Raw genomic sequence first — 144,179 nt, forward strand, 5'->3', positions numbered from 1 at the left:
CGAGATAGTTGGTGCCACCCATATGCTTTGTGAGGGGTGTATGAATGGTGGAAAGAAGCGGAACTCCGCTTCCACTTCTTGCGTTTTTGTGTGCTTACTAGAGCTCTTGTAGCAAGACAGAGACTGGCCTCTATAGCGGCCCCGTCCACTCTGGGAATGGAACAGGATTATCTAGCCTTGGAGCGGGATTTGGAGAGGTGTCAACACTGCATCTTCTTGTGCTTGGCAACAAAGTATCGTCTTGCATTACCTGTTGGCCTTCGGGTTCACTGACGCGCACTCTCTGCAGTCTTGGAGTCGTGGTCTGACCCCACACTACAGGCAAACCTGGTGGGGATCTGTCACAGACCTCTTCTTGCGACAGTCCTTACAGGGTTTTAATACCTATCATCTTAGGGGCTTGACATCCCTTATACACTAGGGCCCTCTTCATAGAAATATCGTGAAGAAAGTCTTAGAGATGATGAAAGCTTCAGATCAGCATCTGGTGGTGTGGAATGAAAGGAACAGACGTCAGTGCACAGCAGTGATGCCTATATAGGCTCTGCAAACCATTTATGAAGCGGATCGGCATCTATGCTGAGCCACATGGCACCCCTTCCAGAGCAAAGAGGTATTATGTAAAAGTTTCCGGATCCAGTGTGACACCTGGGGAATATTCAAAAGATGAAGAATCTGTGGCTAGAAGTCTCTTATCAAAATTATTAAATTCTTCAACCTTTCTTTCATTTCCCCCCTCTTGTGAAGTTTGGCAACCATTTGACTTTTCAGGACAAGTGTCACACATCCTTCCAAAGGGTCAGACCATGCCTCCTACCATACAGACATGATCAAATGTACACAAAGTATTCATAAAATGATAGTACATTTATTCAGGTAACCTAGCACCCCCATTATATGTACATGGTTTCTATGCACTTCAGTGTGATTTGAATGTCCAAGTGCCTAGACTGAATGTCAAGAGAAATTCAAAATGTAAGCACAAAGTTGCAAACTGTTCTGTTCACTGCAAAGATTGTGAATCAGATGAAATACAGTACAGGTGGGAGCAGACCCACAGGCTTTGTCAGAATTATTTAGAAATGTATAGTTCATTTTAACAAGAATTCCTTGTTGAAAGCTAAGCACCGAAAGAGAAGTATGTCAGATTGTACTACATTTCATTTGAGGAAAGCTGCTGCACGAATAACACGATTATGTGGAAGCAGGACCTCAAAGATAGGCTAATGTCTTCTCGAAAGCTGCTCTAGTCAGGTTGAAGTTGCAAAGTGAAGGGAATAGTGTTCAATAAACCTGACCATTGGACGGAAAAGCCACGTCTTTTTTCAGGTTCAATATGTAAGCAAAGACTAGCAAAGATCAATAAGTTAGACTATTTTCGGATCCAAAACATTTATATGGTAAATGGTGTGTTTTTGTTTAACTCCTTCTAGAATGGAAATAACATAAAATAACATGTAGCATAACATATATTTGCACTCTAAACATTACACTTTGACACGAAACCAACAGAGGCTTAAAAATATTAGAGCTGTGAACTTAAACATCAACACCTCAACTTGGGCCAAGCTACCACATTCGTGGCCTCTGAAGTTTACTGGGCAGTTTGGCGAATGAGCATGAGAAATACACCTGATAACTACTATAATTGGTAATGGTCCTAAAACAGGTTGTAATTTTTGATGATAAAGCCAAATGTAAAATTAGATAACATGGAACTAAAGTGCCAGCTACATCAACTTGTGATATGCAGGAGTGAAAATATTTCAAAATGCACTCTAAAACACAGCAAAAATTATGTTATGAACTTTCCAATGCAGAACCAACTTTCTTTAACATCTACCTGTCCCCACTAGCATTAGTTGCACAAAGATGGGCAATGAACATCGTCTCTTGAACAGACGATACTCAACTAATGCTATCCTGCCACCAACTCGATGACACTGTAATTAGGGACTTTCAGGGCTGTTTTACATCCATTGCTCAATCGATGCATAACAGCTGTCATCAACTCAATTCCTAAAAAACTGAAATTTTGATGTTTGGGTCCTCCTCCACTCTTGATGCTTTGCGCTGCTGGCCATCTGACCTAGGGCTGGCTCCTATCCCTTCACAGTTGTCAGAGAAAGCTTAAACTCTCTTCTCCTGGGCACTCGCAGGGGGGGATTGTACCCGCACTTATCAAATCAAGGATGAATTATGCCAAAATACTCTATTTAGGTGCCGCCAGAACCCGTCTGGACTACAGCATGTACAAAATGCCGCAGCCAGGCTTATTCTGAATTTTACCAAATGTCAGTCTATCAGACAAGAGCTGAAAGAACTACACTGGCTACTGATCAACTCTATGATAAAGTTCAAAACGCTCATGATCACCCATAAAGCACTTCACCAAAGGGGTCCCTGCTACATTGAATATAATAATAATATAAGCTTAAATGCACTCCGCTCCTCTAACCACAACCTTTTGTGCATCTCAGATTTTATAGGGTAAGATCGGGGGCAGGTCTTTCTCTATTCTGGTTCCAGACTTCTGGATCACTCTTCCATCCTCCCTCTGTTCCATATCTACCGAAAGCCTCTTCAAGGCGCAGTTGAAAACAGTGTTGTTCAATGAACTGTAATTCTCAGATCCTGTCTTACATCAGCGCCAGGATGCTTATTCTGAAGCAGCAGTCGCGCTTTATAAATATCCCTTTATTCATTTGTTCAAAACTAATCAAGATCACTTTCTGAGACTTGGAGACGTGAACCAAGGACGGTATAAACTGGCAAAAGTGTCTGAATAGACAGCTGCAAAAAGAAATGTCTTCCATTTTAACAAGCTCTCATGTAGATAACTGAATTAATTTCAGTGTTAAATTCAGTATGATCCTGCAAATGCAGCATGACATTTTAAGTAAGGTTATTCACTGCAAGACATTCTTAGTTATTGCCTACACTCCTATATATATAAAACCACAACACTCAAAAGTAATATGGGGTGTAAGGCAAAAAAGGCACTAAAATGCATCTCCTTGTGTTCATTATAATAAAAGAAAAGTCCAAAACTAGGACTAGGTGGTTCTAGTACTAGTACTGCTTTCAATCAAGAAAAGCAGCACATTGTGGAGTTTCGATCTCATAATAGAGAGACAGACAAGAGAAAGGAACCAAAATGTATTAGGCAGTGAACTTCAGCAGTTAAGTGCACCATGGGTATGAACCTACAGACATTTTAACTGCTTTTGCTCTGACTGCCTGCTGGCAAAAACAAACCCCACTTAAATAGCCTAACTTCTCTTCATGACTTTGTATGTGGAGGGTCGAATGGAAGAAAATGCTGTGTTTTCTGAAAAAGGGTGGTTGGTTTGTGACTGATTTTGACTGCATAATAAGGGTAGGGTCAGTTTTGAAGGCAGTCTACACTGTTACGTGTAAGAGAAGGCACATTGCACAGATCTAAAAAGACACGTTTATTGGATGAGGGATTAGAGCATCTGAATGCATAGTAAAAATCCTCAAAACTTGCATAAATGTTACAGAGAATGTTAAATAGAAAGCTGATTAACCAAATTCCCTTGTACTTAATGTGCTATTTTGCAAGATACTACATATGACCAACTGCAATAGATGAATGACTATATGGTGAGCCTGAACATAATGTGACATTTACAATTAGTTACTCTCTTTTAAAGGTGACTTGGCAGCTTGCGTGAAAGTGCTAACCCATCCTTTAAAATAAACATCATGAACAATATTTACCAGATGTCAGATATGCTGAAATTAGCACTCTGTGTACTTGATGGGTCCTTCAACTCCGCCGTGCATTCCCACTACTCAAGCACATGTAATTAAGTACTCAGCTCTGGCAAAGATATGCATTCACCATGACTCTCAAAGTACACAAGTACCAGTAACATAAGTTTCCAAAAGGCCTCTTATAAGCAGTACCATTCAGTAAAAAACAGAACACACTACTCAAACACTGTTGGGAGTATTTGAAAAGCAGCCTCTAAGGATATCTATCACACACTCCTGCAGCACCCGGGTAATGCTTCAGAAAGGCCAGGGCAGTAAGACTCTCTTTCTGCACACCAATTCACACAAAATATTAAATGCATTCAGCACACCCTGATCCCGAAGTACTTCTAAACTGCAAAGTCAAGAAGCAATCTTTGGCAAAAAAATATGAGTCGGGGATTTTCTATTTTCCTTGTGATGATGCTATGGATTCATATGGTTGTACTTTGTACAGCAGAGATTTCCGAATAGGCTGGAACCTGGTAGTTAAACAAGAGTGCATCAGGTATCAGAATACAAATCCCTATACTCGTGCTCGTAGCAGGCACTGGTGTAGCGTCACCCAACAAATATTAACAAGAAAAGGGTCAAAATATTACAATCTTTCACCTTAGATGTGGGATGTACCAGTCATCTTCGAAGGGACAAGTTCACATGGAGTGAAAACTTCTTTCCAAAATACAAAGAAACTTACTGCCATTTTACAAATAACCAACAAAATCAAGTTTTATTAGAGACGCCCCTGTGGGACTCTGAAGTCTTGGACGACCTGAAACATCTCAAAGGATGCAAACAATGGAATCTGCTGGGAAACTCCAAACTAGAGGATGTTTGAGAAGGGGGTGAAATGATACCCTGTGCTGCACTCCAAAAGGAATACAAACTTGCCGATAGCCAAAGACTCCGATGCAAATTTAGGTCCGGCATCACCTCACCTCCATACAAGGACTGCTCGTAGAGGCAGAGGACAAAACTCTACTACAATTGTGGATACTGGCAGCCCTGCTTCATAAACATTCTATCTGGCCGCTATTTACGACACTTAGGGCCAGATGTAGGTAGCCGTTTGCATGGTGCAAGCTGCGAAAATCGCAGTTTGCTCCATGCAAACGGCCTAACGCGATGCACATTCACAAAGTGTGAGTCGGTACCGACTCGCAATTTGTGAATGCGACTCGCAAATAGGAAGGGGTGTTCCCTTCCTATTTGCGACTCGCATCGCAATTCGCAGTTACCACCAGTGTGACACTGGTGGTAACTCATTCGCAAAAGGGAAGGGGTCCCCAGGGGACCTCTTCCCCTTTGTGAATGTTGCCCAAAATGTTTTTTCAGAGCAGGCAGTGGTCCAATGGACCACTGCCTACACTGAATAAACGAAACCAAATGGTTTCGATATTTTTTTCATTTTGCAACTCGTTTTCCTTTAAGGAAAACGGGCTGCAAAATGAAAAAAAAAACTGCTTTATTTAAAAAGCAGTCACAGACATGGAAGTCTGCTGACACCATCCCTGTGAGTGCAGGGACTCGCTATGGGGTCGCAAAAAGCGACCCACCTCATTAATATTTATGAGGTGGGTCTTTGCTACCCCATAGCGAGTCGCAGACGGTGTCTGAGACACCGTTCTGCATCCGATATTGCGACTCGGAAATCGCGAGTCGCACCGACTCGCAATTTCCAAGTCGCAATATCGGACAGTCCTACATGTGGCCCCTAGTGCCAACTAACATGCACCCCTAGTAAAACTCAGATACTGATGGGAGAAGAACCTGGTGACACTAGACAACGTAGTCAGGGAGGAGGCAGGCAAGCACCCGAGCAAGACCATCAGGACATGCTTTCTTTTGGTGCAATTTAAGATTTTTCACCGAGCATAGAACAGTAGGAAAAGGTGTCCCTTATGGGGAAAACAGGAGATTAACTATAGCGGAGAGACTGCACACGTGCGACTTTAGTGTGACCAACCCTTACCCAAATACACACTATGGTGTAACATCAGCCTGATGGTGGAAAGGAGGGGTATTGTGTGCTCATGGAGTGCCCCAGTTGCATCGCAGATGATGCATAGGGAGATAAACATGGTCTTGTTAGCAGAGGAAAGAATCTACAAAACTTGTTGCTGCCCACAGAAATTGCACAAAATATGGGATATGTGGAGTAAGTCAGAGGGCACAGACCATTAAACTGAGATGCGGAGAGGTGAAGTGCAGAGCCCAATGGAAGACATCTGGACAGGCACGGAACAATTTTACCCTAGAATGCCTAGATTTTCTAGTTTGGTACTACTGTATTGTCTATCTTGGTCTGAAGAAAAACGAAGAAAAATGGTACAAAAAAATGTTTATAGAAAAACTTTTCTTTAAAAGAAAATTCACATTTGTCTTTATTTGGTAAGCACACATGTAAGTAGATATTGGAGCAGCAGGCAAAGGCTGAGCAAAAAATTCACATAGCGGAAGGATTACACGTTACAGCCCATTCATCTTATAGATTAAATGGCAGCCATCACAATAGAGAAAAGTTTCAAATTAGCAAAATACAGAAGCGACGAAACCCTATCATTTAATGATTAGCAATTAAAGACAAATACTGTAATAAAAACTTTGTTAAACGTTACTCATACTTGTTTTAACACTCCATTTTTTAAATGAGTGACAAGCGGCTTGGCTTGAGAGCACATTAAAGAAGCTGCCTCGGGATGGATGGCAACGTAGAGGCCAGTGAGCCACGCTAAACAGGAAAGGGAAGGCCAAATGAGGAGCAGGGACAGCTGTGAACGGAGGAAGTACTGACAACAAATGTGGTGCAGGGCAGAAGTTCACAGACTGAAGTGAAATTCAAGTAAATCAAAATGTATAAATTAAATTATAGGAGACCCTGGCCTACCAGTCTTGCCACTGAAGTGCATCATTCTTTGAGTGGCTGTGCACATGTGCAGAAAAAAATGAAGTCATTAACAGCAGACATTGGATGAAGTGAGCTGACCCTCTAGCCTCTGCTGTATGGTGCGGTGGGCAGAAGCACACTATAACAGACCGACTGATGAAGAGGACTGACTGAAAGCCCCTGTATGTATTTTTAAGATATTTCCTGAAGAACTAAAGGTCTTGGCTAATGCAAGACCCTAAAACAGCACTCCTTAATTGTAGCCTTAAACAGCAAGGGCACACAACCACATCCTTCATATGACTAAACCAAATTGTTTGATGTATACAAATCTAGAAAGATTCAAAATCGTGCAAATCACTTACAACAAGCAAGTGCTGGAAGTCAAGAAAATATCTTCTCTTTCTGCTCACTAGTGAAAAAGCTAGCTTCCTTTACTAGACCTCGATTCCTTTCTATTTCCTCCCACATTTTGCAGCTGACAAGCACTGTGGGATGGCGTGTTCCAAATACATGATTTTATATACTGGCAGAATTAAGTTACATGGTCTGAAAGAAGAAACAACATACCATACTGTTAAAGATAGGATATGCTTTTAATCACAATAGGTGTGGCATTCCCAAGTTTAGGTGTGTGTATAAAATATCTGTAGGTAAATATAAAAACTCACATGGTGCCTGAAGGACTAGCAGTACACATTTTCAACAGTATCAAACACTATTGTTTTATATTAAAGCATTCTTTTGAGTTAATGTATTTTCTGTTAATTGATGCCTATACACAAATTAATTAAGTAATACACAATATTTAGGAAGTCTTTATAAATCAAACATTCTTGAAAAAAGTGGCTACAGTGCTTAAAACACATAAAGATGCATTCGCGCGGATGTGATGCTTTTGCTGCCAGTGTAGACATTCCAGAACCTCACAACATTATAAAATTGAAGTCAGTAACATTCCATGAGAAATAGTGTGTATTATCCAGTCATGGGTGGCTATGCACTGAGAATATGAACATAAATCACTAAACATTGAAAAACAGGAGTCCAGCCCGCTGGCTTGCAAACAAGTTCTGCAGGAGCCACGTTGTCACTTTAAAGAAGGTGGTATACTTTCGATGGTGAATCCAGTAGCTCGAATACTAGAAATTGCAGGGGCAGGCCCAGACAAACGCCATATTGTGTCCGGCTTTGTTACAACTCGTATCTATAACTCCAACACTGCAGAGCTGGCAACCACAAAATATTGATATTTTTACATCCGACAGCAGCTTAGGATGTTAAAAAACAATTTACATTGCCCCAAAGACGACAATGATATTTATACTTATTAGAGTATTGCTTCTTCGTATCACACAGTAAATGAGTGTCTTGGAATTACTGGATTGTTTATAATAGCCTTTGTGCTTACAAAGCTATAAGGGGTGAAACCTAGAAGGAAATTAACTCATTGACCGATCTGTCATTTGCTATAGAATTGTGATGATACCCAGGCGAGTCCCCATTTCAGATTTGTGAGCATAAACTTGAGTGCTTTAGTCCACTGCTCCTCTGAATTAAACTGTGTTTTAATAGAGTATGAACCACCACTTCCACCTGTGTCTTCAATCTTGCCTTTCTCTACGTCCATTCTGCAACAGATAAAAGAGGGCAAAATTATTTCAGAGCAAACCCGAAATCCACCATAACTATAATGCATATAGAAAACAATTTAGAAATGTGTTTCACAACAATAAACTACTTGAATGAATACACAAATAATATGTGAGCAAAGAGTATGAACGGCCACGGGGTGGATCCATTTTGAATAATGGATAACTTAGTCCTCTGTTTTGGTAATAAATGTCCAACACTATTGAAAAATTATCAAATACCATTACATTTTGGTTCTTATTACGGAGGGTAGGGCGCACCTAGGTTCAAGACGGCTGAATCCCACCCAGGCTTTTGTGATATTCACTTAGATTTACATTTAGATTCATGGTATGTAAATTTCTTTTTTTCACACAGTCAGTGGGTACTCAAAAAGCATAGCATGGGTCCTACCCAACTGAACCTATGCTCAATACTCCTGGAATCACTAGTTACAGCTCACAACTTTACTTGCTTGTCTGCTTATTTCTTTTTGAAGGCACCTTGCTTTCTATCATCTGGGTTAATATGAAATTCTGGATAGTCAGCTGGCTCTGGCTAAATATTTGAAAGTATGTTGGTGGCTTTACCTTCACTCAAACGTCTGTTTAAATGCAAGAGGAGCAATGCCACAGGATTTGAATAAAGATCAAAAGTTGATGTACAACATAATAGTGGGCAAAACAAATAAAGATTCAAATCCAGCTACTGCCAGCGGAATGTTTAGTGAAATAAACAACATTTGCACCTCACCAAGTTTGTGTACTGACACGGGGCAAGGTTTTACTAGTTAAAAGTGTTTGCAAGAATATGATCCTCCATAAATAGTGTTTGTAAGGGGTTTCTTCTGCACCCCCCTCTCCTCAGCGGATTTTTTCATCTGATTTGTATTTGAATATTAAACAAATTTGACGTTTTCACAGTTTGCAAGTTTGTTCTTACTGTAGCTGCAATAGGTTAAGTTTTACCACTGACAAAAGGGTCTGGAATCATGACTTTTATTCTAATTTTTAAAGTGTCAATGTTTTCAGATATTCGGAATAAATGAACTTGTGTACATTATTATGGTAAAAAGATGGAAACAAGAAAAATGAACTATGCGGGCAGTACTGTATTGAAGACAATGATTTAAATGCTAATCAGTAAGTTCTGGAGATTATATACCAGATGTCCCTACGTTTATTAAACAATGTTAGATGGCTGTGAGGAAACAAAGAGGGATTTTAGAGTTCACAGAATTTTTTTAAAAAAAGTTGTGCCACCAAAATATACATCACTAGATATCTAATATAGAGAGTGAGCTGGGTTACGCTCTGTAGATTGCATTTCCACAAAATAGACTGGATATAGCCCCATGACTTTCAACTAAAATGATGCATAGTTCTAACCACAATCTCAGATCTATGCTTAATGGATGAATGCTTGCAGTATTGTACTTACCTCAACGACAAATGGTGGGATGCATGGCCAATAGTATCCATAGGCATCCACCTATTATTCTATTATAATACCTGGGGCACCCAAAATAAAGAGGGGTTTCCCTTAGGATTTGTTATAATAGATCCCACCCAAAGAAGAAATATTCAAATGCTCCCACCACCAAGGTTCTGTCCATCTTGATTTAGAGGGACCAGGATGAGACTGGCTGATGAAGCATGCCACTAATATAGAAGTTGAGAATCTATAAAACGAAAAGAAAAGGAAAATATGCTAAGGTTCACCCATTACATTTAGTTTTTTAGGTTAAAGGATACCTTCTGTGGAATATTGGTAATGTAGTTACACACACATTTATTTTATTCAGGAGAGATGTAATTACAAATAGGAAATCACCAAGAACATAATTACATATGCGACTGAAAGAGACCTATAGCTTTAAAATCAGCACTACGCATATTAAAATTATAGTTTTGTATTAGTATTATGCTTACAGTGTAGAAAGATTGCTTTCTAACAAATATGAATTGAGATAAAAACCGAAGCCTAGGAAAAGCTGTAGGTGATCCTACTTGGTTCTAAAAGATGAAAGTATATCATAATTTCCATGAGTGGTCATCTGTGCAGAGTAGAACCCCAAAATGAACTCCAGCCACCAGAGAGCAAAATAAGTTGTGAGTCTATTTGTGCCATTCCGCATTTAGAATTGACAGAAACACAGCAGCAGCATTTATCATCCTGACTTTTTCACCGAGTGGTACACCTTAGAATCCTAACAAAACATTACACAGGCTGAGAGATGCAGTAGCCAGCGTTACAAATTAAGTTAAATTCGGCAAAATATCTTCTCTCAAAGTTAGGTAACTCTTGACATTCAGCAAGCATATGGAGGTTGTCTGTGACAAGAGTTCTACATTGTGTCTATTCTGAAGAAGCTCTAAATCCCGGGTCTCAAAAACCACTGAGAAGAAGAACATATCTAAAGCAATGTTAAAAGGTTTGGAGGAATTAAAAAAAAAGAAAAAAAAAAAAAAAAAACTGTATATGAAAGAAATAATAAAAAAAATAATGTTTGGAGGTACTGTTCCCCTGCAATGAAGAACTGATGAGAAGAAGAAAATGTGACACTAATTGTTTTGTTATTATTTTCAATCCAAGACTATTAAAAGGGCAAGGCAGAGGAGTCATAATTATGCAATGCTGTTTAAAACACATTAATGAGCTGAGCCTCTGATAAGGAATGAACTACCACATTAATTACATACGTACATAACTTTACAGGGAAATGCAAGTTAAACACTGCTTCAGACGTATATATTTGATCCACTGATTAGGTGAGATTTTAATTGTGGAAAGTGCCTTTTTTGACACCGTCACTTTTTGCCTGGTAATTGATGCAATTGTGACTGAAAGTGCACTGGGTTCCTGCTAACCAGGTCCCCAGTGCCAGATCTCTTTCCCTAAAACTGTGCAATTGTTCCCCAATTGGCAATTCCTTTGGCCCCCCTCTAAGTCCCAAGTAGATGGTACCCCCTGGTACCTAGGTCATGGGTACCAAAGAAGGTCCCCAAAGGCTGCAGCATGTATTGTGTCACCCTCAGGGACCATTGCAGGCTGCGTGTCTTGGTGCAGCTAAAAGTGAAAACACGACATAGCGCACAGCCTGTGTGCCCTGTCCCCTAACACTTCATGCAATATATGCAAGTCATCCTTACAGCAGGCCTTACAGCTCTAAGGCAGGGTACATTATATTACATGGGAGGGTATATCTGCAAAGGCAGATATAACCCTGCTATGTCTGTCGATTCTTAGATATAGTGAGTGGACAGGGAAGCCGTTTTACCTATATGTGCTGGACACTGGTCAATTCTGCATGATGGCTTCCATGAAAATAGGGATGTTTGGTATCACACATCCCATATCAAACCCTCACTTATGTCAGTGATTAATTTATTAATACATGCACCCAGAGGGCACCTTAGAGGTGCCCCCTGAAAACCCACCAAATCCCAGTGTGCGGACTGACTAGTTTTAGCCAGCCTGTCGCCACCAGACATGATTCTGACCCCCTATGGCGAAAGCCTTTGCTCTCAAGCGGTCAGAGACAAAGCCTGCTCTAGGAGAAGTGCTTACACACCCCACCCAACAGGATGACCTAAAATCTGCATTACAAGGCAGGAGACTTCAAAAAAGCCCACCGCCCTTGATATGAAGAGCAGGCTTCACTCAAAGGAGAGATGCTAATCCCCTCTGCCCCAGGGTCCTTTTCACACTGGGACAAGCGGGGCGTTTAGTATTCAGAGAGTTGTGTCCACCTCTTATGTCAGTCCCACCCCTAGGGTGAGCTGTCTAATAGAGGTGCAGTGATCCCAGGGTTAAGTAGCCCATTGGCTACTACCCTACACTCCCCTAAATTCAGTATTTAGGGACATCCCTGGCACCAGGAAATCAGATTCCTGCTGATCTACAAAGAAAGAGGACACCCAAGAGCTGCAAAAGCAAAGACTGAAGAGTAAGTGCCTGACTTGGCCCAGCTGGCCTATCTGCTGTTTTTGCCGATTTGCACCACAGTCGACTCATCCTTCAAGCTGCTGTGACTCCATAAGGAAACAGGCCAAGCAAATTCCCTTGCTAAACAAGCCTTCAGTTGACAGGTCTGTCTTAGCTAACTTCAGACCTATTTCAATACCGTCAAGCTTTTAAAAAAAAAAATGTGGACATGTGGGCTAATCAGCTTTTGTCTGAATATTTGGAACAAAATTGTATTACACCCTTCCAGATTGGGTTTCAGACTAGGTTTCAGTACCAAATTGACTCTTGTGGAAGTCTCCGGCACCACTGAGCTGGCAGAAGATCAGGGAAAACAGGTCACTTTGCTGCTTCTCGATTTATCTACAGCTTTGGACACTGTGCCACAACTTATTTTATTACAATGACTAGGAAATACTGGTGATCATGATTCCGCTCTGGCCTGGGTTCAATAATTCTTATCACACCATAGCCAAACGGTCTGGAAGTCATCCTATTCCTCGGAACCCAAGTCTCTTGAGTTTGGAGGGCCCCAGGCTTGGCGTTAAGCCCCAAATTGTTCAATGTATATATGACTCCTCTTGCAGCACTGACTGAATCTTACATGGTGTCCTACACTGGTGGCACAGAATTTATCCTCATGCTGGACAAGAAAATACCCAACTCTTTGAATAACTTCAAGACATGTCTTTCAGCTGTGTTCCACTGGATGCACCTGAGCAATCCTCCGTGAATACCAGCAAAACTGAGATTTCGTTATTTGGCTCTATACCCCCTTTGTGTAATGGCCTCTGTTGACTCAGTCAGGTCCAGCCCCCTCTTCCGTAGTGAGGAATCTGGGGTGAAATTTGAGAACTTGACTTCGTTTGGAGCTCAGGGTGATAGTGTTGTGGGCATCTACTATAGCCTCCTAAGTTACTAAAGAAAACAGAGAAGATGCAGCAGGCTCAAAGACAACGCATCAATCCCTATAAGTACCCTGTAAACCACAATAAAAAGAGTAATTACTACTAGTATCTGTGGTGTGCAACTCCACCAAGGCCCCTGCTGCAGAAAGGAGCCTAAAGGGCAAAATGAAAACCCCAACAATACAAAACATACAGGGGGTGCACCACTCCAAAGGCACTGAACAGGACACAGTAAACAGAAAGACATGCATACGAAGGGGCAAATTTTGAACCCATCGTGGTCCCTTGTATTTGTTGGAACCACTCAGTATTATGCAGAAAGTAGGTCTTAGAAAAGACGATGTCAATCATTTCTAAAAGCATTTGATTATGGGCATAATGGTCAGCCATCCACGTGTTAGGATAGGAAGTAACTGCTAGTATACCGTATGTTTTTTGGATACACGCGTATAGACTATTCACATCCATAGTAACAAATAAGAGATCATCTGACCAAGGAAAGTCCTCAAATTTATTGAGGATATCTTTGCTATCCTTTATGAAGAAAGGTAAATTACAGACAAACTTTTGTAAGAAGGAATCCACAAATTCCGATAACCTCTCAGTGGGAGAGTCAATACCCGATATGATAGGTCTCCCTGGGGGGAAGACACCTTCTTTATGTATTTATGCACTATTTATTTTTCGCAAAATAACTTTGTTTCGTTTACTACATGTATGCAACCAAAATATTTTTCTATGTTGGTATGTTCTGTATTTCGTGTTATTACATTATTCCTTTTATTGTTGTATGTCACTTTCCAGCACTGAAAAAGCCCTATGGTGAAGGGCGAAACGCGTTGGCTGTGTCTTTTCTATGTACTTCATGTCGCAACAAGTTCTCTGCACCAATAAAAGTCTTCAGAAAACAGTAGTTCATGTGTTGATTACGTCCTGTCTAGACTATGTGAATGCCTTGCTTTGGGGCCGGCCAGCTTACCAACTGAGAATACTGCAGTTTGTGCAGAACGTCTCAGCTCGGCCTTTATTGAAAGTGTCAAAAAGGTGTCACATACAGCAGCACCCAAAAGAGCTGCACTGGCTTCCCATTAAGGAGAGAGTCCGGTTTAAACGGCTCAGGCTGACTCACAGGCCCTTTCACCAAAAAGGACTTTGTTATCAGAGGAACAGGATTAGACCGTATATTCCTGGTTCGATCCCTCTGCTCCTCCGGTGCTCTGCTAGCTGTGGTTCTGAGAATTAAGAGGAAAACATCGGGTGGTTCCTCTTTTTCGTTTCTCGCTGTCACCTCCTGGAATTCCCTCACTCTGCAACTTTGGGAGCTGAAAGAAGAACATACCTTCAAACTCCTTCTTAAGACCTGGCTATTTGAAAGAGCATCTGAGTAATTATCTATCAGCACTAATAATCAGTGCGACTAGTAGTGCAGGGGCTCAGAGTACCTGGGCACTCTACAAATTCGATGGTTGATTGATTGAAACACGATAGTATGATCTTACAATTTAGCTTTGATTTACAACAGCATGCTGTTGTGATAAGACTAGCCTGGGTATAATATTAATTAATATTAATTTGATTTGCTGTACGTTTTACAAATTTTTCTTTCCATCTGCATTTAAAAGTGAAAAACACGGTTTAGCACCCTTTTTTCTTTTAGGGAAAATGGCTATGCTAGTGCTTAGCCATGATGCTAAAATGACCATAGAATTATCACAGAAGTGATAGCATTCTGTATAACTAATGCTAACAGAGGTGTGAGCCAGTCTGCAAATTCACAGTACATATAAACTGGTATGCCATTGTTCATTGTCACCGTATTGACCAGTGTGGAGTGAACAATAATCATCATCTTGTCCGATGATGCCAGTTGGCCAAGGCCAATCGAGGCTTCTTTCCACAAAATCAAGTCAGAATATCAATCAGCTCGGTAAACAATTTACATCACCCTTTAACCAAGAGCAATCTTGTTGAAAAAGTTTAGAATAACAGCGTACAAATATCTATTCTACATCAGCAAGAGTGGCCTCGTCTTCATAAAAATAAACCTCTTTAAATCGGACCATAAGGGCCATAATAGGTCCTGAATATTGCTGCTTTCACAGTAGTTTCCCACTTTAGGAGCAGTATAGGAGTATGCTCTGTCCTCTAGTGAACACAAGACAATATCCTCAGCATCCAACCCCTCAAGTGGATGCAGAGCAGCCTGAGAAACTGTAGGCCTAACCATGGTGAATAACTGACCATCGAAGAGGAGTTGCGGATGAGCAACCACATAATAAGCTTGGTGATGGGCAAACTTATTGTGCACAAACACTTGCTTTTTACCTCCTGAAGGGCCCTCAAAAAAGAGCATGCTTTGATCTATTAACCGGCAGATCCAGAGTAGCCATTCCCATGACATATCCGTTATGCCTTGTTGACCACTAAATCAATGCCCACATTCCAGTGCTCAACCAGTACCTGGTCTCTGCCAGACTGCGGAGGTCCATCAACAAGCACACCTTGTGCGCAAGCCATACAGTGCTGTCTGCTCTCAAGATCGAAAGTCCCCTGACTTCCTACTGGCATCTGGAGCTCCTGGCCAGCCAAGCATGCTCAAATACTCTCAAGGATAGTACCAAACTGTAATTAGTATGTGTTGTCATGAGTAATTAACTTTAGAAGGTTTTATAAACAATGTGTGACACATCAGTGAAACATCACAATCAGTTACATTAAATAAAATAGTTTTTGTAGTGAACTGACAAATGCCCTTGAGAAAAGTTGTGATCCAGTGTAACAGCATTGAGCTATACACTGGACCTCGATCTCCACCCCACCTCTACGTTGATGAGGCACTGGTTGAGATGTCTTTGCTTGGGGAAGTCCAGGAGTTCGCCTGTGATAGAAAACGATAATGCGGTGTGCAGGTCACTAAACATGTGTGCATGTGTATTTATCTTCCGATCAATGCTGCAAAGACTATACAGCATAAATGTTAGTAATTCCTTCACATCTATCTCCCCTCAGTCAAGTGTGCTCTCCTGTGAATGGAGAAAAGAGTGGTCAATAACTGTGCCTATTAATTGCAATGGTTTTCTAAATTCGAACGAACACCAAGGAAGGGAAGTCTGCTAGCTGTCTGCCAGGAGGAACAATATGCCAGTCAACCTTGCCTGATGACTAAACAAGCATGTTTCTCCGCAGTGCTTCCCATTAATATGCTAGGTACCAGCCCTCTCAAAGATCATGGCGTTTCATCACAAAGTCTACATCATGTTACATGTCAGAGTTAGTTTGAAATTCCAGGCTCACACTCCGTCACATCAGCTCCAAGGATCATGCCTTCAGGTATCCACACAGGGCACCCACTCTTTTTGATGGATCTGGGTCTAGTGACACCTGTAAATAATTAATTATGTGGCAATTTTTACTATTTGAAACAATTCTCAAAAAGGTACAGAATAGGCTTACTTACATTTGTCAAAAGTTTTAATTTGTAAGTCAGATAAATTGGTCTGCCATGGCATTCAAGGCACCTATATATAATTTAATGTAAGCCTTGCTTTGGAGATAGCCAAAGGACTGGCTCTCCAAACTGATAATTAAAAGGTACCTTGGGGAGACATGTCAAAACTGCCTTCATTTGATTTATCTTGAACAAAACTAGGACCTGGACCACATTCAGATACATTTCATTCTTGGATTGCAAGAAATAAGACATTACCTGTATGGCAGGCAGAAGCCTGTGTCTCCTCTCTCCACCTCTTCTTTAAACTGCTGCACACAGTCGAGGAAAGCTACCATAGCATGGTCAAATTTGTTGTCCCAAAAAAAACGAAGACCGCCAGAACAATACAATGGGAGCTCCTTAAAAGCAAATGTGCACTTGTGATAATATTATTATAGATCTATGTGCAATACAAAATTCAAGCAAAAACAAAACAAGTGCAGTGAAAATTAAGAACCACACAACAAAATGGGCAGTCATCTTTTACACTTGCATAAACCGTAATTTCAAGTTAGAAGCCTTCTCAGGATTAACCCTGAAATATTTTGAGAGTTTTCAGGCCTAACCATTAAATAGCACTAAACTGTTTGTTAGGCAAACTGACTTTGCACTAATCTGAGCAGGCCTAAACAGAAAGCTCAGATAAAATAGAAGAACATATTTAAACCTGAACAATGGCCCCTTTTAGGAAGTGAAACTAGATTAGAAATAAATCATTTGCTCCAAATAACATCACATTCAAGACAGAAAATGTCCCCTGTGTTGGCCCACTCTATCTGTTCCTTTTGTGAGGCACTGCTACTTCTGTATTTTTATTATATTTGGAAGCAACCTCAACACTATCTCTAAGGGGTTAGACTTCACATGCACAACCACAGCTGAAACTGAAGGGTCCAGGAATCTTGTCTAACCAATACATTTTTAGTATGCTGAACTTGAGGCCAATAGAGCGTACATTATCACCTTTGACACTACTAGATTTGATTTACTGCCAAGAGGTTCTGTGGAAAAAGTCCAACCAAGTTAATTTACATATGGGTTTGGTTTAGGCATAGTACAGCCATCATCCCTGAAAGATGCACTGCATTTTACTTGCATCTATTAAAATTGTACTATTTAGACTGACTAGTGTTACTGTTTTGGTTACTTGTTACAAACATGCATGTGCACCAGATGCATTTCTCAAAGGAAAATCAGTATTGTCATGCAATTAGTATCTAAGAAAACAAGTTACTTACCTGTAACTACAGTTATCCAGTATTGGTATCTTTCATAAATTTACATGCTTGAATCATCCCCGAAGTGGGAGTCCCACTGTACATAAAATAGCAATAATTAACAAATAAAACTTTTTTGCCATAGGCTATAATGGAAACAGTAACTGCTCATATAGCCTATCCATGTCCTTTTGTGAAAAGGACCCAAACCTTCCTGCTGACCAATCAGGCACCAGCACCCTCTAGAACACTCTCCAGAGAAGCTCTTTCCCTCAGATTTTCCAGCACAAGAGTGAAAGATTATAACCTGAGACGAAATGCGAGCGTCAAAGGGGAGGAGGGTGGGTCGCATGTGAATTTATGAAAGATACCAATACTGGATAACTGTAGTTACAGGTAAGTAACTTGTTTTCTTATCCAGTATTGGATCTTTCATAAATTCACATGCTTGAATCTGAATAGTCAGCAGTACTGTTGATAAACATTATACCCACAGTGGATGGAGGGTGCGAGCATGAAAATCCTTAATACCCAATATAAAATAGTTAGCTCATAAATCTTACATTATGAACTTCAGAGAAATATAGATACTTATAAGTACATCTACACATATACTGAACATTTGTGTTATAAATACACATATATATTCATATAAAGATATACATACATACATATACTTATATAGAAGCATATCAAAGTATATATGATGGAAATCACGGTTATTTGCATATTAAACCATTTCTATTTAACCACGAAAGGTCTCACCTTAATGAAAGAGATGGCGTAGAACAGCTTGTCCTACTAGAGAGTCGGTTCTCTGTGATGACTCCAAACAATAGTGCTGCGTAAAGGAGTGCGTAGTTTTCCATGTCGCAGCTTGACATATCTTATCCAGGGCAATACCCTGAAACAAAGCAGCCGATGTGGAGACTGCTCTCGTGGAGTGGGCTCTCGGGCACCTAGTCAACGGTCTTCCTGCCTTGGCGTGACAGAATTGGATTGTCGAGGAAATCCACCGGGCTACGGTGGCCTTGGTGACTCCTGCTCCCTGTCGTCTAAGAGAATAAGATACCAAGAGTTGATCTGATTTTCTGATTTGTTTGGTACTTTGAAGATAACATTTGAGGCATCGTTTGATGTCCAAAGAGTGTAGAGTTTTTTCTGTGATTGTAGTTGGGTTTGGAAAAAAGGTTCGTAGTATCACGGGCTCATTGAGATGGAATGAAGATGGCACCTTGGGAATGTATTTGGGGTTGGTTCTGAGCATAACAAAGTCATCAGAAAAAAACAAAAAGGGTTCTTTAGTAGTGAACACCTGTATATCACTGACTCTCCTGGTAGAAGTGAGAGCGAGCAGGGTTGCCACTTTCCAAGTGATGTACTTGAGTTCCGCCCTGTGAATGGGTTCGAACAGAGCTTTCATGAGCTGAGACAGGACTATATTAAGGTGCCACTCTGGCGGAGGTAACCGCACCGGAGGGAAAGTGCGGAAAAGCCCTTTCATAAACTGCTTAATGATTCTGGATGAGCCGATAGAAGGCATCTCAGCCGATCGCCTATAGGAGGCTAAAGCTGCTAGGTGAATCTTGACTGATGCATGGCAAAGACCAGCCTTGGAGAGTGAGAGAAGGTAAGAAAGAATTTGTTCAGGGTTAATTTGTAACGGGTGGAAGTTGTTCTGAGAGCACCAAACACAAAATCTCTTCCACTTGAGTTTGTACGTCTTATTTGTGCTCTCTGCTCGTGCCCTAGATAATATTAGTCTACATTCCTGATCGATGTTCATATCGTGAAACTCTCTGTACTCAGGAGCCAAGCATGCAATTGCAGCGAAGCTGGGTTGGGATGAAGGATGAGACCCTGATTCTTCGTTAGAAGATTGTGGTTGCAAGGAAGGCGGACTGGATTGGCCATGGACCGGAGTAGGACCTCCGTGTACCAGTACTGTCTGGGCCATCTGGGGGCTATGAGAATGATCCTGCAGCATTCAGACTTCATTTTCCTGAGGAGCTTGGGAATCAGAGGGATGGGGGGAAAGCGTAGGCAAAGATCCCGGACCATCTCATCAAAAGAGCATTTCTCCACGACCCCGGGAGTGGGTATCGACTGGCGTTGAACTGGCATGTGGCGTTCAGGTTGGTGGCAAACAAGTCTAGGATCGGCTGACCCCATCGTTGGAAGATGCTGTCGAGTATGTTCTGGTTGAGTTCCCACTTGTGGCAGTTGTCGTCCGTCCTGCTGAGAGAGTCCGCTAGGGCGTTGTTGACCCCAGGCAGGTGCTCCACCCTGAGGCAAACATTGTGCAGTGTGAGCCAGTCCCACAGAGACTGAGCTTCCCTTGAGAGGGAGAGGGATCTTGTTCCTCCCTGCTTGTTGATGTAAAACATACTTGTCGTGTTGTCCGTCCTGACCAACACTGAGGACCCTGCGATGCGTGGAAGAAAAGCTTGGACCGTGAGATGGATCGCCTTCACTTCTAGCAGGTTTATGTGCATTCCTTTCTGGAGATTGGACCATCTGCCCTGAATGCGCATGTCTTGCAAATGGCCTACCCAGCCTTCCAAGGAGGCGTCTGTGGTGATGACAAAGTGTGTTATTGGTGCTAGAAACGTAAGACCTTGGAAGAGGTGGTTGGTGTGAGACCACCACTTCAACGCCTGCCGAATGTTTGGTGTGATAGTTATTAAGTCGTCGAAGGACCCTTGCGACTGGGTCCATTGGAGTTGCAGTTCTTCTTGCAACGGTCTCATTCTGAACCTTGCTAGTCGAACTAGGACGATGGCCGAGGAAATCATGCCCAGAAGCCACTTGAACAGTCATACTGAAACAAACTCTTTTGTGGAGATTCTGACAGCCAAGTGGGTTAGCTTCTGCTGCCTTGCTGGAGTGAGATATGCCTTGTTCTGGATAGTGTCTAATTCTGCCCCCAGGAAAACTCTTCTGTATGAGGGAAGTGTGACCGACTTCTGTAGATTCACTGTTAGCCCCAAACTGTGGAATAATTTTAAGCAAGCGTTTGTCGCTTTGGAGGCTAGTAGCGTTGACAGAGCTTTTATGAGCCAGTCGTCCAGGTATGGAAACACCTGGAAACCCTTGCTTCGGAGGAAACCTGCGACTGGGGCAAGGCATTTCGTGAAGATTCTTGGAGCTGATCTCATCCCGAATGGTAGGACCTTGAACTGATAATGGGCACCGGCTACAGTAAAGCGGCGATGTTTCTGATGTATTGGTATGTGGAAATAGGCATCCTGGAGATCCAAAGTTGTCATAAAATCTCCAGGATTGAGGAGGTGCAGGATATCTGACAGTGTGATCATCCGGAAAGATTGCTTCCGAAGGAACTTGTTGAGTTTCCTGAGATCTAGTATAGGACACCATTCCCCTGACTTCTTTATTAGGAAGAAACGGGAGTAGAATCCGAGACCTCGTTGTTGAACTGGAACTGTCTCTATAGCTCCCTTAGCAAGCATAAAGAACACCTCCCGTTGAAGCAGACGAAGATGGAGAGGTCTGCCTGATCTTGGTGGATGATGCGGTGGTTTTTGTATGAATTCCAGGGTATGACCTCTTGTCACTATATCCAGCACCCATTTGTCTGATGTTCTTTTCTTTCACTCCTGGATGTAGTTGGAAATGTTTGCTCCTATTTGTTGATGGTGTGAACATTGGGGAACCATAGCCAGTGCCTGGAGAAGATCATTGCTTTCTGGGTTGATCTCTGCTTTGTGAACCCTGTCTTCTCTTTCCTCCCTGTCTGGCGTAGGAAGCCGTAGATGGTTGCCTGTACTGTTGGTGGTAGGAAGGTCTATATTGGGATTGTTGGTACTGCCTGTGAAAGGAACCCCGAAATGAGGTAAAACCTCTTCCTCTAGCACCCCGAAAGGGCTGTTTCCGGTACTGCAGGGTACCTAGGGACTTGGCAGTGTCTGTGTCGGTCTTGATGGCTTGGAGCGCGTCATCTACGTGCTTGCCAAAGAGAGATTCACCATCGTAGGGCATGTCGAGGATACAGGACTGCACTTCCGGCCTGAAAGATGTGGCTTTGAGCCAACCTTGGCGGCGTAAGACAGCGGCACCAGCTAGCTGACGAAAACCAGTAGAAGCTATATCAAGAGCGCAGTCGATTATTTCTTCCGACGTACGCTCACCCTCTTGGAGGATCTTCCGTGCCGCTGCTTGCTTGCTTGCTTTCAGGGATGAGGTCCAAGAAAGGTTGCATATCAGACCACATTTGCCGGTCATAACGACCCAGGATTGCCAATGAATTCGCTGCTCTGACAGTGATTGCTGACATGGATGAGAATCTTTTGCCTATATTATCCAATCTCCTTCCTTCTTTGTCTGGAGGAGTAGAGATAGGCGTCTATGGGTTCTTAGAACGCCTTTGAGCAGCTTGTGAAATAACTGAGTCAGGCTTTGGGTGCCCAGTAAGACATGCCGGAGAATCTTGGGTTGCCTTGTATTTCTTGTCCAGTTTTTGCGGGACTGGTGGGACTGTTGCCGGGTTGCGCATAATGTTTGTACCCCCGCCTCCATATAAAATCGATAATCGGAATGGACCTTACAGACTTCCTTGACTGCTCCTTAAAATCATGCAGGAAACATTCCGACTGGGAGACAGATGTTTGAAGGTGGAAGCGTGCAGCAGCTCTGTCCATAAGATTGTGGAAACCACCTATATCCTCGGGTGGAGAATCAGAAGGACGAGGAGGTGGTGGAGAAGGAGTGGGGGCCAAGTAGTCATCCCATTCCTCAATAGGATGTTGCAGGGTAGAGATCTCTCCTTCTTCCTCTTCTTTCCCTGAAGTGGAACCTTCATCTCTAGGGGGTGCAGCTAACACAGAGTGGGGTGTCATTCTTGGAGTAGCTGGAGGAGGAGGGACATTGGTTGGTGTAGCAGGAGAGACTGGCGGTGGTGGCTGATCTTCTGTTGCCACTGGGAACCTTCTCCTATAATCCTGTAGCACAGATTGTAAGTCCTGGATTAAGGAGGAAGGCACCTGTATAGAGTCTCTTGGCTGAGGCTCTCTTGGTTGGTAATAGTGTTCCTGATGTGACTAGTATGGTTGGTATTGGTCATACTCATCATCGTCATCTTCTTCTTCTTCTTGATATTAGACGTGGAGCTGTGATGGGCTGTGTGCATCTCCGAATGGACCCTCATCAGATTCCTCCCAGTCAAGAAGATGACTGGGTACTAAAGTTGACACTTTGCTTGGAGACGTGTCTATGGGATAAATGTCTGATCTGGGCAGAGATGTGATCCTGACCATGGCTCGGAGATCCGGAGACCTGGAAGAAGTAGGAGTAGCTTCTATCTGCCTGACAGGCACCAGTGTAGTCGTAGATGGTGTCAGAGTTGAAGATGCCGTGGACGGTACTGATTTTTCCATCGACGATGGTCTCTTCGACGGAGTCCTTGTAGACGGTGAGACAGCCGATGACGCTGTCGTCATTGATATTAGTCGACAGGGCTGTCGTCGACGGTGTTATAAGCGACGATTATGTCGTCGTCGATGATGTCAACGACGCACTCCGTTCTGGAGTCCTCGTAGACGGAGGTTTGATTGAGGGGATTGGATGCCCTTACCGTTGATGTCAAAGTAGTCGTTGCTGACGATGGTCTCGTCGACGATGTAGTGGAGACGGTAGCTGTTAGTACCGTTGTCACGGTAGTCGACGGTGGTGTTGTCGTCGATTTGATTTTAATAGTCACCTTTCTAGAGGTAGAAGGCTTTGAGGAAGGAGAAAGACGGTAGGACTCCTTCTTTTGAAGAGGAGAGGATGGCTCAGAGGAGATTGAAGTCTGTAAGCCCTTTCTAGGATGTAATTGCTGCCTCTTTCTAGATTTTTCTGTCTGGCCCAGGTCCTCAGATTTGGACCTTTTGTGTGGCCTCTCTGACCCACTCTCCTCACCTGAAGTACAGGATTTAGCCTGTAACCATGTCAGGAGTCTACCCTCACGGTCTCTGAGGGTTTTTGTGGAGAAAGTGCGACATATCTTGCAGTCTTTCACCTGATGTTGTGGGTAGAGACAATACAAGCAGTCTTTATGTGGATCATCCACATGGAGCCTTTTCTTTCCACAGGTCTTGCAAGGGCAGAAAAGGCCTTTTCTAGAAGAATCCGACATATTTTAAATTCTTTGAGAAAAAAGTTTCTGAAGAAGTAGAAAACTGAGCAGAGCTCAGAGAGACTCCCTTCACACGACGTGCGGTAGAAAATCTGAGGGAAGGAGCTTCTCTGGAGAGTGTTCTAGAGGGTGCTGGTGCCCGATTGGTCAGCAGGCAGGTTTGGGTCCTTTTCACAAAAGGACATGGATAGGCTATATGAGCAATTACTGTTTCCATTACAGCCTATGGCAAAAAAGTTTTATTTGTTAATTATTGCTATTTTATGTACCGTGGGACTCCCACTTCGACAACGGGGATGATTCAAGCATGTGAATTTATGAAAGATCCAATACTGGATAAATTTAAATTACCATGAGGTGAGTCAGGCTTGTCAAGGATCGGGACTTGCCACTTATACCTACCACTTCATGGTGTTGACCACAATGGTTAGTCAATTATCTCATGTATTCTAGAACAGACAAAGTTGATACTAAATTACTGTTATTATAGACACCATGGATGGGGCCAACCATTTCCAAAATGGGTCATCTCTGGAGAATCTACTTTAAAAAACTACAGGAAGGAATGTTTGTTGCAGTGGAGGAAGAAGCTATTTTTGAAGTCAGCTTTTCAACTTGAGACAGCCTGATACAGAAAGGAAGGAGTATCAAATTAAATTCCCTGTCCTTGAACTGGCAATGTCCGAGAAGCACCAGCAAACACTGTTGGTGTACTAACACCAGTCACTAGCTTGCTTCCCAACAAAATTATTGTGCAGCCTTAGAAAGAGGATGCAAAATGATGGGTTGGGACGCTGAGGGAACCAAGGAGACTGGCTGCCTGTAGGGCATCTTACTGAGAAGAGTTATGTTAAGGGATTGAGCATAATTTCTTTGACTGGCTGGAAGCCATCGTTCTAGCAGTGAACTCGAGTTATTCAGCCATCATCACATTGTGGGTTAGAGGCATGGCACATTGCTCAACCGAGAATGATACAATATCACTGGCTGATAAAAACGTTGTTTACTATGAATTTATTTGAATTATCTGAAAAGCAGAAAGTACAATCCTTTACCTTTGACTTATCCGAAAGTGATTCTAAGTAAGAGTGACTTCCATATGGGACAAGCCGATATCTGTCAAAAAACAAAAATAATGTTTTTTTTTTTTCATTCTGTCAGAATGGGACATGGCAGAGTGTGCAACAAAATCATGCTTACCTCTGAAACTGCAGATTCATCTTGTTGGCAAGTGCGTGCAGCAGCAGGACCGTTTGCCCCCAAGCAGCATTGATCTCATTCCACTCGACAGGAACACTGGGGAGGCGTCCCAGCCGGAAGTTATTAATTGTGCCAAACTGCCCGCTATGCCTGTAACCAACAATTACAAGTATCAAATATAGACCTGAGCAGTAGTGGTCTTATTCTTCCACATTTGGAGCAACAAAGAAATGGCTGTGCTAGTGATTCTTGGGCAAATAAAGCTGAAACCAGATTTCAAATAAATTCCTTTTAAAATGCAAATACATTGGCCAGACAAACATTTCATTGCTGATGATTTCACTTCTGTGGTGTTCTTGGAAATCCTTGTTACTAGCTTTTCATTGATGCTAGAAACTACATCAATCAACCACATTTCTGAGTAGGCAGAAACATGCCTTATACTGAGATGAGTCTTCAACGTCAAACATTCGATGAAAAAGCAAAGAAAGTTTCACTCAAAATTACAAAACTTTGAAGAGTACTCAAATTTGGTTCAGATTATGTATCCAACTATGCATGTGCAAAAGAGCAATACATTGCTCATCAAGAGATTTTGGGAATGAAGGCATCAGAGCAGCGCGTTTCACACAATAATGACCCCATTTCGAGTTGCAAATTTTGATCCCAGCACAAACAGAGGAATTAGAATTGTAAATTATTTAAGGATTATTGCATCATGCTGTGTTTCCTTTAAAGATTAAGACATTAAGCCTGCTTGAAATTTAAATGGGTAAAGGCTGCAGTAAAATGGCAAAACATGGTATGTCGATTTTTACAGCGCATTAATCACCTGACAAACCAGTCCCTCCTTCCACAATTATCCCTCCTTCCATCTATCCATCTATCCATCCAACCAACCAACCATCCATCCATATTCTCTCTCTCTCCTGCCTCTCTGATCGCTTTCTCTCTACCACCTACCTTCTCTCTTGAAGCCGCCCCATGTGTGCGACAACTGATCTCAGGGACAGTGAAAAAGGCACCATGAGCAGACCTGGGCTTCCAAAACCTGCCCCCAATGGCTCCAAGCCCACCAGGGGAACTATCAGGAGGAACCAAAAGCCATTTAGGGCATGACACACGTTGCAACAGACAGATGTGCATTTCAACCAGACATCTAAAGTAATGAGTTCCAAACTGAACTCTGTGTTTGAAGATTAAGCACATTATGACAAGCCCAAATCAAAGTTGAAAAACAGGGTTTAGGCATTGAGTTTTCAAAGAAACACATCCAAACTTAGCAGAGTATACCAAGTCAGCCTGTAGACGGAGGAGTCAACTCTGTTATCTTATTAAGCCTATGTGAAAAGGGTTGCAGTTTAGGTGGATAGGTGCGTTCCCTTTACAAAAGCAGTGGAAATTCAGGATATGGAAGGTCGTTTTGTATTTTGTTAATGGCATTCTAAGAAGACCATGAGCTACATTTTCCTTAATGTTTATGTTCCTGTTTTTCCTGACATGTCCTTCAACCCTAAAATACTCGAGTTAGCTGCCACTTGGCTGGACATTCCAATGATATGGGCAGGGGACTTTAATTGCTTGTCTTGGGAACGTTAGACAGATTTCTTCCTAGAAGAGGGATGGGGTCTAAACTCATGATTCAGCTGACAGACTTAGGGTGGGCTAAAATTTGTGGATGTTGATGGTATGGTTAGAGCAATACACAAGATCTGACATATTCCTTTTATTCACCCCCACTCGGTTCAGCATAGTATAGATTATATATTTATCAGTCAATGCTTCTCAAATACATGCTCAGATTTATGCCATTTGGGTACGATTATATTGACAGGTCCCACTTTGCACGCAATACAGAACAAGTGTTTGTACCCGGAAGCGAAGAGTAGAGTCCCTGTAAGAAACTGCCTTTTGTAAAGTGACAGATAAAAGTCTTATTATTATATATATTATTATTATTTTAAAAATAACTGTGGCACCATGGCCAAAAGGGCAACCTAATGGGATGCCAGACTGGCACACAACCATGGGGCCTGAGAAACCTACTTGCGAATGTGTGTTTGAACAGCCATGGGCACACAAGTCCTCATTTCCCCCTCCCACATCACGGGGCCCAACCCTGCCCCTCCCTGCACCTGCTGGCTGAGACAGCAGCAGAAAAATAAAACGATATTTAAATATCTGCAGTTCAAAAGGATCCAGCACTCTCGTAGTTGATGCCCTATTTATTTGTATTAACCTCAAAGAATTGTAATTTATCAGCAAAGTATTGGTAAACCCATTTTGCCAAAAACGAAGTCCATAAATTCACATCAGAATTCTTGTTATTGAATTAGCATGTCCAACCAAGTTAGTGATTCAGTAATAGTTTATTTCCAGGTAGATTGATGAAAGCCAGAGCATCACTAGGGCACACATGGATGAGAGACAAGCGCCAACACATGTTTCACCCCCTAGTGGTTCATAAACCCGGGGCTTTCTCAAGGCTGAAAAGGTCCAGAGACAGAAAAATGATAAGCATATTCCATATAGGACAACAGGTCCAAGAATAAAGGAAGAAGTGTTACCAAAGTGAAAAGAAAGTAATAACCAATCCTTAGTGCCACAAAGCTGATAAACAGCCGTCTAAAAAGCGATATATGTAAGAATCTACTTGCAGATGCAACACCACTTAAAATATAGAATCAAGACAGGTCTAAACAATGAGTGCTAGTAGGTGGGTTAACCAAGCAAAGAAAAAAGTGCCAGAATTAAGAACCAAAGGAAAGAAGTTATTTTACTTTCAAGACTATTCACACGGTGTTACGTTAAAATACCTAAGTAACAGATACCAATAGAATTCATCCCATGTTAGTAGGGGGGTTTGCTTATGTAATAATTAATAAAGAGTGACCCAGATAAGATGTTTAGTTGTCGAAGGCTCCCATGCGTTAAGCCACCCATTTTAGGTAGCAAAAAGATAACACTGTACCATCTCAGGTATTTGTGAAATCATTTCTTAGGGAGCTTCTTGATCACATTACATCAAGGAACAGGTCTGCATCAAATAAAAATATACAAAAGCAATGCAATGTTCGAAGTACTATTGTTCCATTCACTAAGCAAAGCCTATATCACTGATGTGAGTTAAACAGCAACTCCATATAATCAGAAACAATCCACAGTCCTATCTTTTCATTCACTAAACAAAGCCTATATTACTGTTGTGAAATGAACAACAACTCCAGATAATCGGACCATCCTGTAGGATTAAATCTCCAATACATGGCATAACAGAGAACTAAAGATGTATGTCTATGCTTATATCCTAGGGATCACAATTTTAATATTTCTCTTTTTATATTCGTAAAACACAATGACCAACAGGCGAAAGTATCAATTAGAAAGAGAAAAAGATAAATATTACACAAATAAATCATGCCACTACAGTGATAGTGTAACATCAGAGATAATAGTATGTGCATGTCTAGCCCTTGTTTTAGAGTGCTCCCCTTCTAAACAGAGAAATCCCTAAGGAGGATAAATAGTGATCCAAAAGACAAAGAAACGTTTCAATTCAAAGATCAAAAGGTGGTTGCGAGCGTGACTCAGTGAGCAAATAAATGTCCCGTATTTTACGAAGTCACAGGATAAATCCCTGCATTTAAATTAACCCACCTTTTAGTCCGGCGTTCTAATTCAGCGCCATTTTTATTTTAGGTGGAACATGCTAATTCAATAACAGGAATTCTGATGTGAAGTTATGGACTATTTTTTTGGCAAAATGGGTTTACCAATACTTTGATATTTAAATATCGTTTTATTTTTCTGCTGCTGGCTCTTAGCTAGTGGGGTGACGCTCCTCCGCCATTGTGGAGGAGCCGTTTCTGTCTAGTCCTACAGATGGATGTTGCACAGGGACGGAGTTAATCAGGCACATAGCTTACCTCATTTTTTTAAAGAGACAGAGATCCTTTGTACCCCTTATTGTTATACTATTGAAATACTATTGGTCATTTCTTAAGCTAAGTTGTTCCGGTCCACCACATGCATGTACAATCTACAGACAAGTACACTTACAAAATAATTATTTTACGAGTTTGAAAATTCATGAAATTCATCGCACCACATGTGCTAAGAATCTAAAAAATGTTGTAGGTGCAACAATGACGCTTGATTCTAATTTTTGTAGGTAAGTAAGAGAAGGCCTGCATGGTCTAAATTTCTGAATTGGGCTTGACAAAACAAGACCGCTGGCATTTATAAAATGTGCACATAAATATATAATGCTTTGTAAAGAGACTCCATTACAGGGACAGACCCTTGGATCCCTGAACCATTGATCCATCATCAGGCAAGCTTCTAAATAATTTATCAGATAAGCTGAAACCGAGTCAATAAAAAGCGATCGCAAATGTTCGTCACTGATACAAAATAAGGCTGTATATTTCAAGTTATCAACAATTCATGGTGCTCCACTGTTACTGTACCATAACCAATATGCACTCTTTCCATTCCAGAACTGATCTTGCTTTATTTTTCATATCTGCTTTTGATATTGTAATAGATGCCCCAGGGTCTGTAACATTTCGAGTTATTCCCACACTCTGAAGCATTTTCCTAATATAAGCCAACCATGGAATATTAAACATATTATCAAAGCCTTAAGTCCACAATAAGTGCCCTATTTAGCTCAGTTTCTGCTTTATTCCAGATTAATTGCCAGAGGTGTGAGTAGCCTCAGATACCAGAGCCATCTATTGCTGCTGAGGTCCATTTACTTGATTAAATCATGCACATTTCTTTAATTGGCTCATTATCTAGTTTTGTGGCAAATTTAAATATGCCCTTTACATTCTTTTTCAAAACGTCTTCCTTTGTAACAGAGGCGACTGTAGTTTCTCATTCAATCGTATAACACGCCCAAGTAGAAGAATTATCAACTTTTGGTATTAGAACACATTTTCTCAAGAATTGAAAAGGTTAACATACTCCCTTCCCACATACCATGGTACACGTTTTAGTTAAATTAACTTTCAGGTTTAAATCCTCCATGAAACAAACAAAAGCATCCAATAACTTGTGTAGGCCCAGAGGCGTTTTTACGGGGTGGACGTCATGGTCCACATACTAAAGAGCTGGAATATTTTGGGGACCAATTTTGGGCATAAAAGCTTGGGTTTAAATTAGAGCTTTTCCAGACCATTAATATACAAGTTGAAAAAGAGAGAGGCCAAGACACCACCCTGTCTTACATCTCTTCTTATCTTGAAGGGCTTAGAGCATTCTGCATTTTGGCCGAAGCGAACACGAGCAGTGGCATATTGGTATAACTGGCTTAACAAATCAACAATGGAGTTATCCACACCCGTAGAACTTGTGCTGTTCTAAAGATTTGTGTGACTCACACAATCGGAAGCACTGCTCAGGTCCATAAAGCCCAGGTAAAGGAAGTCCTTATTGGCCTTAATGTATTTACTCCAAATTTAGGCACTGCTCCACTGTGCCTGGATAGTTCTAAATCCAAATTGGAGATCTGAAAGAATCAAGTTTTGGTCAACCCAATCTTCTAATTTATCTAATACAACCCTGCCCAATTATCTTAATAGATTAATCTAATCGAGAAATTAGTCAGTAAGGATAAGTTACTTACTTGTAAATCCTAGTTCTCTTCCAGGGGTATCCTCATCAAAGTCAAACATTGAATATTCCCGCCTTTGTGCGGGGACCCTGGAGCATACATAAAATACACACATATAAAGTATGAAATATGCACAAAAATATATATATAGCATTTTTAGTAGGCAAATTTTCATACTAAACTCATATATACTTGTGTGAAACAGCAATGCAGACTAATCATAAACAGGCTAAAATGCTTTATTTCTATGTAGTTTTTTTTTTTTTTTTTTTTTAAACAGTCCTTTTCAAAATTACAATAAGAGAAAAAACACTTTCCAGAGCCCCATAACTGGGCCCAGAAAAAGAAGCAGTAGCAACATCAGAGAAAAAGAGAAACAACTACATTGAAAACAATGGAGCATTCTTAGCCAATAGGCTGCATGCAGGTTAACACAGGAGAACCATAAAAATTCTGGCACCGTGCCTTTAAGACCCTGAGCACCTCCAGTATCCCACCATGCCTCAGGGGTGAAGGAGAGGTGACAGTTGGTTCACAGTTAGGTCAGTACTTTTTTACGGTAACAAGTTGTGCGGCAGATTCGAAAGATAGTGTGTCCTGCACTTCTAGAAGCCTCGCTTCCGGGGAGGAGGGTGGGTTGTTTATGACTTTGATGAGGATACCCCTGGAAGAGAACTAGGATTTACAGGTAAGTAACTTATCCTTCTCTTCCAGGGGATCCTCATCAATAGTCATAAACATTGAATAGATTAGCAAGCCCATCCCTTAACTCTGTGGACTGTCTAATAGAAGTGCAGGAATAGATCTGTATCATGCAAACAAATTTCTCAGAGATGCTTGCCCCACTTGGGCGCCTGCTCTGGCATCTGAGTCCAAACAGTAATGCCTAGTAAATGTATGTACAGACTTCCATGTAGCAGCCTTACAAATTTCAGAGATTGGAACATTATTAAGGAGGGCAGCCGTAGTCGCCTTCCCTCTTGTCGAATGCGCCTTAGGCCTAGCAAGTAGTTGTTTATTAGCCAATTGATATGCAGTAACAATACATTAAACTATCCATCTAGATATGGTTCGTTTTGAGGCTGCCTCGCCTGTTCTCAAATGACCATAATTTACAAATAAGTGGTTAGATTGTCTAATTAGTTTGGTTTTGTCCAAGTAAAATTTCAGCACTCTTTTCAAATCTAGGGAGGGCAAAGCTTTTTCCGCCGGAGTATCCGGAATGAGGAAAAATATTGGTAGTGAAATAGTCTGATTGATGTGGAAATCTGACACCAATTTCGGTAAGAAGGATGGATGAGTTCGTAGAACCACTCTATTCTCGTGGAAGACGGTGTATGGTTCTTTGGAGGACAAAGCCTGAATTTCACTGACCCTCCTCGCGGAAGTAATGGCTACCAGAAAAGCCGTCTTCCACGTAAGGTGTTGCAAAGAGGCTTTGTGTATAGGTTCGAAAGGAGGGCCCATAAGTTTTGATAGCACTACGTTCAGCTCCCATGGAGGGGAGGGTTTCCGAATGGGTGGACATTTTTTTTTCAAACCTTCTAAGAAATCCTTGACTACTGGTCTTGTAAAAAAGGATTCCTGAGAAGGTGACTTACGATAGGCTGTAATGGCAGATAAATGTACCTTAATAGACGACACCTGCAGCCCCGATTTTGCCAAATGGAGCAGGTAAGACAGTATGACCTCCTCCTGAGCCAGTATAGGATTCTGACCTTGCTGACGACACCATATGTAGAACCTCTTCCACTTGAACGCGTAAGAACACGGCGTGGAAGGCCGTATGGACTCCTTTAAGATGTTCATGCACTCCAGCGAGAGCCCTAGGTGCCCATACTGCAGGAATTCAGGAGCCATGCCGTCAAGCTCAGAGAGGGAAGGTTGGGGTGAAGTATCCTGCCTCCCAGCCTGCAAAGGAGATCCGGTCTGCACGGCAGCCTCCTGTGAGGCTGTTCCGATAGGTTGAGGAGATCTGTGTACCAGAACTGACGAGGCCATTGCGGAGCTATGAGAATCATTCTGGTGCTGGATCTGTAGAGTTTGTTGATCACCGCAGGTATGAGGGGGATCGGTGGAAAAGCGTAGAGAAATATCCCTGACCAGTCGATCAACAGGGAATTCCCTCGAGATCCCAGACGGTAGAACCTGGACGCGAAGTCTGGGCATTTCCTGTTTACCTCGTCTGCGAAGAGATCCAATTGAGGCCAACCCCATTGAGCGAAGAGGTCTTCGACGACCTCGTCGTGAAGGACCCAATCGTGGGCGTCCTCGAGATTTCTGCTCAGGAAGTCCGCCTCCACATTTTGTTGCCCTGGTAGGTGAACTGCTGTGAGCGACATTCCTCTTGCTAAGAGCCAATGCCAGATGGCCTGAGACTCCTGAGATAGGGGCAGGGATCTCGTTCCCCCTTGTCTGTTCAGATGATGCATTGTCGTCGTATTGTCCGTTTGCACTAGAAGAGATTTCCCCTGAATCGATGGAGCAAAAGACTTGAGAGCCAGATGGACTGCTCTGAGCTCCAGCAGGTTGATGTGGTACTCTCTTTCGTTATCGGACCACAGGCCCTGAGCTTGAAGGGAACCCAGATGAGCTCCCCATCCCTGAAGCGACGCATCCGTTACCAGAGTGTCGGTCAGGATTAACTGGTGAAACGGAGCTCCTACTGACAGGTGAGGTCTGTGCATCCACCATTGCAACGACTGTCGTGCTCCTACCGGAAGTTGCATTCTGGCCTCCCAGCGGCCTGTGCTCTGGTTCCAGTTGTTTTCCAACGCCTCTTGAAGAGGCCTCATATGTAGCCTGGCATTCGGGACAATGAAAATGCACGAGGCCATGGAGCCCAGTAGAGAGGTTACCTGACGGGCCGTAGGTGCGTCGGACTTCAGAAGGTCTTGACACTTTCTCTTTATTGATAACAGTCGTTCCTCCGAAGGATACACTCTTTCGAGCTCTGTATCCCGTATTGCTCCCAGGTAGTGGAGATTTTGCGTTGGTATCAGGGTGGACTTTTGGTAGTTGACCTGTAGACCTAGAGACCTGAAAACACTGAGCACAATGTCCCGATGGCTTCTTGCCTGCTCCGGAGAGGAGGCCTTCAGTAGCCAGTCGTCTAGGTATGGGTAAATGAAGATTTTTTGCTTCCTTAGATGCGCTGCTACTGCTGCTACGCATTTTGAGAGAACGCGAGGGGCAGATTTCAGGCCGAATGGAAGCACCTTGAACTGATAGTGCTGGGAGACTATCCGGAAGCGGAGGAATTTTCGATGTTTGTGAATGATCGGGATATGAAAGTACGCGTCTTGCAGGTCTATGGCGCACATCCAGTCTCCTTGATGTAGCTGAGGGAAAATCTGGTGGAGAGCCAGTATTCTGAACTTTTGCTTTTTTATGTACTTGTTCAGAAGTCGTAAGTCCAAAATCGGTCTGAAAACTCCTACTCGACCTTGTTTTGCTACTAGAAAATAGCGGGAGTACACTCCCTTCCCTCTGTGCGCGACTGGGACTTTTTCTATCGCCTTTTTCCGTAAAAGGGCGTGAGCCTCTTTGCGTAATAGGCTCATGTGAGCTGGATTGCATTTGGTTGGTGGCAAGTGAGGAGGAGGTTGGCGGAAAAGAAGAGTACCCATTCTCCACAATGTTGAGCACCCATTTGTCTTTTGTTATTGCACCCCACTCGTGAATGAACTCTGTGATACTTCCCCCCCACCGGAGTGGTGCATGGTGCTAAGGGAAGCGAGTCCTCATTGCTTTGCCAGAGCTTTGGGTGTGGACTGCTGTGGTGTGCTGGACCCTCGGTCTCTCGCGAGATTGAAAAAGTGGGCGTCCTTGTCTCTGCTGTGGTCTCTGGGACCAATGAGGGGTTTTAACCCTCTGCTGAAAAGGGCGCTTGTCGTAAGGTCTTCTCCGGAAGTCCTTTTTTCTCTCTAGGCCCACTGCTCTCATGGTGTCCACTTCCGTCTTCATACGCGCCATCTCCTCGTCTGTATGGGTTCCAAAAAGAGAGTTTCCGTTGAACGGAAGGTTTAGGATACGCTGCTGCACTTCCTGCTTCAATCCTGCCAGTCTCAGCCAGGAAGACCTTCTTGCACAAACCCCATGCACGTAACCATGTGCAGCCAAGTCTGCCCCATCTGTTGCTGCACTGATGACCTGATTGGAGACCAGACACCCCTCCTGAAGGATCTCCTGAAAATCCTGCCTGTCCTCCCTAGGCAATTTCTCTGTGAAGCTGCTTAGTGAGTCCCAGAGTGAACGGTCATATCTGCCTAGGAGTGCGGAAGCGCTGGAGACCTTCATCATGGAAGCCGCCGTGCCACACATCTTCCTCCCCAGAGAGTCCAGGTGTCTACTCTCTTTATCCGGTGGAACCGTGGAGGATGATGCCACTGAGTGCATCTTCCGGGCTGCGGCCAATATGACTGAGTCTGGAGGTGGATCAGTCCTGAGAAACAAAGGATCTTGCTCAGGTGCCTTATATTTCTTCAAGATCCTAGACTAGGCACTAGCGGTAGCAATTTCTTCGAAGCCGCCCTATGTTGCAGGGTTTCAAAGATCACAGATGATGAGGTCGAAGGTTCCGGGACCTCTATATTGAGTTTTTGTGCTCCCCTGAGAAGCACCTCGTTAAAGGTCGTAATATCGTCCACCGGGGAAACTCTAGCTGGTGGAGAATCCGTTAAGGTCGGGGAGTACTCTCTTACTGAGGATCCCGACGATGACCAAGAAGGAGACCTTCTGGGATTGCGTGACCGTGATCTAGATCGTGACCTGCTCTGAGATGCTGTAGCAGCGCGTCGAGGCCTCGTGGCCGACTGGTAAGACGCAGAACGAGACGGTCCTGCCCGCGCTGTTGGCGATGGTGTTCTCCGGAGAGAGGCCAAATGTGAGTACATCCTAGAGTACTGAGAGTCTGGGGAGGCAGTCGTTCTATTCAGGCTCTCCAACCACCTTGGCAACAAGTTGATGGGCGAGACATGCCCAGACGATGCAGCTCTCGACCGCCCAGATGAACCACTCCTTATGGAGACCACCGGAGATGATGGAGTGGTCTTATCCGCCAGCGGAAGCCGACGCTCTTCGCCTTGCGAGACTGGGAAAACCTGTGTCGACGTCGACCGCTGCAACGTCGAAGGGAGTGACGTGGGCTGCTCTGGTCTCAACGTCGAGTGCCTCGACGGTGACCAGCGATCCCTTGACCGCGACCTGCTCGACATCATGTGCCTCGCCGTCGAGTGATGTGCCGTCGACGGCGGATGTCTTCGCTCCCGCCGTTGGGGAGATTTCGACGTTGTCTTCCTCGTCGTCAAGGGGTGCGAGGCCTTTGACGGCGAATGGGCACGCCGGTGCTGGCTCGACATCGATCGCTGTGTAACCGTCGACGGAGATCTGCCCCTGTGGTGGCCATGTTCCTTTGACGTCGTATCCTTCGACGTCGGTCGGGTCGCCGACGACGCCGATCTATGGCGGTGTGACGGAGGCAGCGATGACGTCGAACAAACAGGTACCTTCCTACCTGCTGACGTCGATCTAGCCTGTCTCTCCTGAGAATGGCTTGTTGGCTGCCTGGGAAGTGAAGAGGACGATGTCTTCTGCCTCTCATGAAGACCATGAAGTCTGATCTTCTCCCTGTCCTTCAGAGTTCTTTTAGACATGTTCTTGCAGTGTCTGCAAGTGTCAGGGCAGTGACTCTGAGGCAAGCACACAATGCAGAGAGTGTGTGGGTCTGACTGGGCCTTCTTCTTCCCACAGGAAGGGCACTTCACAAAAAGAGAAGGCATTTTTCAGTCAGGAAAAAATGTCTTGACTCAGACAAAGGTGTTAAATGTCAAGTGAAAGCAGAATAACGCCGTTTTGAAGTATTTTCCTGAGAAAAACTGTCACCTCTCCTTCACCCTTGAGGCATGGTGGGATACTGGAGGTGCTCAGGGTCTTAAAGGCACGGTGCCAGAATTTTTATGGTTCTCCTGTGTTAACCTGCATGCAGCCTATTGGCTAAGAATACTCCATTGTTTTCAATGTAGTTTTTTCTCTTATGTTGCTACTGCTTCTTTTCCTGGGCCCAGTTATGGGGCTCTGGAAAGTGCTTTTTCTCTTATTGTAATTTTGAAAAGGACTGTTTTAAAAAAAAAAAATACAAAAACTCCATAGAAATAAAGCATTTTAGCCTGTTTATGATTATAGTCTGCATTGCTGTTTCTCCCAAGTATATAAGAGTTTAGTATGAAAATTTGCCTACTAAAAATGCTATGTATATATATATATTTTTTTTCGTGCATATTTCATACTTTATATGTGTGTATTTTATGTATGCTCCGGGGTCCCCGCATGAGGGCGGGAATATTCAATGTTTATGACTATTGATGAGGATCCCCTGGAAGAGAACAAGTGGGGGATCAGCCCCATTTCCCCTCTTGAAAATAGGCACTATGATGGAATTGTACTAGGTTTATTGGAAGAGGCCAAATCTTATTGAACTTAAAACATTTGTTAATACAGGCACCCCTAGCTCTGTATTTCCTTTGCATATGTCAAGGGGGACCCAATCTGGACTCGCTACCTTTGCTGACGGACTCTTTCTTAGGGCTGAGTGTATGTCATCCACACTAAATATAATCTGTTTCGTATCCTGGTCTCACTGTGAAGGTTTATCCAGTGCATAACTATCCTCATTGAAAATTGCAGAAAAATGGGCAATGTATACTGTTTCAGTCACCCCTTCACTAAGAGTATGGCCTGTGCCATCAGGAAGAAGAGGAGAATTAACAACTCACCAGAATAAAATACAGTCATTGAATGTGATAGCTTTAACAAGGCTATCTCAGGCTTCATGCCACACAACAAATTTCCTCTCAAATATTACTTTTTAATATATTGCTTCACGTATCTCATTCATTTGTTTTGGGACGGACTTCAGTGCAGTTTGTAGGTCATCTTGTGCCTGTCTGCATGTCTTATCAAATCATTCTCTCGGATGGCACTGATTCGTATCTTTAGTTTTCGTAACCAGATGCCTGTTTTACAAATACTCTCAAAAGATGTAATAACCTGCATAGGTGAGGGATGCTCTTGCAGACATACCTTGAAGTGAGTTATTGTTAGACCCACCAAATCAGCTAGTACCTTTTCCGGGATGGACCCAGATCACTTCAGTCTCAAGTCAAGCTTTATTCGGTCAATTAACCATGAAAGCATCACATACATTAAAAGAAAAATTTCATCTCATTTTATAATCTGTACAATGATTTAATAATTTTATAAAAAAAAAACAAAAAACACATAAATAAATACATACATGTGATATCAGAGTATTCATCTAAAATCCTGCCTGGGCACGCTTCGTGGGTCCTTGATTGAAATGGTGATCACGTATATGCCATGCTGCCACTAAAAACTTGCTGACTGCTAAAATTAATTAATTTGATCTATGGCTTTTTTAAAACCCTTATTGCTATACTGCAGTTTTCCAGCCCCATTTCCCTACAGGTTTTTCGAATCCATATTGACTGTGGAAAAAAAATATGTTGGGCAAAAAAACATAAAATATTCAACTGTTTCCGGGGCACCGCCAGAAGCCGGACATATATCTGAAGTAGTGATTGGCCCCCAGTTGCAAGTTAAAGACAACATTGGTAAGGACCCAAAACGGAATCTAGCACATAAACCTTTGCCCTGTAGATCTAGTATAATATCTTAATAGGATTCATACTGCGGAAACCACTTAAAATCAGTAAAAAAATTAGATAATCGACCATGAGTTTTACAACAAATATAATTGTTCCATACATTGGACCAGGAAGCTGATTTCAAAGCAGTTTTATGGGATTTCACTAATTTTTGGGGATTCTCCCAATAATCTCCAAACCCCAAGATACAAAACCAATTGGACACATATTTAATCCAAGGAATAATAGCTGCATTTGGTCTCTTTAGCAGGTCAAGCAATGATGCTTTGTATAAATCCAATTCAGGGTGGTCCAAATCCTTATCCAATATAATAGAGGTCATAGGAAAATTAAATCAGCTACATGGTTTAGCCCCAAATCAAGAAACATTGGGATCAGTGGTGTACTTCGGGGGCACACTATCAAAGCCCTCGCAAAATTGTTTTCTCCCACAGTTATATTTGTACATACATAGCTTTATTGGTTACTTTCAACCCTAAAAGCAAAACAACCACCGGTAGAAAGATAAAAGATAAGTAAAAATTATGTTAAAAAGGAAATAAGAGGAATAAAAAAGAACATCCTTTACGGCCTTAAAACACATAAAAACCAAACACCTAATCTCCTACTGACTGTCATTTAAATCAATCATGGGGTATTGTTCCAGTCTAGGTGTGTGGTTAAAATTTGATGACTAAAACATTCCATTGTCAGTTTTTCATGTTGTCCTTATTTGGAAGTAAGTTCCGCATCAGCAACTTTCCCCAAGTGATAAGTACGTACATGCCAGGCAGCTGTAATGTACCTACTAACCGCACAGGGCAAGGGGGGGGAACTTTCCCTCATCAGAATTCTTAAGGCAACAATACAATGTCTTACCCCCACATTCCTACACACTGGCCGTAACCACTTTCGACGCGCAATCAAATAGGCAGGACATAAAAACATAAAATGTACAATGGATTCTGGATTAAGAGTACAGCTCGGACATAAATCAGATCTTGTAGTTGCACTCCACTTACTGCCATATGATTTGAGAGGCAGACAACCATATCTGAACTGGATATATAAACTCTTACTTAATGGGTCAAGAATTATATCCATAAAAGATTCAAAAGACGGATACCATTTAAAATCAAAAAATTGTGAGGTCAATCTGCCGTGAGTAAGGCACAGCAGATAGTTTTCCCTGACGTAAGTCCAGTATACCGTTTTCAAATGATTCTTCTGCTCCTTCCTTATACTTTCTGGATGACTCCATAGCTCACTAAGACCCAATTTGTGAAACCATTTAGAGATGTGATTAAACCAGGGAATGGTGAGTACATTAGGTCTATCCAAGATGTCTTGGATAGACTCCTTGTATGTAGATAACTCAGGGGTGGACCAAACACGGACCCAAAAAAGCAGAGGTCGTAGGGCAACTACATCTGTGATGCGTGGAAGGTCAAGGTCCCAAAACAATGGCAGCAGTGGGGTACTGCGAGGGCAGGCCAAAGTAGACCTCACGAAATTGTTTTCCCCCACTGCAAGCCTGCCAGTGTTTGACGACCCCCAAATTTCTGCCCCATAGACCGCAGCACTTTGTGCCTTTGCTCTATAAATTTTAATAATTGGAGTAATCACTCTCTCAGAAGTAGACTTATGAAAACGAAGAATGGCTCCAGATGACTGTACCAGGCGAGCCAAACTTTTGTCGATTTGGGCCCCCCAATGCAGATTGTTGCTGATTCTCACCCCCAAGTAATCTATAGATTTTACCAAACCTAGGGGCGTTCCATTGTAAAATATTGAATATCTCTTGGTGGGGCCACAACCCAAAGTCATGAGTTTAGTTTTGCTATGGTTAAGTTCCAGACCGTAGTCACCGCAAAACGAACTGAACTTGTCCATGAGTACCTGGAGGCCCATAGGGGTTCTGGAGATCAAGAGAGAATCATCGGCAAATAACAAAATTGGAATTTTATGGTGATTCAAAGATGGGGCGTCATTTTGACAATTGGACACGACTTGCACCACCTCATTGATGAACAGTGTAAATAGCGTTGGGGCAAGAACGCAACCCTGGCGCACTCCTCTCTTGATGTCTATTTTGTCTGTGAGTTCCCCCTGATTGCCCCATCTTACTTGTGCAAATGTTTTTTCATGTAATCTTTGGATTAAATGCACTAAGTTCCCTGGGATACCAATTTTGTACAATACTTCCCACAGTTTCTCTCTTGGGACAAGATCAAATGCAGATCTTAAGTCTACGAAAGCCACATAGAGTTTTTGCTTAGATAAGGTGACATACTTCCAGAACAGTAATGACACCCTGAAAACTTGGTCCATAGTATTAGTTTTGGGCCGAAACCCAGCCTGTAAAGGAGATAAAATTTGCTGGTCTTGAATCCAGTCAGTAAGCCTCACTAAGACTTGTTTGGCAAACGTCTTCTGAAGGATATCAATAAGGCTAATAGGTCGATAATTTACAGGCAACCCTGTATCACCCTTTTTATAGATCGGTATTATTTCAGCACCGTGCCAAGACTCTGGAATAGGGCTGCCAGCTGCTATGGCATTAGACAACAAATTGATATACCATGCCCATATCTTAGGTTCTGATTTGAACAAATCCCCTGGAATCTTATCCGGGCCAGGGGCTTTTGCTGGCCTCAGAGAATCAATAGCAGCTGTGGTTTCAGCTAAGGTAAAAACAATTCTCTCAGTTGAGATCTTGTTAGCAGCCCAACACTCGACATGTGCAGGGTCCTCCAGAGCTTGCTGTACAGGCAAGGCATAGATTTCAGAAAAGTAGGACACCCATCTTTCGGGCTGTATATGCAACCCAATATCGTCCTTACCCCTTTTCGAACTGGAGGTCAACAACCGCCAAAAAGAGCTATCATCTTTACTTTGGGCTGCTGCAAGCAGTTTCTGCCATGTCTCATTCTCCCAGTCTCTTTTGGCTCGCTTCAGGGCATTGGCATACCTACAACGAGCCTCTTTAATAGCCGCATGCGTAGAATTTTTAACAGCCTCTTTTAAGGTGGATCTTGCTTGCGCACAGTCCTGATTATACCAGTCCCTGCGAAGGGTGTCAGCGGGTCTCAATTTAATGGAAGTTTCCTTATAGAAGATACCCTGAAGGGAATCGACCATCTTAGTGTGGATCGCCATAATAGGAATATCCAAGGATTCTTGATCTTCATAATCTACAAAGAGTTTTAAAAAAGATGAATAAATTTCCCCAATTAAGTACGGGTTACATTCAACCTTTGGCCAGCAGACCCTAGAGCGTCTATGGTTCAAATGAGGGAATGGAACATTAGTAATCCTTAAGTGCTGGACTCTTAAAAATGCCTGATTAGTCAATACAAGACACAAAGGATTATGATCACTATCCAAGCGAGGTAGAATTTCCATATCAAGTGAACTTGACCATAGCCTAATGTCCAAAAGAATGTAATCAATAGTACTAAAGGAAAGCCCTCGCTTGAAAGTAATGGCTCGCTCTGAGTCAGATTTAGTGCGGCCATTGCATTCTCTCAGGCCATAGTTCAGGCAAAGGGAAGACATCTGGAATGCAACACAGGAAACAGGCGAAAGTACCATTTCTTTAGATTGGGGAATACCCCAATGTTCGTCCTCCTCAGTAGTCAGATTGCTAATGGAGTTGTCCAACACAAAAGAACAATTAAAATCACCTGCTATAATCAAAAAAACTGAAGGGTCCAAAGCGTCTATGTAGTCCGTCAACTGAGAAAGAACAATTGAATCAGACCCACGGGGAACAGATCTAGCATAAATATTCAAAACTATAATTTTGAAGCCAGGACGGAATGTAAGTTGCACACCCAGCAGATCAAAGGAGTTAAACTTTATCACAGAGTGATCACATTCTAACTTATTGTTCAGTAAAATCATTAAACCTCCTATCTGTCTTCCGAATCCACCAGAGGCAGGTTGGGCAGCAGAGAAATAGGTTGTAAAGCCTTGTAAGGATAACTGTTCTTTAGTCCATGTCTCCTGGAAGAGACAGATATCTTGTTTGTTTACAAGGCTTACCCATTCCGGGTCATCCAGTTTTTGCTTGATTCCAGCTACATTCCAGGACATGATGTTAATTTTAGGAGATGGAGATATTGACTTTGTTCTCATAGGTAGGGCAGGAGTCGAAGTCCCTATAAATTGACACACATCATTTACTGTTTTTGGAAGCACTGTACAGGGGGCGGACAGTCAGTCCAATTCAGAGAGTGAGGGGGAAGGGTTCTCATATTTAGAAGTAACAGAATTATCTGGGGAGGAAATAGCCCCAGCTGCTATAGTTCCGGATGTACAACATTCTCTGGATAGCGGGGCCCCTGGCGGCTGACTGCTAAGTCTAAGATTCGATACCCTACCAATACATAGTGTGCGTGTCCGTGCATCAAAGGCCAGGAGATCTTTAGCTAGACTATAATCATTAAAGAGAATCGAGATGTAATCAAATTCTGACCCTAACTGGTTATGTCTGTGGGCCTCACATATATCAGACCGGATGACAGAGCGGCAATTCCTCTGTGAACGAATCCAGTGAATCACTTTGTTAATTAGTGAATCACTCGACTCTCCGTTACCCTGAGGTAGCTTTGGTACCCTAGTTAAATAGATAGTCGCGGCTTCCCTCCTCCTTCTGGACCTTTGATTAGGGACGTGCGTCTGCAATAATGTCATATGATCAGGATTAGTGGCAGGACGGGGACTAACACAGCAGCTTACTACCGAGGATGTTCCTCCTGGATTAAACTGAGAAGTTTTTGGACGTGAAATAACTATATCTCCCCGTCCAAAAATTAATCCACCCTTATTAACACCTGATTGAGACTTTCGCTCATATGCGGAAGACATGGATTGAGAAACAAACCTACCATTCCTGCCACATGTTGGGGAATTATCATTAATACACCTAACGGTGTTATGTGTAGAGGAAGATGTCATTTTGTCACCTAAACTGAGGGGACTGGGTTTTGTGGAATCCATCAGAAGATCAGACGAGGGGACAGACTTATAGGGCACATTACAGTTACAACCAGACTTTTGGCCCTGAAGTCCAGCAATTTTGTTCATCAAAGTTACCAATAGACTTTTAACATCATCTAATTTCAGAGAAATAATATCCAACTGGGAAACTTCATTGTTGCCCATCTTTGCATCCAGAGAGTTTTTAACAGAACCTTCTTCGCATAAGATCTGTAAGTGACCAGGACTTACAGGATTTGAAGCCAAAACCGAGAACCTATTTGAACAAGGAATGGTAATAGGGGGAGGGGACGCGCACCTCACATGGGGTGCATCTTCTTCGGCTAGATGACCATTTGTCCCCACCAAGGGTGATGAGGTTTCCGGAGGTAAGGGGGTTACACCCTGGGATTGAGGAAAAGGGTGTAAATCAGCTTTAACCTCTATTCTATGTGACTGGGTTTTTTTCTTGAAGAGATCTGGGATCTTTTTGGAAAGAGTGGTATCTGGTCTAGAAGGACCAACAATGGAAGGACTCCTCAATATAGCCTCAACCTCTTCAAACAGTGAATCAATTGCTTTGAATTGCTGTAGTTTAGTGGTTGAAGATCCCTCCATTTTCCCGGCAGAACGTTTCTTGGGTTTTTTAACCCTAGATTGGGATACTGCTACCTCATCGGCCTTCCTCTTCCCCATGTCGACTGACCGGTGGCCTAGTAAAGTAGATAATTTCAACCACAATTATAAGAAGAAAATAGCCCAGCCCCAAAAAGCCTACTATCAAGTACAAATGATGTTGTAAGGAAAGGAAGCCCCTATAAAATAGGAGGTAATAGAAAATTACACCACTAGCAACAGAGGCCTCTATACCAGAACTAAATATAAAAAGAACATAATTTTAGGGGGGTGGCCCAGCCCAGTCACCTCCTGGCGATGACGGGCGCAAGACGGGCCCGCCCTTGGCCCGGGCTTCGCCCGCGCGCGTCCCGCGCAGCGGGAGCGCGAAGAAATGTTTAAAGGGCTCCTGCCCTATCAGGTGTCTCCCCTGGTAGTTGGCGTCCCCCGCGCAGCGGGAGCGCGAAGAAATGTTTAAAGGGCTCCTGCCCTATCAGGTGTCTCCCCTGGTAGTTGGCGTCCCCCGCGCAGCGGGAGCGCGAAGAAATGTTTAAAGGGCTCCTGCCCTCTCAGCTGTCTCCCCTGGTAGTTGGCGTTCCCCGCGCAGCGGGAGCGCGAAGAAATGTTTAAAGGGCTCCTGTCCTCTCAGCTGTCTCCCCTGGTAGTTGGCGTTCACTTCAGTCAATATCATTCTTTCTACAGGTCTTCATACTACTGGTTTTGCTGATGGGTAGTTCTGGGCAAAGGCAAAATTAGTTCAGTAGATACCATGTCATAATCACGTCTAACTTGTGTTATTGGCGCTGTCTGTATTCCTCAGTGTATGGGATCAAATTATTTGAAATTATAATATGGTAAATATTGGCTGAAGTTCTTCTAGCCCTAACGGTTAGCAGCATGTTTAGGACAGCAGAGCTGTCTGTAACAATTAGTAAGTGCAAATTAAGCCTCACCAGGAGAGTGTTTAATGCTTTTCCACAAAGAGTGCACAAAATGAAACTGGTTACCACCCCCCGCCACCCCCCCAAACACCAAATGTCATAGGCAGGTTTTGTACATAGTGAGAGTTAAACTGCCCTGCCCAAATAAAATATTGTGTTTTGTTATACAGATGAGTGAACTTTTCTAACTGTACCTCCAACCATTTTAGTGGATCCGCTTGCTGGGCATTAAATATGTGGTTATAGAAGTTCACAATTAAAAGCTTGCGAGCTGAATCCAAGCTTAAACATGATAGTTGTAAATGTAATGATTCTAAGTTAGAACATGTGATTTCTGTTGGAAGCAGGACTGAAATAAGATTAGCTAGCACTTCCTTGTGCTACCCAATGATGAGAGAATGACAGGTGCATTACAAGTCTATAACCATCCTCTGTAAATTCATCTATTGTCCAGTTCTCTTGTATACAAACTGTATTCGATTGCCCACTCCTTGATCTCTTATTCCCTATACCTGCCACATTCCTGTTGAAAAAGTGTGAACCTTTCTAAGTTACATCACTATTTAGCTTACCTCCCTCAGGGAGTTGCAATTTATAATTTACCATTACTTAATGATTACAATTTATGGACTGTGCAGTCAGGTTGGAGTGCAAGTTCTATGCTCCTGTGAGCAGAGACTGGTGTATTTAGGATCCTGGGTATATGCCTTTGTGGGGTATAGTCTAATGGCATAACTACAGTTGTCAGCAGGGTATTTGAAAGTCAATCCTGTTCATTTAATGTGGATAGACAAGTGTGTTGGTAATGAGTTGGAATGCTAAATATCTAGATTACAAGCCCCTATGATGAACTGGCTCAGTTTTGCCTCCCCTTACCAAAGAACTGAGGTTTCTAAAAGTAATCTAGAATCAGTTGGTATTCCAGTGTTAAGATGAGGGATACCATTTAATATAGCGAAAGTGTAACTCAGAAAACCAGGATCCCTAAAGTTAATACTGATTTAATCACCTCAAGACGATTTCCTTGAAATACCTATCAGAATGCTCTTCTTACCAGCAGAATTTATTCTGCTAGGTGTTGAGCGTTACCCAATCTATTGGATAACCAAGGAATCAATGTGTTTCTCAGGGAGTAATCAGATTCATTTTGATTGGGGAACAAGGGTGCAACACCTTTGAGAATTAGAACGTGTGGATCTGCTTCAACCCTGAGCAGCTGCCTGAACTGAGTGGATGTGAACAAAAGAAACACAATACTCACCTCTGGTAACAGTCTTTCTGGTGGATACCCCAACTGTAGACTCCCAAAAGGTGGAGGGTCTAGAGAGTGGACCAAAAAAACAAAAGTTCTGCAGGAACAAAATGGCCCTTTATGCAGACATAGGTGTCAAGGGAGTAGAGCTTAGTGAATCTTAACACTGCTGCCAACGTGCCAACTTGAAAAATGTCCAAGATAGGAACTCTCCTTGCTAATACAGTTATAGGGGTGTTTAGCTCTGGTGGAATGGACCTGGAGACCATCAGGAGGCTTTCTTCTTGGCCCCAGCGTAGCACGTCTTTATGCACAGGTCGATCCACCTTGACAAAGGTCTCTTCTGTAACTTCTTTCCTTTTTTGGCACCAGGAGAACCCACAAATTGCTGATGGTCTGCACAATCCTCCTTTGTGAATTCATTTCAGAATCTTAAAGCTCTCTGGAGCTCAAACCAAAGGAGTGTCTTCTTTCAAAGGGTGTGGTGGAGATACAAATTGTAGCAGGTGATGGATAGCCCCACATGAAATGGGGGTACCACTTTAGGCAGAAAGGCGTCCCCGGTTCTTAGAACCAAATTTTCAGGAACAAAGGTAATATACAGAGGTTGCACTGAAAGTGCTTGCACTTCACCGACAGCGTGCAAAAGTGATAGCATTACGAAAAACCTTCCTGACAGTCAGGAGCTACATGGCACAGCTGTGCATGACTCAGATTGTGTGCACATGAGAAATGGTAGGGTTAAATTAAGGTCTCACTGAGGAAGGATGAAGGATTACAGATGAAATGTGTCAAGGTTTTCAGAAAACGTGTCACATAAGGCGTAGCAAACATAAACATTAGCAAAGCGAAAGATCTGGTCTATGAGAGAGCTGTTAACTTTGCCAATGTCTTTCCATCCATGTTGTATAGTGGAGCAGCTGCTGTGCAGCATTTCTAGAAGTTAGAAAAAAAGTGCTATAACATGGCCAGCACTGGCTGTATCACATCGCTTTTTTTTATTATAGCAGGTGGCAACACAGACAAAGGGAGGGAGGGAATGGGAACATGAACAACATGAAAGAGGGAGGTAGGGAGGGAGAGAACAAGCAATGGGACGGTAAAATAAAAAAAGATGTATGATGACGCTGCATGATAGCGCTTTTTTGCCTCCTAGCAGGTAGGGGGTGGGAAGAGAGAAGCAACATGGACACAAGGGCTGGGGGAGAAGCAGCAGCATGCACCACAGGGGGTTTGGCATTGGAGTGGGAAAAAGTAACACGTACAAGTGGGGTGGGGGAGTGGGAGGAGAAGAAGCAACAGAAACAACAGGGGGCAGGGGAAAGAAGCAACACACACAACAGGGGGTGGGCTGGGAGGGAAAGAAGCAAGACTAACATGGGATGGGAGGCAGAAAAAGCAACACTGACAAAAGGGTAAGAGGGAAGAAGCAACGCAGACAACGGGAGGGGAAGAAGCAACATTGACGGGAGACACAGGGGAAAGAAGCACCACAGAGTACAGAAGAAAGAAGCAATAAGGAGTGTGGGGGTCATTAGTACAAGTAAAATAGTATCTCAAATACACTAGTGCGAGCAGTGGAAAGACACTAATCAAGAGTAATCAGTCAGTGCTTGGTTCCTGCTACACATTAAAAAAAAGAGGAAGTGAAGCCAGCGCACACTGGCCAGTTAGGAAGCATCATTTAAGAGTGTCCTTGATGCTAAAAAGATGACTTGGACCTAGTCTGTCAAAACTTTCTTCTGAACTTGAGGCAGCAGAGGTAATACTGGGTGTACCCAGAGGAAAAGTATGTTCCATTGCAGGTGGGATGCATCTCCTAATGATCTTCCTGCAGCATGCTGTAGCTTCAATACTGTGGTTCTTGGCTGTGAAAAAATTATCTAGCTAGGGTATGCCCACTGGTAGGAAAGAAGACAGCATTTGTGAACCACCAGTCAAACAATGCTCAGTTAGTATGCTCTGGCATTCAGAGATCTGTCCAAGATGGTTGGTCACCAAACAAATCCCCGAGGATCCAGCCACTTCTAAAGGCAGAAGGCCTCCTGGCACAGGATCCTACACACCACCGCCACCTGCCCTGCTTATCACAGTACCACATAGCAGTCGTGTTTCCAATGAGAACCAGCACCAGCCTCCCTTTGATGGTTGGTAGGAAGGCTTTTGAGGCCAAGCAGATAGCTCAAAGCTCTAACAGGTTGATGTGGAGCAGGGAGACCACTGTAGACCGCAGACCCCAGATTTCTACCTCTCTCAGGTGTCCTGTCCAAACCCAGAGAAGATGTATCCATCACCACGGTAAATGCTAGGTGGAGTAAGGAGATTAGCCTGCTGCAAATCAAGTTGGTATCCACTTCCAGCAACTGAAGGTCAGGGGCCATCTACTCCGAGATACAGAAGTTTTTGAGCTTAGCACGCTGAAATTTCCACAGTAGGGACCGCATGTGCCACTTGGCACACAGGCGAAGGCAGATGCACGAGGCTGGTAGCCCAAGAAGCCTCTGAATCATCCTCATTGAGGCCCAGGACTCAGCCTGAAACATCAGGGTTATAGCTTGATTGGATTCGCTGAGGTGACGACAAGTCCTTGATTGCCACTGTGTCCAGGTTAGCAATTATGAAGGGGATCCACTCTATGGACACCAGGTAGTACTTTGGTACGGTGATGGAAAAGCCCAGGGATAACAGAAGAATAACTGTCACCCAGAGGTTCTCTGCAACTGATTGTGTAGGTACATGTATCCCTAACATGTGAAGATGAGCTATGACCACCTCCAGCACCTTTGGGTTAACCCTAGGTGTAGTGGGTTTGGTCTGAGGTGGGGCTGAAGAGTTGCACTCATCCAACTGTGTTGCCTGACCACTATACTGGTCTTCTACAACAGCAGCAAGATCTCATTGGCATATACCAAAGGGTGAGTGTTTATCAGCCCAGAAGACAGACCACATTCAGAAACTGCAGCCTTCAGTTCTCAAACGTGTCAATACACTTGGATTCCCTGCCTGGAATAGCACAAGGTAAACCATTTGGGGTAACTTACTGGTTGAGGCCTTCCAGTTTTGGGTGCTGGTTGAGGAATACTGGAACACCAGGAACTGGTCTGGATCATCTAGCCACAGGTGGGTGAGTGGAGCAAGTGAGCATGGGTATGTCCAAGTGGTTGATGAAGGGTCCACAGGTGCCTCATTGAGAGTCAATACTGGCTCTGCAGAGGCCCGCCATGGCTGACAAATTTCAGTCAATAGATTACATTTTGGGCCTTATTACGACCTTGACGGAGAGGATTACTCCTTCCCAAATGTGACTGATATCCCGCCTGCTGTATTCCATTATATCCTATGAAACTGTAACACGGAAAAAGGGATATCCGTCACATTTGGGACAGAGTAATCCCCTCTGCCAAGGTCGTAAACAGGCCCCCTTTTTTTTTCAAAGAGTGGGTAGTTGTAGGTCAAGGACGCCACTGACCTGCGTACTAGCACTACAAAAGAAGTCTCTTTGATTGGTATACCAGGTGGGGATTCCAACTCACTTTCTGGAAAGGTATCCAACACACTTTGTAAGTCAAATTAGAGTCCAGCATCAGAATAATGAAGGGTGTGTAAGTTGTCCACCTCTCAATTGAAGTTATGAGTAAATGAATTGAAGCCATTGGACGTGTCCAAATTGGAGCCAAACAGCCCTCCAGCCTCTGACAGTACTGGCATTGTGTACGAGGCCAGGGAGTGGGTTCTGGCAGAGTAGGACGTGTCTTGGTTAGATCGTACAGCAACATAGGCCTGGCACATGCCTACGTTGACTCAGGCGGAGACTGGCATCGAGATTGGACCTAGCACGGGCAGCAAAAGCAGTGGCATGAAAGGTAATAGCCTTAACCTTAGGGCAGAGGTAGGAGTCTGGACTGATGCCAGTAAGTGGTGGGGAGCAGGTCCAGCAGGGTCAGATGGTGCCAGGGACGGACCTGCCAGCAGAAGCACAACTGGTGGTCCCTGCGGTTCCATAGGGCCCAAAGTCGCTCAAGAGTCCGTACACTCTTGAAGATTTGCAGGGTGTCCTCTGCTTCGGGTCAGCAACAGTTCAGGGAATTCAGGTTAGGAAGCAAACTGGGATTGGGCTCGGAGTTGAAGGGCGCTAGAGGAGAATGGCACTTAGAGGTCTAAGGTGGCAACAGCACGAAAATGGCGTGCATCAAGGGTGTTGTTGAGAAGGGTTTCCCAAGAGGCAATGTTAAAATCAGCTTCACAAGACTGACTTTCACTGGAGTATTTAAAAGAGACAGAGTTGAAATTGCCAACTCTGCTACAAAACTGACCAAAGTGAAAGTATCAGACCCCTTGGTAGATAAAGTTGGCAAGTACATTATTTACTACTCTCTAACAGCTTATTTGAAAGTCTAAATATTCCTTACCCTACAACTAAATGTGGGAAATTCCAGCAAATGTATTTTCTTACCGTGGGGAAATAGCGATCACTTGTGCCCCTTAGCCACCATTTCTGTATCTAGCGATCCTTATAAACATGAAGAAGAAATGCTGCATTACCTCTGTCAGCAGGTAGATGTAGAAAATAGCAACTGGGTGGCTTCAGTATGGTCACTGATGATGGAAACGTGATGTGACCAGTGAAGACATCCACAATATAATTTCTATTGTCATCCGTATAAATATTAGATTATTACAACTGCACATACTATTTTATTCATATACTTAGAGCCTTTAATGGAAGTGAGAAGGCTTTAGCACCACTACTACTACATGTCCCTGTAATTCATAGATAAAGGACCAGTGTCAGTAAACAGATGTGTTCAACTGAAGCCATTTGCTAGGTTTCCTTGTCATATTTTTCAGTGAGGGAAGGCACAGGCCACTACAGAATTTCTCATTTTCCTATAGGAGAGAACAAGCCTACTAACAGAATTTTTCTTCTTTCTGTAGATAGTGGTGGAGAAAGCAGTCCTAGTCTTACAGTGATACATACCAGGCCACTAAAGTGCCACAGTCAGGGCAAAAGTAGTATTGGTTTGCTTGTATTCTAATTCAGGGAGGACCTGGCTTGGCAGTTCGGGCTGGATTGGTCCTAATGGAGCAGGGGTTCAAGGCTGATCTGCATGTGGCCAGGCCCAGACTGAGGTGGCATGGTGAGCAAAACCACGATGGACTGGGATGCAGCCCCAAATAAGTACCAGTGGCTCAGATTAAAAGAAGGATTCCATCCATCACGTTTGTATACTATGATATGGGACAATGGGCTGCTTACCAAGTATTCTCCCACCCAGAAGTATGCTGCCTGAATGAGGCCACATCAGGTGTCCATTCAGCCTCATGATATCACCACAAGAATTCTATGCTCTCAGTGACAATGGATGTTAGGCTAGCTCTCCTCAAAGGCTTCGGAGAACCACACAACACATCATGTAGTGACCAAAAGCCACCCAGTGGCAAAAGGATAGTACTGCTGTTCTGTCACACAGGAAAAAGAGCAGGTGCACAAAACGTGCTTCCCCCGACCATTTGAGCAAATGCAGGAAGCTTATAAGGACCTGACTAGGTATCCAGGCCGCAACAGCTTTCCTGCATAGCTCTGTACCAAAGTTGAAGAGCTGACCAAGGACAGTGGAGTTGGGAGCCCAGACAATATAGGGTGTGATCCTTGAACCTCCAACACAGGAATTATATAATTAACATAAACCACGCTGGTCATAGACTGGTGGAAGGTGAGGAAGGGAAGCTTTTGTTTTTGTCTGGTGAGGCTCTGCAGGGCTGGAGAGAGGTAAGTCTGTGGCCACAGCTCTCTTAAGATTATTTCTCACATGTCCCAAGAACTGACAGTAGCAAGTTATTTGGGCCTGTGGATTGTACCCCTTGAGGTATGTTTCATTTCTGCAACTGATAAGCAGGACTGCAAGTTGTTTGCCCATATACTATACAGATATAAGATGTACACAATTTGTGATAGGGTAAGGTTTACAATAGTATTACAATTTCCATCTTGCAACTCAATAAACCTCTTCTTGCACACCCTAATATTCACCAAGGTCTATGCTGTGGTTTGTTACAAAGAATACAGATACCCCATACCCAATATCAGATCGTACTATGCTTTTAGGCCATTATACCATGCTATACAAGCCAAAACAATGCAAATCAGTGATGCAAACTGACACCCCAATTCAAGCCTTCGAATGGATATTAGTTGCCTCCATGATATTAAAACAGTTGTACCAGATGTGAAAAGTGGCATTGAAGACATTTGTTTTCTTCAATTTATCGAGTTGAAACTGGGCGTATCGCATCTGGTTATCCACGCTTTTCAGGTCATCGTCAAGCTCCAGCTGCTGCCTCTTAAATTCACTGTACTCCTTCTGATACCTGAAAATTTGAATGACAGACAAATGCATGTTGTCAAGCCAGCTGGAACTCACTAAGACACACACACACACACACACACACACTTCTAATAACCTTTGAACTGGACATGCAGCAAAATATCAAATCGCTGGTTTATTTCTTTTTGCTCCATGTGGAATCGCAACGCTAATTATTTTCAATGTTGCTATTCAACAGTCGCTGGAAATAGATTAGGTTGTGTATATTGTCCTATTGGGTGACCATCTATTGCCCTTCATGGGTAGCCTCTGCAGTAATAGTGCAGTGCACAAAAAATGTCATTTCTAAAAGCCAAATCAATCCACAGCTTTATGTGGATGCATAACTAATGTACAGATTTTTGATAGGATAAAGCTGAAAGAAGAGACAAATGTCAACCCATACATCCCACTTCCCTCCAATACCACATTTCTTGGACTTAAGTGGGCAGTGTGTCAGCTGAGTGGGGGTTGAAAGTAGCAATCCTACTTTAATGTATAGAGCAGACTCAAAACACAAACTGTAGACAAACATATGGAGCATTTGACATTTCTAAAATGAAGAGGCATCAAGAATTTACTTCATTTGAGCAAATAGACAAAACGCTGTCCTATTGAATAAATGTACCTAAAGCACAGGCAAAATACTCCAGAGACTGCAAATTCAAGTAATATTTCAAAACCATCAACTTATGCAGTTTGCATATTTGGCTTAAGGAAGAAGGCCTTGCAGAACCAAAAAACAATGGAACTAGGAAGGAAGGTCAGCAAAGCTCAATTACAGCGGCATATACAAAATGTTCACCTGGATATCATCAGAATTCCTAAGGGCCTTCTACCCTGATGGCAACAACTTTGACGGGACATCACCATTCTTATGTTTGGTGCTTACCCTGCAATGTTGGACTGACCACAAAAGCTACAAAAACTAAGAGCCTTACTGTGCTTCCTCATGCTCTAGCCTCTGAGCTTCTTCAGAGACCTTTTCAACATCTTCCTCAACTTTCTTGCGAGTCTTCTCAACCTCTTCCAGCTCCTGGATCAGCCGCTCTTCTTCAAGTGTCAGTGCCTGAAGTTGTGCTTCAAGTTTTTCCTGGTTTTCCTCCTCCATTTGTTCCAAAATTTCCAAGCAGCGTCTAGGAAAACACCAGAACAAATTGTTGAGAATCAAAACAGTATACAATCTGTTTCTACTACTGTAGGACACTGGACTTCTCTTTGCAGATGTCCCCCCACTTTTGTGCCAGATGGGTTTAGTCTCCGACAGTATTCTTTCCCCTAAAAACTAAATGATCAATTGTAACTCAACTGGCAAGGACCCTTAGCACCCCTGTAAGTCCCTAGTAAATGGCACCCCTGGTACTTAGGGCATGGGTACTAAAGAGGGTGCCTGTGGGCTGCAGCACGTATTATGCCACCCAAAGGGACCCATATCACAAAAACTCATAGACTGCAATCACAGAATGCATGAAATGGTGCAAGCACGACATTGCACACACAGTCTGTGGAATGCCCAAACACACTGCCTGTCTTATATATATGTCTCCCGTACATCAGGCCTTAAGAGCCCTAAGGCAGGGTGTATGATAATACATGTGACGCCATATCTGCATGAGAGATATGCCCCTGAGATGTTTAGTTCTATTGCTAGATATTGCAAGTGAACAGGGCAACCATCTTAAGGTATGTACTGGACAGTGGTCATCACGAGTTACCCAGCTACATAATGACTTCACTGAAGCCTATGGTGCTTGGCATCAAACACATAATTTCAATAAATCCATACTGATGCCAGTATTGGATTTATTATGACATGCACCCAGAGGGCACCTTAGAGGTTCCTCCTGAAACTTACCAGTCCTCTAATGTGGTGGCTGACTGATGTCAACAAGCCTGCCACCTCAGGCAGGTTTCTGCCCCCCTGGAGGTCAGAGCCCGGACTCTCAGAGGTCAGAAACAATGTCTACTCCGGAAGTTGTTATCTCCTCCAGCAGGATGGCTAGTAAAACAGCATATCAAGGCCAAAGGCTTCAATGCCTCTGCTGCCTTTGTATTGCAGACCTGGCTTCCCCTAGACCTGGGGAATGTCACCCCATGTCATGACATCCACATGGCACCAATAGGCGAGTTGCACTACCAGGCTAGGCAAGCCACTAAGATGGGCTGACTGATATTCTCCGCAAAGAAAAGGTTTTACCAATCTCGTTTTTGGTGGAACTAGGAACTCTGGGACAGGGTTATACCCACTTCCCACGGGAAGTGATCATATAGGGGGTGTAGTCACCTCAGGGGTAGGTCAGTCATCAGCTACTATACTACACTTCTCTAAAAGTCCTTAAATTAATTATTTAGGTGGCCCACGGACACCAGATTAGTCTGTCTGACTAAGCAGGATAAAAAAAAGAGCTGACCAGTTCAAGAACTGTGGATCAGCTTGGACTTTTGGCACCAAACCCTGTCTACCTCCTGCTGCTGCGCCAACAATCGCCCAGATCTGAATCGTCCTCCAGCTGTGCATCTCCCAAAAGCCTCAGAGGGCTGCCACCACTTCTCCAACTAGCCAGTATCTCCCTTGGAGTGGAGGAGCCACTTCCCTGCAACCTGCCATGTCCGGTCCACTGATCTGCTAACCATCTTGTTCGCCAATGCAGGAGGCACACAGGAGGAGGTCACCGTGCTCCAGGAAGACAGACCCGTTTCCCCATCAAGTCTGGAGACACCAAGCCCACCAGTAGTCCCCCTGCACCATTCCCCGGGGTACCGGAACAGTTGGAAGCTTCAAGGCTTGTTTGTGTCTGGATCAGACAGCACTGCAGTTAAAGATGTCTGCTTAGATGTGTATTGTACATTTTCTAAAAATATCCAAGCTACACTAAACATGTCAACCTCAGAGGTTAGAGAAACGAGGAGCTCAACTTGACCCCTTACCTGCATCTTAGTTTGAAACCGTTATAGAACCTCTGTAATGCTTGCAAAATTCCAACTGGACCTAAACCAACCAAGGCACAACTCCAAGAATTGCTTGCTGAGTTTGATAAGGCCCAGGAAAGAGAAGAAAACGCTAACAATATGGAAGATAATCCAGTCAGTGAAGATAAGACTGGAAACAGTACTCATGGGAAAGAAAGGCTTTCCTTCCGACACTCCATAGGGAGGGAAAACAATAGGAAACTCTAACCTAAGACTGTGCCTGGAGGTAGGTCAGGCCCCTCCAGGCCGACAGAAGAACTAGTGGTTTAAGACTTAGGCCTGGAGAGACTAGCCAAAAGAGTAGCGCCCTCGAGGCCAAAATCCTAGCTATAGAAAAAGAAAGGGCTGAGTTAAGTCTAGCACCCATGAATGGTGGCAGCGACAAAACAAATAGGGAGAGAGAGAGAACCCATTAAATCAATCATTTGTAAAGCGCGCTACTCACCCGCTAGGGTCTCAAGGCGTTGATGGGTGGGGGGTTGGGGGGAAGAGGCGGGAATTGGAGTGGGAAGGGATTGCTACTGCTCGAATAGACAGGTCTTGAGGTGTTTCCTGAAGGGCAAGAGGTCCTGGGTTTGTCGTAGGTGGACAGGGAGGAAGTTCCAGGTCTTGGCGTCGAGGTGGGAAAAGGATCTGCCGCAGGCTATAGTTCGATGGATGCGAGGGCGAGGTTGGCGGAGTGGAGTTGGCGGATGGGAGTGTGGAAGGTGAGTCGCTCATTGAGGTAGGTGGGGCCCGTGTTGTGGAGAGCTTTGTGGGCGTGGGTGAGGAGTTTGAAGGTGATCCTCTTGTTGACGGTGAGCCAGTGTAGGTCTCTGAGGAGGGCTGAGATGTGATTGTGGCGTGGGATGTTAAGGATGAGGCGTGCGGAGGCGTTCTGTATACGTTGCAGTTTCTTTTGGAGCTTGGCCGTGGTACCCGCATAGAGCGCGTTGCCATAGTCCAGTCTTTTGCTGACGAGGGCATGGGTGACATTCCTTCTGGTTAATGGGGCTACATCTGAAGATCTTGTGAAGCATACGGAGGGTGCTGAAGCAGGAAAATGGCGTTGAATTGCTTGGTCATGGTGAGCAATGAGTCTAGGATGAAACCTAGATTGCGTGCGTGGGTGGTGGGTGTTGCTGCAGTTCCTAGAGTTGCTGGCCACCAGGAGTTGTCCCATGCGGAACGGTTGGAGCCGAGGATGATCTGTCTTGTCTGAATTCAGTTTGAGGCGGCTCTTCTCCATCCAGTTGGTGATGGCATGCAGACCATCATTTGTCTCTAAAATCGCTAAAGGGATTGTCCTCAAATATGTTGAGGGTGATGGCATTACGAAATGGTTTACTGCCTTTGAGAGGGCATGTAAAATGAGGGGGTTACACCAGAGACACTGGGTCTAACTACACTGGGAGCTTATCTCAGGAAAGTGCAGGAATAGACTCCTGATACTAGATGAGGAAAGTGCTGAGCCCTATGACCTCATGAAGGAGACCCTGATAGCGTGCTTTGGACTCACCTTTGTGGAGTACAGTATTAGGTTAAGGGAGACTCAAAAAACCTTGAGTCAGACCTGGGTAGATTTTGTTGACTTCTCAGTCAAAACACTAAGTGGCTGGTTAAAAGGTAACAAGGTGCAGGATTAATGTGAACTTTATAATTTGATTATGAAAGAACATATTTTGACAAACTGTACATCAGACAAGTTGCAACAGCATCTGGTAGATTCAGCTCTTACTACTCCCAGAGAACTGGCTAAGAAGGTTGATCAGTGCAAAAGGATAAGGATATGCAAAATGTCCCAGAGGTGTGATGGAGGTGTCAGTCCCGTAAAAGTTAAAGGGGGAGGTGGTAAGCCCACCAAAGAAGTTCCCTCTGAACCCCAGGTCCCTAAAAAAAATAAAATTACAAAAAAAAGAAGAGGCTAAACCATCTCTCCCCTACCAGCAAGCAGAAGCAGGGGGGACTCAGGACTTAAAACACAACCCACTGTCCAGAAACATTTTGACTGCCAGCAGTCGGGCCACCATAAAAGAAACCCTACTTGTCCAAAGAAGGTGGCTAGCACTGGGCTGTCCACTATACCATAGGGGAGGACAGCTCAGATGAAGAGGTCCTCATAGCATTTAATTGGCATTTAGATGGCAAAATTATGATTCCCGGAGGGTGGAAGCAAGCACTTCCACTCCATTTAGGTGAAAGGGATCCCTGTCACTGGCCTGAGGGACACATGGGCCAGTCACACCATAGTGGTGGACAGTTTAGTGTCCACAGATCAATATGTGGCAATTGAGACAAGAAAGGTAAGAGTATCCCCTGGAGAGGTCATAGTCAGGTCTGTAGCCTTAGTGCCCCTAGAAAGGAAGGTTACTTGTAGCTGGCATAATGTGGTCAGCTCTAGCCTTCCCTTCGACTATATCTTAGGCCAGTGGTTCCCAATCTGTGCGCCGCGGCTCGCTGGTGCGCCATCAAAACTAGCCAGGGGCGCCGCACACAGTTTGGGAACCACTGAGCTATTTATAGCCCTTGGGCCAGTTCGTACAAAATAAAACTACTCAGTTGTAGCAGCTCTTTTTTAATTTTGTCCTTGAGCGCCCTCTGGTGGTTAAACACAACTAAAGGGATTCCACATTTCACAATATTTAAACAGTTATGTTATAACTACATAAAAATGAGACCTGCCCATTTTACTAGGGTTACCGTCAACCAATATTTTCCCCTTACTAAAAAACCCTATGCATGCTGTAATTAAACAACTGTTACATTTTTATTTTTTACAGTTATATATAGAATTACAATACCTTCATTGGCGTCATCCCAATTCTTTTCAGGGAGAAAAATGGATGTACTCCCTAGGCCAGGCTTACATCCCCCACCCGCCAACAAAAAGTAACATAATGGGGAGCCGCAGCCAGTGGCCAATAGATCAAGGGAGCCGTGGGTCGAAAATGTTTGGGAACCACTGTCTTAGGCAATGACCTCCCAGAAAAGATGGTTACCCAGGGCACTCCCCTAACCACAGAACCCAGCCCAGTACCTACAGCCAGAAGACTGGGGTCTAAAAATAAAGAGAACAAGGAGGTGAAAGGGAAGCCATTCAAACTGTAATCCAGTGGGCTGAGGGCCTTCCGACCCAGCTGAAGTGAAGCCCAGAGCTGGCACTGGTAACGCTCCACTTGTTACCAAAGAAGTTCTGAGCAGTCAGCCAGCTGTGCAGAAAAAGAGTATTGTCCCTGCTCTGACAGAAGGGAGAGTGGAAGAAGGGTGTCTGCCACAGGATGTGATAGCCCCCACTCAAAACAGCAATAGGGGTTCCTAAAACCCACAGCTGCCTATAAAGCAGCCCTACACTGGTCAGTGGAGAGTGGAGAGTGTGGTTTTGGATACGGACAGCTGTCAGTAGCCTCTGCCGGGTGCTAGCCTTCATGTATTTGGCATGGGAGGCAGACTCCACAGCAAAAAAGGGTCCTCTGACCCTGTTGCCAGTTTCCTTACTTCTTCCTCGCGTGACACAAAAAAAAACTCCCCCAGATTTGCGCTGTTTCCTGGATATGTTGGCTTGAGGGGTGAGTAGGAAAATGGACTTCTCTTTGCAGATGTCCCCCCAATTTTGACCTCCATTTGAACTACTAGATGCTAGTTTTCGACTCTGACAGTGCACTAAAACCTGCTAACCATTCTCCAGTGTCACTGTTCTTCCCCTAAAAAACTAAATGACCAATTGTAACCCAATTGGCAAGGACTTTTGTTGTAAGCCCCTAGTAAATGGTACCCTTGGTACCTAGGGCATGGGTAATAAAGAGGGCCCCCTAAGGGGTGCAGCATGTATTATGCCACCGTAGGGGCCCACACAAAAGCACATGCAGACTGCCATGGCAGAACATGCGAAATGGTGCAAACCATTGTGAAAACACAACATTACACACACCTTGTCTGGCATACCGAAGCAGTTGCAAGCACCAAGGCTTGTGTGTGGCTGGACCGGACACCACCACCATTACTGATGACCTGTCCACCGAGGGATGACTGAACCGACGTGGCTGACCACGAGACTGGCCCAGTGGTTTATTTTTCTTCCCCCTCTGCAGGTCTAAACAATATCCACGAGCGCCTTCGACACTCAGGATCAGCCGAACAAAACCCTCTGCACCCAAACGTCCTGGCCCGGGTCTACAAAAATCAACAGGACCCTCACAAACTGAGACCCCTCTGACCTCCGCCCCAACTGGAAAATCCCAAACTTGTTCCCCTCTGCAGCCTTTTTCTAGGTGGTCCCCCCCCCTTCACCAACTATGCAGGGCGCAAGGCACCCAACCCATCCAGCACCTCTGCACCTGAACACCCCAGAGCAGGTAAAACCGAATTGCTGGTGGTTCTCATGACCGTGACCCTCTAGCACCTTAAAACCTAAAGGGAAACACCCAGATTCCTTTGAAAATACTTTTAATTCAGTAGATGTTCTTTCTGCCATTGACAAGTATAACAGTGTAAAAGTGCATTTTTGTGATGTACTTCCCACACTGTATAAAGAAATATTTTGAACAGTACTTACCTAATTCTGAAGATTTTTGGTGTCCAAAATTATATTAAAAGGGTTGTCTACAATTGGTCTCTAGTTTCTTGAGTGTGTGTCTCATTTATTGACTGTGTGTTCAACCAAGGCTTAGCAATAGCCAGCTTCCTACAACTACAATGGAACCTTACATACTTTAAACAGTTGCTTGTCGTACTCTTACTCTGTGGGCGTTTTCCCACATCCCCAATCCAAGCTGCAGTGCTAGAAAACACATTTATTAAAAGAGCAGTCATGGCTAAAACAAACTATGCTAAATAATTTTTATAAGAAAAATTATTTTGAAGACACACATTTTAGAGTTTAGCACAAATGGTTACATATTGGTCATCCTAGTTCTGCATCTTAGAGACCTTTAGAGAAATCACAAATGTTAAAATAATTCCCTGCAGCAGTCAAGCCTCCTGCATGCAGTGGGTGCTTATTTGAAAGTGTGGAACTTTTAATGAAGGTCCTATAATGTAGAACTATCGAACAAAAGTTATGCCATACAAGAGGACCTTACAGCACAAAAAAAAAAAAAACACAGCCCCATGCACACACATTAGATCTTCCTACCCCCTTTTCAAATGTATGTCCTACAAAGACAAAACAGAACATTTGTGTTGCATGCTGTTACACATCAGTACTTCTAAGCAGAAATCCAGAGCATTTGGTTCGAGCTTATCTTTACAGCTACTGGCTAAGGCAGTTCTCAAAGAGGTGCATGTCATCTGCCCATGTGTAAACTGTAAACTTCGTACTTGTATAGCGCACTACTCACCCGTTAGGGTCTCAAGGCGCTGTACGCATACCGCTGTGGAACCCCTCCTGGCTTTTCCCTGTGAGGTGCCCACTCCTGGGCAACCTCCAAGGTGAAGCCAGGCATCCCAGCGCTGTTGGGGCCGTTGTGGAGATTAAGCAAGCTATTGCCCAGAGTTACAGAGTGGGACCCATGTATTAGATTAGGCACTGATGCGAGAATTATCAGGTCCGAGGAAATTGAGCTCAAGACCCGCCGAGGTGGGAATTGAACCCTGGTCCCAGGCCAGATTTCTGCATCAGGGTCTGCCACTCTAACCATTGAGCCACACTTCTGAGGTGTCACTCCTGAGGTGTCACTCCTGAGGTGGAAAAAATAATCAAAGCATAGCCACTTTTGGTAAGGGTGCTGCTTCCCTCCCAACCCTGGTTATGAGGTGACTTATAGTGATGGTACCACATTTGCAATCAAAGACACAGGCCTTTTTACCTATATCCCTGTGAAGAGACTGTAAACCAGTTATCCCCTAAAAAAAAAGTCTGCTCAGTCTCCATAACTGGTGTCCATACGTTAACATGCCTGGACAAGTTCAAAGGATTTTGGTGCTGTTGTACGTAGTGTTGGTGGGGAGGGTGGCGAGTAGGAGGTAATACTCTACTAGTTGAAACTAGGGGTGGGAGGAACTCACGGAGTTGTACTCTGTGGAATTCCGCAGAGTTTCATATAAACTCTGCTTGTTTCCAATGAGTTCCGCCCACCCCTTGTTTGTGACAGTGTGGTGTTGTTTTCCCCTTCACATGCATCTCGAAGGACATATGCTGACTTACTTCTGCATGTTTCACCTTTCAAAAGGAATGTGAGCGAGAATAAAAATAGAAAGCATCTCTCCTGCTTTTTAGGTGTGCCACAGGTGGAACAATCGACCTCAAAGAGGGCACTTGTCAGAGTTACACCATGTGCTAATATTTAATTTATTTTGGCATAGAAATGGACAGTTCGTTTCCTTCCTTCCCAACCTCTTTTTCCTAACCAGTGAACAGTAATATTTTTCAGCAATGGAGGACAGTAAAAATAAACAATGGAGTGCTGCATGCAGCAATGAACCATCCAAGTGCCCAGAATATGTCCATTTAGTCTAAGAAGGTTATGTGCCAGCTCTGTAAACCAATGCTGTGTGGCCTGTTCAAGTAATGACGGAGCACTGATGGCAGCTGCCTGAGCGAAAATGCTGCAGAATATATTACTCTCTTGAATTCTCTTTGATACGCTGCATGCTTCTGTGTAAAACAGGTAGGGTCGGAAGGTTGGTCAGCAGAGGCATAATGTAACCAATGGAATCCTCAGCCTTCTGCGGAGATGCATTTAATAGATATGTGTAGTATCACAAAAGAAAGAGGGAGAAAAGCAGCGCATGATAATCATCATCTTATCCAGGTTGCACTTCCGTTTCCTTGAGCTGTAAACAATAGGTGTCACTATTGCCTAATACTATCAAAATCGATTAGACGACATCAGAAGGATGATCGAATGAGTAGGCCCTAGCAGGGTTCACCCCGCAACCTTGAGGTCACTGCACTGTTATTCCTCCAGCCTTTCTATCAATGGATAGCACTCAATTGTGACAGAAGGCACGGCGAATGTCTATCAATTCACCAAAATGGCCAGAGCATTTATAATTCATAACGCTTCAGCATGGTTGTGGAAACTGGAAAGTGCCACGTTCGCCTCTGTGGGGAACACCCAACTATATAGTACAGCTGCATTAACACTCGGACAGAGGGATGAGTAATAATGCTGCTGATTCTTCCTCAGGTGATGCATTTGAAGTTCAATATTTTCATAACTGCAATGGCAGTTTGCCTTTGGTCTTTTGGTGCTGCAGGATGCCTCCAACTTTCGGTTTCGAGCTAGATTGGTTTCAAACACTTTATTCACATTTGATACCGTAGTTTTAAGTGATATTTCATTCCTAAACCCGGTCACTCAGCTGCAACAAGTACTCTGCATCCATAAACTTCAGAGTTTAACAACGCCATATGCAGTGATGGGCACATTACCACCCACTGCAGCACAATTACAGTGGCCTTCACGATGGCTCGATACATGCACTAATGCAGAAAGGGAGTTGGTGTGTGCGAGACTGGGTGCGGCACCTGCTTACGTCTGGTTATCGAATCCCACACACACACCGCCTAGGGAAACCACCTTAATGAAGACTGCCCGCACTTGCTGGGGCCGATGTATCCGACGCACCGCTGGTGGTCCTCCATATTCCACGTTGATGCTCAAGCGCAACTGCCAGGTGGTCAGGCACTGTTTAGGACTAAAGAATTAGCCCCCTGGGTGAAGGCAGGGATAACATCACTGGGGGATCTCTTTAAGGGTGGAACCATTCTGCCATATACGGACATTGTGGAATTCAATCCTTTTGGGCCGGGACACTTTCTAATTTATTGTGCTGTTAATAGGCTACTCTGGGACGCCTGGAGCACAGATGCCGTGGAACCCTCCCAATCACCAATATTACACACATTACTGCCAGGCATCGGTCGTAAACGAGCCACATCATTGTTATATGCAGCCTTGACAGCTGGCAGCGGGGAACCCATAGGGGAAGCCCGAGCCAGATGTAACGCTGATCTCCTACATTCCGTGCCACTATCGAAATAGTCAAATACTCTAGAAAAGGTGAAACTGTTTCCTGTTACACCCAGTTCAACTACATCCATCAAGTTTATTTATCTCCGCATTGAATTAAGCGTATGCTCCCCTCCTCTGTCCCTGGGTGCCAGAGATGTGGTCTGATTGAGGCACAATTCTACCATATAATCTGGGAATGCCCCCCACCACCACCACCAATTGAACACGTGGCTCGCTACCCAAAAATCTGAAATAACAGCACACACTGAGCCCTACCCCGGAATCCTGCCAACTAAGGATCCGCCAATGGGCCAGGAAAGACAAGGACCTTCGCAGATTTGTAGATTTGACATTTACAATATTCAAGTGGCAAACAGCCATGCAATGGGAGGTGCCCAGTGCACCAGACACTTCTCAGTGGCTTGCAGTATTGCAATGGGCCAAAGCAAAGCGTATTGAGCATGATGAGAGATAGAGGCCAACTGTGCACAGGGTACGGAATTTGGGGCGTTTTCATCGTACGCACTGAGGTTAAAAATGATCAACGCCCACCATGAAGTAATAATCACTATCAACATTTTTATGATACGTCCCTACAATTACAGGTGCAGATGTTACAAAATCTGCCCACCGGGTTGACACATGATACAGTTAAACACAGATCTCAAAGTAGATCGAAGCACAGTGAGCGCCAATAGGCGGAGGTGGAGATCATCATCAGATCACTGTAGACACTACAACTCACTACTGACTTTTTCCCCTTTTCCTTCTGTTGGGCCATCCACACACTTTGGTACTGACACTATAATAGTTTGCACCATGTAGATACTTATGCCTTTTCTTGAACAATGCATTGTTGTTCCCCTTCACTTATCCTCAGCATATATTTGAAACATGCAGAAATGCCTTGTACTATGCTATAGTGCCCTTGCACATACATTGCTCCTATGTTTTACGTACAAGATGTTTTCCCTCTCTGAACTATTTCCTATGTATCCATTTGTGCTATACCCCACCGATGTCACTGTTACTATGTTACAAATCAATAAAACAGATAAAAAAAAATACCACCCACTGCCCACAAAATACAATAGCGCTCCAAATAGTAGCTTCTCCTCCACCCCCCCCCCCCCTCCCCGCCAATAACCTTTCTCAGCCATCACTCACATCTCCTCATGGTCCATTTCAGGCCCAGGTTGGTCTGCAGCACGTCCTGCAGCCCATGAGCTGTGCTTACGCTTACGGCCAGAGCTAACTCAGCCTTCGGGTTGAGAGCTTTCACGGCAGACCTGGCTAAATTAGGGGTTTGCCAGGCTGGTTCCTTAAAGCAGGGTAATGTGTGGCCACCAACATGCCGCCTCTGAGTCGGAAGGAAAAGGAGCAGCAAAGCATGCAGCAGCCGTTTCCAGAACAGTCTAACGTGCTGCGCATCCCCCCATTGGCCGCAAAGGTTTCAGCTCTGTGATACCACTATGTACTATTCAGTAGCACATTTGTATTCAGCAATAAAGTGCACTGGGTGTAGCCATACTAGGTGCTGAAAACAACTCGGGCGCTGGTAAATTCCACTACGTGCCGGTTGGAGGAGTTATGGGCAAAACTCTGCTGCTGAGTGAAGTTTACAGCCTAGCCCTAGTTGAAAGATGGGCCAGGACAAGCACACGCATTGCCCATTTTCTTTGTTACAGCAGCTCTCTTGAAAAGGGCACAGGTAGGAGACCAATAAACATCACACCCACTCAAACTGGTCTCCGTGTGGACACCAGGCAGGGAGCCCCTGAAATATAGCCAGTAACATCAGGAAGATGCTCTCCGAGGACTAGAGGAAACCTTCTGGCCTACAGGCTATACAGTTGGCTGAGGAAGCTAACCTTGGACACCTACGGAGTATAAACAGTGCCTTCCACTGCCTATGCTTTGTTCATCAAATTGACCCAACACTGAAGAATTCTGTGTAGTGGTACTACAGAGGAGAGCAGAAGAGCCAAGACGGGAACCTCTGTATGGTTGCTTTATACTTACAGAGTAGTATTAAGTCTGGGGAAGCCTGTGAAACCATGCTGATGCTTGACATGAGGAGAGAAGGCCTATCTGCCTATATGAGTCCTGCATTACACCACCTATGACAAGTGACCTGATCCACAGTAAGACAATACAAGACACAGCTGACAGAATGGGCCTGCGAGAACAAAACATTGCAGACTGATACTACAATGAGCCTGGGGGTGTGGCTAAGCGCCAACCAAGCTGGCCACCATTTAGCGGAGGTCCGTAACTGACTCCCAAATCCCCCAAAAATCTGTCCATTAATCCGTACTGCACGCCGACATCGGTGTCATGTGAGTTACTGGAGCGATGAGGTGCCCGATCGAGGGATTCCCAGGAGCCGGGGACCTTCAAAAACCCGCGGACAGTTGTGTGCTGCCTGCGGAGGGCGGCGTGGCCACCCAGGTCAAAGGAGCTGGGGAGCCCCGTGGCAGTCTGCCTGCTGCGGGAGTGGGTGCTGACGTGCGGAACGGGGGCTGCCATCTACCCCCCATCTCTCGTAGCTGGTGGAGAGGGGCTGTGAGAGCAGTGAGTGGCTGGAGGCGGACAATGGGCCGGGGATGGAGGAGTCACAGGCTGTGGCTGGATCCAAGCTTGGAGGCAAGGTACCCTTCCTCCCCACCCCACCCACCCTAGCGGAGACTATGCGGACTGTCCCCAGGCCCGGTTTACGGATGTTGGTTGTTCCTGGCAGGGCCAGAGCCTGGGGTCATGATTGCCTGACGGACCTGGAGTGGTGGTGAAGGACGTGGACTCGGCAGAGGAGCAGGTGAGAGACAAGAGGCCCATGCACAGCAGCCAGACTTGCTATCTAGCCCCAAGGAGGGCGGCTGGGCACCCTGGACGCAGGGCACGGCTACCGAGCGGGCGGGGTGGTGTCGAGGCCTGGGGATGGTATTTAATTTCCGGGACACGGATGCAATCCTGCAGGCTGCTAGATTCCGAGGTGACCTCCAATACGAAAAACGCCACCATCGGTTCTTTCCGCTCAAAGTTCAACAACAAAGACAAGGCTTCCAGGATGTCAAAAAAGCACTGCAGGAGCGCGATCCTAAATATATTTTCAGTGCATCTGCGGGTGATCGCAGAGGGCAAATAATGGCACAATAGATAGCTGAATCTGGTATGAGACTGCCATAGCGATTGCTGAGTCTCGATGACAAATGTATTCTTTACCTTGCATGGAGAATGGCAGGATGCTGGGAAACCCAGTTTTCACGACTGGACAAACCTCATGTTGGTGCTGCCCCATAGGGAACCGGTGGCAGCCCCTCAAATACTTTGAGGGAGGTCTGGCTAATACTCCAAAGTCCGACTAGATCGGACAGGCGCTGCAGGACAGAGATTTTTGGGGGATATGAGTTGATCACTTTTGATAGCAAGTCCACCGACGAACGAGTTACTTACCTTCGGTAACGACTTTTCTGGTGGATACATTAGCTACCTGTGGATTCCTCACCTCATGAATACTCCCATGGCGCCAGCATTCGACGGAAATCTTCTTACTAGTCTCTGCACGTCGACGAGGACGTCACTGTCTCGCACGCGACGCCGTCTGACGTCATACAGGCAATAAGAGGTCCTCGACGACGTGCGGACGTCAGTACCAATCATTTTTTACGTGCATGAGAACAACCAGGCAATGCAATGAAAGAACAAAGCAACATCCATTATATTGTAAAAATACACCACATTGTATGAATAACTGTAAATCTTTTTATGTACATATATATATATATATATATAAAACTCTCTCTTTTAAAATATATACACACACCAAGTATATACATAAAGATATATACACATATACCTATATATATATAAATATATTATATATATACATCTATTGCACCCTCAAAGATCAAGAGGAGCGCACTCAAGGATTACTTGGCAAGACCATAAAGGCAACGGGGAGGCGGGTGGGACCGTGAGGAATCCACAGGTAGCTAATGTATCCACCAGAAAAGTCGTTACCGAAGGTAAGTAACTCGTTCTTCTGATGGATACAACTACCTGTGGATTCCTCACCTCATGAATAGAGTCCCAAAGCAGTACCACGCCCGGCGGTGGGTGCCTAAATGGTCAAACCAAGAAATCCTGCAGCACTGACCGTGCAAAATGGCCGTCCCTTCTAACCTCAGAATCTAAACAGTAATGTTTTGCAAAAGTGTGAAGGGACGACCAAGTTGCGGCCTTGCAGATGTCGACCACAGGAACACCTCTGGCTAAGGCCGAAGTGGCCGACTTAGCTCTGGTGGAATGAGCTCTAATGCCCTCAGGAGGATCCTTCTTTGCCAAAGAGTAACATATTTTAATGCAAAGAACAACCCACCTGGATAGTGTTCTCTTGTGGACTGCCTTTCCTCTTCTCTTGCCCACGTATCCAATAAACAGCTGATCCTCCAGCCTGAAATCCTTTGTTCTATCGATAAAGAAGCTCAACGCTCTCTTTGGGTCCAAACGGTGCAGTCTTTCTTCCTCTTTGGAAGGATGAGGCGGAGGATAGAACGTGGACAAAGTAATTGCCTGAGCCAAATGGAAGGGTGAAACAACCTTCGGGAGGAAAGCAGCCTTGGTCCTCAACACCACCTTATCCCCATAAAAAGTTGTATAAGGGGGTTTTACTGATAAGGCCTGCAACTCACTCACTCTCCTTGCTGATGTTATAGCTATCAGGAAGACTGTTTTTAAAACCAAATACCTCAAGGGGCAAGAATGCATAGGTTCAAAAGGGGACCCCATAAGGAAAGTCAGGACTAAGGACAAATCCCATTGCGGCATAACGAATGGCTTTGGAGGATATTGATTTAGAAGACCTTTCAAGAATCTGATAACAATAGGGGATTTAAATAAAGATGGTTGGTCTGGAAGACATATGAAGGCTGACAAGGCCGATAAATAACCTTTAATGGTAGCCACTGCACAACCTTTCTGCGCCAGAGATAGAGCAAAAGACAAAACGTCCGATAGATGAGCTTGTAAAGGATCAATCTGCCTCTCTCCACACCACGCAACAAATTTAGACCACCTATTAGCGTAGATAGATTTAGTGGAGTGTCGCCTGGCCGCTAATATAACATCCACTACCTCAGGCGGGAGAGAGAAGGAACTCAGGTTGCCCCGTTCAATCTCCAGGCATGTAGGTGCAGACTCTGGAGGTTGGGGTGTAGAACCTGCCCCTGCGACTGCGAGAGGAGGTCTGCCCTGAAAGGGAGACGGAGCGGTGGGCACGTTGAGAGATGGAGAAGGTCGGAGTACCACACCCTCCTTGGCCAATCCGGAGCTATTAAGATTACTAGAGCCCGGTCTTGGCGAATCATCCTCAATACTCGAGGAATCAAGGGTATGGGAGGAAACGCGTAAAGCAACTGGCCGCACCAGGTCATTTGAAACGCGTCCCCCAACGCTTCCTGCATCGGATACTGAAGGCTGCAGAACAACGGACAATGCGCGTTCTCTCGAGTGGCGAACAGATCTACCCGAGGAAACCCCCACTTCTGGAAGATTAAACAGACTTGATCTGGATGGAGACGCCACTCGTGGTCTGCCGAGAAGTGGCGACTGAGACTGTCCGCACGCACGTTCAAGACTCCGGCCAGATGGTTTGCTATCAAGCAAATCCGATGGTCCTTTGCCCAGGACCATAGTCGAAGAGCTTCTCTGCAGAGAAGGTACGACCCCACTCCTCCCTGCTTGTTTATGTACCACATCGTGGTAGTATTGTCCGTTAGGACCTGTACCGACTGACCACGAAGGGAAGGGAGGAAGGCCTTGAGAGCCAGACGTACAGCCCGTAACTCTAACAGATTGATGTGAAAAATCTGTTCCTCTGGAGACCAAAGACCTTTGATCTCCAGATCCCCCAGATGAGCTCCCCACCCTAGAGTGGAAGCATCCGTTATGACTGTGGCCACTGGTGGCGACTGCTGGAACGGTTTTCCTTGTGAAAGATTGTTGCTTGCAATCCACCACTTCAAATCCACAGCAGCATCTCTGGAGATCTTGACAGTACCCTCTAGATCCCCTCTGTGTTGAGACCACTGCCTTCGGAGGCACCACTGAAGAGCCCTCATGTGCCAGCGAGCATGCGTGACCAACAGAATGCAGGAGGCAAAAAGACCGAGCAGACGAAGGACCTTGAGGACTGGAACTACCGCTCCATTTCGAAACATTGGAACCAAATCCTGAATATCTTGAATCCGCTGAGGCGGAGGAAAGGCCCGACCCAATGTCGTATCCAGTACTGCCCCTATGAACAGGAGGCGCTGAGAGGGCTCCAGGTGAGATTTGGGCTCGTTCACCGAAAAGCCCAGGTCGAACAACAACTGGGTTGTTGACTGCAGATGACGCAACACAAGCTCCGGGGACTTGGCTTTGATCAACCAATCGTCCAAGTAAGGGAATACTGCTATCCCCTTCCTTCTGAGCTCTGCCGCAACCACCGACATCACCTTCGTGAAGACTCGAGGTGCTGAAGTAAGACCAAACGGAAGGACCGCAAACTGGTAGTGTTGCGATCCCACCACAAACCGGAGATACTTCCTGTGTGACTTGAGTATCGGGATATGAAAGTAAGCATCCTGCAAGTCGACAGACACCATCCAGTCTTCCATGTTCAACGCCAAAAGCACCTGTGCTAGGGTCAGCATCTTGAACTTTTCCTGCTTGAGGAACCAATTCAAGATCCTCAGGTCCAGAATTGGTCTCAAACGACCATCCTTCTTGGGAATCAGGAAATACCTTGAGTAAACTCCTTGACCCCTTTCCTGCTCCGGGACCAACTCCACCGCGCCCTTTAAAAGGAGGACTTCTACCTCCTGTTCTAGCAACAGGAGGTGTTCTTGTGAACAATACGAAGGGCGGGGCGGGATGAGGGGCGGAAACTCCCGAAAGGGAAGGGTGTAGCCTTTTCCCACAACACTGAGAACCCAAGTGTCCGACGTAACAGTCTCCCATTTGGTGAGAAAATGCTGTAATCTTCCCCCTACAGGAGAGGAGTGAGTGGGAAATGGTGGAAGCCTAAGGCTGCTTCCCCTGCTGCACCCCGCCAGAGGATGAGGAAGAGGCAGAGTGCTGCTGAGAGGCTCCCCTGGTGCGGACCCTACCCCTCCCCCTAAAAGATCTATAGGGATGGGAAGAGGCAGGTTGCTGATATCTTCCCCGAAAGGAAGAGGAGGAAGAGCCACGCCCAAATCCACGAAACCTCCTGAAGAATCTGGAAGAGGCCGTGGAAGAAGGAGCTTGGAGTCCCAACGACTTAGCCGTGGCCCTGCTCTCCTTAAAACGTTCCAAGGCCGAATCCGCCTTAGCCCCAAACAGTTTGTCCCCATCAAACGGGAGATCCAACAATGTGGACTGTACATCCGCCGAAAAGCCCGAGTTACGGAGCCAGGCCTGTCTCCTTTCCACCACAGTTGTGCCCATTGCTCTGGCTACCGAGTCGGTGGTATCCAGTCCCGTCTGGATAATTTGGGTCGCAGCAGCCTGGGCATCAGAGACAAGATCCAAAAGACCCTGGGGAAGCTCTGTAAACGAAGAGGAGATGTCATCCATCAGAGCATGAATATACCTCCCCAGGATACAGGTCGCATTAGTGGCTTTTAACGCCAGACTGCAGGACGAAAAAATCTTCTTCGACTGCGCCTCTAGCTTTTTTGAGTCTCTGTCCCCAGGCACCGTCGGGAAAGAACCAGGCGCTGACTTGGACGAACAGGAGGCCTGCACAACCAAGCTCTCCGGCGTAGGGTGCCTAGATAGGAAACCAGGATCAGTTGGAGCCGTCCGATACCTCCTGGCCACGGCTCTGTGAACTGCTGGGGAAGATGCCGGCTTCTTCCACACCTCTAAGACCGGATCCAGCAGAGCGTCATTAAAAGGTAATAGAGGCTCCGCCGCGGCTGAGGCCGGATGCAAAACCTCTGTCAAAAGGTTTTGTTTCGCCTCCACCACCGGCAAAGGCAGGTCCAAAAAACTAGCTGCCTTCCGTACCACTGTATGAAAGGAAGCAGCTTCCTCGGTATATTCCCCCGGGGACGAAAGGTCCCACTCAGGGGAAGTGTCCAGCCCACTGGCCGACTCCAGTCCACGCAGCCCATCACCCGAGTCCTCTAGCTCTCCTTCCTCTAGGGCTCGTTGGTACTCCTGCTCCTCTAGTACCCGGAGAGCACGCCTCCTTGAATGCAGTCGTTGCTCAATCCGCGGAGTCGACAACACCTCCGCCGAAGTCGGAGATCGGCGCCGATCTTCCGAAGCCACCGACGCCGCATCCGGCGCCACAGGTAACTTCGGCGCCGACTGAAGAGCAGATGAAACGGATGGACCCACCGGAGTCACAGGCCGAAATCTCGACGTCGACGGGATGGAAATCCCTGGGGCCAATCCCTCCGAAGCCATCGGAGCGGCCACCGGCGCCGACACTGGCGCCGAGCCCACGTTCCCAAACGGGAGAAAGGGCATAAAGGGTGCCGGCCGAAGAGGCGCAGGATCACCCAAAGAAAAGGCCAAAGGCCCAGCCGGAGCACCCCCTGGAGCCATCTGTTGGAAGATGGCATACATCGCATTCAAGAATGCGGAACTATCGGCTCCAGGGGTGGGAAAAGCCGGATACTGGGGTGCCTGACTCGGAGGCGACCCCGACGCCGGCCTCGGCGTCTGCGCCGGAGAAAACACCTGAGGCTCCAATACCTCAATCACCGACGCCTGTCCAGGCGAAGTTGGAGACGTCGGAGAGAGCAACGGCGTCGAAGGATGCGGCGTCACCGTGGGGCTGACCTCCCATGTCCTCCGGCGCCGATCCGGAGACCTGGAACGAGCCTCCCTTGAATGACGCCGAGATTCTCTACGGCGCCGGGAGTCTCGATGACGCCGATGTCTTGGAGAAGACTTTTTCTTGTGATGCTTCTCCTTTGACTTGGCCATAAACAGCTTCGCCTCGCGTTCTTTAATGGCCTTCGGATTCATGTGCTGACACGAATCACAAGTCGAGACGTCGTGGTCGGAGCTCAAACACCAAAGGCAATCGGAATGAGGATCCGTCACCGACATCTTGCCTCCACACTCACGACAAGGCTTAAATCCAGACTTTCTCTGCGACATTATTTCCACAGAGAAAGAGTACGCAGCAAGATATACACTGTAACCGCAAGAGTAACAGTTGCTCCCTCGAAGATAACCGTTTCGAATGCACGGAAAAAAGGGAACTGACGTCCGCACGTCGTCGAGGACCTCTTATTGCCTGTATGACGTCAGACGGCGTCGCGTGCGAGACAGTGACGTCCTCGTCGACGTGCAGAGACTAGTAAGAAGATTTCCGTCGAATGCTGGCGCCATGGGAGTATTCATGAGGTGAGGAATCCACAGGTAGTTGTATCCATCAGAAGCAGGAGTTTGATTTCATAAGGGCGACAGGCGCTCCGCTGGTTGGTGGGGTGGGCAGTTCAAAGCCTGCTTGGCAGGGTTGCAGGGATGGGGGAATTCATAGCTTGGGATTGTTAAACTGCAGTTTCTTGTCTTACATTGTTGTTTTGCACTGTCAGACACTGACCGGCTGCATGTCTTGGGTGGCGGAGGTACACTGGGGTACAAGAGAGTGGGGGGAGGGAGGGTGTACCCCCTCACGTACAGAAACATTCCTCAATGGCAACCACACTAAGCCACACCATTACAGTAGTGACGTGGAATGTGAACGGGCTGGGTAGTCGAATTAAGCGCACCATAGTCCTCCAATATTTGCGCAGAAATGGCCCAGACCTAATTCCGTTACAGGAAACGCACCTAAAAGAGAACCATGATAAGGTGTTGGACAAGTTTGGTTATCAGCTTGTACACATGCAGGCTATACCACAGACTCTAGGGGAGTGGGCATTCTCCTTAAAAAAATCAATACCACCAACAGGGGTTGCGTGAACTGGTATAACAATACCCACGGGCTCACTTATTGACATCCCAACAATGTCTTTATGACGTGGGTGACAAAGCCAATAAACTGCTGGCATGACTAGGTAAGAGGGACCCGGTCCTGGGTCAGTGAGGTATGGAATAAGGAGGGAATCCTCTGCGCATCAAACAATGCCACTGCGGAGGCCTTCTCTACAAATTACGAGGAGGTATACAACTCGGTGATCCGGATGGTCACAGACGATTGTATTGACCTCCTGCGGGACATTCAATTGCCAGGGCTCTCAGATGAAGACAGAGGGGCCCTGGACGGTGAGCTGACTGAGGAAGAGGTTGCCTTGGCATTGCGCGGTCTGCAGTCGGGCAAGGCAGCAGGGTCAAATGGACTCCCAGAAGAATATTTTAAATGCATGGAGAGCAAGACAGCCAAACATATGCTGGCCATGTTTCAGGAGGCGCGGCAGGTGGGGCTGCTGCCGGCAGATCAGAGGACTGCAACCACTGTAGTGATTCCGGAAAAAGACAGATCCCCAGAGGAGTGTGCCTCTTATAGCCCCATCTCCTTCATTAATATGGAGGTCAAAGTCCTAGTAAAGATTTTGGCAACCAGGTTACGCGAGAACATCAAAGCTGAAACACCCAGACCAATAGGGCTTCATGCCACGAAGATGCACGCGCAGGAATCTGCGGCAACTACATGGGGTTCTCCATAAGACAGATCACACGAGCAGTGAGCAGGCGTCACTTCTATCGCTTGATGCCAAGATGGCCTTTAATAGTGTTGAGTGGCCATACATTTCTGCCACTCTTAAGAGGTTTGTTGTCGGGTCACAGTCCCTAGACTGGATCAGACTGTTGTACCAGAACCCAGTGACCTGGGTGCGGGTCAATGTTGTGCTCTCAATACCCTTCGCCCTGCGCGGAGGCATTCAACAGGGGTGCCCGCTTACCCCGATCCTATTTGTGCTAGCACTCAAGCCCCTGGTGGCTTGGATCTGCCAGGACCCCCCCAATTAGGGGTACAGGGTCTGGCGGATTTCCTTCTACACAGACAACATTTTGCTATATGTGTCACCAATCCCCGATCGTCCATTGATAGGATAATGTGGATTTTCCGCTTCCTTGGGGAGCATTCTGGTCGCCAAATTAACTGGGACAAGTCATTGGTCAGCCCCCTGGTGGGGGCTCCCCCACCTTGCCCCTGGTTTGTACTGCACCGATCAGACAAAAAGGCTTTATGTATTTGGAGATGTATGTCACCAGGAGTCAGGAATGTTTTCTCTGGAGAAATCTGCAACCCCGGTTAGATAGATTCCATAGAGATGTGTGGAACGCTGGAGGGTCTTACCGATCTCCTTGATTGGGGAGAGCTGTTCTCTACGAAATGATGACACTGCCACAGCTCCTATTTGTTTTTCAAAATACCCCCTATAGGATACCGGCTGCAGTGTTTTAACAACTGGACCGGGGGTTCAGGCTGCTGCTGTGGGATGTTGGCTGCTCCCGCGTAGACCCCTAGCGCTATTACTGGGCAACACAATTGGTGATTGTTGGAAATGGCCCTTTTTGCAGGGGTATCCCCAAACCTTTTGCCTAATTCCTCCTATTTTTTCAGGTCTGTTTTTGCTGGTTTATTGTCTCTGCACTCTTTACCCCTGTTAATGAGTGCTAAAGTGCAAGTGCTCCATATAGAAATTGTACTGTTGATTAGTTTATCCATGATTGGCATATTTTATTTACTGGTAAGTCCCCAGTAAAGTGCACTAGAGGTGCACAGGGCCTGTAAATCAAATGCTACTAGTGGGCCTGCAGCACTGGTTGTGCCACCCACATTAGTAGCCCTGTAATCATGGCTCAGACATGCCACTGCAGTGTCTGCAGTTCTAAACTGCCAATTCAACTTGGTAAGTGTACCCACTTGCCAGGCCTAAACCTTCCCTTTTACTACATGTCAGGCCCCCTTAAGGTAGTCCCCTAGGTAGCCCCAGGGGCAGGGTGCAGTGTATGTTTAAGGCAGGCCATATATTAGTGTGTTTTATATGTCCTAACAGTGAAATACTGCCAAATTCGGTGACCACTGTGCAAGGCCCGTCTCTCTCATAGGTTAACATGGGCACGACCTTTAAATATCCTTAAAGCGCAGATTCCCCTTGAGAGCAGATACAAATGTGGAGTTTAGGGTCTCTGAACTCACAATGTAAAAACACATCTTTAATTGAAGTTGGTTTTTAAATTGTCTGTATGAAAATGCCACTTTTAGAAAGTAGGCATTTTCTTGCTTAAATCATTCTGTGACTGCCTGTTTTTGGTTTCCCCGTCTGAGGCAGTTTGACAGTTGGGCTGTTCACACCTCTTCTCTAGACAGTGACAAAAGGGGGCGGGGTGTAGCCTGCATATCCTGATGAGTCATCTGAGCTAGAGGAGAGGGAGGAATGGTTGTTCACACCTGAAAGGACTGTGCCTGCCCTCACACAATGCAGTCTCCGACCCCCTGGTGTGCATTTGGGGCCTGGCCTGGCCAAGGAAGGATCTTGCAAACACTTGAGACTTTGCTTTGAAGTTTGCCAACTTCAAAGGCAGAACAGAGTATAAGAAGAAGACCCAAAACCCCAGACTTTTAGAATCTTTCTGGAATCAAGAGGAACCTTTGCCAAGGAGAAGAGCTGAAAAGCTGGAGGAGGAGTACTATCCCTTTGCTGTGCTGCTTTGCTGGACTGGCCTGCAGTTGCTGCTTCTGCCTGAAGAGTGCAAAGGGTGAATGTTGCTGTGTGTCCTGCTTGAGAAAGTTCTCCAAGGGCTTGGAGTAGAGCTTGCCTCCTGTTGGAAGTGTCAGGGACTCCAAAGACTTCAGTTTCCTCTACCTGCAGCACTGGGAACTGTGTATTTTGTGCTGTTCAGGAGCAGAAACCACTGTGACGCCACTGCTAGCCTGCACCGTGACCTGCCGACGCATTGCCCCATTACCCTGGTCTCACTGACACCATCATCAGACGCCTTCACCAAGCCGCTGCTCACACCGCAACCTGTGGGCCCTGCACTCCGGCATCGCCTGCTCACATCGCAGCCTGGGCCTCCCCGACGACGACGCGTCTGCTGAAACCGGCGCCGATGCCTAAACCGTGGCCTGTGGACACTGCTCATGAGGGTCACTAAGCACCGTCTCGCACCCGCACCACTGGTTTGGGCCTATCTACCACAGCGATTCCGCAATAACGACACTGCTGCCTGCACCGTGAACTGTGGACACTGCACGTTGCACTGCCCCGCTTCACACCGCAGCCCTGGTCTCACCGACACCGCTGGACGGCATCACCGACCCGCTGCCTGCATGTGACCTGGGGGCACCGCACGTCGCATCGTCCCGCTTTGCACCGAAGCCCCGACGCTATCCACGCCAGCACACCTGACTTCATCAGCCCAGAGTTCGATCCACAACACGTGTGAACTTCAAGGGCCCGACGATTCCCGCACCAACTATGGAACCGACACCAGTGACGCCGCTCTCCGGAGCTCACCGCGAGGATCACAATGCCCTGCAAATCCAGGGTACTGTTTGCGGGTCTTCCCGACACCCATAGCTGGCCCGCAATGCAGCAGCCGGCCTGAACTGTTGGTTTTGTTGATCACAACGGCGTGATAGCCCCAGGTGGAGCTATTGAATTCAAGAAACTGTATTTTTGAGTAAATCTTGCAGAATTCATATTTTTATTACTGTATGTTGGATTTTTATCGTATTTGGTCTTGTTTTATATAGATAAATATTGGCTATTTTTCTAAAACTGGTGTGGTGTCTTTTGTAGTGTTTTCACTTATTACTGTGTGTTATGTGCAAATGCTTTACACATTGCTTCTGAAATAAGCCTGACTGCTCGTGCCAAGCTACCAAGGGGGTAAGCAGGGGTTATCTGAGCAGGTATCTCCCTTATCCTGACTAGAGTGAGGATCCCTACTTGGACAGGGTGAAAATCGACTGCCAACTAGAGACCCTATTTCTAACAGTGATCATTAATGACTGGGCCTTCGCGGATCAAGGGGACCAAGCGTTCCGAGTGGACAGAGATGCAATGGAGACGAAGGGCTACGAGTCCACTTTGTATACCCGCTCAAGCTTGAGAACATTGCAAGTGCACATGGGAACGATAGTGAGAGCATGGAACGACGCCACATGCTATTTGGGTCGGGGATCTACTTTGACTGCCCATACCCCGTTGTGGTGCAGCAACCTACTGAGGGACCTCAGGGACCCGAGTGGATTTTGGAGATGGTCTCTATTGGGAATAGACCACTATGGTGATATCTGGAGGGGTCGGGCGCTGGTGATGTTCTATGTCCTTCAACAAGAATATGATATGGCGGATACTGAATGATATAGGTACCTGAAGCTGAGGCACGCACAGTGCCGGCACATGCTGGAGGACGAGCAATTGCCAGAATCAGCCCCCCTTGAAGACCATCAGTTCTGATAGGAGTAGGAAGGCCACTTCTATTATGTATAGTAAATTGATGAACAACTCCCCGGACCGGGTGATACCCCTTAACAGGAGGTGGACGTGAGAACACTGGATGATGAAGACTGGGCGGAGGCGAAGCAGAGTCCTAGGGTGGTTGCGATTAGGGCCCAGTTCAGAATTCTGCGCAGGGCATACTATTCCAGGGTGGTGCTGTGCAAGATGGGTAGGGCCCAGACCTCACAGTGTTTGAGACGGTGTGGGCAGGAAGGCACCTTTTATCATATTTTATGGGCCTGCCCGGGGTGCAGGATTTTTGGAGGAGGGTCTCAGAGGTGGCAGCCCGGGTGGTTGGAAAGGCGGTCCCCCTATACCTCAAGTTGCTCCTCCTCAATGTAGTGGGAGAGGAAACCTGACCGAAGTATCATGGGTTATGGTTAGCCGTGGCGGCAATAGTGACCAAGCGCAACATAGCGCATGCTTGGAGCGCTAAGTCACCACCCAGTGTACAGGACTACAATGAGCCAATAAGTCATCCCAGCACAATCCCCTAAGAGAAACAAGACGAACATCTGGGCCATGGAGCTAACTCATCACCTTCATAATTTGAGATGGATGAGCCTTTATCATCCGTGACTCATTCTACGCCTGTGATATGCCTAAGTGTACTTCCTAAATATCAAGTAGGGAATATTATGGGACCTTAATATTGTAGACAGAATAAAACAGCCCTAATTACAAAAAAGCAAAAAAGTGAAAAGGAGAACAACTAATCTAACGAATCCCAAAATTGCAAGCCTAGGACGTGAAAAGCCAATGTTTTCAAAAGGAGAAAAAGGAGCCAGTCTCAGCCGTGCAGTTGAGCAAGGCATTCCATTATTTAGCAGTTGCCACAGAGAAGGAACGCACACCCCATCTTGCCTTTTGAAATTTAGGAACTTCAACTTTCCAACAAGAGGTTGATCTCAAATGCCTGGTGTCCCAATGAAAGGTGGACCTGATTGCCACTGCTCCTTTATCATGAAGAGCAAGATGCACTATACTAACCGCTTTGAACATCACAAACTTCCTAATTGGCAGCCAGTGCAGATTTCGAAAACCTTTCACAATGTTGATGAGCCGCCTAGCCACATTTTGCACCATCTGAAGAGTAACTATTGATATTCAGATACATGACATTACAATAGTCTCGACCAAAGGTGATCAACACAATAGCCACTGCTTTGTGAAGTTACCCAGGAACAAAATTAAAGATCTCCTGGAGGACACAAAATAAGAAAGCAGCTGGAGGTGGTGCGATTTACCCGTAGATTGAAATTAAGAGAGGTATCAAATAGTACACCAAGGTTTTTAACACAATCTGCAGGGGAGGGGAGGGACATACATGGCTCAGTCCACCAAAGCTCTGACCAGACAGAATGCTGGGCTCCAAAGACCATCACGTTGGTCAGCACAAGGTAAAACAAGATAGCAGAATCTTTTGTCTTACAATTTGCAATATATAATCAAGTGCATTGTTTTACTTACCGGGATCATACAGCATCTTACATATCCTGGTAAAGAATTCTAGAGCACTGGACAAACTACTGAAAAAACTCCTTCCCCTCTTACTTTTAATCCTAAAGACAAGCATTAGAGGTTTCTCTTAGCTTCAGAAGGTCCTAGAAGTAGAGTATGAGGTAATACCACTGGTTAGATTAATTGAAGCAAAATTATATTAGCACTTATGCAACCAGGATTTCCGTTTCAAATAGAACAGCTTGTTAACTAGTAGCCAGTTCACTGCCCTTGTGGCTCTGTCGCATGGTCATGTTTCAGTAATCTTGCTTTGTGCTGAACCGCCAAATTTTGCACTCTTGGCAAGCATCAGATTTGATACAGAGGTAAATCTATAAATTAGCAGTTAAAAAAGTCTTGTCTGCAGTTCACTGTGGCACCGACAACCATGACCATTAAAACACAAACTAAAAGAAGAATAGGCTTACGTTTATTTAACTGTAATTTAGTGTTCAACTACCTTTCCCACATGGAAATAAGTCTTAAATCCTCATGAGAACTGAACCCCAAATGATTTACTTTAGTAACTAGTGGTATGAATAGGTTAATAGGAAAGGTGGTGGAGAGAAGAGCTTAGGAGACAGTCGTTTAGCTCTAAACAAGATCATTCCAGTTTTTGAGTTCTGGAGATGATTGGCATCCATAACTTTCTAGACCTTTTTTCAGGGCAGACTGTGCATCTTGGATTAGAGAAACATTTTGAGTAAATCTAATATTGCATATCCTCTGCACAAGACTGAGCTTGCACCTGTCAAGCACTAAAGAATTCAAACAGGAAGGGGATATGAATATTAAACAGAAAAGGTGACAATGGTAACCCCTGGATGATTTCACAACTCAGAGTAGATAGAGGACAGAAATGCTGCCCGTTTCAGACAGTTTATGGCGATTCAGGAAGGTGTGAAATCATGTAATAGTCAGTGGAATGGCCTGAGCAACCATGTATTACGTATGCATCAGTGTTGAAGGCCGCAGAAGTGCAACATAACCTAAAGGCAGTCCCTGCACCTTAATACAGTGGCCCAGAAAGCATTTGGGGTGTCCTCTGTACAATGTCCAAACCTAAAACCTGGGTGAAAGGGAGAAAGTTGTGTGGATTCAGATGATTGAAAGTGCTTGACCATGATTTTTCTAAGATGGTAACCAGTTTGCTGGTGCTGGCTATCTGGCTAAAGCTAGATGATGGGTTACAGGAGTGTAAAAGATACCCCTGCAATGTGACGGGACCCCCCAGCCTTCCTTCAGATGAAACAGGTCAGTTCCCTTTGCTTTGGCCCACTTAGACAACACAATGGAAAAGAGTTACCCTGAGGTGTAGGGGTACTCTTACACAACATAGCTATTTGTCTTTACGGCAGTACCAGGTACGTGAATTTACATCGTATTTTGTTTGATTCACAACATCAATCCAACAAGGCAAACTTTAGGGTTAGAGACAACTGTGTCCTGTCAGGTGTTCTGTTTTTTTTAGGGAGGAGCAAGACCAGAACATATGCTGTGAATCAGCATTTTCTTATTGACACCTGAGAAATGCATCTGGTGTAAACAAGAATTTATTGTGTAGGTGGATGGGTGTCAGTTGTATGCAATGTAGTGATTTGCATTAAAGTAGATTAAACCCTGCGTTCTTAGATAGCAGTTTGTGGAAGCTCAGCAACCCCTGCAAATCTCTCCCTGAGAGATCCACCCCATATCACCTGCCCATATCTCTTTCACTACTCTTAGTAGGGCTTTTCTGTGTACAGTTGTGTCACTGTTCTTACTTCTGCACAACACTAGTGATGTAGTTAACACTCTGATGCTGTGGAACCTACCGATTGGTACCCCAGGTTCTCCTAAACAACCCAATCAGTGGGTTACAGTTAAAAATTGCCCTGATGGAATTGGGTTTACCTGACCGAAGCTCTGAAAGGTATGCATTTCTCACTATCTTACAGGTCTCAGAATTTTGTTTCTTCAGCCCAAGACCACGCCTCCATATCTATCTGCTTCAACATTTTCTGCTCCAGCAATATCTAGCAACATTATTAGCATGGGCTATATTAGGTGTCTATTTTGTGGTTCAAATACTCAGGTGAGTGTTTTGCACCTCATTAGGTGTGGTGTACATATACTGCAATTCAGGATTGGTGGTGTGCTACATACAGCTGGCCACCCACTGAAGCTAGGCTGCCAAGATAATTTAAATCAAGGTTCTGGGCATTCAGTTCTCTTATTAGCGCAAGGTCATAATGCAGAAGGTGAGGATGAACAACTTAAATTCCAGCAGCATTTCGCCTGTTGATCCAGTGTTGTCATTGAAATATAGACAGATATGGCTCTAGACAGTTTCTTGGAAAGCCATACCTAGCAACAATGTCACTTGGAGTCTCCAAGTGGAAACACGCCTTTCAGTATCCTCAAACTAGATTCATCAATAGGGGCAATGATCAGAGATCGTATGAGCTAAACATTTGTTTGCTGTTTTGAAAGTCCTGTGTGAAGCAGCACTACACTGGAAACATTCCTCTAAAGCCTTTGATCGCTTGCTGCAAGATTATTTAGGTTTGATTTGTGCCCAATTCCAAATTTCTGTCTATTGTGCAAACAACTGAGATTCAGTTGCCCACCTTTCTGTCCATTCACTTGCTTCTTTTGGATCGGATAATAAATCCGAGGTTATCATTGATATACCAGACAGAGGAGAATGGTCCCAGTGGCCAGAAGCAGTGACTTTAACCGCCATCCTCCTCACTTTAACTTGACTCGGGCAAGGATTTGGGTGACTGCCACCTCCAGGCACACTATTCAGGTACAGTTTAACCATTATACTTCACATATGAATGAAACGTGCAGGCTAAAATAGTGACCAGCAGAATCCTGTGAAATTGTGCATCACTTGCTTTATATGTTCCTGGCAAACTTCTTGTGAAATAATGCAGTGACATATGTAGCAATGACTGGCATTGTGTTAAGTACCGTGCACGTAAACAAGCTCAGTTGATCCCCTGATGGTGCTTTTAACTGTACCTCTAGCCTACAGTTTATGCATGTCGGCAACCAAGTATTAGCATGTCTCCCAACTTTACTCTTCTCTCAAGTTTCCTGGGACCATGCCTAAGTAGGTATATGGCTCAGGTTTTTCTTTCCACTCTGCAGTATAAAACTAGGATTTAAAAAAAAAACAGAATATCTATGACTAGGTACTCCCACATGAACCTGGGAATATTGCATGGTGTGCTTTTCCTGCCTCTGTGTGAACACACTGATCAATTTAAAAGTCATATAGAAAGAAGCAATGTGGTAGCCTCTCTCCATTTAGTGTTTTTAAATGTTAGTATCTACTAGAAGTGCTTTTAAATTGGGAACAGGACACTGGGTTGGTTGTCCACGGCTAGGATGCATTGAAGAAAATGCAGCCCTCATCATACTTTGTTTCCTTTTAACCTGGCAGTGAAATGTGGCCTCTACTCGTGGCTGGCCACAATTTCCTAACAGGAGAGGGCGTAAAAGGTTTTTTAGAAGGGATCCTCGCTTAAGGTTTGATCTACTGGCCAGTAATGCACACACTCCTCACTTGTTGTGTCTTCCAGAAATAAAAGTAACAGGCTGTGATGTAATGTGCCCTCCAGGAATTATCCACGCCTGTTTGGGGAAGAAGTGTGTCCTTAGGTGGTGAGGGTGGATAAGGTGGAGGTCTTGGTCTGTTGACATCAGTAGCTCCAGAGAGACGGGACACTCTCAAACTCTGGGATGAGGTAGATGCTCCTTTGTGCCATTGTCGGTTATTATCACTTTTCCTGTCAGTTGTCATACCATTACACCATCTTATTAAAAGACAAATTAGCATCTATGTTGTTCAGTTGGTCGCAAACCTCCTCACTATGGGAAATACTGAAAGCACTGTATTGTACTTTCATTTACATAGTTGTTCATTCGCCTTGGTGACGCACTGAAGCGCATTAGTAATGGTCTACTCGTTTATCTCCATATTAAAATGAATGCAGTATGTGTGACTAACATCCTGTTTATGGAGTTAGTTCAAACTTGTATGTATAGTGCAGCAAGATATCTCAGCTGCCTCATGGCACGAGAGATTTAGAATGATTTCTTGTGAATGAAGTCAATGATACTGTAGGGTCCTAACAATGAACTAAAGGTGCAACAGAAGCCCTAAACTTATCTAGATGCATGCATTTAACAGCTCCTTATTATATTCTAGATGCACAGAACCGGTTTGGGGTGTGGTGGTTTTATTTTTTCAAGTGCCTTTCCAGGGTAATCTGCAGACTTTGTGTAGAGTGAGGTTCATTACAGAAGAGTAGCCCCCAGCCAGCATTACCCATAACAGAATCACAAAGAGGTGTGAACGTTTCAAAGCTGGATATCTACAGCCACACAGATCATGATTAGGAAAAGGGGCAAAAGGCTGGACTCACCTAAAGAACCCTTCTCACTCTTAACAGCAGAGACTATGGCACCCTCCTTCATCCCCACCATCGAATGATTGCAGTACAGTAAGGCAGTAAGCAGACAGCTCTCAGCAAAAATACATGAGATAACTTTTGTAGGATCCCTATTTCCTCTTCCCCCCACTTCAGTGTCTAGGTCTCCTCCCTCCGGCTTTTAGAAAAACAGCGATACATTCCCACGGTTTTGGAAAAACAATCTCACCCCTATCTTATGCATAGGAACAGGTCAGGAGCTTCCAAAATAGAAACCACTGGCCTCCGTCACTCTGTTAATTTTTAGTGACAGAACCTTTCTGGTAGAACAGCTGGGGGAGGTGGATCATTAAATGAGACTTTTCCTAAAGAAGACATCTACGCCAACTCCCCTTAAGCATTGCAGACTTAATCTAGGGATACTCAAGAATATGTTTAAAAGGCCTGCCTTAGACTTGGTACATACCAGGTGTGGGCTCTTAACATTTAAATGATCCGTACATTGAAACGTGCATGCTTAAGCTGTCTGCTCCAGACATGGAGCACTATGTATTATGTTATTTCTTTTTAAACCTTACAATCTCAGATTAGATTTTTGTCCGTCTCAGAAAGCCTTTTCCCACTATTCTCCAAAAACCTACATTAGAAACTGAATGACTAAATTTTGATTGAATCATGACCTTTCTTTCTTCAGAGTGACCATTTCCTTGCCTTCCATCCTCTGCATGCCTTAGACTCGAGTGTAGCCTTCTCTGCTTCTCATGCCTGTCTGCCTTAATGTCTATTTTTGTAATTCTAAGAATGTCTCTCACTTCACAGATCACATCCTCACCTTCTTAAAAAGCTCACACCTATAAACGAACAATACCCAACATCCGCCAGCTATATTTACCATAATAACCCCATTAATGACCACACCTAACTCTTGAGAGCTTATGACTAATTCCAATAACCAACAATACCACTGGATTAACCATTAACCATGGGTTCTAAGGTAGTGTGCTACTTGCTCTGAAGCATTTCGACTCGTCAAGGATAGAAAGTACTATATAAATGCATTTACAGTTACCATCTGCAGTCATAACGAGAAGGGGAGCATTAACTTCAGTCCCAGTGACCTGAGGTTGCATTTAACTTTGATAAATGAGTTTCTTTGTTACCAGACTTTTATTGTGATACGGGAATAGGATCACCATCCTGCCGTCCAATATGTAAGGGCTGTAATATTGCACAAGTGGCAGTACATCGTCTCAGTATCTGGGATTTAATATTCAGGTGACCACTGGTCAGGAGAAGTTCCAGATGTGTGAGACAATGATGGAACTCTGTGCACCCATTCTATGAAAACAAAATTGGACAGTTCCTTGCATGCAACATAGTTGGATATCCAGCTTTTCGGAAAAACAGGTCCATGCTTGGGCCTTCGACGTTTCGGTCTGAATGCAGTCCTCTGCCTTGTATTGTAGGAGCTACATTTAATATCTGAGGCCAAATAACCAATGTTGGGGCTCCTGATCTGTGAGGCATGTAGCAGCCAATATTAATTCAACTTCTGGGATTCTGTCCAACATTCTATTCTTGTCTAGCCTGAGTATACCCAAGTCAATTGCTACAATCTCCATTTTGTTTCTAGAATTTCACGAGTCATGGTGATTTTGACCAAGATAATGTTGAACTTATCAGAGACCACAGGCTCAGATTGTAGTGGCTACTAGCCCAGTGCAGATGACATTTGAGCCTCAAGACCTGTCATGTCCAATCTGCCAAGATGTGTAGCTACAGAGTGGATATTTCTGGATTTGCCTATGTTGCATGCACATAATTGCCAGGTGTATCAGATGTGTCAGCGGAGATTCATGCTATGAGGAGTAGGAAACAAGCTCAACAAAAACCACAATCAGATGCAATGTTGCCCCAGTCATCCCCAACCCCCTGCTCTCCTGGGACACAGTGAGTCATTGAAGCGGGTCTAGTTAAGATCCCCCCTCAGTGTTCCCTTTCCCCCCACCGCTACCTCCAACATCCACCAGAAAGGAACCACTACCTGCAGCAGCCCTCCTTCCTGGGGCTCACTGGTCTGCCACAGCAACCTAGATAAACTTTGCGTGCAAGCACCTGCTGCAGATCTCACTAGAATCAAGTGAGGGATCACTGTTCCATCAGGCTTAACTTTTTCAAGGCACATCAGGCTGCTGCTTCTATTTCACCACCAAACAAAAGTTTGCCTCCAAGAAGTAAAGGACAGTCCGGGAATTCAGAGACAGACAAGAAAGCAGAGCCTCAGTCAGACTCCAGATGGAAAGCAGGTGACAATGAAAAGGAAGAGGGGGTGGACAACGTGGTAACTGCAGCTGTTGTCATCGTTGATGTTGCCACTGTTTTCGTCATTGACCACGATGTCCAAGTTGATGGTGGGATACTCATTGACAAACTGTCAGCAGGCAGGGCTGAGGAAGGTTTTTTTAAATGAGTGACTGACCTTTGGAGGAGGTGTAGGCGGCTTAGATGATGACCTTTTAGCCTTTTTTGAAGAGATAGCTGGGTCTTTTTTCTCCTTTTTAGAAGATGATTTGACTTCCTGAGGTGTTGAAGGACTGCTGCCCTTGTAAGACACATGAGTGGTCTTATTTGAGACCTTACTGGGCTGATCAGAGGAGGATCTTGAGCAGGGTGATCTTTCCCTCTTATGAGATTTTCTAGAGGACCAAGAGGAATCCTTGTAATCCAAGTCAGAAACTGCCTCTATTCTGGTCTTAAGCTTTTGGAACCAGATTAGCAGCCTTCCTTCTCTGTCCTTCAATGTTTTAGCTGAAAAGGTATGACATACCCTACAGTCCTTGGCAGAATGATCAGGGTAGAGGCAAAAAATGCAGGCTTGTTGAGGGTCTTAGTAGCGAAGTCTCTTTTTACCGCAGGTACTGCAGGCCCTAAAGAGACTTTTCTCCTCTTCTTGTCTGACATAATCAAAAATGTCAAAGTGAGATTTTTTTCATATGAAAGTGCTGTGGGAACCACAGTAACACTTTCTAAGCATAACTATATAGGCAAATATGACTTAAAAGTATTGCAATAAGAAATAACTAAGCAGAGCTCAATGGAGACTCCCTAGCACGACGTGCAGTAGAAAATGTGAGGGACTGGAGCTTCTCTCACGAGTGTTTTAGAGGGCACAGCAGCCTGATTGGCTAACAGATAGGTTTGGTCTCGTTGTTAAATAGACTATGATCGGTTGGAAAATTGAAGGGCCTAAGGCCTTTGTGTTATATATTTAACTTAGCATTGCTATTATGTTACCGGGGACTCCCATCTCGACAATGGGGAACGATTCAAGCATGTGAATCTTTGAAAGTTCCAATACTGGAGTAACTGAGGATTAAGGCCAAACAGACCTTCCTAAATATGTAGGTAATGCCCAATGCCATAAGATCACAAGTGGGAATGACCAAAAAGCGTGCACGAGAATTCCAGTTGGGTTTTAAACAAGCATAAAAAGGAATAAGACATTAGGATAACCAAAGTCTACCTAGCTCACAAAAACTCGGTATGTATAGAAATGAATGAGTAGCAACAAGCCAATGGTACTACACAACAAGACACTCTGCTAAGCAACACTTAACATTGACGAAGGTGCCCACTCATTTCGGTGTAGACCCGCTGCATCATAAGTGGTGCTTATGGAGCTCAGGCGAGCTGGTAGCTAGTATGCCTGGCATGCAGCTCTTGCCTATTCCTAGCACGGATCCTGTGTCTGTTGACAGAGGCCAGCCTCCCCTGTATCTTTTTGCTGCCAATAGTCAAGTGCCCATACCAACTGGCATGAAGTGAATAGAGTACAGCATGGGGCAGGCTCTTAGAATGAGCCAATGCTGAAGAATTTTCCACAAGCTAGCTAAACCACTATGCCATTTTGTTCAGCGGCTGTGCATTTGCAGACAGGCCTATATTTAGTGTTCACTAGATTACACACCCTTAATGCCTTCAACCTTAAGTAAACACACACAACACAATTCATCCAAATGGTATCATACAATAAACGAAAGACAAGCACATGATGCAAAATATATGCATTATTGTTGTAAAGAAAGATTAATGCCTTTCCTTTGATATTTGTATGTTTTTTTTTGTCTAAGCAGATTGTTCAAGTGTACATTTACCATGTAAATGTTACTTGTTTGGGCACATTCCCAATTGTCCACAAATTATTGGTGGACCCTACAGCCATATCTTATAAAAATATTTATTTTCTACTTACTTGTAGTTTTGGCACTCATTCTCTGTGACAGTAAGCTGATTGTCTAGTTGATCCAAGAGGGTATCTGTGCATTCTTCACAAAGCGGGTGGTCCACATCCGTCTGTCCAGACATAATGTCAAAAAGATCACCAGTCACCTGTTGAAAAATAAATCTTTTTAACATTAAAGGAAGAAATTAAACAGAGGCTGCATTAAAACTGTAAATAACGTACCTATTTTGCTCAAACGAGTTGCCAGAACCTTTGCAACCAGCACTTAAGTAAAGGCTAAAGTGACATTGACCGCCTTATGTAACATTTACTGCTTACTTATATGGAAAGGTAAATGTTTTTTTATGTGTGGAAATGTCCAGCAGAGAGAGACTGCAATGTAATATCTCTGTCCATCTGGATAGGTGATATAAAAAAAGGGTCAAGAGCTTGCTCTTTTGGGAAATGGGGGATGGTACTGGGGACGGGGGTGTTAACTGCCTTCATCATTGCCTCGCCACAGATACTTCCTGCATACATTGCTTCAAATTAGAACAAGAAAATTCTGGTCTACTTTGGAGAGGTGTTCAGCCGCTCTACCATGCAAATTGTGACTCAACATTCATAAGTGGTAGTGGAAGGGATGGATTTGCAGAATTCCCCCTCCATGTAAAGGAAGCCCTGCCACTTAGTAGCTGAACCAATATATTGGGGCGGTCTATACAGCTCAGGAATAGGTGGTCTTATGACCAGGTGGTAGTAAAAAAAAAAAGAATAATAAAAAAAAATGGTGCAACGAATCTACCCACAATTATAAACAGATACTCAGTGATGCTATTTATTCCCTGCATCCATCTCTTTATTTTCTACAGTTTGTTTCTTCATTGGGTACCCTTTTAAGTGTCATGAAAATCACAACTAATGGAAACAGAATACAACCATTAGCTTGTATTGCAAGTTTTCCTTCGCAAAATTTGAAGTTCATCAAGCCTTAAAGAATATCTTTGATACTGCAATGCACTGGTTAACTATGGTAAAGAAGTTGCAACCTATCAAGAGTATATAGGGTATAATTCTCTCCAAGTTAAGTAGTGTGTAGTTTGTCAAACCCAACCCAGCATGAGGCTGGCAGAGCAAAAAAGAGTGCAGCACATGCTCAAAAAATAAAAGATGGAGGCACGGTTAGTGGCACTTAAAAAGCAAAGAGGAGCTGAATTAAAATTCCATTTCCATACATACTCAGTGTAGGCACGTAATGCAGTTCTAAGTGAGTACAGCTCACACCTGCATGGTGCCTTATTAAAAATAAATTATTTTAAAAAGTTTATAGAACTGTGCTTATGTCTTGTCTCTTCACACTGATCACTAGCTAATACACATCAAGTAGACTATAATATTTAAGCTAGAAGTTCTCTAGTCCTCTTCAAATAAGCTATAGCATAGAAAGCAATTTCATCTCACACGCCATTTGGTGTAAGAACAATTACTAAATGGTGGTGTCATTGTAAAAAACTAAAAACTGTGCTTGAAGGAAAGGCATCTCCAGGATGTGAATATTGCTGAACATCACTAGACAAGCCAGATTGCTTAGGACTAAAAAGAAAATGTAAAGTAAATTAAACAATAACTTGAGACATTAGTTATCAGTAAATTGTGTCAAGAGTATCATTAGCTGTGACTCAACAGGCGGAATACAGAGACCTACTGAAAATAAAGCCAATGCAACTGCCTTGGCTGCCAAGCGTAGGCTATATGAGGTAGAAAATAAGAAGGACAGCCTTTGTCATGGCAGAATACAAAAGAAAGAGGGGAAGGACTTGGGTGCAGGAACTTAGAAAAGATCCTGGGAGTATGACCAAAGGGCATGGGCAGTCTGCAGGATTTTACACTGCATTGTATAGCTCCACGGGTGGGAAGACACAGAGATTCTGGAGTTTCTCCATGACATTAAAATTCTAAGACTCTCCAGAAAAAAGTCACTAGAGTTAGGTAAAAAATATTCAAGAGGTAGAGATAATTGAGGCAATAAGGGATCTGTCATTGGGTAAGGGGACTGGCCCTAATGGCCTCCCCATTGAGCTATATAAAGCAATGGCCACTGCACTGGCACCCCACATGCACAAGAAACAAGAGAAACCGGCATTTTGCCCATATACCAGCCTACATTCACAATAATACGGATACTGAAGGGTGGGGGGGTTCAGACTTGGTACACCCAGATCAGTCAGGATATATAACCCAAAGGAGACAGAAATTGGATAGCAGATGCTTGTTTGGCTGTATTAAGAGGGTGATGGAAATAGCTACACCCACAGTGATTATGGCCTTGGATGCCGCCAAGGAACTTGACCTGGAGTAGTCCTACATTTTGGGGATGCTGGTGAAAGTGAGCATTGGCTTGAGGTTGGGGGGGGAGGGGGGAAATGGTGGTGTGGAATTGAAATGATCGCATATCATTATATGTGGATGATATTCTCATTTACACGGCAAAGCCTGACGAAACAATTCCTAAACTCCTGCACATCTTTCAATTGTGTGGCAATTACTCTGGGTAACAAATACATTGGGAAAAATCCCTGTTGTATCCACTTACTAGCTGGACAGGTCCCTTGGCTCAATCAGTCCAGATGGTCACAACACCAAAGATATCTTGGCATTTTTAACGTCAAGGACACAGACCACTGCCTGAAAGCAAACCTTTACCAAGTAGTAGACTGATTCAAAAGGGATGTTAAACACTGGAGGGAGGGTGCTCCCTTTGTTCCTGGTGCATCACAGAACTCTGTATAACATGATAACTGTACCTAAATTGCTCTATGAACTCCAAACTAAACCGTTCAAAATCCCCCCAGGGTTCTTTGGGAAGGTAGAGGCAGAGCTTAGACTCCTCCTGTTGAACTGGGGGGATTACCCGAGCCAAACGTATGACAGTACTGCACTCCCGGATTTCTGTAAATACTATTGGGTCTCACAGCTTATTGTAATTGATGAGCGGCTTCACCTTCCGGAACAGCCCTCAATGAATGTTGACAGGTCAATGGGGAGAGGGGCTATCCAGTGACCCTCTATAGCGGCAAACCAGTAGGTTAAGGCAAAATTGTTCCTTTTGGCAATGTGGATATTATGTTATTGGAATTGGAAATTTAATAAAATGTAAAAATGTACCAGCAACAGTAATTATTAAAATGTCTTGGCTTTCCAATCTAAAATTGCCATAAGTACATTAACTTTTCTATCAAAATGTATTAATTGGCACAAAGAGGTGCCCAAAAAAGCACCATTTTAAAGAAGACAATTGTTTTGTAAGGCTGGTAGGATGCAGTCTTAGGGGGTCATTCTGACCCCCGCGGGCGGCGGTCGCCGCCCGCCTGGAGGGAGCCGCCATATGGCCGCTCCGCGGTCGAAAGACCGCGGAGGCCATTCTGGCTTTGCTGCTGGGCTGGCGGGCGACCGCCAGAAGGCCGCCTGCCAGCCCAGCGGGAAACCCCTCCCCACGAGGAAGCCGGCTCCGAATGGAGCCGGTGGAGTGGGTATGTGCGACGGGTGCAGTGGCACCCGTCGCGTATTTCAGTGTCTGCAAAGCAGACACTGAAATACGAAGTGGGGCCCTCTTACGGGGGCCCCTGCAGTGCCCATGCCATTGGCATGGGCACTGCAGTGGCCCCCAGGGGCCCCACAACACCCCATACCACCATCCTGTTCCTGGCGGGCGACCCGCCAGGAACAGGATGGCGGTATGGGGTGTCAGAATCCCCATGGCGGCGCAGCAAGCTGCGCCGCCATGGAGGATTCTGCAGGACAGCGGAAAACCGGCGGGAGACCGCCGGTTTTCCTGTTCTGACCGCAGCTGAACCGCCACGGTCAGAATGTCCTGAGGAGCACCGCCAGCCTGTTGGCGGTGCTCCCGCATCCCCGGCCCCGGCGGTCCTTGACCGCCGGGGTCGGAATGACCCCCTTAGTAATAACATTTATGAGATAGACCAAACATTAGGGCAAAGAACGGTTCTAATAAAGCATCCTGGGGAAAACTGAAACTTACCTTTAATCTCCTGCTGAGGTTTTCCATGGTGCCCCCGTCAGAAGCCTCTCCAATGAGAGTGAAGCTATTTGCACTTTCTGTAGACTGCAATCTAGAATATAAATTCACAACTACTTTAACCTTTGATGGTAAAATAATATAATAAAAGCCACAATATCACCAAACAAGGTTTACCTCCGTTGCAAATATGAAGGGGTAGAGTGCTTTTGAACACCCAAAGCAGTCTAGGACTGCTCAACAAGGAAAAGTATCTGTATATAAAAGATCTCACTCCCTAGAACAGGATTTCTGAAATACAATATGCACAGTGCGGGTAGGGCAGTTAAGTTTCACATCAAAAAGGTATGTGGCAACTTCTACTGAGGAGTTGGGGGTATCCTGTACAGACTTGAAAGTTACAAATATTACGTTTTATCACATTTATAAAGTATATGACTGCCAATGGTAAGTTGTCTAAGCACTATATGATGACACCCAAAAGTGAGAGTCTAATGTAGGAGGCAGCTCAGAAACTAATATATAGAGGGTAGGGGAAGAGGATTTGGAGTGAGTGCCATAAATACTTCTTTGAGAACATCTATGGCACCATTTGCAATGATTAATACATGTTCAGAATAAGAGTGTTCCAGCAATAATCTGCCTAAACTGAAAATGTTTGACCCCTCTGAATGGCGTATTTCTAAATCGGAGGATATTATGGGACAATTAGCATACTTGTCTTATCTGAAGAGCACCATTTCATCAGACAGAAAATGCAAGGGGGACTAGTTAAAGATCCAAATTAAAGGAAAAAATAATTGAACACATCATTTAATCTACAGACCTGGACAACTCTACTTGTCTAGTGTGTGAACAAAAACAGGGCTGAGTGTTCCTCTAACTGCTCACTATTAACTTCTACAAGATGAACTGGAAGATTTTCAGAAGAGTCTGCTAAGCAAAGTATCAACTGGCAAATAAAATGTGACCTGGAGTATAAATATGTTTTAAAGGTTAACGCATCTTCATACTCCAGGTCACATTTTAAATAACTCAAATGTTTACAGAGAAATATACAAGACACAAGGGAAGCAAATATGGATTACAAAGAAGTGAACTATACCTAGAAGGACGAATGGTTTTTCTCGATACCCCAGCCGGTGGCTTCTCAATACTGGTTTCCTTTTAAAGGAAGATAACATTTCAGCGATGAATAAAACATACATGGGGTAGCATGAACAATATCATAATACACTGTAAGTTTATTATTAAAAATATAAATGCATTTAGCATACTGGCAATATACCCTGGCTATTACACTCCTTAAAATATGCTTGTGGATGTTCCTCTTTCTACTATTTGTAGGTCCAGATGTACACAACTAAAGGTTCACTACCTTGCGAAACAGAACACCTCAATATGGCAAAGATAGATCACCCACCCACACTCACAAAGCACTGCACAACACCCAACCAGAGGCCAAAGAGCAGGGTCCATTCCTGGTCCAGTTGCACTAGTCAGCTTGATAATTGCAGCAAAAGACCTTTTGTAGATTGATGTGTCCCAGTAGTTGCAATTGAAGGTCAGTCTTACTACTTTTGGAGTCAACTTCTTTGTCCTGGGTACAAGAACGAACAGATCCAGTCCAGTCTCAGGTCGCAAACAGCAAGCTCAGTCCTCTTCTGATTTTCCTTAGATCCAGGAGTGTTCTGAAGTGCGTGTCTGGGGATGCCATGTTTATGCCTGGCACAAGCTAGTGGATAAAGGTGACTCCTGGGCTTGCCAAGGGCGTAAAATTTCCTTGGACCACCCTTACCTACTTTGGGCGTTTTCAAGATGGTTGAAGTCTTTGTCACACTATTGTTATATGTAAAACCCCAGAGACAGAATTCTGGTGGGACAAAGTAGGCCCATTAGCGATCAGACAGTGAAAACACAAGACTTGCTTTGGCACCCTGTTTCTCTTCCTTTCAAGTGTACCCCGATGTTACATTTCAACCCATCAGACCTGTCAAGCAGGATTTGACATTCAAGTACAATATGACAGTGTTAAAAAGGATGATCATAGTCCCACTTTTCATATTCTGTGAAGTGCAGAGGAGACCTCTCCGCCCATTCAGGTCAGCCTGTGTTTGCCCCTGGAAAGCGCTCCACACCTTGTTCACTCCTATGCAAATGCGAAATACTGGCTGGCAGAAGTGGAGAGCAAATACAAAGTTAGCCTTTAGGAACTTCAGGAAAGGAAAAGGTATCTTTGTTAAAGTTGCCTTTTCTTAATATTTACGAAAAATCAGACTTTCCAATTTAATTTGATTTTTAATATCTATCAAATATTACAAGTAATTATTTTAATAGCTGGTCCCATTCCTGAGATAGAGCATTAGGGTTTATAATCTGTAATCTGGATTGCTATATATGGCATTTAGGCTTCCACAGTGAAAAATAGCTTTTGGGTGCTACTCAATGTAGTGAAATGTTAACATTAAATATCTACATGTCCTACTTTTAACTGCCATGCCTTCTGCCTTGTGCACTACAAGGCCTACACAGGGGTAACTTATTAATATTTAAAAGGGAGGTTTTGACCTGTTAAGAGTTTGACAGGTCGAATTGCACTTTTATACTTCTACAGGGGTGGGCCCGAAGCCTTGTTTGCACTCCCACTGTAACGGATGGCACAGTAGTTGCTGTATTCACTAGTGGTATTTAACTTACAGGCCCTGGGTACACTTTTTACAATATACTAGGGATGTCTACGCAAGTTAACGATACCAATTAGAAACATGCCTGTTTGAGCCGGGTCAAAGGGCGAGCACAGACACTTTACTGCTGTATAGCAGTGGTAAAGTGCACAGAGTTCTAAAACCAGCAAAAGGTGAAAAATACTGGTTGACCACACAGAAAAGCAGATTTCCTACAGGTCCTTTTAACTTGGCTCACTATCCTCTCCCAAGGGAAATGTTAAATATGAAAAGTGCACCCTCATCTATATGTGCGAGTTTGCACTTCTGAAAAGCCTGATCACAGGCTGGTACACCTATAACACATTTAGAGGTTTCGTGAAGCCAAGAATACCATCTGCAGTCCTCATGTTGTTCAGGCCATGAACATCCTTCCTTTGATAATCTATTAACCTTTTCTCTTTGTGACAGGGCAGAACTCCCGAAACGGTTCTTCAAAAAGCATTGAAATCCATTTTGCACCATCTAGCACCCTGCTAAAATAGCTATGATTTTTAGGAGTTCCATTTCCAATAGATGGTCTCTTTCACAGTGGCCATCTCTTTTTTTTTTTTTTACTGATTTTATTGATTTTTCACATATCCGTATATAGTCATCCTCAGAGATAATATCAACAATATTAGTACTACATGTATACGGAGTCAAACTAGTTCAGCTTTATCAGCTTACTGAGAATGCCATAATGCCCCCCGTTGCATCCATGTGTCCTTATTTTAAGTAGCTGTGTCCCTGTCGGAATTATACCTTTACAGCAATTATAGGTAGGTTGGCAAATGATAGTCGTAGGTATGAATCACTCTTGCATGAGGTAAGCAGTAGAAATCAGATTCACAGGTGTCTGACCCCGTCCAGTTAGGGGCTTCCTTCAGGGGAGTTCCTGTAGACGTCGCTAGTGACTGAGGATCATGTTCTTTCATACTGTTGACTAGCGCTTCCCAGGCCCTAGCCATATCTAATGTGGCACGTCCCATTCTGGCTTCCATAGCAGCTCTTCACTCTCATACCCCGCCCATCTCAAGATCTCTGCGCCACGCTTACACCCTGGGCCCCCTAGCAGTCTTGTAATTCCTGGTGATTTCCCTCTTTGCTATGATAAAAGCCAGGTCTTGAAACCTGCTTGTGACTTTGGTCCTCACAGTGTGCATGAATCATCCCAGTAGGCATTGTGCTGGTGTGCAGGGTACCGCTTTTAAGATGTCTGCTATTGTGTCCGTGGCCCTCACCCAGTATTCCGGGAGCAGTGGGCAGTTCCACAGAATATGTAGGAACTCTGCTCTCTTCTCCACATCTTGGGCATGCCCCTCCCATTGTGTGAAAGTGTCTATTAATTCTGCCAGGGGCAGGTATGTCCTATGTAACACATAGAAGTTGATCAACTTGAATTGGCTGTTCTTTGATACTTTGGGGAACCCCCGCTCCTGCAGTATAGCCGCCCAGTCACCCTTATGTATAGGGATGCCCAGTTCTTCTTCCCAGCAGGTCTACAGAGTGTTAAGGGGCATCAGTATGTCTTCCCGTATTGCCCTTTATAAACAGGTGACCGCCTTGTAGGTACCCGTGGCCATTAGTATGTGTTAGCAACTCTTATGTGGGGGTGGTTTGGTGAGACCAGCTCGTCTGGGCATCGCCGCAGTCACCGCCCCATATAGTAGGAAATGACCGTGAAGCACTTCAAATGCCAATCTAAACTCCTCACATGGAAGGAGCGTCCTTTCTTGGAACACCTCCCACACACAAGAGACCCCTGCTGTCATCCAAGGCCATGCCAAACACCCCCTCCCCGAATGCGGTAGTGCCTCAAGCATAGTCAAGTGTGTATTAGGTGAGTACGGTCTTCGCACCCAAGTTTTTTGCAAACATCTAATCCAACTGCACTGTAGCACTTGAAATGTGGCGGTATCATTCTTGTGGGGATATCTCAGTTTCAGCAGCACTCTGGTCATTAGGGGGGAGATCAGGTATAGAATTTCTCATCTCTCGCCCTGGTGCTCACCTGCCGGCTACCCATTGTGTCAGCCACTGAAGCTGTGCCGCAAGGTAATAAGATTAAAAATCAGGCATGGCTAGTCCGCCTTCTTCCGTAGGCCTATGTAATGTGGCGAGGGCTACACGCCTTCAGCCTGACCACTAGATCAAAGCAACTAGAAGCAAATTGAGTTCTTTAAAAAGGGTCCCGGGGGATCCACATTGGCAGCACCAAAAAGAAGTATAGTAAGAGGGGAAGTGCTGTCATTTTGACTAATGCCACCCACCCTGCCACTGAGAGGGGTAGTGTGTTCCACCCTGCCACTGAGAGGGGTAGTGTGTTCCAAAAGTCAGGCCTCGCTCTGAGCGCTCTAATTGACTTCCTCAGGATCCAGTCCAGCAAGTCAGCCGGTGTGTGGTAGATTTACATTCCTAGGTATTGGAGACATCAAGGTTCCCATTGGAGTAGTTCCAGTCCCCCTGGGGGACCTTAGTCCACCTCTGTTGGGAAGTTGACCTGTAGCCCAAAAAGAGAGCCAAATTCTTCCAGCAATCCCCTAGTCCTTCTTCTCAAGTCTGCATTTGTATCACTTAGGAACATTAAGAGATCTTCTGCGTACAGGGCAATGTGATGGATTTGTCCCAAGGCCTCTATTCCTTGGTACAGGTCTCCCGTCCTGACCCAGGCAACCAGTGGCTCCATAACCAAGGCAATGATCAAAAGCCTTCTCTATGTCTACCCCGAAGATCACTGCTTTAGTGAGGTCATAAGTAGCGGTCTCTAGAATCTTCTAATATTGAGGGCATAATTGCGCCCAGGCATAAACCCTGGCTGGTCAGGATGGACGGATTTTGTCATATGTTGGAGGAGTCTAGTGGCCAGAATCTGACTGAGAATTCTATAGTCGATGATGAGTATCGATAATGGGTGGTAGGCTTTCATATCATCATCCTGGCCTCGGTATTGGTACCACTAATGCCTCTCAGTGGAGGTTGGCAAAATGCCCATAGTTTTAGCCATTTGTACAGCTCTTCTAATATAGGGGTCAATTCGTCCATGTATGTGGCATATAGCTCTACTGGGAGAACATCTCTCACTGGCTTATTGCCTAATGCTAATATCTTTGCTAATATCTTCATAGCCAATCGGACCTCTTGTAATGTGAAATCCACTCCATCCTCTCCACCTCTGCACACATAAGCGCTGGGAAAGGCAGAGGGGGCAAAAAGTCTTGATGTCATGGTCTGCTTGCACCAAGGCACTTGTGTATAGTTCAGAGTAGTAGGCCCAGAATTGTTGTTTTTTTCTGACTGTCTATATAACCTTGTACACTGGGCTGTAAAAGTTCCACTATAAGTGATTTCCACTTCGTTGGGTTGGTGCCAGTTCGGTCAAGCTCCGCATGAGCTTGGGTCATGGACGTCCAGTAGTAGAAACATCTTCATAATTTCTCATCGTATTCGCTACTATTTCTCCACAGTGCTCTTCAATCAATCAGGAATTTGTAAAGCGTACTACTCACCCGTGAGGTTCTTAAGGCGCTGATAGTGGGGAATAGGAGAGGGGGGATGAGGTGCTGCTACTGCTCGAACAGCCAGGTCTTGAGAAGTTTCCTGAAGGTAAGGAGGTCTATGGTCTGGCACAGGTGGGTGGGAAGAGTGTTCCACGTTTTGGCGGCGAGGTGCGAGAATGATCTACCGCCGGTTGTAGTTCTGTGGACGCGTGGGATGGTTGCAAGGGTGAGGTCGGCAGAACGGAGATGCCGGGTCGGGTGTAGAAGTAGAGCCGTCTGTTGAGGTATCCCTCTGGATGTCTTGGGGGGGGGGGGGAGGGGGGGGGGGACTCTAGAAATCTACTCCTGTGGTGGAGTTTTCTTAAAAGGCATACTCAGAATGTAAAATATTTAACAAGGGCAAATCTGGTTGATTTGGTTACATCTACTGAGAAACAAAAAGCTACAAGAGGCCTTTTGCTGCAACTGCCCAGCAACCCGTGGCAGCTGGTCCTGGAGGAAGCCCTGCTGTTTGGCCTCTGCCTGACACGTTGTGAGTTCCCAAGTGCCTCCCTAGAGGTCTTGGGGGGCTTCAGAAGAGTACACCTATAGTGGATTGGGATAACCTTAAAGGGTTAAGTCAGACGGTAAAACATTCGCCAAGGATGCACCTGATTTGGTGTATCCGACCAACACTGCATCAAAGTCAGAGTCAGAGTCAAACTGCACACAATCCCAAACTACAACGACCATAGACTATCATTGGCACTTTATGTTTTTTATGCTATTCCTTCGTAGAACTTTCGAAATTCATATCTCCCATGCCCCTTTTGGATTTTGGTACTTTTGGTGCCAAGTTGTTTATTAAATTGTGCTCTATTTTTCTTATTTGGTCATTCAATTTTTGTTTGTGTTTTATGTTTTATTTGGTCATTCAATTTTTGTTTGTGTTTTATTTCCACTTTATTACTGTTTTGGTACTGCATATTAACTTTACAAATTGTCGTAAGGTAAGTCTGTCTGCTCTGTGCCATGGCTACCAGGGGGTCAAAGCTCAGGTTAATTTAGAAACTTCTAGCATTCACCCTGACAAGAGTTGTAATTATTCCTGGAGGTGGGTAGTCACTCACCCTAAATAATAATCCAGTTTTTTGTGGGCACCTAAGCAGCTGTTAGAAAATAAATAGGAGCACCAAAGGAGGCTAAAGGTCCCAGCAAGAGTTCAGAAAGCAGGAATCATAAGTTTGGTGTGCAGGGATTACAGGTTCTGTACATGCTAGAATAGGTGAGGGTCATTGATAATTAACATCCATAGCATGAAGTCACTAACAAGGAACACCCGATGAGCAATTATGGGACGAGGAGACAGGAGACAAGAGCGACTAGGTGAAACGTTTCTAAAAGACTGAGAAATAAGTTCCAAATTGGAGTTGTGTACCTAAAACATAGCACCAAATGAATGGGAAGAAGGGAAGGAAGATGATTGGTCACAATTAATGAAAACTCCAACCTAGGAAGCCAAAGAAAACGTTTTTCAAAAAAACAGATCTAGCTGGTAGAGACTGCGGCCTTAACCTCAATCCTTGGGAAGCCTGGGGAGTAGGAGATACTGCCAGAGTGAAAAGCTAATTCTCCACACAAAAGAAATGTGAAGGCATCTTTTGATACATTGGAAGAGATGGAAAAGACTGTACCAGATACATATCCAGAGAACTCAAGTTTAGAACATGTTATCAGGCACAGAAATACAAGAATCATGAGCCATTCTGGACAACTAGCAACCAATCCTAGGAATGCTAAACAGATCCGGGTCTGTGACATGAAGCCTAAGAAAACTGAACAGAAAAGAAAGATATACTCAGATTGCTTATGTAATTAAAAAACAGCTGGATGTGGTCCTGTCAAATAATAAAAATAGCAAATTCCACAAAAACATACACAACCATACCTCTGCATAAGCTTCCTCTTCACTGTTCCCTCCTGGTTTTACTGGTGCTGTGGCAACCAATGGAGCTAGAAAAACAAAAAGACAAAGACACATTCATCACAGTAGCCTACAAAATTCAATAAAAGCAAGATAATTGTGATGCGCTGTCATGGTGTATACAAATCACATCTGCCTAAGACTTGAAGCAATGGTCAGAAGTCCAATAACCAGCCTTGCGAGATAAAGGGCATGATTTAGAGTTTGGTGATGAGTTACTCCATCACAAACGTGATGGATATGTTGTCCGCCCAGGGATGTGGAATGCCTATCGCCCGGGACATCTTGTTTGGGGTCAAGGGCAACAAGTTTTTATGTTTACTTTGTCCTTGGGACAAGTAGGCCCAACCCCCTGCAGCACAATCCCTTTGGCTGCCTGTTTACAGAGAGTTGAACTCTCTGCAGTTGAGGTAATGTGTAATGCTGTTCGAACTTGTATTTATGGTTCATTATTTGAAAGCCTTCATTATTAGGGTGCGTGCTGTAAATAAATGTTTTAAGGTCACACTTCACTACTGACGTTGGTTCCAGTACAAAAAAAAAAAAAACATGTAAACACATGTTTGAAAAGTTTAGGCTAAGAGGCTAAGTATAATGCTCCCAGAATGCTCTCTGATTATATGCAAATGAAGTGTCATTTAGTAAAATGTGTTGATGCATGCTAGTATTTCCCAAAAATATTTCTAATGGAAAATCAGTGTAACCATTTTCAACATGATTATGGGAAGCATGAAAATAAACAAACACTGACAAAGCCAACTGATCTGACATATTTTTATAAGTCTTAGTTTCATCAATGCGTGTCTTGTTTTGACATGGCTTTTGTAACACTTTATTGTTGTGGGAGCTACCAGGCCCTCAACATTGTAACAAACATTGGCAAAACCCCCCCAAAATGTTTTTGAACTCTTAAAGCACACGTTGCCACCAGCGGCATAACAAAGGCCCCGCAGCCGCCCTCCAGGGGGCCCCGTCAGCACAGCACCTGCCCTGAGTGAGTCTGGAGAGGGGGCTCCTCCATGTTCTTTGCAAAGGGGCACCCTCCAGTTTTGTTACGTCACTGATTGCCACTGTAGTTCCTGACACTGAACAAAACTACTTTGTGTGGCAATATGCTCCTTGTGGAAGAGCAGAATGCGATCACTCACAGTAAAGCCAGCCGAAAGAGAGAGAAATAGAAGTTTAATAAAAACAAAATGTCTTTGTTAACACCAGACCTAATTAGGGACCAAGACCCACATGTAGGTAGCTTTTTGCATGTCGCAAACAGCGACTTTCGCTGTTTGCGACGTGCAAAAAGCACATTGCGATGCACAAACCCAGTTTTGCGATTCAGTAACCTGGTTACCGAATCACAAAACGGGTTTGCGACTCGCAATTAGTAAGGGGTGTTCCCTTCCTAATTGCAACTCGCAGTGCAATGTAGGATTGTTTTGTGACCGCGGGCGCAAACCAATCGCAGTTTGCACCCATTTCAAATGGGTGCTAACACTTTCGCAAAAGGGAAGGGATCCCCATGGGACCCCTTTCCCATTGTGAATGTCACTGTAAACATTTTTTCAGAGCAAGCAGTGGTCCTGTGGACCAATGCCTGCTCTGAAAAAATGAAACGAAAACGTTTCATTTTTCGTTTTTGTTATGCATCTCGTTTTCCTTTAAGGAAAACGGGCTGCATTACAAAAAAAACTGCTTTATTGAAAAGCAGTCACAGACATGGTGGTCTGCTGTCTCCAGCAGGCCACCATTCGTGAGGGGGTCGCAAATTGCGACCCACCTCATGATTATTCATGATGTGGGCATTTGCGAAGCCCTTGCGAATCACAGATGGTGTCAAGGACACCATCCTACATTCGGATTTGCGACTCGCAATTTGCAGGTCACAAATCTGAACCTACCTACTTGTGGCCCCAAATTCTTAAAGAAAGTCACAAAAGTGCACCCATGGTATATGTCGTACCCCTATAAAATATTTGTGAACTGTATTTTAGCGTGGGTAAATACGATGTGTAGATTTGCTCATGTGAAAATCTATTGAGCATTTGCAAGTTCATTTTCCCTCCAGCCACTTTCTTCCCAACCCTGGAAGAAGTTCTAATTCTGCCATTGTCAGGAGTAAATGTCCAACCTTTCTTATTATGGGAAAATATTAGAGAGAAGCTGGTAAAAATCTTTAAAACATGCAGGTTAGTAGGTTTGCAGACTCAAAGGCAATCCAGCCCTGGAACTATTGCTTACTGCTTCCTCCAGCCCCAGTATGCAGATCTGCAGAAAGGTGGCAAAATAAGGAAATTGCTACAGTAGGGATTGAAACTCCAAGTATTCAAGCCCTACTATGGTAGTAGCCCTGGCATAATCAGAGAGGCTATTAATTGCTGCCATAATTTGTCGTCACACTACATGGCACCAAAGGGACAAGTAGATCTTTTTACAGGACAAGTAGATTTGAGAAGCAACCTGTCCCCTGGACAAGTAGATATTTTAATAAATTCCACACCCCTGCCGCCATACAGGATATAATTGTCCAGTAATACAGCAGCCGGGATATTAGTGATGTTTGTGAATGAGTAACCCCATCCACCAAACTCTAAATCAGGCCCTAAGTTACTGACGAGGCTTGGTTAGCACAAGCTTTATTTTGTTTTAATATATTTTTTATTGGTTTATGAACAAAGAAAGATAAAAAAGGAAATACGGGCAAATGCAGTAATAAATAACACTAGCTACAGATATATGAGCAGTTATGGTTATGTTGATGATAACACTCAACAAAAGTCCAGTTTGAATCATCATGACAAACACCACTCCAAGCACAGTCACACAGCATGAAATGGTGTGTGCTATGTGCCTATGCAGTAACATCTGCAGGTCAAATTTCCAGGCCCAAACAACTGATTAATCCTTGCCATGTCTACAAACATGAATTTGCCTACCCCCATTCTTATATCTCTCTCGGTCACCATGCACCAATTTATGTTGGAGCACCAGGTGACTGTTTCAGAGGTCACTGGGCTTACTCATTTTTTTGTGATGGCTCTAAAAACTGCTATCAGAACCACAATTAGAAATATCTTTTGGAGTCTGGTTGGGTCCCACACACAGCCATCTACACCAGAGAGTATGGTGTTAATCTCTTCCCCAAGGGGTTAAGGAATGTCATACAGTGTATGAAAAAGGTGTACCTTCATACCCGCAACTCCACAGACACTCAGCCAGCTGCAAAAATTTAAAACAAGTCCTGTAAGGCACCTCTAAGTGGTCTTCTTCCCAGTTTCCATGATCACAGTCATCCATGTGCTTTTCCTATCTCTTTCGCAGTGGTCACAACCAGTCTAGGGTACTATTTACTAATGTTCTGTATGCTCTGTATACTGCAGGCACAGGCTCAGGGTTTATCCATTCATTCTAAGAGGGCTCTTCACTCCACAGGTAAGTAGACAAATTTGTCAGCTTGTACATCCACTCTATCACCTATGGTGTGGAGCGGCTATAGTTACTTTTAACATTTGGACCTGCCCAATTCATAGTTGCCTTGTAGCTGCACGGGGCACATGATGTCACTCAGTTTATTGATCCCCATCAGGTTCCAATGCGCAAAGCTGTTTTTCAGAGTTTTCAGCCGGGTAATCTTCCATAGCGGCGTTTCCCATGTAATCTTGCTCTTCCACAAATGTTATCTTGATGACTGCATGCTAGGTCCTAATGTCCACTGTTGTAGCATGCAGCAATCTGTGGTGTACCTTACATCTCTATAGTCTAGGTATGCCTGCCCACTGACATCCTGTTGAGTCTCTGTGGCAGCTTGTGGGGCCAAAGGCCCAATCACTTATGACCAACATAGCTGCAGACTGCTATATCACCCTCATACAAATCCTAATGGCTCCCCAATCCCACACAAGCAACCGTAGCACTGGACTCAGTTTACCAAATAACTCCTTTGATAACAAATGTAGAACACCCCATTGTGGTTAAGTGTACTAACAGACACCACCTTTTGAACAGAGCCCAACTAGCTCGATTTAAACTGCTGCTAAGTACCCTATGATAAACTACACATAATGGCATGTATAAAATCCTCCTAAGAAGGTTACCAAAAGAGTTTATCTTTCGATAAAAGAATCCTTACATGCTGCACCCAAATTCTTGTGGACACAAAATGACTTCATTTTATTTCTCTTATCTGTCTCACAATGAACTGTTTTATCAGAATGCACATATACTGCATTAGATCAAACGTTTGCCAGCTAAAGAAACATGTCATGCCAAAAAACCTATACAGCATGAGTGCCCCAAGAGACACATAGAAGGGAAAAAAAATCTAAATGTAACTACTATAAAAAAAAACTAAAGAAAAAGTAGATTTTAATTTTTTCAAAATAACTACTGGTTTGCCTGCGTTTGGGAAGTATACTAATTAAAACTTATGGCAGTAGATTCTCTTTCACTGCGGCTTCCCTTCCTTTACTACATTACTTCCTCAATGATGCTGGTAAACTTGTGTCTCAGTAACACTATGGGCCTCATTACGTGGCTGGCGGTCTTGAAACCCCCAGCCTCGCTGTGGAGGTCAGACCGCCAGGGGTTGCCAAATCCCAGCGGCATAGCGGCAGCTGGTGTTGTGGTCAGCCACGGAGGCAACAAGTTCGGCGGCGCCGCGCTGATCACAAGTCCAAGTTCCTCCAGCCTTTTCAGCTCCACAGTGGTCTCCTCTCCGAGAGTTTGGCAGTTGGCTCATCTGACCGCCAAACTCCTAATGAGCCCCTACATTTGCTGATGGATCACTAATTACTTCTACCAAGACAATTCTTCAGCAGCACTCAAGAAATCAAACAGTTTTGAAATGCAGCCGGATAGTGTTCCTATGATTACCTCACAAAGCCTGGAAATTACTGCCAAATGTTGGAATGGGTGCGGTTTATTGTACATAGAGACATAGGGAAGAAACTTTAAAGTTTAATTTTCAGAAACAGACACGAGGATAGCACAAAGTTCAGGTATCCCTGAAAACCATGCCCAACAGAGAACCCTGCATTTTCATCCTGCTCAACTTCTTCAAAGTATTCAACAATGTGGACTATCAAACCGAGCAGGCCATTCTAGTTCACACAATGGTATCCTATGGCACATCCTACAATGTTTCGGTTTCACCTTTTTGCATCTAATTTTAAAGTTGCAAATGGAACCACCAGGAGTCCTGAAGTAGATGTTGCCATACACCAACAGACAAAGAAATCCAGGTATACCCAAGGATAATAATAACACCAAGCCGTATGCCTTATACACATTCATTCAAGCAGAATCCTGTATAGCATGTATTCGCCCTCATCACTAAGGATGATAAAATACAATATCACCAACCTCTAGGCCTCATTCCCATCCATCCAAGCTGAATCCTAGATAGCCTGTATTCACCCTCATTGTTAATGCCAGCAGATAGAAAAGATATCTGGATGAAACAAACCTGCAAATTGCAATAAGGCAAATTCACCTTCTTGATCTGCTAGTGCTAAAACACTGCAGGATTCTTTAACTCCAAATCCAATGTGTAATAATGTACGTAGTAACTCCAATGCTATAATTTATTGCATTTGATACAGGTCTCACAAACAATTCAACTTACAGTGCTGCCAGGATCTACTGATAGTAATCAAATTCACCTCCAAATAATCAGTGAGAGAAGTAGCCAATGCTTCCCGGCTTGCTGCATCAGTCAAGAGATCAGAAGGCATGCACCAAGATCAGGCCATGCACTGCGCAGCCCCCAACGCAGCTTAAGTAACACAGGAGAATGATCGGAGAGGAACCGCCCCAGGTGTGTCAATGCAACCAGTTTCAAGTGCTCCAGCCCTCCTAGCAGAAAGCGATCCAGGCGACTATATGTATTGTGCGTTTCAGAGTGGCATGTGTACTCACGCCCCTTTGGGTGACCATGGTGAGGGAGCTCATCATTAGGGGCTTAGTTCACTCCTTAGGCAGGTGGCAATCCCTGTCCTATGAAGTACGCAGTAAAAATTGTCCGCCCAGACAAAGGGAGACCCCACAACTAATCTCCAGTAAATCCAGCATTTTATCATAGAAGAAACGGTTAGCAGAATTAGGCACATACATATTCAGGATTGTAAGAGGATTCCTATCCAGCGTACCCTGAAGGAGATAACGTCCTTCCACATCAGCTTTGCTGTGCGTATGTCGAAAAGGGACCCTCGGAGTCACCCTGATGGCTAATCCTCAACGGCATGAAGAGTAAGAAGCAGAAAAAAGCTGCCTTGACATTTTTTCCACAGTTTCTGGGACTCCCCACCCACCAAATGTGTTTTCTGTAAGCAGCCTATCTGTACTTGTCACCCAAGAAAAGAGTGTACTCTATAGCCTATAGCGGAATTTTTCAGGCCCCTTACTTTCCATGAAACAATATTTATATGCTCAGCTATTTATAGTAGTGTCCCCCTCCCGCAACTGCGGCCACAACTCTCAAGCATCCAGTTATGCAACGTACAGTGAGGCCCACCAGTGAAGCGAAAACTCATATGCACAAAGAACCAAACACTCCCCAACACAGGAAGCATGTAACCTTCAAACTGTCCCAATCCCCCCACCCTGGATAAGCAGTCAAACAAAAAGGCACGCAGCAAATCCAATACTCCTCTTGCTGTCCGGACCTACAGCCTAAACTCACAATCCACAACCCCCGTCTACCACTGTTGTGGAGAGGCATCTCCTAGACCCCAACATAATATGTTGCCATACCGAAAATCATGATTAAAGTTACAAAAAGAAAAAAGGAAAGAAAAAAAACCACCCCTCAATAAACCACTCGGCATTCCTTGAAACCAAATTTTCAGCTGTGCTCCACATAACAATCATTCCCCCCAACACGAAAACCCCACAAAGTCTAGGCCAATTACACACAAAACACATAATCATGTAAAGCAACCAAGTAACTGATCACAAAGGCGCTCTCGTGTTCAAGTGAGCCCCCTTCCAGTTCCGACTGCTGGGCAGAGGGAGCCAGTGCCATGAAGCCTTGGATGAATACTTTCATTGGGCTGTCAGCAGAGAGGGGTTGGCTCTCCCCCATCACCATTCAGTCTCCTCGCGAAACCTCCTGTTTGGACTAAGAGCCCCCCTCCAGAATCCCCAGGGACTAGTCTTATACTTAGGTACCTTGTCCCACACCACCAACCATCGCCACACATAATCAGGAGAGTCAAAGAAATGAGACCTGCCCCCTGCAAGCACCCGCAGCCTAGCAAGTTACAGTAGAATTTATCGAAGACCCATGGATCGAAGCTTGGCCTTGACCTCCAGGAAGATTTTTCGAGATCTGTGAACTTTGTTAGTGTAGTCAGGATAGAAGGAGATTTTCGGATTCTCGAAACAAGCATTATTGTTTCCCTGGCCGCATGTAAAATGTGGTGCCAGTCTTCATAGTTCAATATGCAAGTTATTATATCCTGAAGCTTTGCGTCCTGCCTCTGGGGCGCCATCAGCGCTCAATGTGCCCGCTCGATGGCAAAGGAGGAAGATAATCTGCACAGTTTTAAGGAGTTGTGTATTCAGGTTTCAATAAAGCTCTCAGTAGAGGTCCTCTCAACCCACACTGATAAACCCAGGAGTCTCACATTGTTACGGTGGGATATCCCCCTCAGCGTCTTCCCACTGCGCTTCCAGGATCCCCATTTTAAATGTGACCATGGCCACCTGCTTCCTTAAGGAGTCCACTTCAGCTTGTAGGTTGCATATACGTTACCCAGTGGGCAAATCCGCTCCTGATCACTCCTGCCACTTGTTTGTCGCATAGGGCGCTCTGAGGGAGTCGTCAGAGTCGTGTATTGTTCCATGGTATTCTGCTGGAGGGCCCAGCATGTTTATTTCTGCCCATCACGTGGGTCTACAGGATCCACACGGACCCAACCCATGGGCTTTGGTGCGATGTAGTGATGTTCCCCCCCCCAGGTGAAACCTTTCACAAGGGGCCAGTCAGCAGGACACCCCAACTCCTCCGAGAGAAGTCAAGAACAGCAACACAGTCACTCTCCTCAAAAGAATGGCACCCTCCGGTTTTGTTGACATATCCCTTAATGAATCAAGCATTAGGACCACTGAGACAGCTGCAGTCCACAAAAGACGCCCCAGACTCATGCAGGGGCCAGCATCAATGCAGAAAAACCCAGAATGTCACATGCCTGGCAATAAAGGCCCCTCAATGGCCACATAGGGAGAGTAGGCCTAGTCCCACAGCCTTCGTGCCAGAAAGAGGTGAGCAGTATGAAGCCCAAAATCAGCACACTCCTGGGTGTACAATTCCCCAAGGCCGTGCCTTCAGTAGCAGTCAGGAGTATTAAGTGTTGCCCAGGGAGGTCAGAGGGATGTGTACCTCAATTATAGCGGCCGCTCAAGTAAAAGCTTCTCCTCAGCTACGCGGGGGACCCCTCAGGGAGCCAAATGCTGCCCACGCACTCCTCTTGCTCTGAAGGCGTGGTCTGAATCACCTCAGCACGGCCCTGCAATCCATATCAAAAGTCGCTCCACTGCCCACCACCCCGGCGCGGCCACCATGCTGGCATGCCATGTAGGTGCACCGTACCAGCTCAACATGGGACCTTCAATAAGCCAGCGAGGCAACAGAGTCCATCTGCCTCAGCTCCCCAGGGACAATCCGGCCAACAAAGCGGAGAGCTCCCTGGGGCCGCGGCACCCCCAGCAGCTTCACGAGTCGCGGCTCAAAGTGATACAAAGGGTTAGGTACAAAAATATACATATAAAAATAAAATGTATATTACCAATTTGAAAAAGTGTGACTAACATGGGTATCAACAAATATACAGTACACACACTATATAGAACATATACTGATAAAAGTGTGAAAAATATTTTTTAAAACATTTTTTAACGATAAACAAATAATAAAATAAAAAATATTTGAATACACATGAGAAACAGAAACAATAAAGAGACAGAGAAAAAAAGAGTAAGGTTTATACGCAATTTAAAAAAAGAATACTTAAATAATTAGGAAATGGTACAATATTTAATACAAAACAAATTTAGAATAGATTAATTTGTCAAACAATTTGAAATGAACAGGACAATGTAATGAAGATACTTATAATGGAATATTTAGCTAACTGGTTGACATAGTGTGGTCGATATGAAGGAGTTAATGTAACTGAAGAACAATACTACTGAGTTGACTTAGTGACATGAACCTACTGTGGTGACCAGCCATTTGCTCGCTTTCTGCTTTGCAAGGAGTCTAAGGATTGAGGTCTGTGGATTGTATCCATCCCCAGCCATGCTGTCATTTGCTGAGATGGAGCAGGACGAGGGCTGCCCTGTGAACGTGCTAGACATACTAGAGCTACTGCAGCCAGCTCATGAAAACTGGGAATTTTCAATACAGGCTTCTTGTTAACAACATAAATACAGGGAGTGCAGAATTATTAGGCAAGTTGTATTTTTGAGGATTAATTTTATTATTGAACAACAACCATGTTCTCAATGAACCCAAAAAACTCATTAATATCAAAGCTGAAATTTTTGGAAGTAGTTTTTAGTTTGTTTTTAGTTTTAGCTATGTTAGGGGGATATATGTGTGTGCAGGGGACTATTACTGTGCATAATTATTAGGCAACTTAACAAAAAAAAAAATTTATACCCATTTCAATTATTTATTATTACCAGTGAAACCAATATAACATCTCAACATTCACAAATATACATTTCTGACATTCAAAAACAAAACAAAAACAAATCAGTGACCAATATAGCCACCTTTCTTTGCAAGGACACTCAAAAGTCTGCCATCCATGGATTCTGTCAGTGTTTTGATCTGTTCACCATCAACATTGCGTGCAGCAGCAACCACAGCCTCCCAGACACTGTTCAGAGAGGTGTACTGTTTTCCCTCCTTGTAAATCTCACATTTGATGATGGACCACAGGTTCTCAATGGGGTTCAGATCAGGTGAACAAGGAGGCCATGTCATTAGATTTCCTTCTTTTATACCCTTTCTTGCCAGCCACGCTGTGGAGTACTTGGACGCGTGTGATGGAGCATTGTCCTGCATGAAAATCATGTTTTTCTTGAAGGATGCAGACTTCATCCTGTACCACTGCTTGAAGAAGGTGTCTTCCAGGAACTGGCAGTAGGACTGGGAGTTGAGCTTGACTCCATCCTCAACCCGAAAAGGCCCCACAAGCTCATCTTTGATGATACCAGCCCAAACCAGTACTCCACCTTGCTGGCGTCTGAGTCGGACTGGAGCTCTCTGCCCTTTACCAATCCAGCCAAGGGCCCATCCATCTGGCCCATCAAGACTCACTCTCATTTCATCAGTCCATAAAACCTTAGGAAAATCAGTCTTGAGATATTTCTTGGCCCAGTCTTGACGTTTCAGCTTGTGTGTCTTGTTCAGTGGTGGTCGTCTTTCAGCCTTTCTTACCTTGGTCATGTCTCTGAGTATTGCACACCTTGTGCTTTTGGGCACTCCAGTGATGTTGCAGCTCTGAAATATGGCCAAACTGGTGGCAAGTGGCATCGTGGCAGCTGCACGCTTGACTTTTCTCAGTTCATGGGCAGTTAATTTGCGCCTTGGTTTTTCCACACGCTTCTTGCGACCCTGTTGACTATTTTGAATGAAACGCTTGATTGTTCGATGATCACGCTTCAGAAGCTTTGCAATTTTAAGAGTGCTGCATCCCTCTGCAAGATATCTCACTATTTTTGACTTTTCTGAGCCTGTCAAGTCCTTCTTTTGACCCATTTTGCCAAAGGAAAGGAAGTTGCCTAATAATTATGCACACCTGATATAGGGTGTTGATGTCATTAGACCACACCCCTTCTCATTACAGAGATGCACATCACCTAATATGCTTAATTGGTAGTAGGCTTTCGAGCCTATACAGCTTGGAGTAAGACAACATGCATAAAGAGGATGATGTGGTCAAAATACTCATTTGCCTAATAATTCTGCACTCCCTGTACATGCAAGCTCAAATTAATGTTTTCTACTACATCTGCCATCTAAGAGGTGTCCTACACCTTTTTGACACCTGGAATACAGCAAAGCTTTCAAAGTTGAATAATTATTTAATATTTGATGATAGTCGTTAGAACTAAACTTCTGTTTCGAATGCTTCACATTTATGATTTTAATAAAAAGACTTTAGCCGATTCAGAATGCTCTGGGGAACTTTCGTCCTGATGACCTTAGAAAAGCTTTTCAGCTCATCCACCCACCTAAATCTATTTAGAGGGCCATCCAAAAACTCTGTATTGCCCAATCAACAATAAGACATGCAAGCCCACCTGTTATTCTGCAAACAGGTAAGAAAGACATCTGGCTAACACACTCCCGCCTTTTCCTATTGAGCTCTCCCCCCCTGATTCTCCACCCCACACCACCAGCTCAGCTACCACTGCTCATTCCCAACATCTACCAGTCTGACACCTATGGTCAGCATTACTGTACACCACAGGGCTCGAAAAATCCACTCAACCACTCGCATTGGCGAGTCTTATTTGATCAGGTCGTGCTATTTGTAATACTTACTCATCCCTTCAGGCGAGTTGACACTGAACAGGTGTTCTGTTAAGTTGAAAAGTGGAGGGGCAATAAAAGATGCCTTTAAATCTTGTTCTTATGTAGACAGGGGTCAAAAGTCAGTTTTTCTTACAATTAATTTTTCTTCTGACTGCAGAGGTCCAGGACTTTGTAAGGTGAACTGTGTGACCTCCTGCTAAGAATGTAAAATAAAAGGATATAGCGTGTCAGGTTTTTTCCTAACACACAACACAAACGACTAAGTCAACTGTGCAAACATTTCAAAATATGTTTCAGTAGTTGTGAAAGCCCTTTTTTATATTTCTGTGTGATGAAAAAATATTTTAATAGGATGAAAAAAAATCAGAATACTTTACATGTTGATATGCAAAGGATATCTTTTCTGAAACCCAATTTCACAGATTGTGAATACACTATATAGTTTTATCAGTAAAACTGCAAGTTAGTGGAGAGGTTTTTGGACATTTCTTGGAAAGTTACTGTGTGTAGATGACAATATGTTACCACATCATGGTTTAGTGATATATTTATTAAAATTGAGTGTTTAAACAAACTGAGAAACACTCCTGCCCTGATGGCAATGTTGTTAGTAAACTAAACGAAGTCCTAGGTCATGTGGGCTAGATTCTTGTGATGGATGCAGCAAACAGTCTACTTAATCAAACAAGAGAGGTTTTTGGGACTGCAGAAATGCTGAGCTCACATACTTGAAGGTGCAATCATAAGTAAGAATTAAGAAAAAAGGTGAGTCTAAACTATTTGCCTGGGATCACCCAATTTGAGACCCGTTTACGGGTCAAGTACATTACAGTTAGGTCGAGTAGATTATTTAAGTCACTTGACCTGCAGGTCTAGTAACATTTTTATGATTTTTTTTAGCCCTGCATCAGATACAAATCCAGCAAAGATTTTTCCATACTTTTAACGCATCAACGCCTAGAACAGCTCAACTACATGTCAAGTCACCCAAAGACTTGTACCACCTTTGCCAACTAAGGTAAAAGTGCTAATAAAAAACCCTTTGGTAAACAAGTAATATAAACAAAAAAATTAAGACAATGTAAAGTACTGAAACTCCACAGCGAGTAAATAATCGCTAGGGCTGCTGTCATATCCCTTTCTCCTACAGCAAGCTAGCTACCTTTGCCATAAGTTACAAATAACACTTTCTCATTGCGCACCTCCTGACTAGGGGGCAACGAATGCAGACATGTCTTCTCAAAACTGTTAAGCCGTTTCACACTAACATTAAATGTGCTTATGTTAATGACCTCAGAACAGCGCCTCAATTAGACACAGCTCTCACTGTACATTGATGCTAGCTATGATGCTAATGAATAGTTACAGAACCATAAAACCGAGACGAAAAGGGGATGAGTTTTTCAATGCAGAAATGAGCCTGTTGCATCTTAAAGGAGGTCTTAGCTGAACCATCCCACCGCCTGGGTGTGAAAGGCCTACACACAGCTTAAAAGAAAAAGAACAGAAGAAAACTAACCTTCTACTGTCAAAATATGGAGAAAATATATTTTGTTTAAGACACAAATGTCCCGTTATCAAAATACCATTATTTTTGGAGCAGTCTACAGAGTAGGAAACAAGAGTGTGTTGAAAATCTTCACACATGCTGAAATAATAAATAAAAGAAGGTGGTTGCAAGGATAACATTAGTGCTGTATTTGGTACAGCATTTGTCTTTTCAATCCTGAAAGCAAAAGTCGGCTGTCACGTTAGTTCGTTATGCCAGAAAAAGGGCTTCTACCAACCTGTTAACTCTTGGACAGCCACTCGGTCCAGCAGTTTGAAGGAAGTATCCAGCTTCAAGGGCTGGCTGCATCGCTGACACACAAAGCTGACCTGCATGGTGGAGCTAGATTTGAAAGCCTCCATACCTGTAAGGAAAGAACGATATACTGAGATTGACTATCGTGGGGGAGGGATGAACATAATGGTGGTATAAAGAATGCAGAAGGATTCTACTGCTCCATAAGACCCTTTTATATCAGCTAGTTACAATTTAAAAGACATTTATGTATCAGTGTAGGTGAAAACAAATCTTAATAGTATTCATCAAATTGCAACAAGTACATCAACATAAACCACCTAAAGATGCAACATTGCCTGAAATTATGCATCTTACAGTATATCTTAATTATGACCAGTCTCCACAAACTCACATTTTCAAGCCACAAAAGCACCATCCAAAGGATATGAAAACTGCTTACAAGACCTACTGTGACCTCACAAACAATACAAATTCAAACTTTAAACGCCTCAGCTCAAGCCATAATTATGTAACACTTGCAAACAAATCAATTCTATAAAATGTAATTAAGGAATACTATGTATATGTATTCTGTCTCGACTCGTCTGTGGTCAGTGGCTGTTACAAATGTAATGCCTCAGCATTAGCTTTTGTGAATGTGTTCATAGATGACTTGGAGAGAGCTAGCTCAAGAGTGCATGTATGGAGCAAAGTGGTTAACAGTCATGGGGGGCACAGTTTCGACGTATTCAAGCCAGAGATCCTGTCGTAAGGAATCAATTACAAATGGGCAGCCAAGTGACAGTGCAGCTATGCTAGCCTTTTTTTTTTTTTTAAATATGACCCTAGGTGAGGGCAAAGCATCTGCTTCTACCCGCTTCCATACTGGGGACAACATTCTGCTGCCTGCATGCTCTAGGGAAGTACCAAGAAACACAAGGAGGTGCACAAGGGCAAATACTGACCCTGGCTTAGAAGGAATCGATTGGCAGAATGGCCGCTACATGGAGTTCCAAAATAGAGACAATGTTCTACTATCTGTAACTAATAGAGTGGTACCAGAGTGAAACTCAGTTGGGGTGTGAAGGAGGGAGGTGAGCAGGGCCTAGCTAGCAAGGACGACTGAGAGGTATTACGCGGATTAGGTATTTGAAGTAAATTCTATGCTGTCATGGCAAGGAGGGTTTTCTACCAGCCTATGTGACACAAGCGCAAACTATAAAATGTAACTTTCTCAGAAAAAGAGAATCCGTAGACAAGTGTGGTGAGCAGAGCAGTTTAGAACTTTAAAAAGTAAACTAAAGCAACAATGCGAACTCCTTCACTCATAATATAAATCTTCACTCACACATGAACCATTTGAGCTCCATAGTGAAATATGACGTATAAAAACAAAGGTTTACGTCACAAGTAAGCATTAGCTAACCTCCAGCTATTTGCTTAGTCTCGTGCACGGCCACGTGACTTGAAAAGCTAACAGTGCCAGACAAGATTGTGAATGTAGTGAAAGCATGGCAAAACATCCACTGCTCCCAACGTTTTCCTTTTGGCACTGGGGTGCTTAACATGCATGCTGCTTGTCTAAAGAACGTAGGTATACTGAGGACGTTATCGTATGAGAATGTGGGCCATGATCCGCATGCAAAAAAGAAGAGATGCAAAAAGGAAGACAGATATGACATGATCATCCTATTTGGTCAAGTGTGAAGGCCGCGATCGCAGTCACAGTAGGCTGGCGCTGGTATCTAAATCGTAAGTGCTAGAATATACCAATGTCACATTAACTCACCCGGTGAAATAAAACTGATGAGCATCTTTAAGCACAAAACACATAAGCGCTGTCTTTTCCAATCACAAAGTCTACGATGTTAGCGTTTTCCATGTATTAACCCCCCCTCCCCCCCTGGTCACATAAATATCCGTCATGTTTAAGACAACCACCGGTCGGCTACTTACACAGATCGTCGGTAAATAAATTCTGCTAATATCCGTTACTCAGTAGTTTAACGATGACATTTGTCAGTAACTTCAATACTTCCGGGTCGCATTAAAGCCAATCCCATTGCATTACATTTTCAAGAGGCCGCCCAGAAGTGGGCGGGACTCGTAATACGTAAGGTAACCTAGGATTGGAGCTTTGTTGGCACCTCAGCCAATCCTAGTACGTTATATAGAATCCTTAGAGTCGCTGGCTGCGGTGTCCCCACGTGTTTCTACAGTGTGTAAACAATGCCTACCCGAGCTGCCTTTCCGCTGCCCAGAAGATGATGCGCTGTTTAGAGTGCTGTGAATTTGAGTCGTGTGGTGATATCGAGTCGAGTTCCTGGTAGTCCTTGCTGTTGCCACCCGTGATTGTGTATGACTGAACTTTCTTTGCCCCATAAATCGGTCCTCCCTGCCTCATAATGTCGTCTTTTCCTGCCATATGATTCCAGCGGCCTTGCAAATAACCAAAGCACTCCCATTTACCTTCTTCTATCTGCAGCAAAAAATGAAACTATTGCTATTTAGCATCCTAATTTAAATCTGCAATGCTAATTCCGATAGAATACCACTTTCACCACCCCACCATCGGAGTTGCTGGCTGGCAAGCACAATTCCCCCCAAAAAGACACAATCAATCAGGAATTTGTAAAGCGCACTACTCACCTGTGAGTGTCTCAAGGCGCTGGGGAGGGGAGGGGGAAGAAAGGGGGTGAATCGCTGCTATTGCTCCAACAGCCAGGTCTTGAGAAGTTTCCTGAAGGTAAGGAGATCTTTGGTCTGGCTCAGGTGGCAAGACAGCTACAGAGGAGATATAAACTAGAAGGGTCACTGAAACATATCAAGAGTGTTCAAACATTCATAGTGTAATAAGGATGTTAAGTTGGCCTGAATAATGGCCATAATTTTATTAAGGAGAGATTATTAAAACATATACAATTATCATATAAACCTTTATCAGAAATGAACTTGTGACATTAGACTATAATGCTTAAAACACCATAACAAAAATATCATTTGTAAGAAACATGGTCATGTAACCATATTTTTAGCCCCTTGAGGGTATAACCCAGTGAAAAAACAGATGAAAGTAATGCAGTATAACTATGTATTTAGCTCCTAGAGGGAATCTTTTTTACACATTTTCAAGATTATTGCAATGATATTACAAACAGGGTCCATCAAACCTAATTTCTCTCACCTTTAAAACAAATTTTCCAAACATGAGATCGCTTAAAAACATAATGAATAGTAGTAGGGGTTAATATTTTGGAGTCCGGACTAACAGTGTGGGGACCCAATTATGAGGTAGACAGAAAGAGCGTGTGGTGCTGAGCACTTTGGGGGTGGTCCAATCGTCCTAAGACCACCACAGGCGGAGCTATAAGCAAAAATGTTTTGTAAAAGTATTGCCCTGCCATAAATGTTTTAGTATGTTGATATGACTGTAATGCTTAGGTCAGCTCCTAGAGAACACCAAAATGAAAAAAAAAATTGTATGAAACATGGTCATGTAACTATGGCCCTCATTCTGACCTTGGCGGGCGGCGGAGGCCGCCCGCCAAAGTCCCGCCGTCAGATTACCGTTCCGCGGTCGAAAGACCGCGGCGGTAATTCTGACTTTCCCGCTGGGCTGGCGGGCGGTCGCCTTCAGACCGCCCGCCAGCCCAGCGGGAAAGAGGCTTCCACGATGAAGCCGGCTCGGAATCGAGCCGGCGGAGTGGAAGCTGTGCGACGGGTGCAGTTGCACCCGTCGCGTATTTCACTGTCTGCGCAGCAGACAGTGAAATACATGTAGGGGCCCTCTTACGGGGGCCCCTGCAATGCCCATGCCAGTGGCATGGGCACTGCAGGGGCCCCGCGACCCCCCCTACCGCCGGACCGCCGGGATCTGGATGGCGGTAGGGGGGGTCGGAATCCCCGCGGCGGTGCAGCAAGCTGCGCCGCCGCGGAGGATTCAATGGGGCGGCGGTACACTGGCAGGACCCCGCCAGTGGTGCCGGTCCGACCGCGGCTTTACCGCCGCGGTCGGAATCCCCATTGGAGCACCGCCGGCCTGTCGGCGGTGCTCCCGCGGTCCTCCGCCCTGGCGGTCAAAGACCGCCAGGGTCAGAATGACCACCTATATAATTAACATAGTAAATGTGCACGCATAGCAGGCCTATAGCAATGATATTACAAACAATGCCCATAAAACACAAACTATTCTCACCTGAAAAACAAAAGTTCCAACCATGAGAACACTTTAAAAAAAAAAAAAAGGTATTGAATGGTGGGAGGGGTTATTATTTTGGGGTTCCCACTAACCTAGTATGGGGACCCAGCAATGATATGGACAGAAAGAGCATGTCATGCTGAACGTTTTGGTGGCGGCCTCATTGTCCTAGGACCACCACAGGCTGAGTTATGAGCAAACATGTTTTGTCAAAGTAATGCCCTGCAAAGCATTATGGGGCAAGTTTAATATTTTAGTATGTTGATAAGACTGTAATACTTAGAACAGCCCCTAGAGGACATTGCAGTGAAAATAGTATTTGCAAGAAACACGGTCATGTTCCTATATAGTTAACACCTAGAGAGCACAACCATACAAAAAGAAAAAAATTACATTAAATAATGTAGGGTAACCATATATTTGGGCCCTAGAGAGCGTAGTGTATTACACATTCTCAGGGGTAGAAGGTCTACAGCAATGATATTACGAACAAGCCCCTTAAAACACAAACCCCTCTCAGCTATAAAACAAAAGTTCCAGCCAAAAGAGTACTTAATAAAGACACTGACTAACCTAGTCTGAGGACCCAGAGATGATGTAGACAGAAAGATGTTTTTGTGGTGGTCCATTGTCTTAGGACCACCACAGGCTGAATTATGGGCAAAAATGTTTTGTGTAAGTAATGCCCTGCAAAGCTTATTATGGGGTGAGTTTCCCGAGTGCAGTGAATATTGTAGTATCGGCTCTCCTACTGTGCCAGGAGAGCCACTTTCGCTTTGAAGATTTATATTTTATGTAAAGCATTTACCAAATCCAAGTGCTTTAATGGGAGAGCTACAAGAAATGACTCTGATTAGGTAACTGTGAACAATGTGACAGATTCAATACCGCCGATTGAGTTCACGCTGTTGTGTGCACCATAGCGGCCATGCAGCAAAATAGTTCTGCCACGCTGAAGTATATGGCAAACAGAAAATAATCCATGTAACAGGGGCAGTCTCCAACGCGTGACAAAAACAGCCTCAAGGCGAGACAAACGAAAAGTTATTACCAATGATGTCAAGTGATTTTTGAGAGGCAAGCCCATGAACAAGTGAAACTTATGGACGTGGTTAAAAGCCCACAACACTTACAACAGGTCAAAGCGTTTGCACGCTTGACCTAAAAAGGGACTGGCCTAACTAGTTACACATGGACCTGATGAAACTTGACAGGGATACCGTATGTGTCTGACAGACTTAGGGTTGTCACTTTTCCAGAGAAAAATACTGGCCATTTGTAAAAATTTAGCAAAAGCCCTGACATGATACTTAAATAAGACTTTATATCCATATTCATTTTTAAGATGGTTTGCTTTGTTTTTTTCTTGGACTCTAAATCATACGCAGCTCTAGAAAACATTTAAAGTGATTTCTGCTTACATTAGCTATTTTAAGTATGTACTGATAAGAGGTAAAAATACAGGCTTTAAGTGATTTTCCTACTTTATATACCAATGGGGACAATAGGTGGTAACCCTACTGACAGCCTGGCTGACCCCGGGTAGCAAGGTTTAGTTGTTGTTGGACTCTGGTCATGGGGTCCCCGTTGTACCCTGTCATTTGATGGAGGCGTCAGTCCACAATTTACAGCCTGCTGTGCTGGCTGCTGCCAGCATATGTGGGGTTCAGACCAAATCTAGACTGATAGCATAGGTTGGCAGCTTAATAAGACTCCTACGTGACTGTTTTGCATGTTGTAGTTAAATAATATTTTGACACATGGTGTGGTTAATATCTACCCACATGAGCCTCAAGCAGGCCTTTTATTGGTTACCTAACATCACCTGGATTAAACCATATCTTACTATCCTGAGGTGGCTAACTCAAACAATAACACCATAATATTTTTTGCATTTACACAATGCTACATTCCTCCCCAAAATACAACGAGAATAAACAAATGACTGTTTGCAAACAACATACCAAGCCCTTGAAGCACCACCCTCAAACATCGACTGTCTATTTCACAAATTGATAGTATCTCAGTAAAGGAGCAGGATCTGATTGGAGGCTGTTGATGATGACCCCACATCTCTTACTCTGGGACTCGGGCACAGGCTCTTCTTGACGGACCTTCAACCGTGTGGAGCCTCCGGCATGGGAAAATCAGCTGTGTCTTCATGCCTGTAAAGGGCACAGCAGATGGTGACTCACTCTCAGGCAGTCTTCGAGCATTTATCTTTATTGGGAAACTCATCAGTTCCCACAGGACTATCAAACTCATCTAACCCTGGAGGAGTCGAGCCTTTGCCCCAGAACTTTTTAAAGATCAAGATGTTCCTGGTGATTTCCTTAGACCCTCTCAGGCAGTCACCATGGTGCCCAGCATCCAGGAGATTCTGCAAGGGATTTGTTCAAATATAAGCCAGGACTTACATCCCAGGTACCAGTCTTTGACAAGCACCGAATCCCCTTCTTGTAGGTCTATCCCCCTTGCTCGTTGAAGCCTGGTGGGCAGAACATTCCACTTCTCGTTGCATTGGTGGGCCCACTCACCCAGTGGTTGATCCGGGAGCTACTCTGGATGGTGTGGGATCTTGTCCACTACCCGATGGCCCATGCAGACCAGATTTGGGGCATCGCCAGTGGTGACATGTCTGATCTGTTGATATTCTCTGAAAAAGGAGTGAATGGCCCACTCCAGATTCTGGTTGTTGGCCCTGGCTATGTGAATGACCTTTGACAGGTACCACATGAATCATTCAGCTTTGCAGCAGCAGTGGTGAATACAATGTCCACTTCAGGATGCTTGAAGCGATCGTCAATCACCGCAGGCATACACTGGCCGTCTCATGTGCTCCAATAATTGTCGCTGCCCAGACCCAGGATGTCCAGGGGGGCTCTTTTGTAATGGAGGGTGTGAGAGGCTCAAGGCTCCCTGTGATCTGGCAGATGTCACAGGTTCAAGCAGTTTCTTTTACCATTTCATCAGCCCAGGGAACCAGATTTGCTGCTATCCAACCATACCTTGGTAGGCACTCTGTGCTAAATTGACGACTTGTGTATTAAGGCACTTGGGTATTACGAGCCAGGGCCCTCCCAGGAGGCATTCTTCCGTGGGAGCAGACAGCTCATGCCAGACGTTGTTCAGGGAGGACTGAATCTGTTGAACTTCCACTGTCAGATATGTTGCACTTGCTTGCGTATATTCAAGGCTTCCTTTCTGATTCTTTTAATGCCTACTGCAAGCAATCAACCACTTTTACGATCTCCTCTATTGACATCAGCAGTGGCCCAGACCTCTCTACCACAAGTCTCATGTACTCTTCCATCTCTTGACCCTTTGCCTCTATTTCTGTGGGGGTGGGCCAGGAAAGGTGTGATAGATAGTCAGAGGGATTATGAGTTCCTGGCTTGTTTTTAATTGATCAGGAGTGCTCCTGTAAATATAATATTCATATTTTGATTTAGTGCAGTGATTTGGACAGTTTGTGGTTGGTGTGGACAACAGATGGATGTCTGTAGAGATCCAGGTGGAAGTGCCTGTACCCCCAGTGGATTGCAATAGACTCTCAATTTTAGAGTAGCACTGTTCAGTGGGGTTGAAGGCTCGGCTGGCCAATGAAATTGTGGCCTATTTCCTAGTTGCTCGTTTCTGGGATAGGATGGCCCATACCTACATGGGGTGGCTTCTCAGTCTGTTTAAGGGTTGAATTATGCCAACATAGTCTCAGCTGACAGGGCCTTAGTGCTTTGAAAATACATCTCCTGTTCATTTTCCAAAACACAGTGATCTGATGCTTTTGCTTCTTTGCATAGAGAGTCTGGTAGGTTTGTCACGTTCTTAGTAAAACAGCTGCAGTAATTGCAGAAACCTCCTTGCAGAACATCACAGGAGATGGGTCTGATGCTGACTAGATGTCCCTCACGTTGGCTAGGTTGGGGCCATGCCATCAACTGAGGACTGGTATCTGAAGAAACATTGACATGCCGATTTACTTTGAGTCACTTGAACACTTCTCTGAGGCGGGAATAAAATTCTTCGAGAGATGGAGTATAAAATAAGATGTCATTGCTCACCTTGAGGACACCTTTTAGTCTTGTCATCACTTCCCTCATGATTTCCTGGAAAACGTAATGTACACTGGGGATCCCAAAATTTATGGTCTTGCGGTGGCATTCGGACCACCTCAATCCTGGCGGTCTGATTGCCAGATTAAGATTATGATCCCGGACCGCCAGGATACCCCGGCTACCGCCAGGATGAGTAATCCTGACTGGTGGCGGTCAAAGTTGTGGTTAGCCATGGCAGTGGAGAGTTAAACACTGCTGTGCTGATCACAACTTTCCTTTCTGCTAACTCCATGAAAAGGCTGTCCGAAAGGCAGAGTTAGGGGCCACAGGTGTTCCCTGTACTGCCCATGACCATGTTGTGGGCAGTGCAGGTCCCCCCCGTCAGCACCCTCAAAATCCGCACTGTCTGCTATGGCAGACAGTGCACATTCTGAGGGTGCTGTGTACAACAGCATGGCCTCAGCTCCTTCAGGGAGCCAAGGCCAATGGCGCCAGACTTTTTCCACTGAGGGAACCAGTGAGAACGTCGTAGTATGACATTTCCACCAGTCAGCCCGGTGGAAACATCGTAATACCATGGTGGTTAGGGCGCCGGCTTGATGGCCGCCTCACAACCGCCGTACTAGATTTCGGGCGGTTCAACCACCAAACTCATAATTGGCCCCTTAGTCTTTTGTATCGGCGGAGGCCAAAGTGCGATGGTAAAGTGGTGATGTTGCGGGACTCCGATTCCAACATGATTTGATGATGTTCTGACCGGATGTCCATCTTGAACAAATATCACAACCTTGTAATCTCGCACACCAGGTGATCTACCGTCAGGAATATGTGTTTCTCCTATTTGATTGGTAGATTTGGGAGACAATAACAATGCACAATCTCACCTCCTCTGGTTGCTTTGAATTGTGGTTTACTATAATGCGAGAAACTCAAGGAGTTGGTCCTTTCACCCATTCAATAATGCCTGCCTCTTCTATGTTGCAAAGCTCTTCTTCCACCTTAGGCCTGAGGAGGAAGGCCAATCAGTGATGACATAGCACTACTGAATGTACAGATCATTCCAAATGGAGTTGCACCAGCTTTCCTTTCAGGCAACCAATTCCTTGGAATAGTTTTTCAAGCAAGCGGTCTAACCCAGCTCTGTGTTCACTGAAAGTGAAATGAACAAGTTTCAGGCTTTCGGCCATTTGGCACTTCAGTAGTATGCCTGTTTCCCCTCTTGTGACATATACTTTTGCTGGGGTAGTCTGCTCATGAATGTTGGGGTGGTGTGTGCAAGTGAGGTGGAGGTGCTGCAGGTGGCAGAGAAGGTGGTCGTGGTGAGTGCGGATGTGGTGTGTGGGGTGGGTGTTTGTGAGTCTGCTGTTTCGGTGATTGAGGGTATGACAGGGATACTAGCAGGACCGGTGTGTGATGATGCAGTGCTGGCAGGTGTAAGTGGTGATGTGACTGTAAGGGAGGCAGTGTGGGAAGTGTATGCAGATGTGTGTTGTGTGTGTGCATGCCCATGGGTTAGTTTGTGGTGCTTATGTTTGTCTTTGCGCACCTTGTCTGTTGTGGTTGGTGCATGCTGGTCTGTAGGTGTGCCCTGGACGGGTGAAGGGAGAGGGTTTGTGGATTGGGAACAGGTAGCTGGAGGGGGGACGGAAGGTGATGGGACACTGGCTGCTGTCAACGAGGAAGCAAGAGCCTGAAATGATCTCTGTAGGCCTGACAAGGCACAGCGAATGCCTTCAAGGTAGGCATTGGACTGCTGCATCTGGGATGTCAGTACCTGGATGGCATTCACAATGGTTGTCTGCCCCACAGAGGTAGACCTCAAGAGGTCAATAGCCTCCTCATTGAGGGCAGCAGGGCTTACTGGGGCAGGGGCAGAGGTGCCTGCGGCGAAGGAGACGCCCATCCTCCTGGGTGAGCAGGCACAGGCAACTGGGTGGGGAGCTACAGGGAGGGTGGTGGTGCTGGTAAACGGGTGGCAGACCAGGATGGTGCTGGGGTGGTCCCAGATGGGTCTGCCACCGCCAGGGATCAGCCATCGGAGGAGGAATCTGAATCAGATGTTGTGGTAGCAGTCTCCCCGTAGTGCTCCCCTCACCCTCTGTTCCACTGGTCCCCTCGGCTTTACTGGTGCCAGCCTCCTGGGTCCCATGGGCTGCTGCATACCCACTCGCCAGTGCCCTTCCTCCTTGGCCAGATGATGCTAATGCACACATAGACAGAGGTGGGCATAGAAGGAGGGTGGGAGCAAAAGAAAAGGAGGAAATGGTAAAAATCCACTTCACATAAAAACAATCCACACATTTGCCCCTGTCGGGAAAACAAGAGCGCATTTTGCAGTGATTAACAATAGAGTCCTGAAAGCCAGATCCAAACTTATCAATGATTACCTCATCCCTGCAGCCTAGATACCTGATTGAAAAGTCCTGCATGCCTGTCAGCTGGCTAACCGACTAATCCAACAATTTAATCCATTAACATATCCAACTACATGTCAGTCACGACAGGATGAAACAAATCTGACCTCGGAGGAACTGTGCACACAAACTAAATGAAAGGTATGTGTGGATTACATTTGGTACAGATGTCCATTGATATTGCAATTAAATCAATTGCAATGTTAACTAAACATACCTGTCAATACCCAAATACAGTGCCAACAAGATCACTTTGGACTACTACAGTATACACAGAGATGGAGTATGAAGCCAGTAAAATGCCTGAACATTTGAGTAACCCATATGTACAGTAGAATGTGTGTTACAACACCACCACTTCTGTTCCTGCATAGCTTTACATAGCTAACGAGTAACACTCCAACATGATTGGTGTGACAACCAAGACTGTACACTCCCCAAATTTCATCTGACCACGTAAATCCCAAGTCCAGTGAGGGTCACAGTAGACAATCATGCAGAAGTCACCTAACAGTCTACACTTACCCCCTTGTGGCTGCTGTGCTGCCCTCAAGCGCCCATCCAGCTCTGGGTAGGCCACAGCCAGTATGCGGGCCATTAGGGGCATCAGGGTTCGAAGTACACCCATTCCACGTTGGGCGGCCGTCCCCAGCTGGGCCTCTGCAGTCTTCAGGGCCCAGCGTCTTAGGTCCTCTCACTGCTTCCTTCAGTGGGGGCTCTACCAGCTATGGACCCCCAGGGTCCACACTTCCTTGGCGGTGGCTCTCCACAACCCTTTTTTGTGGTGGGCGCTGACCAGCATGAGAAGCATTCAGAAAATGGAGGGCATGATGTAAATGATACCAATACAGCTGCAACCTTTGGCGACACACAACATTCACAGCCCATCACATTTCCAATATACCACACACCACACACATAGGCCCTCATTACGACACTGGCGGTGGGTGATAAAGTGGTGGTAATACCACCAAAAGGCTGGCGGTAAGTACCGCCAAATTATGACTATGTCGGTGATATCTCCGAAAGACAGCCAGTGTACCACACCGACCACCAGGGCAGCAACAACAGTCACCATGGTGGTAGCCTCCTACAGCCAGGAGGAAGACAAAGTTCCACCCACCATATTATGACACTACGGGCCAGATGTAGCAACCGGTTTGCATGTCGCAAACTGCAAAAAACGCAGTTTGCGACATGCAAAACGGCCATCGCGATTCTGATTCACATTTTGCCAGTCAGTACCGACTCGCAAAATGTGAATCCAACTCGCAAATAGGAAGGGGTGTTCCCTTCCTATTTGCGACTCGCACGTGATGTAGAATTGCTTTGTGACCGCGAAAGCAGTCGCAAAGCAATTCGCAGTTAACACCCACTTGAAGTGGGTGGTAACTCATTCGCAAACGGGAAGGGGTCCCCATGGGGAAACATCCTTTTTTACGACTTTTTTTTTCCGAAAGTCGTGGTTAACGAAAGCGCAACAACGCTTTTTTTAACCACGACTCCGGTTTTTTGTGCCTTAACTACGTATGTTCTGAACAACGAACATGCGTGGTTAAGGTACAAAGAAGGGACTTGGCGAAGGTAAGTGGTGGGTTTAGGTTTTGGGGAGTGGGTGGGGGGTCAGGGGGTTTTAGGTTTTAGGGTGGGGTTGGGGGGTGGGGCGTTTTTGGTTTTGGGGAGTGGGTGGGGGGCCAGGGGGTTTTAGGTTTGAGGGTGGGGTTGTGGGGTGGGGCGTTTTTGGTTTTGGGGAGTGGGTGGGGGGTCAGGGGGTTTTAGGTTTTAGGGTGGGGTTGGGGGGGTGGGGCGTTTTTGGTTTTGGGGAGTGGGTGGGGGGTCAGGGGGTTTTAGGTTTTGGGGTGGGGTTGGGGGGGTGGGGTGTTTTTGGTTTTGGGGAGTGGGTGGGGGGTCAGGGGGTTTTAGGGTGGGGTTGGGTGTGGGGCGTTTTTGGTTTGGGGAGTGGGTGGGGGGTCAGGGGGTTTTAGATTTTAGGGTGGGGTTGGGGGGGTGGGGCGTTTTTGGGAGTGGATGGGGGGTCAGGGGGTTTTAGGTTTTGGGGTGGGGTTGGGGGGGTGGGGCGTTTTTGTTTTTGGGGTGTGGGTGGGGGGTCAGGGGGTTTTAAGTTTTGGGGTGGGGTTGGGGGGGTGGGGTGAGGGATGTAGGGTGAATGGTGCCTATTGCTAATGATTTTATCAGGAGTGCCTTTACAACGAAATATCGTTGTTAAGGCATTCGTGGTAAAATCATTAGTAGTAGCAACGAGGTCGGTGTTCCGACCTCGTTGTTAAGGCAGTAGTTGTTTTTGAAGTCATTGTTTCGGCGTACAATCGTCCCCATGGGTCCCCTTTGTGAATGTCTCTGAAAATATTTTTTCAGAGCAGGCAGTGGTTCAATGGACCACTGCCTACTCTGAAAAAATGAAACCAAATGGTTTCATTATTTTTTTGAATTGCAACTCGTTTTCCTTTAAGGAAAACGGGCTGCAATTAAAAGAAAAAAAACTGCTTTATTAAAAAAAGCAGTCACAGACATTGAGGTCTACTGTCTCCAGCAGGCCACCATCCCTGTGAGTGCAGGGACTCGCTATGGGGTCGCAAATTGCGACCCACCTCATTAATATTCATGAGGAGGGTCTTTGCGACCCCATAGCGAGTCACAGAAGGTGTCTGAGACACCTTTCTGCATACCATTTTGCGAGTTTCAAATTGCGAGTCGGTATGACTCGCAATTTGCAACTCGCAAAATGTTCTGTTGCTACATCTGGCACTACAATCCACCACCTTTTCTGGGGTGATAACAACGCCATCAAAAGCCTGGCAGAAACAGAGCACAAAATTCAAAGGACTCACCATTGGAGACACAGGGAAGAACCATGCCGCCATAGAACCCGAACTGCAAGTCTTCCCGATGATCGTCTACGTTATGCTGCATCTGGAACACCAACGTTGGCGAATACGCCAATGGTGAGTACAGCCGCCTAGCACATAAGGGAGGGTGGGAGGAAAAAGAGAGTGACACAGACACGCACAACTCACACCCGACACACACACGCCATACACACAACCAGATGCATTACAAAAACAATTTTACTCCGAAAAACTGCAGAATAATGCAAGGACAACAGGAATTGATGAAAGTGATTGTAATCAGTCCAACAATAAAATCAAGAATCCGATTTGGCCATGAAACAGATATGTACACCTGTATAAAAAAGGGACACTGCCCAGTCCATGGTTCAAAGGGCCCACATGGCCACAGGGCACAGTCCAAGACCCCACTCGAATCCTGCACCAATCCAGATAGAACACTGCAGGGGCATCAGTTCTCAAATAGGCAGGCACCTCGGGTAGGGGGCACCTCAGCCGGATGCGGCAACAAGCCTACTGGTTCTGGAGGGGGCAACAAGCCCATTGCTCTTTGTCCTGGGGAGTGCAAGGCCAGAGTCTCTGGAGTGGGTATCTTCCCCACTGGTTCTGGAGGGGGCAACATGCCCATTGCTCTTTGTCTTGGGGAGTGCAAGGCCACAGTCTCTCGAGTGGGTGTCTTCTCCACAGGTTCTGGAGGTGGCAACATGCCCATTGCGCTTTGTCCTGGGGAGTGCAAGGCCACAGTCTCTGGAGTGGGTGTCTTCCCCACTGGTTCTGGAGGGGGCAACAAGCCCATTGCTCTTTGTCCCGGGGAGTGCAAGGTCACAGTCTCTCGAGTGGGTGTCTTCCCTACTGGTTCTGGAGGGGGCAACATGCCCATTGCTCTTTGTCCTGGGGAGTGCAAGGCCACAGTCTCTGGAGCTGGTGTCTTCCGCTCTGGTTCTGGAGGGGGCAACATGCCCTGTGCTTTGTCCTGGGGAGTGGAAGGCCACAGTCTCTGGAGTGGGTATCCTCCCCACTGGTGCTTGAGGGGGCAGGCTGCACAGTAGCCCCTGGAGACTATTCAACATGGCGTCCGCCAGCGGTGACGGCTGCACTGTGGTGGTGAATGTGGGAGGCTCCTGGTCAGCCCCTGCACTCTCCGATGGCTGCACTGTGGTGGTGGTTGTGGGAGGCTCCTCGTCAGCCCCTGCACTTTCTGATGGCTGCACAACCATGGCTGGTGTGGGGGCCCTGTGCCAGCAGCTAGTGGTGGCGGTGTTTGCCTCCTGTCCTCCTGGTCATGGGTTGGGGATCGCTTACCCTTCCTGGCAGGGGTGGATGGGCTCTTCCCCCCTCAGTCTGCTGGTGCAGGCTCCTTCCCCTTCCGTCTAGCTGGTGCAGGCGCCTTTCCCTTCTTTCCAGCTGGTGCATGTCCCTTCCCCTTCTGTCCAGCTGGTGCAGGCTCCTTCCCCTTCTTTCCAGCTGGTGCAGGCTCCTTCCCCTTTAGTATTGTTTGTGTGGAAACCCTACCACCACAAGTAGGTGGTGCTACCAATGGCCCTGTGGACTGTTTGGCTGAGGTACTGGGCTGGGTCCTTGATACCCTGCCCATACGTGCAGGACTGAGGGGGCGAAGGGGTAGGGAAGAGGTCAACTTGGGTAAGGAAAAGCTTTTTAGGGACATTGGGGTCGGAGGACGGAGGATGAGGGAGTGGTTGTTGGAGGTGTATGTCTGCTGGATGTGGGTGCAGGTGCATGGGCTGTGTGCTGTTGTGAAGTGGATGGCTGTTGGGTGTCTGAGTGCTTGCTTTTGTGTCCTTTAGGAGGGGGGGACAGACTCAGTGGGAGAGGACACAGGGGATGCATGCATGGATGTTGTGGAGGTGTCTGCCAGTGAGGTGTGTGTTCCGCTTGGCGTGGTGATGATGCTGGTAGTGGATATTGATGTAGTGCATGCAGGTGTGAGTGTTGACGTAACTGGGTGGGAGGTGGAGGAGGAGGAGGGGGAGACAGTGGATAAAGTTGTGTCTGCAATTGAATGGTGTTTGTGTGAGCGCTTGTGGGATGAAGTGTGGTGCTTGTGTTTGCCTGTGCCACTCTTGGGTGTTGTCTTGTGTGCATGCTCATCTGGCTGTGTGCTTGGGATGGGTTGGGGTTGAGAAGAATGGGACTGGGAAGTGGAAGTTGGAGAGGGGACAGCTGAAACAGGGACAATTGCTGCCATCAGAGAGGAGGCTAGAGCCTGAATCGATCTCTGTTGGGCCGCCAATCCACCATGAATGCCCTCTAGGAATGCATTGTATTGCTGCATCTAGGATGCCAGCCCCTGGATGGCATTCACAATGGTTGATTGCCCTACAGAGATGGATCTCAGGAGGTCAATAGCCTCCTCACTCAGGGCAGCAGGGTTCACTGGGGCAGGGCCTGAGGTGCCTAGGGCGAAGGAGATGCCCACCCTCCTGGTGAGCGGGCACGGGCAACTCGCTGAGAGGTTACTGGGAGGGCAATGCTGGTAGGGGGGTAGGCGGCGGTACCTGCAGCTGGGGTGGTCACAGAGGTGTCCACCACCAACAGGGAGCTTCCATCGGAGGAGGTATCTGAGTCTGTGTTGTGCCCTCCAGTCTCCGCCGTGGTGCTCCCCTCGCCCTCCGTCCCATTGGTGCCCTCAGCGTTGGTAGACTCTGCCTCCAGGGTCCTGTGAGATGCAGCTCCCTCTGTTAGCGGTGCCCTTGCTCCTCCCCCAGATGATGCTAATGCACTTAAGGAGAGGGTGACAGAACAAGAAAGGGGGGAGAGAGACAAAGGATACACTGAGTCAATGACTGCACCAACACCACCATTGGCGTACATAGCACCCTCACACACAGGGAACAGGCCTATGCACTAAACCTGACACTACCAGTGGAATAGCTGGTCACCAAGGAATGAGGAGGGGCACACACCGCCAACTGCAGTACACCTGGGACCCATGCAGGCCAGCCCAGAAGTGAATACTAACAAGCTAGGAAAGCAGTATTCCGCATTCAAACCCTTAGCCCCCAGAGGACCTACGCTGCTATGTCTGGCCTGGCATAGGGGCACCCACCTACACAAAACCACCACCCGGATACCAACCCACCAGCTGTAAGTTGTAATGATAGCCACTGTACTCACCCCCTTGTGGCTGCTGTGATGCCCTCAAGCGCCCATCCAGCTCAGGGTAGGCCACCGCCAGTATGCGGGCCATCAGGGGGGTCAGGGTCTGACGGGCACCCTTCCTTGTTGGGAGGCCATCCCCAGCTGGGCTTCCGCGGTCTTCCATGCCCAGCGTCTCTGGTCCTCCCACCGTTTGCGACAGTGGGTGCTCTGCCTGCCATACACCCCCAGGTTCCGCACCTCCTAGCCGATGGCACACCAAATTCCCTTCTTTTGATGGGCGCTGACCTGCAGAGGCAGTACAGACAAGAGAACACCATTAGACAAACAGTCCAGCCTGTCACACAAATGCTCCCCCATACCCGTTTGCATCACCATTGGAACACACATAGCCCAGCCCACAACATGTGCACTGCCAAGAGGACATCAACACCCCGCCCTTACAAGAGGCCTTCACACACAACTCCATGCCTTCATGCCACATGCATTGTGCACACAGTGTACTCACCTGTTGATCTGGAGGCCCACACAGCAGTCCGTACTGGGGTAGGACCCCATCCACCAGTCGCTCCAAGTCCTCAGAAGTGAAGGCTGGGGCCCTTTCCCTGGTTACACGGGCAATGGTAGTGTCAAGACACAGGTCATAGCAGCACATGCAGTGTAGGTCCTCTCCTATGGAAGGTCAGGAAAGGCCAGGAAACAAGTGAGGAATCAGATAGAAAATGGCATACCGTCACCGCCGGCATAGATACCCATTGGCCACTGTACCCCATAGGGTCCAATATTAACCATGAGGAATTGCACAGCGGTTCACAACCGCCTACCGCCACGGCGCACAACGTCAGCAAATTTACCTCACTTACACCTGTCCCTCCACACAGGAGAAGTGGTCGCCATTTCAGTGGGGGAACATGCCTATCAATAATTGCTTTGTCACAGGATCAACAGACACATACTTCACAAATTACACTGTCCCATAACATGTTTGCACATTGTGGACTGCTGCTGTGGCTACATTGTTCAATTTGTGACAGCCTACTCACTCTTGTGTCCCTTAGATACCTACCGCTGCGGATGAATAGGAGATGGAGACATACCCCTGTGTACAGACCCCTGTTGGACTTGGCTACACTGGAGGACGGGCACATAATACTCACCTATAGAGTGGACAGGGCCACAATCACAGAGCTGTGTGCCCAATTGGAACCTAACCTGATCTCAGCTATCCGTCATCCCACTGGGATACCCCCTCTTGTGCAAGTGCTATCAGTGCTCCATTTCCTGGCAACTGGTTCTTTCCAAGTGAAGTGGGCTTGGCAGTAGGAATGTCACAGCCAGTGTTCTCAATCGTGCTAACAAGAGTCTTGCCTGCCCTGATAAAACACATGTGCAGCTACATTGGTTTCCCCCAGGTTGAGGATTTGGCCAATGTGAAGGCCGGGTATTATGCAATGTGACATATCCCCAGTATAATTGGGGCAATTGACGGAACACGTATTACATTTGTCCCCCCCCCCCGGCAGCATGAACAAGTGTTCAGAAATTGTAAGAGTTTCCACTCCATGAATGTGCAGATGGTGTGCTTGGTGGACCAGTACATCTCCCACGTCAATGCTAAGTATCCAGGGTTGGTGCATGATGCCTTTGTCCTAAGGAATAGCAGCATCCCAAATGTGATGTCCCAACTACAGAGGCACAGGGTGTGGCTAATAGGTGAGCCCTGGTTTCCACCCAGAATATGTTGGTGTATGCCTATGGTGTTGGCCATATAGGGTAGTGTGTGGCTAAATGTTGTCCCTCAATATTTGCAGGTGACTCTGGTTACCCAAACCTATCATGGCTGCTGACCCCTGTGAGGAATGCCAGGACAAGGGCAGAAGAACGTTATATGAGGCACATGGGCGAACATTGAAAGGAACTTTGGCCTCCTGAATGCCAGGTTCAGGTGGATCCCTGTGCTACTCACCCAAGAAGGTCTGCCAGATAGTAGTGGCATGCTGCATGTTGCACAACCTGGCCCTCAGACGGAATGTGCCTTTTCTGCTGGAGGAGGAGACTGGAGATGCCCCTGTGGCAGCAGTGGACCCTGAAGACAGTGAGGATGAGGAGGCAGAGGATCAGGATGTGGATAACAGAACATCAGTAATACGTCAGTACTTCCAATGACACATAGGTGAGATGGTTCAACTACACATTTTTATGAGTATTGGTGTATTCTGTGTGGCATTGGCATGCTGGCATTACCTACTTCTTTTCCCTACTTACTGTTACCTATGGATATTCATCTTACAGGTGTTGGTGATATGACAACATTCTCCTGATGTGATCACAACAACCGGCTACAGGTCATTAATCCTATGCTCATACTATGTACAGTTTACTTGCAATGGTTTTAGCGGTTTCAATCAATACAAATTTGCAAAACATTAAATACTAGTAGTCGAGTTTTATCCAAGGGTGTTTATTGTTGTGCTAAAATATAGAGGGGAAAGTGCAATGGAATGGGGTGATGATGGAGGAAAGTCCAGGGTATTTTTCCAGTCTGTCGCACATGTGCATTGTCCATGGGGACATAGGAAGGGAAGCAATGGCAGTTCAAGGTGGACAAGGTGACTGAGTGGGACACAAGGGGGACAATCAGGAGAGTCATTTACTGGTGGTGGTCTTGGCAAGTGTCTCTGGCTTCTGTCTGGGTCGCAGGGAACGTTTGCGGGGTGGTTCACCTTCTGCAGGGGGAGGGGTGCAAGTGGCCTGTTGGTCCTGTGGCGGGGCCTTCTGGCCACTAGCGGCAGTGGAAGTGGAGGGCTGTTCAGATGACTGGCTAGTGGCAGGGACCCGCTGGTGTGCTGTTGCCTCCCTCATGATGTTGGCCATGTCTGCCAGCAACCCTGCAATGGAGATCAGGGTGTTTTTAATGGCCTGCAAGTCCTCCCTGATTCCCTGGTACTGTCCCTCCTGCAGCTGCCTGTTCTCCTGCACGTTTTCTAGGATCTGGCCCATCGTGTCCTGGGAATGTTGATAGACTGCCAGGACCTCAGAGAGTGCCTCCTGGAGAGTCGGTTCCCTGCTCCTGTCCTCCCCCTGGCATCCTCCCAGGGTCCCTGTTGGCCTGTGCCTCTGTCCCTTGAACGGTGTGCCCACTGCCACTAACCCCAGATCCTTGATTGTCTTGTGTTCAAGGTGTGGCCTGGGGGTCCCTGTACAGGTGGACACACTACTGATTGACATGTCCTGGGGACAGAAATGTGGGTACACTGGGTGGGTGGGGTGGTGTTGGATCCTGATGGAGGAGGCTGTGTGGTGGTCTGTGGCAGGGCTTGGGTGACCGGTTGTACAGTGGTCCCTGATGGGCTAGGTAGATCGTCCAGATCCTGAAGTCCAGAGCTACTGTCATCACTGTGGGCCTCTTCTGTTGGGGGACTGGATAGTGGTGGCACCTCCTCTCAAGTGACTGGGGTACCTGTGGGGATGTAAATGATGTATTATGCTTCAGGTGTTGACATGTGTACTTCTGTAGCTTTCCCTCTATGGTTGTTGTTACCCTGCCAGCTTTTGCTTGTGTATGTTGGTGTATTGTGGGATTGTCAGTTTCCCTATGCTGTGCATGCTTTGGTGAGGAGTGTCCATTCAGGGCTGGGAAGGGTGTCCATGCATTGGTACAACATGCAGGGCTTGGCATTGGGATTAGTGAGATGTGATGGTGGAGTGTGTGGGATGTGGTGGAGTGATGGGAGTGAGGGTGAGGCTGTGTGTGATGGCTTGCAGGTAGGGGGATGATAATTGTTAAAAGTAGACTTACCAGTGTTCAGTCCTCCTCCAACTCCTGCGAGTGCCTCGGGATGCAGTAATGCCAAGATTTGCTGCGAGTTGTTGGGGAGGAGGTGGGGGTCCACCACCAGTCCTCTGGATGGCAAGCTGGTGTCTTGCTGCTATGGAACGTACCTTCCCCCGTAGGTCATTCCACCTCTTCCTGATGTCGTCTCTTGCTCTTGCATGCTGTCCTACCGCATTGACCCTGTCCACGATTCTCTGCCACAGCTCCATCTTCCTTGATATTGATATCTGCTGCATCTGTTGTCCAAAGAGCTGTGGCTCTACCCTGATGGTTTCCTCCACCATGACCCTTAACTCCTCCTTAGTGAAACAGGGGTGCCTTTGTGGTGCCATGGGTGTCATGTGATGTGTATTGATGAGGGTGTGTTGGGTAATGTGATGGGTTGTGTGATGTGGAGTGCATGAGGTGTGAATGGTGTGTGTGTCTAGTTGTGTCTGTGCTCTTCTTCTCAGTCTCGTGGTGGCAATAGTTGTTGGTAAAGGGTTGTTGGTAATATGGGTGTGTGTTTTATAGTGGTGTGGGTGTGGTGTGTGTATAGGTTTCAGGTGTGTATTGTTTGAATTGTCCAATGTAATGTTGTTTTGTATGTGGGTGTCTATTGTGAGTGCGGCGGTATGTACCACCAATGGTTTACCGCCATTGAATGTCCGCCGTGGTGATTCGTGGGTCATAATGTGATGGGTGTCGTTTTGTTGGCGTAACAGTGTGAGTTTTGGGTCTGCAAGTTTATCACTGACCTTTGGTCTGGCGGACTTGTGTATGTGGCTGTATTCTGTTGGATTGGGGGTGTGTGTCATAATATAGTGAACAGATATTCACCAGGGCGGTGATAAGTTGGTGGCTGTCAGTGTGTCAGAAAGGGGGATTTACCACCAATGTCATAATAAGGGCCATAGTGTGCATGCAAAACCCCAAATCAGTCATCACATGTCAATGTGCACAAACATTCGCCGTCAAACACCACCCGAAATATGGGACAAAGGACGTTGTGCTGACCTGTTGCCCCAGAGCCCCATACATCTGCCCATGCTGGGGCAGGACCCCTTTCACCAGTTTATCCAGCTCCTCAGCTTTGAAGGCTGGGGCCCTTGCCCCTGCAGTGCGTGCCATTGTGGCTCCAAAATTCAGGACACAGCAGCACACGAAGTAGAGGTCTTCCTTGCCTGAATGCCAGGGGTCAAATTAGCTTGCCCACATGCAATAGGGGCTATTGATGGGACTCACATTGCCTTGGTACTTCTGAGGGCCAATGAACAGATCTACGGAAACCGGAAGAGTACATATTCGCTCAATGTACAAGTGGTGTGTCTTGAACGCAAGTACATAACACGTGTAACAGTGAAATTCCCCGGTTCTGTACATGATTCCTATATCCTGAGGAACAGCACTGTCCCTGCATTGATGTTACAGCTACAGGGAGAAAGGGCCTGGCTAATAGGTATGTGTACTGCTCTCCATGTCAGACGTTTGATATCCCTCCCTACACAGTCTGCACGTTACCTAGCATTGTTAACTATTGTGATATCCCCTTTTCCGCACACCTGCCCTGGCTCCTGACACCTGTTAGACAGGCAACTACAGCAGGGGAGAACGGGTACAATGATGCATATGGCCGGACGAGGTGGGTGATTGAGAGAACTTTCAGCCTCTTGAAAGCTAGATTTTGTTGCCTCCATGTGTCCGGTGGTGCCCTACCATGCTGACCAGGGAAAGTCTGCAAGATCATGGTTGCATGCTGCATGCTCCATAATCTGTCCCTCAGAAGGCATATCCCACTGTTGGAGGAGGGGGGGCATTGATGCTGGAGTAGTGGTTGAGGTCAGTGACTCAATGATAAACAGGTATCTGTGATTTGGATGTCATGTGCACTAGGACTATGTATTGGTAAAGCTAGTATGCATCAAGGTGTGTGTGGAAACTACTGCCTTCCATCTCGGTTTCTGACACTGAAAGGTAGCTGATTTACCAGGAGGGGTAGTGGAAATGTATAGCTGCCAATGACATGTGTAAAATGCTGGTGCCATAACGAAACATCCTTATGGTTGTACCAAAAGTTTTGGATCCTCTGTCTGACTGGTTGGGTAAATGTAAGGGTGGACAGTCTTGGCCTGCTGTGTAGGCCTATCATGCTGCATTGTCAGCTGCTGTGTGGCAACTACCTGTTCCTGACTACTCAAGGAGGTGATCAGTAGAGGATGTCACCTATGTGAAATCTTTACTTTACTACACATATGTGTGAGTGACAATGCAGGCCCTTACATATATGGTATCATAGCTGCTGGGGAATCATCCTGTGTTTGTGTTCTACTGCAGTTGATATATGGATATGGACTACATGCCTTATAACATTGAGCCTTATTCCATGTCATTTTCCCTCTTCAAATCACATGTCTGTTTGCTAGCTGATTACTAATATGCCTGTTGGCACCCTTGACACCGGATGTTACTACAATATGGATGTACTTGCACACCTGCTGGAGATTCCTACTACATCTGTCACTTTGACATTCTTGTAGTGCCAATAATGTGTATTTGATTGTTGCTTGCAAACAGAAATGTCACTTTAAACAATGAAGACACATGCACCATGATGTGTGTTAATTGGTGTTTATCTAGTGTTTTACATCACAGTCCAGAGGAGTGGGGACTTGGTTTAGGTGAAGATCAGAATGGGTGGTTCAGCTGTATGTTTCACAGGTCCTGTATCCATTAGCTTTGGGATGATGGGAACTTGGCATTAGACAGCCAACAGGGTGTAACAGTGGCACACAAGAGTGACAGTATAGGAGAGGTATCACTTCCTGGTGGGGGGATTGGTCTTTGCCTCAGGCCCTGCAGGATGTCTGGATGGCCGACCTCTTTTATGTGGAGGTCCCTCAGCTGCAGGGGTAGGGGTGCTGGTGGCCTGTGGGTCCTCCTGCTGGGCCTCCATTCCAGTAGCAGGTGCCGACGTAGAGGGCAGTGGTGTTGTGTGACTACTGGATGGGGCCTGCTGTTGGGTGTAGGATGTACGCAGGATGGTGTTGAGTTCCTTGAACTCCCTTAACATGGAGACCATGGTGGCATTGAGTACTTGCCACTGCTGCATGGCCTACTGGTGGTATTCTCCCTGTGGCCTTTGAGTCTCCTGGAAGGTTGTGAGTATCTGGTCCATCTTGTCCTGGGATTCCAGGTAGGCTCCCAGGACTCTGGAGATGGCCTCCTGGCCAGTCATGTTCTGTTGCTGCCTTGTCCTTTAGCTCACAATTGCCCTCCCACTGGCCCTTGCCCCCTGTGCATGTGCCCCTGGTGTTGTGTGCCCCCTCCCATTGACACCAGGACCGTCATTGTCTTGGGATTGCAATATTGACTCATGCCCCTGTCCTGTGGGGCACACTGATGTTTGATGTGACCTTGGGCCACAGGTGGGCTCTGCTGTTCAACGGATGCTACAGGGGAGGTGGTTTCAGTTGTGAGCAGGGTGAGGCTGGTGGTGGTGGACTGACCACTCATGCCTGATGGGCCAGGTACGTCATCCCTATCCAGACACGCATGGTATTCCTTCTCCATTGGACCTGCTTCCAGGGCTGAGCTTTTTGTCACTGGCATCCTCTGCTGTGTGTCAGTACTTGGGAGACCTGTGAAATGAGAGGTATTGTGTCACATGATGGTGTTGTACAAGTGATACACATGGTTGTATGCCATAATTGTCTGGATGTGCAGGGCAGTAATGGCATTAACAATTACTAGACTACTGCTTGTGTTTGCATCAGTAGAATGTTGCAATGGTCCTATTTTGATCAATAGTTGGTATTGATCCTCCTACTGTCATTGCCATGTACTGATGTGCATTCTAATTACATGTTGGTGAAGGGGGTGACATGGTTTTACGTGCAGGTGCACAGATGTGAAGTGGATTTAGCAGTCATGCAAGGGTAGGGAGTGTTGCATTGTGGTAGTTGTAGTCCTTGCTGCAGTATTGGGTTATCCATGCACTAGGTGGGCCTGTGAATTAATGGTGTTAATAGGGAGCTGTGGCATGCAAGAGTGGGTATTGGGTCCATGGTGAGTTTGTGCACGTTAGGCTGGTGTGAGAGGGTGGTGGGGGTACATGCTGTGCAGGGGTAGATGTTGACCGGGGAGTGTAGGTGACTTACCAGTGTCCAGTCCACTAGGTATTCCCGTCAGCCTCTCTGGGTATAGGATGGCCAAGACCTTCTCCTCCCACAATGATAATTCTGGGGGAGGTGGTGAGGGCCCACTACGAGTCCTCATGACGGCGATTTGGTGCCTGGAGGCCATGGCCTGTACCTTTCGCCGTAGGCTGTTCTACCTCTTCCTAATGTCCTCCATTGTGCTTGGATGGCTTCCCGCAGTGTTCACCCTGACGACAATCCTCTGCCATAAGTCCGTTTTCCGGGCTATGGATGTCTGCTGGACCTGTGCTCCAAATAGTTGCAGCTTCACTCTGCCGGTTTCGTCAACCATGGCCCTCAGCTCCTCATCTGTGAATCATGGTTTTTTTTGTGGTGCCATGGTGGTTGTGTTGTGGGCGGTGGGGTGTGTGTTGTGCAGGGATGCTGGGTTTGCTGTTTGTTGGTGTGAGTTTGGGTGATAGGATGTACATGTAGTTTGTGGTGTTTGTGTGCAGTAGTGATGTGCGTGTTGTGTTTCTCTTGAATGTGTGTGCTGTGTGATGCGTGTTCAGTGTGATGGTGCCTATGATATCTAGGTGCAGTGTCTTCTGTCAGTGAGCTCTTGCCTCGCTATGTCAAACTTTCTGGATGCAGAAGGTTCTGGGTATGTGTGGTGGGTGTTTTGTAGTGCTGTCATCAGGTATGTGTGGTGTATGTATCAGGTGTGGGTTATGAGTATTGTCCAATGTGGTGCACTGTTCTGGTGGAGGTGCTTTTTTTCCTGCTGCGGTTCGGACCGCCAATGGATTGCTGCCGTGCTAAAACCGCGGTGCTGATTTGTGATTTGTTATTTGGAGGGCGGGATGTTGTCGGCGTGGCAGTGCTGGTGGTGCAGATGCCTCTTTCAGGTCATTGCTCAGGCACGGCGGTGTCATTTTTTTGGTATTTTTTTGGTGGTGTTGTGTTGGTGACTCGTAATACTGCGGTTTGAGACCACCATCACTGGCGGTCTTTTGGCGCCTACTTACACAGCGGTCTTAGGTAAAGACCGCCGAAGTCAGAATGACCAACTGAGTGTCTTTTTGTTGTACGTGGTATTTTGCTCCCTTGGACATGGTCGCTGCCTTTGTGGGACTGCCTGCATATATGGAGCTATGGTCTTCGACAGTTATTTAGATCGCCCAAGGGAGAAAGTGTTTAGCATGCATTTTCCTGTTTCCTGCAGTATCTGTTCTGTACGTTTGGCCAGTGTGCAGGCTTGTATGAACGGTGCCTTGATCTCCTCCATTTTGTGTCGCAGACTGGAGGTGCTGGAACGCTCCCTCAGGTATGTGTAAAAACTGTTGACTGATTCATCAGGGCTTTGCTGTGCCTGGTGCGGGAGGGAATGTTCTTCATCAAAGTTGACCATGGCTTTGAAGTGATTATTAAGAGCTATCACCAACGTTTTGTATGTGAACGGAGTCCAGTGACTGGTAGGTTATACTCTCACCAGCTAGGTGTAACTGCAGGGGTTGCTTCCTGTTGTCCTCCACCGCTGTGGCCGTAAAATACATTTCAAGTCTCTCGACCCACAGCTTCCATTTAAGGGCCTGCTCTGAGGTTGCACCTGTGACAATGAATAGTTCAATGACTGGGCTCCATTCCATGCAGTCATATCTGGATACCACACTCTTGTGGTGGGGTGGCGAGTCTGGCTCACCTTGCCTCTAGTCTCCATCGAGCATCTTATGAGTGGGCGCCTTGCTGAGCCTGCGTCCCTGGCTGCGCAGTTGGAGTCTCTCTGGGTAGGGCTTCTTAGCGGCTTGTGGTTGGCCAGGCAGCTGGTCCTTTCCAGGACACTGTTGCTCTGCGGGTCTGGGGTTGGTTGGTTGTGGCCTTGACATGCCCTGATCACTCTTAGTGGCATCTGAGTTATTTCTGCCAAGTGATGTGTTTGGACCCAGTGTGCTGATATAGACTTCCAAAATTTCACAAAAAGGCCCATTTAGGCTTGTAAGGATGGTGTGCGCCACAACTGCTGGTCTCAAGCCCATCCTGTGCCTTCTTGCGCATTAACATGAAAAATGCTATCAGATTTTCCTGGCAGGCCTCTCCGCCTGGATGCTATTGTGCTTGGCAGGGGTAGGGGCAGGCCTCGGTGCATTGTGGTGCCTCCTGCAGGTCCACGGTGTGCTAGCTGCCATCTAGGGGTGTTGCAGGTGAGTGTGGCTCAGTGTGAGTGCACAGCTTACCTTTTCCTATTGGGGGCAGTCTGGTAAGGGGCAACAACTGCTATTCCTCACTCGTCACCATTTTGTTCTGCTGCACCTACTGCAATAAGACACCGACACAGTTGGTTTGGTTAACTACGCTTCCTGAAATGAGCCACAAGTAGGCTTTGTATTGGTGACCTGATATCACCTGGCCTAAATGACATTGGAAGTCTGGCAAATACATTAGAGGCGTCATCAGCGTTTGGTAAGTGTCATGGCACTTTCTTAAGTCACATTACAAAAATTGTATTTAACATTAAAGCTAACAGTACAACCTCAGGTTTTTTTCATCATAAAACAAGGAACCAGACAGGACTGCCTCCTTCCTACTACCCCTGTTCTCATTTATTTAGAACCACTACTAGTAGCCCTTAAATTAGAGGAACTATTGACAAGTATTACAGTTGGATCTTCCACTTTCAAACTTGTGACCTACATTGATGACAATATTCTTTTTTCGTGTTTTAGAAATAACAGTCTCTGCTATGTTAAAGTCTATACTGGATTACTTATTCGTTTCCTGTCCCTACCTGTTATATTCTATGGTAGCTATAATATATTATAGCTCTGAGTCTGTTATGCCATTATGAATCAGTCAACTGATGGGTCACCCAGAGCTAGGCAGGGCTGATCAAGGTCAGGTTTCTTTAACAAGTAGCTTGTGAGCTACTGCTAGCTCTGCAGCTATCTGTAATTAGCTCTCATATGTGCAGCTCAGCCTATTATATTAAAAGCTGTTGCTTGATTCAATATATGTATACCTAAATTGAAAAGCATGTAATCAAGATGAAAATGTGTGTATTATTAGAAATTTGTTCAGAAGCTGATGTTTGGAGAAAAATATTTGAATTTGCAAAATACAAACATGCAGAATCAGGGAGACTTACTACTCATAGTATTACCTTGTTGCCAGGGGCAGTACAGCTATGGTTCCTTTGTATACTCATGTAGAGAGGCATTCCAAATTGATAAAGCCTTTTTACATTACTGCAAGCAACCCTGCCTGATGCATTGAGGTGATCACTGATGACAACCTGCATTGGAGTGGCGACTAATGTAGCTGTATCTGATTTGATCATTATTACAGTACTAATAATATTAGTAGCTCGGGGTGAGTTTGATTGGATATAAGTAGCTCTGTTTACTACAGAAAAGTTTGGAGACTCCTGGTCAAGGTAATACGGAAACCTGGGCTGAGCCAGAAGAAGAGTGGGCACCCTGTTTGCAATGTGGACTGTATATCTCCACAAGTGGGGAAAATACATTAGCATTGATCCACCCTATGAAAAACCACAAACACTACATTTCAGTCTGAGACTTCCTCATGCATGTCAAAAAGCAGGACTTGAGGCTTGTGTTCCAGCGAGAGCCAGGGCATGGTGTGAAAAACCTGCCTGCAATGATGTTATTGCAGTCAAGGAAGTGCTGGCGGTATTTGCTCACAGAAGGCTGGACAATTGTGGCAAGCTCATTATGTGGTGGCCTGTGAACTACAAGATCCAGAATTCCTTACCTTTCAAACATTGTTTCCAGAGAGTGACAGCCATCTTGAATTATTGGGTATAATTTTTCAAACTTCAGAGTGTCCTTGTAGACAACTGAATTGCAGCCAGGACTCTTGCATCCTGGATTTGCGCTTTGTATTTGTGGAAGTTCCTGACAGTTGCTGAGGATGATCAATTTAAGGAAATAATTCTGGAAATCAACATGTTTGGGAAACAGACTTAGAACTTATCTTGTTTGAAGAATGGAGCTTTTAAACTGTTGGTTAGACATTATTGCCAGAGGCTTTAGAAACAATGACAAACTGACTTGAATTATTTTGTGAAGCAGCAATAGGAATTATTTTGCCTATCATTAATATTGATATATATGTGTTATGGGGCACTACAGTATTAGTGATGTTTAGTAAGTGAAATATGACCTCAGACTGAACTTCCATTAGCCCTCCAGACACCTGCGCTCCTCCTCGCTGGCTCTCGCACACACTCCCCACATCCATTGCAGCCGCAGGGAGGCCATGCCTTTTCCTACATTGCTGCCAAGACCTGGAATGAGATTCCCCTCCACCTTCGAACAGCACCCTACTTTACGGATTACGGAAAAAAACTCAAGACCTGACTATTCGACAAAGACATCACACCCCAGCGCCCAGATACCCCCCGGGTGACATTACTGTGCTCCACAAATACTGATTGACTGATGTTAAATGCTAGTGGTTTATGACCAATTTCTAAGTGCTTATTTATTTGCCTTCAGATGTTCATTCCAGAACCTTCATGGAACATACGTACTTCAGACTGCAGACCGGCAACCACACCACCATCAAAAGCACTCTAGCTTACAGGCCCCTCCCCTGACCAGGGGCCGCTTCCAGCAGTCTCCTTACAGACTTCATTGCCCCTGTTGCCATCAGCTCAAATGACTTAATCTTACTCAGTGACCACAACTATGATCTCAACAACAGAATAGATTCCAGATCCACTACCCTACTTGAGAGCGTCAAGATCCTGGGATTCACCCAGATCGTCCAAGGCCCTACCCACAACACAGGACACACTCTCAACTCCATGTTCACAGCCAGCAATAAGATCAAGCTCAGCCATCTCACTTCGCTCACTTGGATAGACCACCCCATTGTCCACTTCTTCATCAACACACCCGAACCCTCTACAGTCAAGATTGCTGACAACCTGAGGCATAGCTGGAACAAGATAAAGGATATAGACTGGACCAACACCCACATTGTCCACCAACCAAACCTCATAGGAAACCTGCAGACTTATATCAAAGCCTTCAACAACTAAATCACTACCGACACAGACACCCTAGCCTCTTTGAAGAATGTTGGACACTCAAGAACCAAAATACAAGTCAGCTGGTACACCAAAGGCCTTAGAACCTCCAAGCACCACTGCAAACAGCTGGAAAAGAAATGGAGAAGCAGTCGGGACATCACCGCAAGAAACACTTACAAGTCCGAACTCAGGAAATATCACACTCAACATCAACTAGGCAAGAAAAAATAGCCCTAGCTCTCAGGCTGGACAACAGCTCCAATAACTGAAAAGAGCTCTTCAACATCATCAAATAATTCTCCAACCCCCCCACCCACCACAAACTCCATCACCCCTTCGCAAGACCTCTGCGACAACCTCTCTGATTTATTTCACAACATCCTCAAGATCTACAACAACTTTGACCCCCAATGTAAGACATTGAGCTCCTCAATCAGCTGCACACCACCACCAAATTAGACCACCAGATCACAAACTGGAAACCCCACTCCCCAGAAGACCCTGCCAAAATCATGAGAACAATCCACTCCAGAGCACCCACCGACCCTTGCTCCCACAATATCTGAACTTAGGAGTGACTGTGATCAGCTCCAACCTCACTACCATCATTTACACCTCCATCCAAAGTAGAGCATTCCCAGACAACTGGAAACACACAGAAGCAACAGCTCCCCTGAAAAAACCCACAGCAGACCCAAGAGCTCAACAACTACAGACCCATCTCACTCCTGCCGTTTCCACCCAAAGTTGTGGAGAAAGCTATCAACAACTCTCCAACCATCTTGAACAATACCACTGCATGTAATCCGCTTTCATCACAGCAAGCGCTGGCTTCTGGACCATCAT

The 144,179-nt window shown here is 45.4% G+C and overlaps 1 protein-coding gene across 1 annotated transcript; it reads right to left on the reverse strand.

Annotated features, from left to right (window-relative positions):
* Positions 1–7,244: 7,244 nt before the first annotated feature.
* Positions 7,245–115,732, reverse strand: BECN1 (beclin 1). The gene is made up of 12 exons (XM_069237732.1): positions 115,636–115,732; positions 113,681–113,806; positions 100,316–100,380; positions 93,292–93,350; positions 92,190–92,280; positions 88,181–88,317; positions 53,595–53,789; positions 52,511–52,657; positions 25,214–25,363; positions 25,069–25,129; positions 16,880–17,022; positions 7,245–8,298 (listed from the first exon to the last, which is right to left on the reverse strand). The coding sequence occupies exons 2-12, from the start codon at positions 113,802–113,804 to the stop codon at positions 8,130–8,132; spliced, it is 1,341 nt and encodes a 446-aa protein (XP_069093833.1). The 5' UTR covers positions 113,805–113,806; positions 115,636–115,732; the 3' UTR covers positions 7,245–8,129.
* Between the last annotated feature and the right edge of the window lie 28,447 nt (positions 115,733–144,179).

The sequence above is a fragment of the Pleurodeles waltl genome, chromosome 6, assembly GCF_031143425.1.
Source record: "Pleurodeles waltl isolate 20211129_DDA chromosome 6, aPleWal1.hap1.20221129, whole genome shotgun sequence".
Classification (NCBI taxonomy): domain Eukaryota; kingdom Metazoa; phylum Chordata; class Amphibia; order Caudata; family Salamandridae; genus Pleurodeles; species Pleurodeles waltl.

Bases quoted from the DNA above. Each gene is read 5' to 3' on its own strand.
- BECN1 (XM_069237732.1), bottom strand. From the start codon at position 113,804: ATGGAGGCTTTCAAATCTAGCTCCACCATGCAGGTCAGCTTTGTGTGT. The intron at 93,351-100,315 runs GTATGGTTGTGT...TTCCTTTAAAAG, and splicing joins AAGAGGAAGCTTATGCAGAG to GAAACCAGTATTGAGAAGCC. The intron at 17,023-25,068 runs GTAAAGGATTGT...TTTGCTTTTAAG, and splicing joins CACTTTCGGATAAGTCAAAG to GAGCTCCCATTGTATTGTTC.